At 47.2% G+C, this 126,300-nt stretch overlaps 6 protein-coding genes and 1 long non-coding RNA gene across 29 annotated transcripts; 6 read left to right on the top strand and 1 right to left on the bottom strand.

Annotated features, from left to right (window-relative positions):
- The first annotated feature begins 5,514 nt into the window (after positions 1-5,514).
- On the top strand, positions 5,515-21,487 carry FTSJ1 (FtsJ RNA 2'-O-methyltransferase 1). 9 transcript variants are annotated; one of them, XM_067022961.1, is made up of 13 exons: positions 5,515-5,777; positions 7,318-7,476; positions 7,752-7,821; positions 7,920-8,010; positions 8,357-8,435; positions 9,892-9,944; positions 10,030-10,083; positions 10,170-10,272; positions 10,374-10,457; positions 11,160-11,263; positions 11,353-11,550; positions 11,767-11,808; positions 21,217-21,487. In XM_067022961.1, the coding sequence occupies exons 2-12, from the start codon at positions 7,356-7,358 to the stop codon at positions 11,797-11,799; spliced, it is 990 nt and encodes a 329-aa protein (XP_066879062.1). In that variant the 5' UTR covers positions 5,515-5,777; positions 7,318-7,355; the 3' UTR covers positions 11,800-11,808; positions 21,217-21,487. The 9 variants fall into 9 exon arrangements, with proteins under 9 accessions (XP_066879062.1, XP_066879063.1, XP_058907206.1 ...); XM_067022962.1 differs by lacking the exon at positions 21,217-21,487 and adding an exon at positions 13,261-13,828 and having other exon boundaries at positions 11,166-11,263; XM_059051223.2 differs by lacking the exon at positions 21,217-21,487 and adding an exon at positions 13,261-13,828.
- Positions 21,488-30,547: 9,060 nt separating this feature from the next.
- LOC136793367 (uncharacterized) lies at positions 30,548-51,743 on the bottom strand. Its single transcript, XR_010838568.1, has 3 exons — positions 49,578-51,743; positions 32,474-32,690; positions 30,548-32,203 (listed from the first exon to the last, which is right to left on the bottom strand). It is a non-coding gene; the product is annotated as an uncharacterized lncRNA (long non-coding RNA).
- PORCN (porcupine O-acyltransferase) lies at positions 39,343-50,176 on the top strand. 5 transcript variants are annotated; one of them, XM_059051209.2, is made up of 15 exons: positions 39,483-39,946; positions 40,614-40,786; positions 41,997-42,189; positions 42,514-42,557; positions 42,943-43,124; positions 43,206-43,336; positions 43,451-43,468; positions 44,680-44,694; positions 44,794-44,919; positions 45,080-45,180; positions 46,240-46,316; positions 46,410-46,473; positions 46,589-46,674; positions 47,701-47,811; positions 49,726-50,176. In XM_059051209.2, exons 1-15 carry the CDS (start codon positions 39,483-39,485, stop codon positions 49,825-49,827), a joined length of 1,887 nt encoding a protein of 628 aa, XP_058907192.2. In that variant the 3' UTR covers positions 49,828-50,176. The 5 variants fall into 5 exon arrangements, with proteins under 5 accessions (XP_058907194.2, XP_058907192.2, XP_058907195.1 ...); XM_067023073.1 differs by having other exon boundaries at positions 39,812-39,946; positions 41,429-42,189; XM_059051211.2 differs by lacking the exon at positions 43,451-43,468 and having other exon boundaries at positions 39,343-39,946.
- EBP (EBP cholestenol delta-isomerase) lies at positions 51,167-55,246 on the top strand. Of its 3 annotated transcripts, none has more exons than XM_059051233.2 (5): positions 51,167-51,249; positions 52,141-52,504; positions 53,850-53,886; positions 54,013-54,143; positions 54,770-55,246. In XM_059051233.2, exons 2-5 carry the CDS (start codon positions 52,204-52,206, stop codon positions 54,991-54,993), a joined length of 693 nt encoding a protein of 230 aa, XP_058907216.1. In that variant the 5' UTR covers positions 51,167-51,249; positions 52,141-52,203; the 3' UTR covers positions 54,994-55,246. The 3 variants fall into 3 exon arrangements, with proteins under 3 accessions (XP_058907216.1, XP_066879176.1, XP_058907218.1); XM_067023075.1 differs by having other exon boundaries at positions 51,195-51,544; XM_059051235.2 differs by lacking the exon at positions 51,167-51,249 and adding an exon at positions 51,646-51,664.
- A 2,473-nt stretch (positions 55,247-57,719) lies between these two features.
- On the top strand, positions 57,720-72,146 carry TBC1D25 (TBC1 domain family member 25). Of its 6 annotated transcripts, XM_067023262.1 has the most exons (8): positions 57,803-57,833; positions 58,436-58,559; positions 59,686-59,795; positions 60,755-60,909; positions 64,611-64,733; positions 69,822-69,949; positions 70,090-70,278; positions 70,548-72,146. In XM_067023262.1, the coding sequence occupies exons 2-8, from the start codon at positions 58,545-58,547 to the stop codon at positions 71,907-71,909; spliced, it is 2,082 nt and encodes a 693-aa protein (XP_066879363.1). In that variant the 5' UTR covers positions 57,803-57,833; positions 58,436-58,544; the 3' UTR covers positions 71,910-72,146. The 6 variants fall into 6 exon arrangements, with proteins under 6 accessions (XP_066879361.1, XP_066879360.1, XP_058907185.1 ...); XM_067023260.1 differs by lacking the exon at positions 58,436-58,559 and having other exon boundaries at positions 57,720-58,091; positions 64,632-64,733; XM_067023259.1 differs by lacking the exon at positions 58,436-58,559 and having other exon boundaries at positions 57,720-58,091.
- A 7,990-nt stretch (positions 72,147-80,136) lies between these two features.
- On the top strand, positions 80,137-83,922 carry RBM3 (RNA binding motif protein 3). Of its 2 annotated transcripts, none has more exons than XM_059051237.2 (7): positions 80,137-80,416; positions 81,008-81,127; positions 81,370-81,476; positions 82,125-82,230; positions 82,329-82,422; positions 82,923-83,005; positions 83,338-83,922. In XM_059051237.2, exons 2-6 carry the CDS (start codon positions 81,025-81,027, stop codon positions 82,978-82,980), a joined length of 468 nt encoding a protein of 155 aa, XP_058907220.1. In that variant the 5' UTR covers positions 80,137-80,416; positions 81,008-81,024; the 3' UTR covers positions 82,981-83,005; positions 83,338-83,922. The 2 variants fall into 2 exon arrangements, with proteins under 2 accessions (XP_058907220.1, XP_058907219.1); XM_059051236.2 differs by having other exon boundaries at positions 82,920-83,005.
- A 10,892-nt stretch (positions 83,923-94,814) lies between these two features.
- WDR13 (WD repeat domain 13) lies at positions 94,815-101,381 on the top strand. Of its 3 annotated transcripts, XM_067023595.1 has the most exons (10): positions 94,815-94,994; positions 95,334-95,413; positions 96,088-96,328; positions 97,292-97,401; positions 97,514-97,644; positions 98,234-98,541; positions 99,261-99,441; positions 99,542-99,683; positions 100,574-100,692; positions 101,108-101,381. In XM_067023595.1, exons 2-10 carry the CDS (start codon positions 95,373-95,375, stop codon positions 101,290-101,292), a joined length of 1,458 nt encoding a protein of 485 aa, XP_066879696.1. In that variant the 5' UTR covers positions 94,815-94,994; positions 95,334-95,372; the 3' UTR covers positions 101,293-101,381. The 3 variants fall into 3 exon arrangements, with proteins under 3 accessions (XP_066879696.1, XP_066879698.1, XP_066879697.1); XM_067023597.1 differs by lacking the exon at positions 96,088-96,328 and having other exon boundaries at positions 94,877-94,994; XM_067023596.1 differs by lacking the exon at positions 94,815-94,994 and having other exon boundaries at positions 95,179-95,413; positions 96,122-96,328.
- Positions 101,382-126,300: the final 24,919 nt, after the last annotated feature.

Below are 126,300 nucleotides of genomic sequence, written 5' to 3'. Positions count from 1 at the left end.
GGATGAATGCAGATGGACAGGTGGACACAGCCAGACACATCCCCAAACAGAGGTTAGGAACAGACACACTGGCTCAAAGGGACAGAGCAAGTGGCTGAGGCAGAGAGACACATGGAGGGGCAGGTGGCAACAGGCAGAGAAAGTCAGATTCAGGCAGAGGAGCAGACAGACCTGGGGACAGCAGTGGGACAGGTGCAAGGAGAGGCACGGCCAGGCCACCAGAGGCTGACCTCAGACAGACAGCCCTGCCAAGAGAGGACCCTAGATCTTGGGGGGGGTCCCCAGAGGGAGACAGGGAGGGCACTTGTAGTTGGGCGGGGAGTGTGGATACACACTGTCTGCAAACTAGGCACACCCTGAAGTCCTGGACCCCAGCCTAGGCATTGGGTGGAGCCTGTCCACACCCTAACGGAGGAGCCCCGCTGTCTGTCTGGCTGTCTCTCTTAAATAGGGGTCTGTCAGTTGACTCCATTCGGGCACGTGACAGGCATGTCTGTCCCAGGCAAAGCATGTGTCTCCTGCAGGAAGTCAGGCAGGGTGGACATGGGGTCCAGGCCCGACTCGACTGGGCTGTTTGAGGCCCAGGTGGACAAGACGCCTCTGTCCCGGCCCCTCCACCCACCTGCCCACCCCCCACAGGGAGCACAGAATTCCCGGAAAGGCCAGGGGCTGGCTGGGGCTTCAAAGCTAGCCTGGAGGCTCCCACCCCACTCGCAGTGGGAGGAGGGTGAGGGATGGGGCGTTCACTTCCCCACAGCAGGAGAGAGACTCCTGCACACTCAGGGATCACAGCCCCATCCAGGGGCTTAGAGATGGAGGCAGGCTCACCATCACCCACAAAGGTACAAACTCGCATGCAGACCCAGCCACACACAGAGAATACAGGCTGACCAATACGAACACGCGCAGACGGCACATGGAGAGCCCAGGCCATGGGACAGCCACATACAGCCACACAGAGTGACTTAGTCTTATAAGTATCATCACCCACTGAGCTGCACACAGAGATCGCAGACAGATGCAGGGATGGGCTCACACTGCTTTACAGCCACTACAGACTCACAGACATCATCACCCACAGACTCACAGCCACACCAAAGAGAACCAACAGGCAAATCACACACAGACTCACAGCCACACACAGAGCCAGAGCACACAGACAAATATGATTCTACAGAGCTGACAACATCATACACAGGCCCAGCATCTCCCCCACACACGATTCCAGGTTCAGATGACCCTGGAGGCTAACGTCCAGGTTCAGCCTCTATCATGATACCTCTGTGCATGTGAATTTGTGTATGAACTTGTGACCACATACAGCTCTGGTCACAGAGAGAGCTGCACCCACAGGCAGACACAATTGTACAGAGAAGCCACAGTTACAGACACATGCACAACTGCATTCAAGCAGACAGGTGCACACAGCCGTGTATACACAGCTATTCACACAAATCAAGTCAGGGAAGACATGCACAGGGAACGCATATATAGGCTCACAAACTGGAGAAACAGGGATGCAGAGAGTACACTTACTATCATTACAAAGAGGAAATGCAGAAAATACACCTAAAGCTGCATGAAGAGGATACAAGGGAACATACACTGGCACCAGAAGAAATGCCCTTAGGGAGCACACACCTATAGCCACTCACGGAGGAGAGATGCAAACATGATCAGAGAAGAAAGACACACAGACATCGGAGACACACACACACAGAGACAGATAAACACACCTCTCACACACAAGCATTACAAAGGAGACACATAAGCACCCAGGGAACACACACACACAGCCCCATATAGATGAATTGCACAAGCAGATGGGACCAACACACAGTTGTCAAAAAGGAAACACATGAGTTGGATAGGCAGCGATAGACACAAGACACAACCAGGCAAGTAACATAGTAAGACACATGTGGAACTCACATACATGTGTTTGTTGCTGGGAACATGTACAGGTAGCTGAGATACCCTCAGGGTATTCATACACAGGTGTGCGGGCACAAGCCAGAGGGTGTACACACACACACACACCACTCCCCCGTCTATCCCGGCCTACTCTGTGTCTCTCGTCTCTCTCCTCTTCCCCCCTGAGAGCCATTAAACATCTGTGCTCCAGGCCAGCCAGGGAAAGAGACACCTGTCAGCGGAGGCCTTGGCCCAAATGACTAAGGGGCGGGGGGACGGGGACTGGCTAGGCAGGTGTCTAGATTTCAAGAAAAGTTTGATGCGTCCCATCCAAAGAACTAGTGAAACGTCAACAAAAAACAGATGCCCTCACCCACCACCTCCCAGCAGCAGCTTCCTCCTCTGATCATTGTCCTCCCCTCCAAGGGCCAGCCCTGCCCTCCAACATTGCCCAGCACAAGGCCACCTGGGCACACAGCTGGAGGTCAATGAATGCTACTTATCAAGTGTCATATTATCATCATTATTTTTATTTCTGCCGAGTGAACTCTTCTAGGGGAGGGGCAAACCTTCATCTAGCTCTGCACCCCATAGCTCAGCTAAGTTTCAGGGCATTGCAAATAGCAGGTGTTCCACATATGCTGGTAGGAGGAAAAACAAAGGGAAAGTGAAATCTGGCTGCAGAGGCAGCCTGCTTTAGAAGGAACAGATGTCTTTAAGCTTGACCGAGGCCTTGAGGCCGTGCCAGGGATAAGAATGCTTTGTTCGTTCATCAAAGTAGGGCCCTTTCTCAGGGTCGTTTTAAGGCTTTTGTTGGTTCATTAAAGCAGACCCTCATGGGACATTTGGGATTCCTATCGAATCTATTAAAAGTCAGTTTAGGATCTTGTCAGTTCTTCTAAGCAGACCCCTGCTTTTCATTAAAACACTACTCAGCAGTCTTCAGGGGAGGGAGCCACGGAGCAAAGCAGTTAACAGTGCAAGCTTTCCCAGCTCTGCCACTTAGGAGCTGTGTGGCCAGGAGCAAGTTTCGAAACCTCACTGTTTCAGCTTCCTGCAGGGCTTACTACTGCCTAACTCAGGGCCATGGGGAAGGCTGAATGAATTAATACAGGTGAAGCACTAAGAACAATGCTTGACATACAGTAATCGCTCAATAACATCTTTGTGAAAGGAATTAATGAACTCTTCTCTGCCAGTGAAGGCATCCCCCCACTGAGCTGGGTTTGGATTCTAATCTCTCCTTTCATGCAGGCTCCCCACGGATAACTCTTCCGTCCCTCAAAGCAGCCCCTGGACTGCAAGGCTTTTTGAGTTAGTGTCTGGTCCCCTGTGCCTGGACCACCCCTGTCTTTCCCTCACGTGGTAAGATGCCCTCCGGCACAGGGCTGGCCTGGCAGCTCCCCTCTCCTTGACCTTTCCAGGAGGCTGAGGGGAGTACACCTTTACACTCAGTGGGGTGCTGGGTGGGAGCTGCAGGCGGACACCCCACTTCGGGAAGAGCCTGGGGAGTTCAGAGCCTGGCTCCTGTCCCCCAATCCCCCCAGCCCTGCTGGAGGAAGCAAGTTTCTTTGCAAAAAATTAAACATCCTCTTTGTGAGAGGCAAGAAAACAGGAAGCATCCCACAGGGTGAACATGGGCCCCCAATGCCTGGCACCCCCTCCTCTCTGTGGAGCAGTGCCTGGTGGCTTGAACCCTTGCTTTCTCACACTTGCTCACCTCTGCAGGGGAGCCATGTTCCCACCGCCCCCCACAATGCCCTTGAACTCTGCTGACAAGCTCTGGTTTCCTCTCTGGCTCTCCAGGGTCTCTGCGCGGCTGTCTACACCTCCTCCCAGGGCCCCACATAAATGCAGAGCACACCACTATGGAAAGAGTGAAGGAACAAAGCAACAAAATGGTGAATACAGCAAACATCTATTGAACACCACCTGTGTGCCGGGGCCCTAGTCTAGGCGCCAGGGAGGCAGCAGTGAACAAAACAACAGAAACCCCTGCCTAACGAAGCTCACATTTCTAAGGAATGATGAATCTATCGTTCAGTTGTTTGAATACTCGCCAAGCTCATTCCCACTTCAGGGTCTTTGCACTTGGTGTTCCCTCTGCCTGGAATGCTCTTCCTCCAAATATTCCTAGGGTGTGCTCCCCTTCAGGTCTCAGCTCAAATGTCACCTCGTCAGAAAGCCTTCCCTGACCACACTGTCTAAAATAGCAATTCAACCCCTGTTACTCTCCAATCCTTTCACCCTCCTTTATTATCCTTCATAGCTTTTATCACCACCTGACATAACATATTTATATACTTAATAGTATATTTACTTTTAGTAGTTACTTTAGTAAGTAGATATGTATAGATACTAGCAGATTTATATATATTTATCAGCATATACATTTATATAAGATATGTATATTTTATACATAAACTATACAGAAAAGCATATATATTTCCACATGACATATTTATATTTATTTGCTAATATATAATTTATATACTAGTAAATATTAGACATCACTATATATTTCTATATCATCACATATGCAGTAAATGGCGTATGTTTACACATCGAACATATATATATACATATATATATATATATTATCCTTTGTCTCCTTTTCCTCATCTGTAAACTGAGGAAAACACACCTATTATTAAAAATGAAATTATGTAAACTTATAATTAAATAAATTAGATTTTAAAGGTGATACTCAACTTATCACTTCTTAATTATTATTTTACTACATTTCATTATTTCTATGCTCCTGAGATCATTTATCCCTATTTTAATTGTACTGTAGAAATAATACACACTGGTGCACTAGTGCGTCTCTTCCAGACTCTGTGTTCCGTGACTACACCTTGGTAAGTTGAAATCTGACAACATGATAGTATGTAAACCATGGAAACTGGCAAATGTTAGAAATCAGGGCTTCCTCTCCCTCTCCACCTAAATAGCTGATTGTTAACCATTTACCAGCACACCACTGAGAGCACTCAGAAGAGTGCCTAGCACATGGTAAACGCTATAACAAATGTTTCCATTACTATATTTGCTTGTGCACTGGGTCGAGATGCAGTCTTTTTTTCTAGGTCCGAGTTAAAAGTGTTTGAAGAACACAGAATTACAGACAGTGTGCGGAACTACACCTATTTAATCCTGCCAATAACTCTCTGTGGAGTCTGAACTACTTGTTATCCCCATTTTACAGGAGGAGAAACCGCAGTTCTGAGACAGTAACAGTCAGAAGGCGCTATCAATTAGCGGAAGTTGGATTTGAAATTGCAGCCGAGCAGCTGCTGCGCGCTCGCGCACTTAATTAACGCACTCTCCTTCCTCTCAAATTCGCTACTCCAGAGGTGATTGCGCTTCGCGGCGCGTGAAAAATAAATAGGTGCCGCCGCGCGCGTTGTATCTTGGGAAATGTAGTCCACAGTCTCAAGGAATAGTATTGTACAAGAAGGGAGGGGCGGAGAGTACGTCGATTTTCGCCTTCTAACAAAAGAACGAAGTCACTTCTCGTGCCTCGCGACGTTTCGGCCATGCCGTGCGCGACTTCGGCGGCTTTACTCGCGCCCGTTGCATGCTGGGAACGGCAGTTCGCCGACCGGCTACGTCGGCGCGAGATGCCGGAACTCACGTGGTACGTTCAGATCGGGTCCCAGCTTCGCGCGTGCCACCGCGTTCCACGATGACAGGCTTTCCACGCTCCGGTCACCCTTAGGCATGCGCGACAGACATTCGGATCAACTAAGAATACAAACTGAAGCCCTACGACTTGTCACCGGTTTGCACTCTCACCGAGGCTCGGACTGCTTGCGGACCGGTCTCCTTCGTTCTGCTTCTCCCCACTCCGAAAGTTTAAGGTAGGCCCTGGGGCGCGGAGGACTTGGGTCCCGGCCAAGACGGTTGAGGCATGCCTGCGCTGCCCCGCCGGTGAGGGAAGGAGGCAAGTTCGCCCTCGGCGCTGCAGCTGCGTAGTCCGGGCAGCTGGCACCAGGTAGGCTCCAGACCCAAGGTTTGTCTGGAGAAGGGGACAACTCATGCGGGATGGTCTGGGGGGTGGGCGGGGGGCGCAGAGATCCAGATACCGGCGGAGCCGGTCTTGTGGTGCCAGTGAGGACTTGGGCTTTCAGGTAATGATGAGGAGGGACCGGCGGTGTAGCCAGAGGGCTGTTAATGGGTGGGTGTGGAGGTTTGATGGGCTGCGTGGGTGTAATAGAGGTCTGGTGGGAGTGTTATTGGGGAATCGGTGAGGGCTAAAAGGCGTGTTTTAGTTGATGTGTTCAAGGGGACCAATGGGATGTGTTCGTTGGTTAATGAGGGGATGGTAGAGCGGGCAACTAGAAGATAATGGGAGGCACGTAGGAGTGTGATCCTTGAGGAACTGATGGAGGTATGATATTCAACGGGTTAATAAAGAGTGGTGGGGCATAGTGATTGAAAGGATAATGGTGCGGTTGTGGAGGGAATAATAGAGGCCAGTAAAAGTCATGATCAAGGAACTAATGGGAGTAGTGATCAAAGAAGAGAGAATGAGAGGCTGAAGGGATGTTGCAATAAAAAGATTTTAGCGGGTGATGATGGTGTGATCCTTGAAGAATTAATAGGAGCAGAGTGAGCAAAGAGGGGGTAATAGTAAGCTGTTGGGTGGGGGAAAATGTGGGCAGTGAGGGGAGAATGTGGAACTGATGTATGATTATCAGGGATTAACGTGAATGTGTGGTAGTAAATGGTTACAGGGGGCTAGTGGTGTGATCTATGGAGGATCAGTTGGAGGACCAGGTAAATGGGGACTGATAAATCATAGTAATTGAGAGCTCGATGGGGGGCTAATAGGCCATGATTCTCCAGGCATTAATGGGGGGGCGGCGATAAAGATGTAGTAATAAAGGAATTATTGGGGGCCTAATCACTTCAGGGGAGAGAGATTAAGGAGGTGAGGAGTGCAGTGAGGTAGTATGAGGAAAATGGGGTGAAAGCAAGGGATTAATGGGGGGCTAGTAGGGCTATATGACTCTAGGGGCAATGAGGAGAGCTGGGAAGACAGTGAGATGTTATTGGGGATAAGGTGGGCAGAGAAGGGTTGATAGTGGGGTTTAGTATGTGGTGGGTGAGTGACAGCAGTGGGAGGTGGACAGGGTCAATAATAGGTCATCTATGAGATAAGGGTTGGGTTTGTGGGATCTTTGGGGGGGATCTGTGGGGTTAGTGATGGAGCCTGAGAGCTCAGTGGTGGGGTCCTTCAGGTTCAATGAGTTCATTGGGGTTAGTGACTGGGCTCCAGCCTTCCCACCTGTTGAATGAGCTGTCACATGGGTCAGATGAGCCCGATTTAGTTTTTGTGGTTCTCGCTGCCCTGCAGAGGTAGGTGATGGCCCACTTACTGATATAGGGCGGCGTCAGCTTACTGTTGGCAGGTCCCTGGGCAAACAGTGTGTGAGATGGGACGGACGTCAAAGGACAAGCGGGATGTCTACTACCGCCTAGCCAAGGAGAATGGCTGGCGTGCCCGCAGTGCCTTCAAGCTGCTACAACTTGACGAGGAATTCCAGCTCTTCCAAGGTCCCCACTTGGCGGGCGAGTCACTGGGGAATGGGGCGGGCGAAAGGAATAGACAAGTGGGCTAGGTCTACAGAGCTCCCTGTGGTAGGTGGGCTGACTTGGAGGGTCTATGGGGCAGGGGCCAGTCAGGAAGATGGGCAGGTACGTGAGAGGAGCTGGGCATCTAGGCAGCAGATAGATACGGGTGCTCCCCAGGGGAAAGGGATGAACTTTGCACGGTCCCAGGTTGGAGAGGTGGGTGCAGCTGATCACTACACCTTCCTGTGTATGCTCAGGTGTGACACGGGCAGTTGACCTGTGTGCGGCCCCGGGCAGCTGGAGCCAGGTGCTGAGCCAGAAGATTGGGTGAGTGTGGAGTCCCAGATGGGAGGGTGGGAGGGCAGGTTAGATGGAGGGTGGACCAGGAGTGATAACTGGGCTGACATGGACCGTGTTGTCCACAGGGGCCAGGGGTCCGGCCACGTGGTGGCCGTGGACCTTCAGGCTATGGCTCCACTACCAGGTGTGTTACAGATCCAGGGGGATATCACCCAGGTGAGAGCATGGCTTGGGGTGTTGGGGTGTATCCTGGGCAAAGGCCCCCCAACCTGGGGGCTACGGCAAATGGAAGAGAGAAAGAGAAAGACAAACAGACTGAGAAAGACAGACAGAGATAGAGTAACCGAGAGAACCCAAGAGAGTGTAACAGCAGAGAAACAGAGCCAGCCTGTCGTCATCACAGAGAGACAGCAAAAAATGATCCCAGAGATGGAGCCCAGTCTTAGGCAAAGCCTGAGAATTTGGCTGACCCAGGGGCTGCGGGCCAGGGCCAAGGGCAGGTGGGGTTAGAGGGCTGTGGAGGGGGTGCCTTGGGGCCACTCATCCTCCCTCTTTTCCATAGCTGTCCACTGCCAAGGAGATCATCCAGCACTTTGAGGGCTGCCCCGCGGACCTAGTGGTGTGCGACGGGGCTCCTGATGGTAAACAGCAGGGATTGGGAGGCCAGGCGGGGGCTCTGTGTGTGTCCTTCTCTTTATGTCCTGCCTCTGTTGGCTTCTTTTACTGCCTCTCCTCTCCACTGTCAGCTGTTCCTACATCTAGCAACTTCTCCCTACCTCTGTTTCCTATTCTCTGCCTTTGTCTTCTCCCTCCCTGTACTCTACCATTTGGGTTTTGTCCACCCTTTCATCTTATTGCTCATCTCTCTGCAACTGTCCAATTCCATCTTAGTGTCTTATTGCTCATCTCTCTGCAACTGTCCAATTCCATCTTAGTGTTCACTCTTTTTCTTTTTTTTCAGTTAGTTAGCCATCCATCCATTCAGCACATTTACTGAGCACCTGTTGTGTGTCAGGCACTGTTGTACATGTTGGGAAAATATTTGTGAATAAAATTCTACTAATCTCTGACTTTATAGAGCTGGTGTTCTAGTGGGAACAGACAGAAGAGAAACAAGTGATTGAGCTATGTAGCCTGTCAAAAGGTGATAGGTACCATGGGATGTCAATGAAAAGGAGAGGGAAGAGGGGAGTACCTGTAGGAATTTTAAATAAAGTTGGGAAGGCCTCATTGGCTTTCGCACAAAAACCTAAAGGAGCCAAGGGAATGGGCCCGGGGCATGTCTGGAGAAAGAACAATCCAGGTAAAGGAATTGGCCTATGCAAAGGCCCTGAGGTAGGAGGGTGCTTGGCATGTGTGAGGAATAGCGAGATCAGTGCGGCTGGATTGGAGTGAGTGAGCAGGAGAGTTGTAGGAGGTGAGAACAGATCCTTGTGTGGATCTTTCTGGGCCACAGTGGTGACTTCGGCTTCTTCACTGAGATGAGAGCGTGGGGAAAACCATGAGAGGGTTGTGAGCAGAGGAGGGTCATGCCTGACTTGGGTTGTGACAGGATCCCTCTGGCTGCTGTGAGCAGTGTGAGGGGTGAGACCTGGGAAGGGGAGGCCGCTGCAGTCGTCCAGGTGGAGTTGAGAAGATTTGCTAATGGCTTAAATGTGGGTGTGAGGAGAGAGTGGTGGGTGTGTGTGTGTCAAAGGTAACTCAAAGGTTTTTGGCTTGAACAACTGGAAGGATCAGATGAGATGGGAAAGATGATGGGAGGAGCAGGTTTGGACAGGAAGATCGGGAGTTTGTTTTTGGATGTATTGTGTCTGAGATGTTTGTTCTGATCTGAGTCTGGAGTTAAGAGGAACAGTCGGGACTGGAGGTAGAAATGATGATAACAGTATTCATGCCTGAGGTTGTTTTGAGAGTAAAAATGAGTGCCTAAGGGTTAGGAGCTCAGAGTACGCATCTAGCTGGCAGGTAGTATTTGCATGCAGAACCTTAGCAGTAAGAGAGCCTAGGAAATGTTTTTAGCGCTCTAACCTCTCTGGGAGGTTAGAACAGGAGCATAGCTAGACTGGATGGCCCCCTAATGCTGTTCTCTTGATGCAGTAACCGGCCTCCATGATGTTGATGAGTATATGCAGGCCCAGCTCCTCCTAGCCGTGAGTAACCCTGGCTGCCCCTGCCTCAGTTTGGCCCCCTCCTGGCTGTCTCCACCTCAGCCTTAGCCATCTGTCCTGCCCACAGGCTCTGAACATTGCTACACATGTCTTGAAGCCAGGGGGCTGCTTTGTGGCCAAGGTAAGGCTCAGAGAACCTGGTAGTGGGTAGAGAGGGGTCTCCAAAGGTCATCCTCATGCCTCCATCTCTGCCTCCCCACCCTGCAGATCTTCCGAGGCCGGGATGTGACACTGATCTACAGTCAGCTGCGTGTCTTCTTCTCCACTGTGCTCTGTGCCAAGCCCAAGAGCAGCCGGAACTCCAGCATTGGTCAGTGGGTTGGAGGGGCCAGACTGGGGGTGCGCATCTCAGGGACCCATCCGCACGGGGTGGTGGTGCCAGTCGCCCCTCTCTCCACCTTATCCCCACAGAGGCCTTTGCTGTCTGTAAGGGTTATGACCCCCCTGAGGGCTTCCTGCCGGACCTGACCAAACCCCTGCTGGACCACTCTTACGGTGAGAGCCAGAGCCCTGGGCCCCATCCCTGGGGAGAGTCTGTCCACCAATGGAATTTATGTCCCAGGAGGGCCCTCAGCCCCACCCCCTGGTGGAAACTCTGCCCCTTAGGGGAATTCTGTCCCAAAAGGATCCTCAGCCCCACCCTCTGGAAATTCCACCCCTGTATGGATATTTTGTCCCAGGAGGATCTTTAGCCCAGTGGCCTAGTGGTAACTCTTGGACCTGGTGAAAATTCTGTCATGGGAGGATCCTGAGTTCTACCCCAAGGGAGACTCCACTTGCCTGCGGAGATTCTAGACTAAGAAGACTCAGTCACACCCCAGGTGGAAACCCCACCCCTGTGTGGGAATTTCATCCTGTGAGGGCCTTCAGACTGGCTCCTAGAGGGAAAAAGCACAGAGCGGCTCTTGTGGCAGGCACACTTGAGTGAGACAAAGTCCAAACAGTATATGGCAGGTGGACATAAGTGCAGTCAGAGAAGAGTGGGTTGGGTGGGGTGGTGTGTTTTAGAACAGGTGATCATGGAGGGCTTCCCGGAGGAAGTGATCTGAACCAAATGAAGGATTTCTGGTAAAGGAGGGTAAGAGTAGCTGGTGGATACGTTAGGGAGGCCTCAGTACCCATCCTGGGTACAGCCTGAGTCACAACTGGTCCCAGACACCCCAGCCCTGTCCTGCCTCATCTCTCCCTGCTTGTCAGATCCAGATTTCAACCAATTAGATGGTCCCACCCGCATCATTGTACCATTTGTGACCTGTGGGGACCTGAGCGCCTATGATTCGGACCGCAGTTACCCTCTGGATGTAAGCGCCCAGCCAACAGTGGGTGGATGGGGGGTGCTATCCTAGGTTCCCAGGTCCTCACCACCCCCTGCCGACATGTATCCCTGCAGCTAGAGGATGGCTCAGAATACAAGTATACTCCGCCCACGCAGCCCCCCATCTCACCACCATACCAGGAGGCCTGCACCTTGAAGAAGAAGGGGCGGCTGGCCAAGGAGATCCGCCCCCAGGACTGCCCCATCAGCACAGTGGACACGTTGCCCCAGTCCCTGGCCACCCCACAGCGCCACACCCTGCTGGCCTCTGAGGTCTGGAAACATGGGCCCAGAGCCCTTAATGCCCTTTCTCTGTGCCCACAGTGACCCCCTCCTCGTGTGCCTCCTTCTGCCCCAAATCACATGGTTTCTGGGACAAACTTCTCTTCCCCACCTCCCAATAGCTATAAAAATCAATGGGTAAAACCAAGTACAGTGAATGGAAAAGCTTAGCCAAGTATCTGAGTCCCTTCTTTTTTTCTTGGGTAGGTGGAAGACAGTGAAATGAACTGTTCGCCTTAAGGTGTTAAGGTAAGTTTGCCTTTTTGTCTAAGCATTTGAGTAGAGTAAATGGCACCTTTAAGAAAAAACTGAGTAAAATTTCACCTTTGAAATTTTTACATCAACTGGTAAGATTTCAGTCAGCAAATCTTTACTAAAACACCTGATCTTATGTGTCAGGAACTGCTTTAAGGATTTTACATATTGGGGCACTCGGTAAACGTTTATTGAGCACATGCTGTGTGCTGGGCACTGTTCTAGGTTTGAAGATAGCGCAGGGAACAACACAGACAAATATCCTGGCCCTCAGAGCTTCTAGTTTGGGAAAGAGGTGATAAGCAATAACACAGTCTAAATGCAGGAGTTTCCACCCACACATGCACAAACTATTTATCTTGATCTCTCTATATATGTACACACACACATACATATATATATATATATATATATATATAATGTAAAAGTAATATGAGATATGAAGAAATTTTTAAAGCAGGGTAAAGAGGTCAAGAATTCTAGGGGGTAGCAGTTTGCGGTTTTTAAAAAGGTTATCATGGAAGGTCTCACTGAGGTAACGTTTGAGCAGAGACCTGAAGAAGATGAAGGAGGGAATCGTGTGTTTATCTTGGGGAAGAGCATTCCAGGGAGAGGAAATAGCAAATACAAAGGCCCTGAGGTGGAACCCTGCCTGGTATGTGAGGGAGCAGTGAGGAGCCAGTTTCCTGGAACAGTCTGGGCTAAACCTATCAGTGCTGGAGGGCTTCGCATCCTCAGGATACCACATTAGAGGACATCCCTGTCTGGCAATGGCTTTGCAGGTTATTCAGACCAAGTCTTCCATTAAAATAAGAAGTAAAAAAGACATCTTTAAAAAAAATGAAATAGCAAATCACAATGGGAAGAGATATTTATAATCCCTATGTATAGTATCCTTGATATTTAAAAAACTGCTATAAGTCAGTAAGGAAAAGAAAATATGAGAATGGCCAGTAAGCACATGAAAAGCTGCTCATCAGGGAAATGCAGGTTAGAACTAAAAAGATTGACAATACTAAGCATCTGGAAGGATGTGCAGCATTTGGAACTCTTGAATACACCCATGGCAGCATATAATGGTGTAGCCACTGGAAAATTGTTAGGCGTTATCTGCTAAAGCTGCATGTGTGCCAGTTCCACTCCTAAGAAATGAGTACTAGAATGTTCCTAGCCAGCACTATTTGTAGTACCCCCAGACTAGATACAGCCCCAAATATCCATCAGCTATAGAATGGATCATTAAATCCTGGTTTATTCACAGTGGAGAACTACACATCAAAGAATGAACATTATATGTTTTATGCATTTTTCTGTGTGTTATGGTTCACAATGAAAGTGAAGGAAAAAACTTCAAAAAATGTTAGTAGCTGAGCAAACAATGATTATAGTAGAAGACAGTGGGGAAACATATTTTGGTTTAAAACTTCCTTTTACTTTGACCTTTAGTTAGCTGGCAATCTGATAAGGACTCGGAAGCTGTTTGCTGTCAGGAAAACCAGAACTTGAGTTGATGAACTTGTTTTCAAATATCTCATCAACCGGTCCTGAACATACAAGCTCCGAGTGGGAACCTGCAGCAACCACCAGGAACACAGCGAGGAAAGAAACATCACGGAATGTCCGTCTGCACTGCAGAGGGGATTCTTGAGTGGGGTCTTGCCTCTTCTCTAAATCTTTCCAGCCGTGTCCTGATCATGTCCAGAATTTACCCTGAGAGTGGGGGTTCTTAACCTGGGTAGAAGTCAGCGTTATGTGTGGATTTGATGGAGGGAAATATTACATCTTTATTTTCACTAATATAACTGAAATTTTAGCTATACTCCTGGATCTGAACGCTGGCATCAAATCACAATAAGTAAAAGCAGTGCCTGCAACTTCCACCAATACAGATCACAGTTACTTTTTTATGTTATGTTATAGTCATTGCAGGCATCTTAAAATATTGTTCACATTGGTCACTACTTTGAATAAGATCTTAAAATTTGATGTATTAATAAAAAAAGTTCATATAGCATCCCAATGTTGTTTCATTTTAACATGTAACTATTTTTCTAGTTTTATTGAAATATAATTGATATAATGTGTAAGTTGAAAGTGTACAACATAATGATTTGATATATGTGTATATTGCAAAATGACTACTGCGGGTTTAATTAACATCTATCACCTCACATAGTTAACAGGTTTTTTTCTTGTGATGGGAAGTTTTAAGATTTGCTCTCTTAGCAACTTTCAAATATACAATATAGTATTGATAAGTATAGTCACTATGCTGTATATTACATCCCCAGAACTTATTTATAACTAGAAGTGTTGTACCTTTTGACCACCTTCACCCATTTTTAGATTCCACATATAAGTGAGATCACACAGTATTTGTGTTTCTCTGACTAATTTCATTTAGCATAATGCCCTCAAGGTCTGTCCACGTAGTCACAAATGGCGGGTTTCCTTTTTTATGGCTGAATAATATTCTATCATATGCATATACCACATTTTCTTTATTCATTCATCTGTCGACAGACCCCTAGGTTGTTTCCATATCTTGGCTATTGTAGATAATACTGCAATGAACATTAGGGTGCAGATAGCTCTTTGAGGCAGTGATTCCATCTCCTTTGGATATATACCCAGAAGTATATATTTGGGATATGGGGAATGATGGATCATATGGTAGTTCTATTTAATTTTTTGAGGAACCTCCATGCTGTTTATTTAGTTTCCATAATCCTGTGTATTTGAGTGTGTGTGTGTGTGTGTGTGTGTGTGTGTGTGTGTGTGTGTGTATGCACATGCACATGCATGCTTTCAAAAATATTCTATGAAGGGGTCCACAGACTTGATCAGATCAGATTCCAAAGGTTTCCCCAGGACACATTTTTTTTTTAGCTGTGCTGCATGGCTTGTGGGATCTCAGTTCCCCGATCAGGGATTGAACCTGCACCACGGCAGTGAAAGCCCAGAATCCTAACCACTAGGCCACCAGGGAACTCCCCAGAACAAATTTTTTACATTAAGAACCCCTCTCTTAAAGGCATATCAGAAAGTCTGCCATGACTGCCGTCCTGAATTTCTATATTTTAGCAAACAGGAGCTGACAAACACCAGCTACATGGGCAGACCCGGTTTCTGCAGCTTACTCGCTTATCTTTAGAAAATCACTGATCTTTGTCCAAACACCGTCCATTGACCTCAGGACTACTGACATCCCAGTCTGTGACCCCAGGTGTTTCTATACCTGACTTTGTGACCCTGGGAGTATCCATACTGAGTCTAACCCCAGGGGGCCCACACCACAGCTTGTTAACCCAGGAGTCTTATCACCCACGTCAGTATGACCACAGGAATGTCCACACCCCAGTCTGTGTGACTCCAGGAATGTAAAACAGAAGTATCCACACAAAAGGTGGTGTGTCCACACCCATCACCATGTAAATTCAGCAGTGTCCACACTAGAGTCAGTGACGCCCCAGGGGTGTGGACAGCCCAGTTTGTATAATCCCAGGAGTATCCACGTCTCAATTCCCAGGAGCGTAAACACACCAGCCTTTGGGACCCTGTGGGCATACTCATCTCGGGCTGTGTGTTCCTGGTGTCCACCGCCATCTGTGTAATGTCAGAAGTGTACACCGAAAGTCACTCTGATGGGAGCAGTGTCTAATTCCCAGTCTGTGCGAGCCAGTGGAGTCCACACCCGCAAGTGTATGGCCAAGGAGGGGCCCACCCGGCCTAGGCCTGCTCTCTGAGCTTGGGAGTGCCCACTCTCCACCTGCGTGGCCCTATTCTTGCGACTCCAGGAGTGTCCACGCCCCTCAGTGTGACCCCAGAATTTTCCACGCTAAAGTCAGTTTGTCCCCAGAGGTACATCCATCCCAGCCCGTGTGTCTCCAGTGGGGTACTTACTTTAGTCCGAGTGACTCCTGGAGTGTTTCCACCCCAGTCTGTGATGACAGGAATGTTTATTCTCCAGTCTTTGTGACCCCAGGCTTTCCGTAACACAGCCTGTGTTACCCACAGAGTGTACACGCCCTGGTCAGATGACTGCAGGTTTGTCAATTGCTTAGACTGTGTAACAACAATGGGTGTCCATTCCCCTGTCGCTGTAACCCCCAGGGTTACCACACCTCAGTCACTGTTGCCCCCAAGGGTATCTACAGTGTAGTCTGTGTCACCACAGGAGGGTATACACTCCAGTCTGTGTGACACCTGGAGTATTCAAAATATAGTCTGTGTGACCCCATAAGTGTGCCTATCCCAAAGCTTCTGACTGCAGCGTTGTAAAAACTCCAGTCTATTTGACCACAGGGGTGCGCACTGCAAAGTATGTCAGTCAGCAGCAGTGCCCACGTCCCAGTCTGGGTGACCTCACCAATGGCATATGTCAGGTTTTGTCACCATAGAAATGTCCACCCCCTTTGTCTGACCCCAGGAGTCTCCAGACGCCAATGTGTGTCCTGAGGGAAGCACTCCCCTAGTCTGTGTTACAAAAGCATTGTTTGTTTAGACCCCAGTCTATCACTGTTGGCTTTCTACCTGCCAGTCTGTGTCCCCTAGGAGTGATCATTCCTCAGCACTTGAAACACCAGGAGTTTCCACACCCCAGTATATGTAACCCCAGGAGGACCCACAGTCAGCTTGTGTTTCTCCAGAAGGGTCTACACAATAGTCTGCATGACCCCAGGATGATCAACTTCTGTGTGACCACAGGAGTGGCCACCACCCAGTCCATGTTTCCCTAGGATGGTACACCCTTGGCTGTGTGATCAATGAAGTCTCTATGCTCTGGGATCTGTGACCACCAGGGTGTCACTCCCCAGCCTGCAACTCCAGAGCTTTCTACCCGGTGTGGGAGCGAGGAGTGTCCCCACCTCAGTCTCTGTGGCCCCACAGGCTCATTTACTACATCATCCCTGTCACCCTAGGAGTAGCTGAACTCCAGTCTACGTGATGCCACAAGCATCCACATCCCAAACAAGGTGAGCAGAGGGGTGTCTACACTTGAGTGCGTGTGACCACAAACATGTCCTCCCCTTGTCTTTATGACCCCAGATGGGTCCGGTGGGTTTTACCCTGGCTGTGTCCACGTCCTAATGTTTGACTACAGAAACGTCCACAACCCAGCCTTTGTGACCCCCAGGAGTGTCCACCCCACAATCAGAGTCCAGAAGTGGCAACGGCTTAGTCTATGTGACTTTGGGAGGTTCCACAGCACAGTCTGAGTGGCATCGTGTGTGTGCTCGTCTCAAACTATGTGATCACAGAGGTGTCCACACTCCAGTCCCCATGGCTCAGGAATGTCCACACCTAAGTTTCTGTGACAGAAGCAATGTCCAATCTCGAGTGTATGTGACCCAGTATTGTCCAAACCCCACAGTTGCTGTCACAGCGTGTCTATACCCAGTGCCTGTGGCCTCAGGAGGGTGTGCTCCCATCAGGGTGACCACAGGAGTATGAAAGTCCCATGCCTGTGACTGCTGGTGGGTCTACACTCCAGTCTGGGTGACCCAGGGGAGGATACCCCCCATCTGTGTGACCAAAGGAGTCTCCACACTCCAGTGTCTGTAACCACAGGGGCGTTGATCACCCAGTCAGTGTGACTAGAGGAATGCCCACACCAAATTCGGTGTGATCACACCACTGTCCACCCCCATCTGCCTGTCCTGAGAGGCATCTCTGCTGCGGTTGGTGTGATCCCAGCAGAGGGCACACTGCAAGTAGCATGACTACAGAGGTCTCCTTCTGGATAAACACAGGCTGACTGTGGGTCCTCCTGGTGTTACATACACTGGGGCATGGACACTCCTGCCTATGATACTCCAGCAGTGTCCACGCCACAGTCCTTTGACTACAGTGGCTCCCCAGTGTATGTGTCCTCAGTCATGTCATTGTCCCAGTCTGTGGTCCAGACTCCAAAGTTTGTGATTCTGATGGTGTCCAAAGTTGAACCTGTGTGAGAAGGTACCAGATCATAGTCTATGTGACTCCAGGAGTGTCCACCCACCAATCTGTAGGAATCTAAGAGAACACATCCCAGCCCATGAGACTTCAGGAGTGGCCACTCCCCATCCTGCGTGACCACACACCAGGCTGTGTGACGCCCTAGAGCCTCCACACCTGAGTGTGTGACCCCAGGAGGTCCACATCCCAATCAGTGTGACCCCAGGATTGCTTACACCGAAATCTAGTGACCTCATGAATGTCTACACTGTCATCTGTTTGATCCCAGGAGTGGCCGCACCCCAGACTATGTGACCCTGGGAGGATCCATACACCAGTCAGTGTGACCCCAGGAGGGGTTACATCTAGAGAAAGAGTAATCCAGACAAAGGGGGAAAGCCTGTGCAAAGGGCCTGAGGCAGGAGCATACCTGGCACACTTGAGGTAGAGTGAGGAGACCAGTGGAGCGGGATCAGAGTGAGCGAGGCGCGAGTGGCAGGAGGTGAGGTCAGAGAGGTTACAGGGCCTGGTTCTGTAGGGCCTCTCTGGTCACGGGGAGGACTTTGGCATTTTTTTCTGAGAGACATCTCAGAGCAGGGATCTGAGCAGAGGAGGGCCATGGGCTGAATTGGGTTGTGAAAGGACCCTCTGGCTGCTGTGAGGACAGACTGGAGTCCTTAAGTCAGATCAGAGATCAGGCTGAGCCATGGAGAGCAGGGGCCCCAGGAGCCAGGACCATAACCACTTGACAGGCCTCCCCAGGGGGCTGTACATTCTTGCCGGGGCATATGGTAGCCCTCCCCTTGTTCCTCAGAAACACAGGATATATTGGGGAAAAGTCATGGGGATTGAATGAAGATGACCTCACTGTGGGACCTCAGGCCAGCCTTGCCTTTCCCTGGACCCTGGGTTTCCGCCTTTGGCAGATGAGTATAATAATTCTTACCCTGCCAATCTCTCCAGCATCTCTGCTCACCTATTCTCTCCAACCACACTAGCCTCCTTGATGTTCCTCAAACACACCAAAGCATTATTCCCACTTCAGGGCCTGTGCACCTGCTGCTTCCCCTGTGCTTGAACACTCATCCCAAGATATGTACATCGTTCACAGTTACATGGCTTCCCCCTTCGTTTTCTCTGCTTAAAGATCATCTCCTTAGGAAGCCTTCCCTGACTATCCAAAATAGCACCTCTGTATCCCTGCATCCTGCTTTGTTTTTCTTCAAAGCACTTAGTACATCCTAATAGTATATTATATATCTACTTGTTGAGTCAGCCAGGGCCCTGCAGTAGGGGTGGAGGGACACAAAGCACACACAGGTGGAATTTCGAAGAGACCTGAATGAAGGGACCATTACAGAGGTGCAGAGAGTTCAGTAAACCAGTAAGGTTGCTGAGCTACCCAGGGACATCAGAGGGGTGCTGCCACCATTCCTAGGCCTGAAGGGGCAGGAAAGGGAACAGTGTTCCTGAAACCCAGGAGAAGCTGAAACCCAGCCCCAGCCAGCGAACACCTGGCTTTCTCTGTCCTTGTGTTGTACAGTCACCTACTGGGGTCTCTCATTGGCCAACCCAGCTGGAAGCCAGATGGGGCAGAGCATGGCTGATGAAGTCCACACGGGGACACAGGGCAGGACAGGGAAGGAGGGAGAATGGATTGCCGGGGATGAGGGGACAAGTAGAATATCCAACATGTTAATTTAGTATTTTCCATTGCCTATTGAATAATACTGAGCATGGGAAGTCCCTGAAGACAGGTGTGTGGGCCTGTTGTGTTCTCTTCTGTGTTTTTAGTACCTAGAGCAGTGCATGGCACACTTAATAAATACTTGTTGAAAGTATAAATGAAACAAAATAATATATATAAATGTATAATGCAAAAGTGAAAGGATGAGCCACAGACTGGGAGAAAATCTTTTCAAAATGCATTATCTGACAAAGGACCAGTATCCAGAATATATAAAGAATTCCCACAATTCAATAATAAGAAAACCAACAACCCAATTAAAAAATGGGCAAGAGATTTGAACAGATACTGCACCAAAGAGGAAATACAGATGGCAAATAAACATGTGAAAAGACACTCAACATCATTAATCATTAGAGAAATTCAAATTAAAAACACAATGAGATATCATTATGCACTTATTATAATGGCAAAACTTAAAAAGACTGACCATACTAAGTGTTGGTGAGGCTGAAACTCTCCTATGGTGCTGGTAGTGATGTTAAATTATTAAGTCACTTTGGAAAACAGTTTGGCAGTTTCTTATAAAGTGAAGCATACACCTACCACACAACCCAGCAATCCCACTCATAGGTATTTATCCAAGAAAAATGAAAACTTATGTTTGTACAAAAACCTATACGCAAATATCCATAACAGCTTTGTTTGCAATTGCCCCAACCTGGAAACAACCCACATGTCTTTCAACTGCTGGCAAATAAATAAAGAAACTGATACATCCTCACTTACTACTCAGCAATGAAAAGCAAACTACTGATGCATCCAACATAGATGACCCTCAAATGCACTAGGCTAAGTGAAAGGAGCCTGTATAACAAGGCTACATACTGTCTGATTCCACCTATATGGCATTCTGGAAAAAAGCAAAACTGTGGGGATAGCACACAGATCAGTGGTTGCCAGGGAGTGGTTAGGGGTGGAGGGAGGGACTGACTTCAGCATGGCCACACAAAGAACTTTTTTTTTTTTCAAAGAACTATTTTGAAGTGAGAGAACTTCTCTCCTACCAGTGGCAGTTAACCAACTAGTTTTGTTTTTCAAGCCTCAGAGAACTGTATGCTACAAAGGAGACATTTTACTGTATGTAAAATATACCTCAGTAAATATGACTTTTTGTAAAGTGCAGTACTTTGCAAGCAGTAAGGAATTCTATGTCTACAAGACGGGCTGTGATCATGCCTGTTGTTACTCCTCCTCTCCATCTGGTTTCTGCACAGACACGTCTCAGGAACGCATCTGAGGAAAAGGAGGAGCTGTAGCCATCCTGCCACAGCTCAAGGTAGAGCTTTGTTTGTTGACTGTTAGGACCTGAATTGTGTCCCCCTACAAATTCATGTGTTGAAGCCCTAGCCCTCAATGTGACTGTTTTTGAAGATGGGGGCTTTAAGGAGATCATAATTCAATGAGGAATGAGGTCATAGGAGTTGGTCCTAATCCAATAGGACTGGGGGGAGTCTTATAAGAGAAAGAGACACCAGCGAGCTCTTTCCATGCATACGTGCACAGAGGAAAGGCCACGTGAGGACACAGTGAGAAGGTGGCCATCGGCAAGCCAGGAAGAGATGTCTCACCAGAAACCAACTCAAATGGCACCTTGATCTTGGACTTCCAGCCTCCAGAACTTTGAGGAAATGTGTCTGTTGTTTAAGCCACCCAGTCAGTTGTATTTTGTTATGGCAGCCCTAATACACTGAGCAAACTAATACTTTGCCTCTCAGTTTCAGATCTGACTCCAGGAGACTCATTTTGGCCATGTCTGAGGACAGCAGGCATTCAAGTGAAAGAAGTAAAATTCAGCACAGTCTCCCTGTCTAGTTGAATGGGGCTCTGAAGCTCAGAGAGGGGATGTGTAGCCAGAGAAACACAGGGTGAAATCCACAGCACTCCCACAAATCGGATTCTGGGGGCTGTATCCACAGGACATCCTCAGCCACACTGCAAGATGAGTAAGAATTGTTGGGGGTAATAAAATTTGTTTTTAAAAAAGAATTGTTTGGGGAGTTTTCAGAACCGCCCTAAGCCTCCTAAAGCCCCACCCAAACCTGGTTCACGCCAGGCTGTTCTCCCACATAACACGTATGCAGTCTAGAGCCACTGATGCCGTAGTTTGGGAGAGTATCTGTAATGGTGTCGTCTCAGGCTTGGTGGCAGCCCAAGGTTAGGGACAAATGTCTGAATCTCTCTAGGTGGCAGGGGCTGAGGAAAGTTGGGGTGGATCATAGATCACAGGCCGCATCTCACGAGGAAGTTCTGCCAGACGCAGGAGCTGAAAGCAATTCCCAGCCAGGCAGAGTTGATGATTGAAAGCTTCCAAGGGTGATTGGGTGTGCACGCCCACATGGACGTGTGTGTGCACAGTGTGCATTCCAGCATGAGTGAAATTATTTGCATGCATGCCCGGTGTGCTTATGTCTGTGTGTGCACATTTACAGTGTTCACACGTGCACGCATATGTGGTACATGCATGTGCATTCAGGCTTTGCTGGTTTGGGTACAGGTGTGTATGTGCATTACACAGGTGCAATTGTGCACCTGTGGAGATGCTAGGGTGCAGATGAGCCCAGCAGGGACACGGGGGCCTGTACCCTGATCAGGGTGTTTGTGAATAGAAATAGTGTACACACACCGGGATGTGCTTATGCAGGAGATTTCGTGTTCAAACCCCTATTACCATGGGCGCAAGCCTGAGTGTTTGTGTCTGTGTGTGTATGGGTGTACCCTAGGCTGCACATGCATGGCTGTGTGTAAGTGCACAGGTACAGAGGAGCCCATTGGCCCAGGCTTGTGTGTGTAGTGTCTGTACTTGTATACCCCGGGTGCCACTGCATTTGCCAGTGTGCTTGACCAGGTGCACACATGGGGCTGGGCCTGGGTGTCAGTAAGCCTGTACCCCTGAGAGCCTGGGCCTGAGCATGTGTGTAGGCATGGCTGGAGTTATTTCCATCGGCCTGGGCCTGGCTGTCTGTGCTCATGTCCCCTGGGGGGGTTCATGAAGGTACATCTGTGTTTGTATGGACTCACAAGTGCCCAGGAGCCTGGACTGTGATGTCTGTGCACGCGTACCCTTGGGCATCCATAAATGTCTGTGTACACAGGTGCATATTGGTCCGTGGGCCCTGTATAAATGTGCATGTGTGTGTGTGGATGGGTGCAGGTGTGCCCACAGTCCTGGGCCTCACTATCTGTGCATGTACAACTCTGGGGGCCCATGCATATGTGTGTGCATGGTTTCATGTGTGGACATGGGCCTGGGTAAGGGCATGTGTATACGTGTATCCCTAGGGGCCCATGCATGGCATGTGCTCAGGTGTTCAGATGTGACCATGAGCTTAGATCTTGGTGTCCTTGGGGGCACACTTATGGCATCTGTGTGGGGGATGGGCGTGCTGCTTCCCTCCCACCTACACCTGGCTGGGGATTGTAAGGGAAACCAAGAAGTGTGCTTTCTCTAGGAATCCAGGTTTTGGCAGAGGCCGGGGAGTGGAATTCGGGACCATTTTGCTTTTCTCCAACCTTGTTACTTGGGACAAAGCTAGAGCTGGGAAACCGCCCCTTCCTTCATTCAGCTGAGTTGAGCACAGCGGTGTGCTCTGGCACCCTGGAGACGATGTGACCAAACTCCAGACTCCAGGAAAGATGAGCAATGCTTATAAGCCTCCATGATACAAAGCAGAAGTGCCAGCAAGCTGCTCAGATCAGGGAGCAGAGACTCAGGTAAGGCTTCCTAGAGGGTGGGGTAGGAAGGTACAGGGAAGAGGGCCCAGGGCAAGGGAGGGCCTGGACGTGCAGGGACAGGAAAAGGAAGACAGAAGTCAAGGCAAAGGCCTCGACTCAGAAGGCCAAGGCCTAGGAGTAGGAAGGTGGTGTTCATTCGGTCAGGAAGCCTCATCTGGGTCTCTCATCGCTTGTAGGAGACCCAGAGGCCAGGCCTGGGAGGGGCCTACAGATGGATTAGGGTTGGTAGGTGGGGGAGTTGTTGATCTGTCCCTGGAATGGGCAGCTTACACTTAGGAAGCTGTTTAGGGTTCCCAGGGCCACTGGGGCCCAGGTAAGCCACCACCCTTCCCGGGCCTCAGTATTCTTTGCTGTCAAATAGCATGCCTGCTTGCAGCCCAGGCCCAGGGAAGCATTTAGCCTGAAAGAGTAAACTGCAGACAGTGAGCGGGCAGAAGAGCGGCTCCCCAGCATTGGGCCACTGTCCTGCTCCTCTGCTACCTTTGAGTCTTCACACCCTTCCTCCTGGGGCAAGGCTCGGAAAGGGGCTGAAGGAGCCATGCCCGCTGGCCTGTCGGCAGTGGGGAGGCCAGGCCTGGCGGGCCAGCCACCCTGGGCTAGGAGGGGCAGCTCCACTGCCAGCCCCAGTCCCCCACCAACTTGCCCAGACAGAGAGGGGGAGGCACAGGGACCCCCAACCCTCCTCCCGGCTCTGGCTGGACAGGGGGACTGCTGCTCCAAGGCTGACCCAAATGTACAGCAGGTTTGCAGAGAGCAGAGAGGTCTCCCTTCTAGTCTCAGCACCCTAGCCCTTCACCCCATAAAAGCCCCTCAGGTGTAGTGTCAGGGCCCCCACCTCAACCCCAAGCTGATCGCTTTCTTCTAGATCCTTTTAGTAAGGGAGTCACCACTACCGACTGTATAATATTAGGGCAGCAGGCCACCGTGCACAGCTGGGCAGGCTGTGCCCTGACCAGGGACACCCGGCCAAGGAGGCAGGTGGGGACAGAGATGTGGCCTGGGCTCCTCTTGCATCCCTGGGTCTTGGCCTGGGGCCATGTTCGTCAGGAGGAAGGGGCGTCCTTTCCTGGAGTTTGCAAACATCCTAGGTGAGCTAGTGGCGCCACTCAGCGTCCAGGTCTCAAAAGCAAAGAAGTGAGGAGATAGATGAGTCAGAAAGCGGATATAACCACAGGAGCTGGGCATGCCTCAACTCAGGAAGGCCTCTGAGCTGCAAAAAGTCTCAGCCAATGTCTAGTTCAGTGCTATACATTGTCAGGAAAAACTGTGGGAGGCATTTAAATGGGCAGAACTATTCCCAGGTGTCGTTTCAATGGAACGCTCGTGTGTCTAGGGGACATTTATGGCTTATCCGATCCATAGGGGCAGCACCCTTGTCTCTGGCTGGGCCATTTTGAAACTCTATAGAGACAGGAGTTAACGTGCGCAGAACTGAGGAGTCCCGTTATTAAACATGCAAGTGAATTTTGTCCTGTCGAGATACAAGTGCTTTCAACCCTGTAGAAAGGATGACTCCAAATATCCTAGGGCATCAATTGGCAAATTCATCTATATATGTCCATTCTGCAGATTCTCCTTTGAGCTGATTGTAACGTCTTAGCAGTTCTCATTACTAAAAACCCTAAGTAAAATATTTGACGTGTGTTCACTTTATATGTGTATGAGTCGTGACATTACCATTTTGGAACTTTTTCTTTAACCACATCTGCCAGGTCATAGTACAGATAAGGTACAGAGGTGGGAGGGGAAGGGAGCCTCAGGGGTTGGGGTGGGGAGACAGCTGAATCCAGGCCATCCTGGGCTCTGCCCTGCTCCTGGAGGGAGGGGCTGTGCTTTGCACAGGGTGTGGAAAAGAGGGGCTGTGACACCCCCCAACCCTGAGGATGTGGAACGACCCTCTGGGGTGAGGGGCCCCCCTGTTGGTTCCCACCTTCAGTGCTGTGTCCTGATTCAGATCTAAGACACAGCCAGCTCCCCTTCCCCATCCTGGACAGTGCCAGTTGTGTTGGGCTTATTCAGGACACACAGGTGCTGAAATTCCCCATTGCCATCCTGGGCTGCCGGGCTGGTGACACCAGTGGGAAGGGCTTTATTCTCAGGCAGGTTGTTTCAACAGCTGAGTCTCAGCTGCCTTATCGATAAAATGCAGGTAATTATGGTTCCTGCGGAGCAGATTAACCGATGAGAAGCTCTTTAAATAGTCCAGCACAGAGCAACGACTAAATAAATGTCAGCTTCCAGTCATTAGGTCTGTTTGCAGAACTTCCAATGGCAGACATCTTAGAAAGGATGCTTGGGACCCCTTCCAGATGCTGGCTTAGCAGGGCCCAGCTTCTCCATCCTGGGCTAAGACACCTAGCAATTGCTCCCTGGGTGATGGATCAGTGAGAGTCAGATCCCTGGCCAGCGAGGATGTGTCTGGCTCACTGTCTCTGGAACCCCTATGGCTGCCACCCAGGGGATCCTGGGACCCAAAGGATGAAGCAGGGAGGAGCACAAGGAAAGATGAATTCCCATCAGGTGACTGTGGGGCTACCTGTGGGAAGTCACCTCTTGGGGCCTTGGTTTCTCCATCTGCACAATGGGCATGTTGCAGTTGGGAACTGGCTGCTGAGGACCTTTGCAGCCACCTTTTAGGGAGGAACAGATGGTCTCCAAGAGCATAACAGCTGGAAACTGAAGCTCCTCCCCACCCCAGGCCCTGCTTTCAGAGATAAGCACTGCAGACCAGAAGGGGAAAGGCACACCCCTCCACAATAAGGAAGCTGCTCAAAAGGTTGAGGGGCAGAGTCGGCCAAGAGCCCAAGTGCCCAGGTGCGCAAGGCTAATGTAGAGGAGATTTTGGTCCTTAGATCACACCTGAGGCCTGCCTGGGGAACTTGTAGGGGCTGAGGGATGGACTCAGTAAACCTCATCTCTCTCAGCCACCAGAAATTCTGCCTCTCGTGACAGGTATTTTATACTAAAATGTCAATGCCTTCCAGAAGCGGTGAACGTGTTTGTGGCAGAGGCTATCTGAAGAAGGCAAAGCCTCACTGGAAACGATTTAATCTAATGGTGGAATTTAGGGAAGTGTGGCAATAGGAAGGAGAGGTCTCTGGGGAGACTTCCAAGTACACAGTGGATCTAGAGGCCCCAAGGCAGCCCAGGAGGAAAGAGAAATCTCTTTCCTATCTTAGGTCTCCATGCAAGGCAGATGGCCCTCCCAGGCAGTTCTTTTCCCTTCCTCTGAGGGCTCTGTCTGTCCAGCTGTCAACCTGTCACTTCAGTTCTGCTACAAAGCTGTTGAGTAGATGTGTATTCATCAAGCATCAATTTCTAACACTGAGGAAGGAGCTTCCTAAAGAGGGAGGTCTGTTCTTCTGGATGATTACAGATAAGTTCTGTGTGGGAGGGTCAGACGGGAGGCTCCAGGAAGCAAATAGGGCAGGTCAAAACATTAGAACAGTCATCACCCTCTCTTCCATCCATCCACCCACCCACCCACTCACCAATCACCCAACCACTCACCTAGCCTTGCACCCATTCATGCACCCATCAGTGACCCACCTACCCACCTATTCATTCATCCACTCATCCATCCACCCATCCATCCACTCACACACCTACCCAACCATCCACCTCCCCACCCATGTAATTGGAGACTGTTACGGATCCAGCCCATACCATGCATTGGGAGCACAGAGATTTATCATGTCCACCCCCTGCTTTTAAGCAGCCCCCAGTCTAGCTGGAGAGACATCCACGGGCATACCTCACTGCATGATTCTGTGATCAATTCTGTGGAAACCCCAAGAGAGAGGAGAAAGAAGGGCATTCCTGGAAGTGGGCACAGCATGGATAAATTTGGGGAGGTGTAAGTAAGAGAGATGAGTGTGGTTGAAGAATCAGGTGGATGAAGGGCCAAGGCAGAAGTTGACACTGGAAAGAGGGGGAGGGACCTTTCATTCCTGACCCTGGGAAGCCAGGGGTGACATTTGAGCAAAAGAGCCAGCACCCAGAGAGTGTAGCCAGAGACCTTTGGGTGGCCAGCCCACTCTTGCTCCAAGCCCCAAGGAGCCATGTGTGTCAAATCCAGCCTGCAATTCAAAGAAACAAAAAGACTCCAAATCTCAGAAAGGATGCCTTTGTGGGAACTGTCTCTGATGGACGGACAGATGGATGACAGATGGATGCATAGACGACTGGTTGGTGTGCAGATGCAATCGTGAACTCTGGTTCATGCCACGTGTTCTGGGGACACGTGTGAGGGACCCAGCATGGCTGGGAGCATTAGGCATGTGCATCCCAACATACCCGGCTCTGCAGAGCTGGGGGACTTGCAGGATGCATGGCCGCATCGCCAAGGGAAGAGGAGGGAGGGGAGCACTGGGCGGCTGTGCTGGTGAGCATCTCTAACCAGGAAGTGGAGGCCACTCCTAGCTGGGGCTCTAAGAATTTCCTCGACGGAAGCAGCTTCTGAAATCTCCTGAGTGTAGCTGAATTTTTATCTAAGAAACCATCCAAGGCCCCTTGTCAGGAGCATTGGGCTCTGTTGGCTCTGTGGGATGGTGTTGTCTTTCACAGGGACCAAGAGCCAGGAGGACAGTCGAGGATGTGCCATAGGGATGACATCCCTGGCAGGGGATGGGGCTTGGTGGCTGAACAAACCCCCGTGCTGCAGCCTTCCAGGTGTCAGGCCCAGTTAGGAAAAGCCCACACATCTAACAGCTTGACATGAGGTTGGTGCAGTCAGATCTTGGGGCACCAGAGGGGCCCAGGGTAAGGGACAGTGTACCAGGCGGCTCTGGGGAGCCAGGAGCTATGGAGAGGCCCAAGCGGGCTCTGGAAGGAACAGGGGCAGCAGCCTGCAGGTGTGGTGGGGCAGGAAGCTGAAGGCAGTAGGACTGCAGGGTGAGTGTCAGTGCCCCCCTGCCAGATCCAGAGAGTCTTCTTGGCAGCCCCATTCCAAGTGTGCTCCAGGCAGGCAGAGGCCAGCAGCACCTCCCCTCCTTCACCCACTCTAGTCAGCTGCTTGATGGAGTCCTGTAGTCAGCCCTCCCTGGACATCCCCTGGAAGCCCAGCCCAGCGCAGCCCAGCACAGGCACTGGGGGCCCCAGACAGAACAGATGTGCAGGCCCTGCCTAGTGGGGAGACAGGAGCTTCTATATGACAAGGCTTATGAAGGGAGGGTCGGCCCAGGGTGTGGGAGTGCCAGAGACAGGAGGTGGGAAAGGTTTCCCCCACCTCACAGGTGATACCAAGCTGGATCTTGAAGGGAAATCAGGAGAGCTCAGGGATGAGAAGCAGAGGAAGGGCATTCCAGGCAGAGGGCATGGGCAAAGGCAGGGAGGTATGAGAAGGGAAGCAGAGAGATGGGAATAAGGCATGCTCCTGGTGACAGGGTCTGTGAGAGACCAGGCTCTGCCACCCAAAGCAGCTGGACCAGGGAAGATGAAACCCTTTGGGTCAGCCACCATGGTTTCCAGTTCCCACCCAGCTACCAGCTCTGGGGCTGGGACTTTGAGGAAGTCACTTAATCTGTCTAGACCTCACGTTTTCCATCTATTTAAGGACATTACTGATGCTCTAGGCACAAGGCCATTTAATTAAGAGCCTGTGGACCGGAGGTTTCAAGGAGCCCTTGCATTTTCAGCGAACTCTGTAAGTGCTGTCAAAGCCCTCCAGCCAAAGACCCCCTGGAATACGCCTGTGCTTGAACAAGTTGGGTTGACTGCTCGTTGCAACAAGAGACAGCTCACACTATGGGAAACCGTGGGGTGTCTTAGTAAGAGCGTGCTAGAGAGGATTTCTTCTAGGATTTGGGCTGGTGTTAGGTGATTTGGGAGAGGGCTTAAGGAAGCAGGGCTTTGCTCTGGATTGGAAGTGGAGTGATTCTGTGATTACGTATCAGTAAATCTTATCTAGAAAGAGGGAAGATTAAAGTGAGGCTAAAGTTGTAATTGGTAAAGAAGCAGCATATTAGCCAGGTTAGGGGAGCACTTGGTCATTTTTGTGGCTCGGACAATCCTCACACTCTGTCTGTGTTCAGACGTGATTATGGAGTGGTCTTGTTTTTGTCTTGATCTATGGTGGCTGCAGAGTGGCCTTGTCTGAGGCCGATGTGCTACAAAACTGTTCACATTCAACGAGAGGACACCGAGTTCTGTTTGTGAGTTGGATGCCAGCTCCTGGATATGGGGCCTGCTTTTCTCTTTCTCAGCGTCTCCTAAGGAGAGGGCTTTAATCAGATTTTCTGGGAGATCTGGGATCTCACAAAGAAACAAATGCTTAATTTCTAAAATCGCCTAGAGCCCAGACAGGCTTTGAATCGCCTGTCCAAGATGGCCCCTCATGTGGCTTATCACATGTGACCTCAGTTGCTGCCTCTGGGAAATAAGCGGCTCTTATAGCAGCATCAGGTTGTGTGGGGGAGGGTGCAGCCCCCCCCCCCCCCGCAGAGGCTCCGACAATGTTGGTGAAATTAAATCACTCTGTTAAAACCAGTCTTTGTGAAATTAAATCCCTCAATCTTAAAACCAACATGGACCATTGAATGGCAGCAAGAAAGACTGTTTGGTTTCTCTTGTGAATAGCAGCTTTTCTTCTTTGCGCTTTTAAAAATGTCCTTTTTACAACTCCAATGCCAGGGAATATGACATCTAACAAAAATGCATACGTGTTTCTCTTTTGCGCCAGCAATCCACTTCCAGCAATTGGCCCTGAAGATACACCTCCAACAATGTGAAAATACATATGCACAAGGTTATTCACTGCAGCATGATTGATAATTGCAAAATATTGGCAACAATGTCAGTTCCTATACATAGACAGTGGTCGAATAAAACGGTGGTACAGTCACACAAGGGAGTCCTATGCAGCTGTAAAAAGATCGAGGAAGAAAGCTGTGGATGGATGAGGAGTGATTTCCAGGACATACTGTTAAGTGGAAAAAAAGCCAAGTGCATAAAAGGGTATGCAACCCTTCGTGTAATAAACAAGATGATATAAGAAAACATACGTATATTTGCTTACCTTTACAAAAAAGAAACATACGAAGGCTAAACCAGCACATATTGAGATTGGTTGCCTAGAGGGCTGGGTGAGGGCCAGCTAGAAGAAATGGGACAGAGAAGTGACACTTCTTGTTGTCACAACAACATACTTGTTGATAAAGTTCTGACTTTTGAAACCATGTTAATGTTTCACATACTTAAAAAAATAAATGAAGTTAACAAGGATGGGGTAAAATCCTAAAATGGAATACAGACAGAAACAAATGAACCTTAATCATATTTCAAACACAGCTTCACTGAAGGCGACCAGGAAGAACTAACTCAAGTAACTATTTTTTTAATATCTTGACCTGTCCTTTTCAAGGTTAAAGAACCCAGAACATGCCATCGTTTTCACGGACTGTACTGAAAAACATTTCCCAGGTGGTTGATGCTTTAGAATGTATATGTGTATTCTCCTTTTTCCCGATAGTACCATCCCAGTTATTTTGTACTGGATCTCATTTATACAGTTCAAGGGTAAAGTTGATATGAAAAAATTAACTTACTATAAAGGAAAACTGTCTGGGTGAAGTTCATCCAGTGCTTTTGAAGAGCCCTTAAGACTGCAAAGGACTGAAGTGCCTAATAAAATTGTGTCTCTATTCTTTGCTCCAGTTAGTTTTAATTATTTTGCTTTGTTTGTAAGTTAACATTGCTGGAATGAAATTTGGCCTAAAAGGAAACAAAGAAGCATCAGTTAAGAAGACACAGGTATTATTCTGACTGTAGCTGGTAGAAGCAGGCTTCCGTGACCATAAACTTGGGAAGTATCTTTGGGAATTACAAAATGAGCATTCAGTGGGACATCATATTTTGATCATCTGGGCAGAAGAGTGGGAGTTTCTTCAGAGAGTTGTGGTCATCTTAGTACCTTGTAGTGAATTTGGTATAAAGCTGGGATCCTAGGTGCAGGCCTGGGGATGTGATGGTCCATCTGTGTCAGCCCAGGGCTCTTAGTGGAGGCTTCGTCCTTTTCCATGTTTGTTGTATTACACGGGCAAGGAGTTGTTTTTTTGTTTGTTTTTTGTTTGTTTTTTAATGTCGGTTCATTGGTTTGTTTATTTATTTATTTTTGCCTGTGTTGGGTCTTCATTTCTGTGCGAGGGCTTTCTTTAGTTGTGGCAAGCGAGGGCCACTCTTCATCACGGTGCACGGGCCTCTCATTATCATGGCCTCTCTTGTTGCGGAGCACAGGCTCCAGATGCACAGGCTCAGTAGTTGTGGCTCACGGGCCTAGTTGCTCCGCGGCCTGTGGGATCTTCCCAGACTAGGGCTCGAACCCGTGTCCCCTGCATCGGCAGGCGGATTCTTAACCACCGTGCCACCAGGGAAGCCCAAGGAGTTGTTTTAACTAGTCTTCTTCCCTTTTCAGTATATTTCTATTTGTAAATTTTATTCAGGGGTGATTTCATAGCACAAGTTTGGAAATATCCACTTTCACTCTGGTTTTCAGTGATTTCGCTGTCCTTGCCCCATTGCATGTTCAAGGACTCATCCCTGAACTGGCAGCACACCCTTTTCCTGTGTGTTTCATCATAACTGTGATTAACGGCTAGTCCTCAGCACTCAGACGTTTTACATTCAAATGCCAGTTTAGGATTCCACATTTTCAAGTATACACTTGCAGTCAGCCATGAGAACGATGTCAGTTTTCCATTCTACCCTGAGAGCTCAGCAGAATTTGCCATTTGGTAATTTCCTGTAGCACAAGCCACTGTGCCAATCTGGGTGTGAAAAAGGCATGTGCTCCAAATCTTTTTCTTAGGACAAAGCAGCAGAGGCATACCACCAACTAGATTCTCCTGTTACAGCTCTTAATCCAGCGAATGCTGTGTCGGACTCACCTTCCACGGGTCGGGTTGGAGCCCACCTGTGGCTTGTTGGTGGGACTGCATTTAGTTAGAGCTGTTGCTGAAGGCTCATTTCCATGGACTGTAAGACAAAAAGATAAGGAAAGAGGTACATTTTCGACTCCCTTCTTACCCATCTTTGAACTTTGTAAATCCCAAGGCATTTTTACATTTTTCAGTGCTGCTTTTAGAGCTGCTTTCATTGTTGTTGTTGGTTAATACTATATTCCCACTGCAGCCAGTTAAGGACATGTAAATAAGTGATGGAGAAGCAAAACGAAATTCCAGACCAAGCTTTTCCATTTATCATGAAATGGGTTAAAAAACAAAATGGTGCTGATTTCTCACATACCATCTCTGCCACATCACTCCAAGGAGACTGTCTGTGTCCTTCCCAGCATGTCTCTTTTGCGTGGGACACCCACGTTCCCACACACCTTCCGAGTCATCCTGTTTCTATCTTAACATTTGTCCCATGGTCTTCCCACCTTTTCTTTAACATGGTCAGTTCGTATAAGGTTGTGTTATGTTGTCATTTATCTTCAGTTTTCTTACTTTCTAGGAACTTCCTGTAGAAAAGCCCCCAAACGAAACAAACCTTAATTGACTAAATAAAGATAATGCATGCTCAACTTAGGATAAGCACTACGGCAAAGCATATGAAATCTACCAAGCTTGCAAGACCAGTTGAAGCTGACTCAGAAACCCTAACACACAGCTGATTGCCAGCAGGCTTCTTGTTGCCCCGGTTAGAGTCAAGCATCCGCTTCTTCGCTGGCGCCCAACACACGTGCTGGGCTCGCAGGTGATTGAGATGCACAGAGGAGGGCGCTATAGGATGGGCTAGCTGACCTGGCTCCTCTTCACGGGACTGATAACTCAGACCTGAGCGTGGCCCTGGCTTTTAACACAGAGCAGAGAAAGGAATGAGTTGAACCTAATCTTGCAAAGCAAGTTTGCTGTTTTATCAATAGTTTGTTGTAGATTTCAGGGATGACGGATTCTGATGCACTCGTTTTATAATGTTTTGGTCACACCAGCTCGTGATGCCTTTCCTTTAAATGAATTGTAGACAGAGGCATTTAGCTTCTTTCTTAGCCTGTTTTTTTTGTTGTTGTTGTTTGTTTGTTTGTTTTTTATCACAAGCCGATTGCCAGCATATTGGAGAGGAAACCAGATTGGATATGGACTCTTTTATGCCTCTTCCAGTATCATGTTTATATATCCAAATGGACATTATCCTCTCAAATTATTATCTGGCACTAACTTATAACTATTATATTATCGGAGACCGTAGCAATATATCAGTGCCCGGGATACATCACAGGCCTGTATAGATAGATGTATGTCTACACCTAAGGGTAAATGAATTTACTTATCAGGTTTTACACATCAGTCTCTAATAGAGATTTTAAAAATACAACGAATTGGCCTATATCTGAGTATACAAGTATCATTTCTCCATGCATTATTATATGCCTTCCCTCTAATTAATGACTGAGTTGGTGGAAAATGGCTGTTTTATTCGTGTTTTGTTGTTGTTGTTGTTGTTCTCAACTTTAAAAGTAATCTACCTCTTAAAATTTGTAGTTTAGTACTTGTTTGGTGAATTTGTGCTACTTTAACCCTTTCATTATCATTCCCATTTTGTTACATTTCTGTTATGGGGACTTTATGTTGAAATATTGTATAAAGCATTTGTAGCAGTTTAAAAATAAAATATTTAAAATTATTTAAATTGTTTTGGACACTTCAATTGTGTTATACGTGATTTACATTTTACATTTTGTTTGAGTTGTTAATCTGGAGAGTGTTCTTTTATTGAAGTTTGCTGTTAGTAATTTTATTGTTTCTAGTTGGAGAGTGATATAATAGACTATTCTGAAGAAAACATTAAAATTTACAAATTGAGATACAAAAGGGGGTGTCCATTGATTTTAACCAATGTAGCTTTGAGAGAGAGAGAGAGAGGTTAATTATAGACAGACAAGTTAAAAGTGGTGTTTGCTATTTTTCCCCTTCCAGCATGAAATAAATCATTTGAGCTTGTCAGATGTACAGAAAGTTTTCTTATGCTGTTGCTAGCAAGCACTTAATGACGGGGGGGGATTCAAATGATGCATTTTATATCATTGCAACCAATAAAAAACTTTCTAAAAGCTGTGAAAAAAAATCCTACCAGGGATTGAACCCGTGCCCCCTGCAGTGGAAGCACAGAGGCCTAACCACTGGACCTCCAGGGAATTCCCAAACTGAGGTAACTTTTGGACAAGGTATCCATCCGGCTACAGACAAAATGGACTGTAACAAATACTGACCTCTAGTTGGTAGACTTCTCTTCCACAGTGAATCAGGTTAGTGAATCTGAAACTACTGAATGTGTACTTTAGGACTGAGCAAATAAGTAAAATTCTTGTGGCTAATGAGAATCAGGTTTCTCACTGTTGGAGAAGGGAGTTACAAACAGAAAGGGAAACAGAGAAAGGCTCGGATGGACACTCTGGTGGTGGATTGGTATTGTACAACAGATGTCAGTAGGAACTCATGGATTTTAATGTATAAGTAGAAAGATAGATGTGTGTATGGATTTACATACATATGTGTATATGGATTCACAACATATACACATCCATATTATATCCTAACTCTGTCCACGGAGAGGGCCTAGAATCAGCAACACTACAGAAGCAATGAGCACTTCTAGTGCCCAGATCTTGGTGTCCTAAGTGCCATTATCCACTCAAAGAAAACGAAGTTTCTTTGGAGAAATGTCTGAGTCCAGGGCCAGGACTGGGAAAGTACAAGATGAGCCTGAAACATCTTGATGTGATCTAAAGGAACGATGTGCTTAAAAAAATTATGGAGATATGTCAAAAGGACACAGGAGCCAGCTCGAAGAGACTCCCACTGGCCAAAACTAGAACAATTTGAGCATTAAAATAAATAATCACCGTTCTTTTAAACAAATGGTGTTGGGAAAACTGGATATCCACATGCAAAAGAATGAAGTTGGGTCATATCATATACAAAAATTAACTCACAATGGATCAAACATATAAATGTTAGACCTAAAACTATAAAACTCTTGGAAGAAAACAGAGAGAAAGCTTCATGACATTGGATTTGGTAATGATTTCTTGGATATGACACCAAAAGCATAGGCAACAAAAGAAATAAATAGGTAAGTCGGCTATGTAAAAATTAAGAACTTCTGTGCATCAAAGGACACAATCAACAGAGTGAAAAGGCAATCCATGGAATGGGAAAGAATATTTACAAATCATATATCTGATAAGGGACTAATATCCAGAACATACAAAGAACCCATACAACTCAACAACAACAACCATTTTCAAATGAGCAAAGGACTTGAATAGACATTTCTCCAAAGAATATATATAAATGAGGCCAATAACCACATGAAAAGATTATAAACATCACTAATCATTAGGGAAATACAAGTCAAAACCACAGTGAGGGGCTTCCCTGGTGGCGCAGTGGTTAAGAATCCGCCTGCCAAGTCAGGGGACACGGGTTCGAGCCCTGGTCCGGGAAGATCCCACATGCCGCGGGGCAACTAAGCTCGTGTGCCTCAGCTACTGAGCCCGCGTGCCACAACTACTGAAGCCCTTGAGCCTAGAGCCTGTGCTCTGCAACAAGAGAATCCACCGCAACGAGAAGCCCACGCACTGCAACAAAGAGTAGCCCCTGCTCACCGCAATTAAAGAAAGCCCATGCGCAGCAAAGACCCAATGCAGCCAAAACTAAAATAAACAAATAAATTTATAAAACAAAAAACAAACAAAAAAAACACAGTGAGATACCACCTCATACCCATTAGGGTGACTACTATAAAAATAAATAAATAAATAAAATAACAAAAAATAACAAGGGTTGGTTAGGATAACCTTGTTGGAACTCTTGTGCACTGTTGGTTGGAATGTGAAATGCTGCAGTCATTGCAGAAAACAATACGGTGGTTCCTCAGAAAACTAAGAATAGAATTACCATATGATACAGCAATTCCATTTCTGGACATATAACCAAAAGAATTGAAAGCAGGGTCTCAGAGAGGCATCTGTACACCTGTGTTCATAGTAGCATTATTCATAATAGCCAAAAGGTGGAAGCAACCCAAGTGTTCACCAATGGATGAATGGATAAACAAAATGTGGCATATGCATATAATGGAACACTATTCAGTCTTAAAAAAGGAGATTCTGACACATGGTACAATATGGATGAACCTTGAGGACATTATGCTGAGTGAAATAAGCCAGTCACAAAAGGGTGAATACTGTATGACTCCATTTACATGAGGTACTTAGAGTAGCCAAATTCATAGAAACAGAACGTAAAATGGTGGTTGCCAGGGGTTGAGGGACGAGGGGAGGGGAGTTGATGTTTAACAGGTATGGAGTTTACGTTTGGAAATATTTTAAAAGTTCTGGAGATGGATGGTGCTGTTGATTGCACAACAATGTGAATATATTTAATGCCACTGAACTGTACACTTAAAAATGGTTGAGATGGACTTCCCTGGTGGTGCAGTGGTTAAGAATCCACCTGCCAATACAGGGGTCACGGGTTCGAGTCTTGGTCCAGGAAGATCCCACGTGCCGTGGAGCAACTAAGCCCGTGTGCCACAACTACTGAAGCACCTAGAGCCCGTGCTCCACAACAAGAGAAGCACCTAAAGAAGACTAGCCCCCACTCGCCGCAACTAGAGAAAGCCCACGTGCAGCAACGAAGACCCAACACAGCCAAAAATAAATTAATTAATAAATTAATTTTTAAAAGATAGTAACTGATTTTAACCTGTAAATTACGAGTCCCACACTGATACAAATAAACAAATGAAAAATACATGGTGAAGAAGAGAAAGCTCTTTCTCACAGTAGAATCCCAGCTATACATGTAAAAGAAAATCATCATATGGCCACCATCATAGTAGTAATTGCTTCAGGCAAGAATCACCAATGGATGCTAAACTGGTGAGTGGAAGTTTGACGAAAAATAGGAAAGATACATAATCTCAAAGTATGTCCCTACAAGATACTTATTAATTACAAAGGGGAAAGAGTACATTTCGGTGGAGAAACCTGGAAAACGCCACCTTAATCGAATGATCAAAGCTAATACCAACAATTTGGAATTAACCAATGCTTTGTGCTTCCAGATACACTGAGGAGAACACAGCGTCACTTCTGTGGAATTCCTGCCCAAAATGCATAATCCAAATCTAATCTTGAGGAAACATCAGATAAACCCAAATTTAAGGACATTCTTCCAAAGCACTGACCTGTACTCTTCGAAAAAATCAAGATCGCGAAAGTTAATGGAAGATGGAGACATTGTTCCAGATTGAAAGAGACCAAAAAGACCTGTTAAAGGAATTCAGCTCGTGACCTAGGATTTCCTTTTCCTATAAAAGGACAGTATTGGCACACCCACTAGGATGGCTAGAATCAAAGAGTCAGATAACAAAGTGTTTGTGAAGATGTGGAGAAATTGGAACCCTCATACTCTGCTGGTAGGAACGTAAGAAAATGTCCTTGTTCTTAGAAATTTTATACTGAAGTATTTAATTGAAAGGGCATCACACCTGCAACTACAATCAAATACTTTAGAAAAAATTATAGATAGATAGATAGATAGATACTGAGAGAAAAAGAGAGACAAAATGAGAGAGAGAAAACATCATTCTGAGGCTTGGCAATTTTTTTTTTGTCAATCTAATAAGCAAAGAATGGGATCTCTTTGTCTTAATTTTCATCTTTAATTACAGGGAGACCATTTAAGGTGTCCTAGAAATTATAACCCAGAATGACTACAAAGGCTATAAAGCCTGACAGATATTTATTGAGTGCCCACTCTCTACTAAGCTCCAGCGGTAAAAATATGAAATATCACACCTAGTAGATATGAAATCATATCTGTTGTTTTAATTTTGCATTTCCCTGATAAAGAGATTGAGTTATCTTTTCATATGTTATACATATTGGTTATTTCAGGTGACTTCTGCCATGAATTACCTATTCATGTCTACTGTACATTTTCTAGTGTATTGTTTGTCCTTTTCTTATTGATTTGTAGATGCCCTTCATATGTCCTAGAATCTAGAGACTAGTTCTTTGTCACACACATCAAAAGACTAGATGGAAACAATCAAGTCTGTGAAGTTCAGGGTACGCATAGTGAGGATCTTCCAGTTTTAAATGCCAGGTCTTGCAACCAAAGGAAATATTTCTTGCTTGTGCTGTGGGTCATTGTTGACTCGATTTGAGTACGTTTGAAAACTGAGGAAAAAAATAGAATGATGTCTAAGTCATAAAATGTATGGCCTGTATTCTGCTGTTAAAGAAAGGAATATTTGTGCATCTGGCCTATGTAATTATCCATTACAGTTGACCACTGAACAACTGGGGGAGAGTTCAATCCGTGTATAACTCATAGCCGGCCCTCCATACCCACAGTTCCTCTGCATCCCAGGAATCAACCAAACAAGGACTGTGTAGTACCGAAGTATTTACTATTGAAAAATATCCACCTATCAGTGGATTGTGCAGTTCAAACCTGCGTTGTTCAAGAGTCAACTGTTAAATATTTTTCATTTGTAATATATGCATATTCATTTATGAGTTAAAACTCCATTTAACTTCATGTTAACATTTTTTTAAAGAGAGGTGACATGCATTTCTCTTCAATTGCCATTGGTATTTCCAAGCAAAGAACTGCTAATCCCACTCTTTTGTTTAACAGAAAGGCACACTGGAGCCCGGGGAGTGGGCATGGCTTGCCCAGCTCCATACAGGCAGGCATTAATCTGATTAGAACCTGTTTTCCTTAGCTCCTCAGGTCAGGGTGGGGTCCAGCTTGACCTTGGCTTCCTTCTCACTTCCACCTGATAGCTAAGTAAGTATGCAGTCCGTGCCCAATAAATGCTCTTTTGGAAAAAGGCCCTTCATCAGCCTAGGGACAGAGCGGAGTGTCCAGACACTGCAGGGTAGGGTAGGCAGACAGCAAGTGCTGCATAAATCCTCAGAGTTGGTGCAGATAGGGCCCAATACAAACCATTGTTGGGGATGCTGAGTGCTTTATAAATGCTCCCAATCGGTGCTCCGTACTAGCCTCCGGAAGGAGTCCCTAGGGGAAAGCACAGGCACCGAATTTTTGCTCCTGGATGACAGTCAGTACTGGTGTTTCTGGCCGGTCCCTGCTGCTGGAGAGGGTTGGAAATTCCCATAGTTCCTTCAAAGGATGGGAAAGGAGAGACCTCGGTTTATTTTCCCATCTGTGAAAAGGGGGCACAACAGTGACACGAAGACGTGCACGGGTGGGCAGCTTCGGTGGCGAGGTGGATGGCTGGGGAAACGGACTTTCTCTCCTCCCTCCCCCATCTTTCCCATCTCGGCTTCCAAGGATTAGGAATTTGGCGTTTGGACAGTTTGTTCTTGGACGGCCAGAAGACCTCCCGACGTGACTCTTCAGGGACTGGCACACCAAGAGTTCGGAAAGGTGCGGGATCCAACGTTTCACGCGCCGACGTCCTCCCGCGCCCGGCTCCTCTCAACCTCCCGCTCCTCCTTCCCTCAATCCTCCCGCTCCCCTCCTCCTCCGTCCCCGCCCCGCTCCTGTCCTCTTATTGGCCGAGCGGGCCGGCCGGGCCTCCCCGGGATTTAAAGGGCCCGCTCTCCGCGCCGCCCTGGGAGCCGCAGCTGGTCCCGGCCTTGCGGCCTGCGGGGGAGGCTGCCCGGAGGAGGCGGCGACGGTGGCGGCGGCTGTACGTCCCCGGCCCCCTGGACCGCAGCTTTCTTACTGCCAGGTAGGTCGCCGGTAGTGCACGTGCGGCTCTCCCGCTCGCATCCTGAGCCGGCCTCCCCTTGCGGGTCTGCAGCGCGTGTGCTAGGGCCCCCTCTCCATCACCTTTCCAACTCTCCCTTCTGCTGTGTCCCTTACCACCACCTCCATCTCCCTGCAGCCCCCGGGCCTGGGCAGGGCTTTGTTGGCGGCCGGGAGAGGCCGGGTGGGGGTGGGATGGGGCGCGCGGGGGATACAGGACACCCCCCACATCCGTTCTAGGAGAGATGCACACGGCCCCCAAGTGTCACAGGATCTCCCTCTCTGCCCTCCACACTGAGTGACTCTACCTCAGAAACCAGGGAGCCCCCCAATTTGATATACGGGCCTAGAATGTACACCATTCAATCACTATCGGACCCGGACTGTTCCCAGCATACAAGAAACACAGGTCCTTCATTCACCGCAGGTCATGGGCTGTGTGTGTGCACCCAGAACACCCCCCCACACAGAGGTGGCAGCTCAATCTGATGTACCTGACACTCACACCCTCCCCCAGCCCCCCAGTACCCTGTCTCTACAAGGGTTGGACAGCCCCAGACTGAAATCTGAGTGCTCAAGTCCATCTCTTGAGCATCGTCTGCCCCGTGGACATCCCAGCTAAGCTCCTTCTATGTCCCCCCCTTTGGCAGGTCTATCCATCTGTCCATCCATCCGTGGGGGTCCACAATGGCCACCTTCAGCCGCCAGGAATTTTTCCAGCAGCTGCTGCAGGGCTGTCTCCTGCCTACTGCCCAGCAGGGCCTTGACCAGATCTGGCTGCTCCTTGCCATCTGCCTCGCCTGCCGCCTCCTGTGGAGGCTTGGTAAGTGCCTGCCACACCATGGGCCACCACGCCAGGCCAAATCACACCTGCCACGTTCATCCATACCAAGCCCCACATCATCCTGCCACATCTTGCCAAGCCAAGCCAGGCTCGTACACGTCCAGCCTACCACAGCCCACCAGGCTAAACGCCATTCTACCACACCATGTCCCACTAACCCAGCCACCCCATGCTACACCACACCAAGCCACATCCTGCCATGCCAAGCCATACCTTTCTGTATCCCTGGGCTCTGGGACTGTTGAAAACTGAGGTTCTTGAATCTTGGGATCCTGAAATGCCTACATCCCAAGGTTATAAGTTTCTGAAATGCTGATGTCGCAGGGTTATGGAAAGTACCATATATCCCAAAGTGCCGTGTTATGGGGTTTGGGGATTCTGACAAGTTGAAATTCTCACATTCCAGGCTTCCAAAATGCTGGCATTCTGGATTTCTGGAATCAAGGCATGATAAAATATCTGGATTCTAGGATTCTGAAATGTTTCCAGAAATCGTGGCAAGCCTATATCCAAACAAGATCCCAAGTACCCGAGATTCCTATGGGATGCTGAGATTCAGAAGTTCTACACTTTCTTTTTTCTTGTTCTTTTATTTTAAATGGATGTTTTATTTTTCCCCAGGTTTATCATTTTGAAAAGTTGCAAAGTTACTGAAAAGCTAAGTTGAAAGAATAGTACAATGAACACCCATATATGCATCACCCGATTCTCCAACTGTCAACATCTTGCCACATTAGCTTGCTCTATCTACCTATCTACCTGTCTACCTATCTATCCATCCGTCCATCTGCCTATCTATCATCTTCCTGAATCACTTGAATAACCTGCTGACACTTCATCCCAAATCTTCTTGCGTGTCCCCCAAGAACAAAGACATCTTCCCCCCCACAGCCATAGCCTCAACCATCACCCCTCAGGAAATTTAATCTTGATGCCATAATATTATTCAATATAAGTTATTCAAATTTCCTCCAAGGTTCCCAAAGTGACCTTTACAGATGTCTCTTTTCTTTAAACCCAAGCCCTGCCACCTCCCCAGCTCCCCAACACCTGCTTTGGGCCCCCTGCAATCCCACCATGTTCCAACCTCTAAGCCTTTGCCTGAGCTACGTCCTCTGCCCAGGCTGCCCTTCTACCAGCCCTGCTCTGATTCCCTATCTTGTTCTCTCTCTCTTTCTCTCACCCAAAGGGTTGCCATCCTACCTGAAGCATGCAAGCACCGTGGCAGGCGGGTTCTTCAGCCTCTACCACTTCTTCCAGCTGCACATGGTTTGGGTCGTGCTGCTAAGCCTCCTGTGCTACCTCGTGCTGTTCCTCTGCCGACATTCCTCCCATCGTGGCGTCTTCCTCTCCGTCACCATCCTCATCTACCTACTCATGGGGTATGGGTGTATGTCCTCATCCCCACGCTGTCAGCAGAAGGGCGGGGGGATCCCCAGGCCGCCCCTCCTGAGGCTGTCCAGGACAGGGAGGACGTGGGGTGTGCCTGGAGGGGTTGGAAATCTGGGAGACTTGTTCTTTCCGAAGGCTACACAGAACAGGCTGGACTGGAGCTCCCCCTGGAGGAGGGAGCCCTGGAGAACTATTCCTCCATGAGGTTGTGCAGGGCAGGGAAGGGTATACCCTCTCTGCACCTTGGTTTCCCCCCTTTGTGGTATCTGAGGCCAGGGGAGTCATAGGGCCAAGACCACCACCTTTTTCCTCAGTGAGATGCACATGGTGGACACCGTGACATGGCACAAGATGAGAGGTAGGCAGCCCTGGCCCTCTCCCCTGCCCCAGCCCTCCAGCCCCACTCCACATCTCCTAACTACCCCCACCCTGTCTCTCCTTCCCCACTTTTCTCCCTCATCTGCCTAGCCCACTGGACACGCAGCCCTTAGATTCCCCTTACATCTGTGTTTCTCTCTACCATGTCTCTTCCCCACCTGTCTGTCCCATCTCATGTCCATGCCTGACTCTCTTGAGTCAGGACATCTGCCAGTCCTGGGCCTACCTGCTCAACTGCCTGTCTGGCCCCATGCCCACCTCTCCACACTTGCTCTTCTTTCTTACCGCCTCTCACCTGGTGTTCCCCATCCCCCCATGCTGACCTGGTCTCTGCTCATCCACTTGACCATGGGCACCACACCTAGGGGCCCAGATGATTGTGGCCATGAAGGCGGTGTCTCTGGGCTTCGACCTGGACCGGGGTGAGGTGGGTGCAGTGCCCTCGCCCGTGGAGTTCATGGGCTACCTCTACTTCGTGGGCACCATCGTCTTTGGGCCCTGGATATCCTTCCACAGCTACCTACAGGCCGTCCAAGGCCGCCCGCTGGTGAGGTCCTGGGTGGACAGGTGGGCAGGGACCATGGGAAGCCACCACGGTGCAGTGTTCATGGAGCCTTGATCCCCACAGAGCCGCCGATGGCTGCAGAAGGTGGCCCGGAGTCTGGCGCTGGCCCTGCTGTGCCTTGTGCTGTCCACCTGTGTGGGCCCCTACCTCTTCCCGTACTTCATCCCCCTTGATGGTGACCGCCTCCTTCGCAAGTGAGCACAGCCTTCGAGGCCTCTGCCCAGCACTGAGGGGTTTGGGGAGGGACCTGGGGTCTCCCCAGCTCTGAGTTGTCTCTTAATGCTTCTGTCTGTCTTCTGTTACTACAGCAAGAAACGCAAAGCCAGGTAAATGAGGGCAGGTGCTGAGGGCAAGTGGGGCTGAATGGGGGTGGGTGCACAGTCTGTGACTGATTGGTTCTGTGAGTCTGAGACTGTCTGACCATACACTCGGTGACCAGACAGACTAAGTGTCTGTGGCTGTGGTTTGACCAAGACTGGCCCTATGACTCCATGTACAATGGATACTCCGTCACATACTGTGCCTGGCTGTCCGTCTGTTCCGCTATTTCACCATCAGAAGCAAGTTATGTAACTGCAATGGGGAGCCACAAGTATGTGTTGGTTGGTAACACTGACCTGTCTGTGACTCTAGCTAGGGGTTTGTATAGGTTGTTTACCTATCAGCCAGGGACTCCTGTGTGGGACTGGAGTTCTGGCTGTCTGGCTGGGCGGTTGTCCATGATGGGAGTATGTGGCTGTCACTGGATAGGATAAATCTGGCTTGTCCGTAACCCTGGCTGGGAGTGGGTCTGACTGTTGCGTGTCATGCACATGTCTGTGATGGATTCTGCCTGTGGGTCTGCCTCCTTGGGATTGTCTAGCTAAGGGGCAGAACCGACCACCCACCCCTGGTGTGACTAGGATTTCATCCAGCTATTTGACTGTATGACCTTCTCCCCTACTCATTGGCCGCTGATTGTGTCTGATGCTGAATGAGGCTCTGAAGGGTGGAATGACTTGCCCAGTGTCACCCAACTAAGCAGCCAGGCACTAATCCCAGGCCTGAATCCAGAACCTATGCTTTTTCCAGTGTAAGATGCTGCCTGTCTTTGACCGTGTCTGATTGTACAACTGACAGGATGACTACCTGAGTGCAGAATTGTGTGTGCATGCATAACAGGGTGATTGATGGTCTCTGTGCCTAACTAAAGGACTTCCGGGTATCTTATGGTCACCGAATCAGGTCAGAGAGCTTGAAGTCTGATAGTATGTGTGTCTGGCCATGTGGCTGTGAAGTCAGCCTCTAACAGTCCCTGGGTCTGGATGTCTGGCCACGTGAAGCTGTGGGACCGTGTCATATTATAGGGCAGCTCACACATCCATTTGAGCTACCTGAAACTAACTGATGGTGTACGGATGGATAGATGTGTGGGACTGTCACAGCGCACCTCTTTTGCCGCCATATTTGTCTGTCTTGTTGATGAACAACTCAGGCCAACCTCCAGGGCCTCTCTGACTCTCCTTCCTTTCTTCTCTGCTGCCTTCCTGACCCCTAGGGGCACCATGGTAAGGTGAGTCTACAGAGAGGGGCCAGGGATGCTGGCACATGGTGGGGTGTCATGCTGGGGCCTGGGCATGATGCCTCTCTCTCCCTGGCTCCTTTCCTGCAGGTGGCTGCGAGCCTATGAGAGCGCTGTCTCCTTCCACTTCAGCAACTATTTTGTGGGCTTTCTGTCCGAGGCCACGGCCACGTTGGCGGGGGCTGGCTTCACCGAGGAGAAGGATCACCTGGAATGGTGGGGAGGGCTGGGGGGCCCCATCTCCCACAGGGTGCTGCCTAGAGGAGCTGCAGGGAGGAGGGGGGTGTTCCCGGGGGAGGGAACAGCCAAGAACAAAAGTGTGGCCATCAGGTGGGTTGAAATCCCAAATGAGTTTGCGTGTCTCTTTTGCCCATAGGGACCTGACGGTCTCTAAGCCACTGAACGTGGAGCTGCCCCGGTCCATGGTGGAAGTTGTCACAAGCTGGAACCTGCCCATGTCTTATTGGCTAAATAACTGTGAGTCACCAAGTCACCACTCCAAGAAAGTTGGCAGTCCTCAACCCACACCCCTTTCACACATTCATTCATACAACAAGCTGAAGATAGTAGGGACCAAAAATTCTCCCAAATCCCTGCCCTTGTGGAGTTGATATTTTTGTGGGGGTAGCAGTATAATAAAAAAAATACGCAATAGTTCAGGTAGTGAGAAGTGCTATGGTAAAAAATAAATAAATAAAGCAAGTAAAGATGATCTGGGAGTGTTAGGAGTGCGTGAGTAGGGGTGGATGCAATTTTAAATATATCATCCAGAGCAAGTCTCACTGAGGAGCTAAAGTTTGAGCAAAGACCTGAAGAAGGTGAGAGAGCAATCAATGCAAACATGTAGGGGAGGAATTTAACACATGGAAGGAAAAGCAAGTGCAAAGGCCCTGAGGCAGGAGCATACCTGGCACATTTGAACAACTGTGAGGAGACCAGTGTGGTGGGATCAGAGTGAGCGAGGGGACCAGTGGCAGGAGGTGAAGTCGGAGAGGTGACGGGGCCTGGTTCTGTAGGGCCTCTCTGGCCACGGGGAGGACTTTGGTTTTTTTCTCTGAGAGAGATCTCAGAGCAGGGGTCTGAGCAGAGGAGGGCCATGGGCTGACTTAGGTTGTACCAGGACCCTCTGGCTGCTGTGAGGACAGATGGGGAGTGGGGGAGGGCACGGTGGAAATGGGGAGGAGAGGTCAGATTCTGGATAAACTCTGAAGATAGAACTGACAGGATTTGCTGAGTTTGGTTATGGGCGTTGTGGGGGGAGGGGGCAGATCAAGGGTGATAGTGAGGCTTTTGTCCTGAGAAACTGGGAGGGTGTAGTTGACACTGGCTGCACTTGGGAGAGACTATAGGAGCAGCAGGTTGGGAGGGAAGATCAGGAGCTAACTTTTAGACAAGTGAAGTTGGAGGCCATTATAAAGAGACTTCACCCTGGGGGCCCCAAGAGGTTGTAGGTATCCTCACCCTGCCCTGTGGCCCTCCAGGAAGGGCAGGGAGGAATCTCAGGAGACTCTTGCCCCACATATCCCCCCCCTGCAGATGTTTTCAAGAATGCTCTCCGCCTGGGGACCTTCTCAGCTGTGCTGGTCACCTATGCAGCCAGCGCCCTCCTGCACGTGAGCAGGGCGAAGCGGGACCAGGGTGGTAGCTGGATGGGGGTGGTAGGGCCTCCTCCTCACTCACCTCATTGCCCCCCACCCCCACCCCAGGGCTTCAGCTTCCACCTGGCTGCGGTGCTGCTGTCCCTGGCGTTTATCACTTACGTGGAGCACGGTGAGGGCGGAACCCAGCCCAGTAGATGGGATGGAAGGTTGGTGACGGGCTAGAACCACCGTCCCCTGAGGCTAACCTGACGCCCTTACCTCTGCTCCCCCTCCATCTGCCCTAGTCCTCCGAAAGCGCCTGGCTCGGATCCTCAGTGCCTGCATCTTGTCGAAACGGTGCCCACCGGACTGTTCACACCAGCATCGCTTGGTGAGGGTTCAGCCTAGGCAGCCTTGTGTCCAACTCTCCCCCTCAAAAATTACTTCTGTCTCCATCTTATATCTGTCTCAAGGTGCCCAGCTTCCTCTTCCAGTGCCCGATCCACCTCCATAACCTCACCTCTATTCACTGGCATCCATTTATCTAAGTAACATTTATCAAGCAACTGCTGTATACCCACCTAGCGTTTATTTTCCCCAGTGAACATCTGTTGAGCACCTGCTGGTATCGGGCACTGTTCTAGGTGCTGGAGACACAGTGGTGAACAAAACAGACCAAAGCCCCAGCCCTCTGGGACAGACATTTTAACAGGGGAGACGGTAAATAAAAAATAAGTAAAGTATAATAGTTTGTTAGATTGTGATTAGTGCCAAGGAGAAAATAAATAAGAGAAAGAGAAAGGTAAGTATCAGGGGCTGAGTGGTTTCAAGTTTAAATGGGGAGGTGACTTTTGAGTTCTTTAACTGAAGGAGGTGAGGGAGGGAAGCATTCTAGGCAAAGGGAACAACCAGAGTAAAGGCCCTGAGATGGGAGAGGGCCTGGAATACTTGAGGAACAGCGAGGAGGCCGGTACGGCTTGAGCAGAGTGAGTGAGAGGGGGAGAGGCGGGCCCTGTAGGTCACAGTGGGGATTTGCTTTCGTTTGAGTCTTTTTTTTCTCTCATTTTTTTTTTGCAACAAGAAGTATGGAGAATTTCAGATTTGCCTCCCACCTGACAACCAATGTTTATCACCATAAACCCCCAACTCAAAGCCCCACCCACCATTTTTCCTCCTCTGCCTGAATACTCACATCTCCCCCAACCTGGATGCTCTCATGCTAACAGTACCCTCATCCTTGGATACCCCTTGAGCTCCCATAGGAGGATTAGAACCATCTCTTTCCTACCCTGGGGGTGGGTGCTCTGGACATCCTCATTCCTGTGCCTTATGCATTTCCCTGTGTGCCCCTGCCAAAGTGGGGCTGGGGGATGGTGATTAGGTCCAACAGCCAAGCATATCCATCTGTCCCCCACAGGGCCTGGGGGTGCGAGCATTAAACCTGCTCTTTGGGGCCCTGGCCATCTTCCACCTGGCCTACCTGGGCTCCCTGTTCGATGTTGATGTGGACGACACCACAGAGGAGCAGGTGAGGTGGGGCCCTGGGCTGGGGGTTACCCAGGGATGTGCTACCTGTTCATGGGAACCATGAGGACAAAGTTGGGGAGGCCAAGGCATGGGAACCCTGTGTCATCTGTCTCCAGCTTGTTAGCCACTGCTCCACCATTCTCCTGTCCCATTGTCCCTCTGGTTGATTCATACTGTTGGGTCTTTTACTTGGGTGAAGTGTGCAAAATAGATTTATTTTACTTATAAAATTTATTATTTTCTAGAGATGGAGTGCAAAATCCAGGTTTCACTTTTTTAAAAGTTAATTATTTCATCATATTTTTATTTAGGTAGAATTCGCAAGATTGCTTTATTTAATTTGTTAAAAAATAGTTTTACTTACACTGAGTGTGCAAATACTGGATTCTACTTAAAAAATGTACGTTAAAATGTATATACTAGTTTTATGCAGGTGGAGTGTGCACATTCCAGGTTTTACTCCTTTTTAAATGAAAAACAATTTCAAAATAATGTTTATTCATATGGCACTAGCAGGATCCCAATTTAGCTTCTCTTTTAGTTCTTTTTTTTTTTTTTTTTTTTTTGGCCATGCCAGGTGGCTTTCGGGATCTTAGTTCCCCGACTAGGGATGGAACCCTGGCCCCCACAGTGAAAGCGCCGAGTCCTAACCACTGGACGGCCAGGGAATACCCTGCATTAACTATTTTTAAAGTTTTAATAAAAATAAAACAAAAATTTTATTTAAAAAGAAGCAAAACCCAGATTTTGCACATTCAACCTGAATAAAAAATTAAAAATTGTTTTTAATGACAAAATATAAAATAATATAAAGTTTTATTTTCAATTAAAAATGTAAGGGAATTCCCTGGCTGTCCAGTGGTTAGGACTCGGCGCTTTCACTGCGGGGGCCAGGGTTCAATCCCTGGTTGGGGAACTAAGATCCCTCAAGCCAAGCGGCATGACCAAAAAAAAAAAAAAGTTAATGCATATCACGTGGTTGAAAAACCAAACAGTATTCAAGATATTCAGGGGAAAGTCTTATTCCTGCCGTCTTACCCCAACCCTCTTACAGGTAACCACTTTTATTCATTTTATTAAACTATCCTTCTAAAATTGAAGCATAATAAGCAGATATAAAAATATATTTTAATTCCCTCCCCCCCTGCTTTTTACCCTAAAGGTAACACATGAATGACACTGTGCTGCATGTTGCTTTTTTCACATAATTCCTGAAAACCTTCCACATGAAGACATAGAGTGTCCTCGTTCATTTTTTCCATTGTGACACAATGTAGTTTGTCCCTTATTGGTGGACACTCAGGTGATTCCCACTCTTTTCCTATGGTAAGTGGTGCTGAAGCAAGTAATACCCTCACATCCATGTGGATTCACATAGGTGCAAACAGAGCTGTAGGATCTAGTCTTGACAGCAATGGAGAAGTTACCTTTTTGCCCTCCCACCAGCAGTGTGTGATCGTGCTTGACGCCCCGACAACAGAGTGCCTCTCAGACCTCATGGATATGTTTGCCAGTTTGAGTGGAGGAAGATGATGAGTGAGGCTGAGTATCTTTTCGTATATTTAAGAGCCATTTGGTTTTTTTTTTCCTTTACTGAAAATGGCCTACTCACCTCCTTTGTTAATTTTTGTCTTTTTAAAAAATCAATTTATAGGAGCTCTTTATATATAAGGGAGAGTGCAGGTCAGAGAGTGGGATTGCCTTGACTTGTTTTTTAAATTTTTGAAAGAGAAGAAAATACAAAAGAAAAAAACTAAATCTGCTTACCTTTCATATGTACCCAATCTCTTCTCTGGGGCCTCACTCAGGGTTGCAGTGGAGTCACAGAAACGTCCTTGAGCAAAGGATAGGTTTTCCTGAGACCTTCTTTGTTCTTGCTGAGTGGGACCGACCATCACTGCTTTCTCTCCCACAGGGCTACGGCATGGCATACACTGTCCACAAATGGTCAGAGCTCAGCTGGGCCAGTCACTGGGTCACTTTTGGATGCTGGATCTTCTACCGTCTCATAGGCTGAGGCACATCTGTGGACCCTCACAACTCTCTCAAGACCCCTTCTCAGGGTGCCAGCTCTGATGGGGGATGAGGGAAGGCCCTCTCTCTAATTCTTGACCCTCTCTTCATCCTTGACCCCCCCAACACCCATACACACACACACACACACACACACACACACACACACCCCATTTCCATGCCTGTCAATCCCCACCCCACCACAAGGCGGGAAGGGAGTGGTCCCTGCTGGGGCCTAGGGGCGGGGGATGCTTGGGGAAGCAGAGAGGGGGAGATCCAGGGCCTCCCCGCCTTCCTTGTCCCTTTTTATATGCAGTTTGTTATTATCAAATAAAAGTAGGAAGTATACAAAAGGCTCGCTCTTCACTGCTCAGTGGGGAATAGAAGTGAGTGAGGAAGGGGGCACAGCATGGATAAAGGTTTGGAAGCTAGAAACCATGAAGAGGGAGGTTGTGATTGGTTCATGGTTAATTTATTATCATTCATGATTGGATGATGAGCCTGAGGATAGCACTGCTTGATTTGAGTGGGGCCAGGACAGATTGGATACTTGGATGTAGGGGAGGCCTGATACTAATTGGCTGGGAAAACTGAGGGATCCCCATTCGGTTTGGTTGCTCTGACTGGGACAGAGGAGGGAAAGACTGATGAAGAGTTGATGCTTATTGGTCCTTAGGACTGAGGGGTGTGGGTTCTAATTGGATAGGAGGCCTGGGTTGGATCTGGATACTGACTTAGTCTGGGTGCCCACTGGGTTAGAGTTATGGAGTTCTGATTGGTTCTTTAGAGTTGGCAGGGGGAGACTGAGGGTCTCCATGCCAATTGGCCAACAAGGCTGAAGGGCCTGGGTTTTGATTGGTTCTTCTGACTTAAAGTCGGGAGAGGCGAAGATGGCCTGAGGGAGAGGCAGAGGCTGCGTGTAGGATTTGATCTGCCTATTGTATTAAGTTTCCTTGCCCATTCGGGGATTAGGATTGAAGGTTGGGCTGGGAAAAGACTTTGTTGCTCTGCCTTTGAAAATGAGGGCAAAGGTAAGAGGACACAACGCAATGCTGATTCAACAGCACAGAAACACCCGATTTCCGATGGATTTATAAGGGGATAGGAAATTGAAGCCGCGACTCGCTGCAGGTTGGCTTCCGCTGAAAACGCCCACCAACCCTGGCCCTTCCAGCCTCTTCCACGCCTGACTGGGTCTCAACCAACAGCGAAAATGGCACCAACGCGTGAGGGCGGGGTCGGCGGCACAGAGAATTACTATTGGTTGGGAGCGGCACTGGCCTCCTTCCCACCCCCTCCATTGGCCAGTTCCGTAAGGCGGAACCTGTGAGGGGTTGGGTTTGAACTAGGGATATTTCGGAGCCAGCGAGCGATCCTAGAGAGGCCCCGGAGCCGGTGGGAGAGGCCGCTGCAGCCACGCTGCTGGGTGAGTGCCCTCCGCCTGGCCTGCCACTCCACCCCTTAGTTCTCAATTGCTAAACGGCCAGCCCTCGGCGCACCTGCGTGAGACCCTCCCCTCCCCCCCCGCGCCATCCCACTACCCCCGCCATCCCCACGCGCCTGCGCAGGACCCCCAGCTACCGCGCGGTCGTCCGGACGACAGAAGATCCGCCTTCTCATTGGGCAGCTGAACTAGAGGGTTCTAGTTCTGATTGGTGGTCTCTGTATTTGACCCTCCTTTTTCTCTTTAGCGCCCCGCGCAAGGCTCCTCTTTGTTGCAGGTTAGCCGCAGGCTGCGCAATTTCGGGAGGGGTCGGGCAATCCCACACACTGAACCTGAGGGTCGTCGTTCTGATTAGTCTTCTCTCTTCTGTCCTGCAGCTTCCAGGACTACGGGGAGGGTAATAGCTTTCCGTTGCATGATGCAAGACAGTGACCCCTGCAAATGGGACCTTACCTGGTCGTTGTGTCTCCCCCAGCCGACTGTGACCCCTGAGGGCGGGGATCAGGTGGCTCCCCCACCAAAGCGTGACCAATGAGGGCTGGGACCTAGCCTGATTCTTGTGTCTGCCCACCAGACTGTGACCAATGAGGGCAGAGACTAGGCCTGGTTCCTATCTTCCCCAGCAAACTGACCAATGAGGGCTGGGACCTGTTCTAGTTCCTGTGTCTACTGCATCCTATGGCTCCCGGAGGGCTGGAACAAGCTTTCAGTCTTTCTGTGGCCTTATAGTCATGTTTTTTAAAACAGTAAATAATTAGATTATTTTAATCATGTCTGTATTAATTGGTTAATTGAGTCCATTTACATTTCTTGTCATAATAAACTATTTGAATTTGCTTTTATGATCTCATTCTGTGCTCTCTATTTGTTCAGGTTTTTCCTTTCCTTTTATTATCCTTTCTACATATCCACACACCTCCATCAGCCTACAAAGACATGACCACCGGTGCCAGCCCCGTGCACCCATACTGGCCCCGGCACCTGAGGCTGGACAACTTTGTGCCTAATGACTGCCCCACCTGGCATCTCCTGGCTGGCCTCTTCTCCATCTCTGGGGTCTTAGTTGTGACCACATGGCTGTTGTCAGGTCATGCTTCGGTCATCCCACTGGGGACTTGGCGGAGACTGTCCCTGTGCTGGTTTTCAGTGTGTGGGTTCATTCACTTGGTGATTGAGGGCTGGTTCAGCCTCTACCACGAGGAGCTTCTCGGAGACCAAGCCATCTTGTCTCAACTCTGTGAGTCCTGAGTTCTTCATTGTGCTGTGGAAGGGAATTTCCTGGGCGGGGATTGGCTTAGATGTTTACCCACCCACCAACTCTTTTCCATTCATTTAAAATAAATTTTTAAAATTTATTTAACTTTTTGTTGCATATATATTCACATGGATCCAAAACTAAACAATTTAAAGAGTTATGCAGTGAAAATCTGCCTTCTATCCACCAAGTTTCCCCAAATAATTGCATGTGTTTCTTTTCAGGGTTTTACACATAAATTACACACGTAAGCCTCAGTTTGCTCAATTATAAAAGAGGGATAATGAGTCATATCCAAATATACGTAAGACACTTAGCACAGTGTTTGGCAGATAGTAGATGCCATATTACTTTATTATCATCATCATCATTTTTATTTTTTCTTTGTGTAAATGGTAACATGCTATGTACACTTCTGAACTTTGCTATTTTTAAATGACGACACTTACAGAACTATTTGACTTTTCCAGTATTGATAGCATTTTCCACCAATATTTTGCTGTTACAAACAATACTCCTTTTTGGCCTCAAGAATAAATCTGCTAGAACATTCTTCTGCAAGTCTCCGTGTGGAGATCTGCTTTCATTTCTCTTGGGTAAATATGGAGGAGTGGAATGGCTGGGTCACATGGTAGATATGTGTTTACCTTTATGAAAAACTGCCAAACTTTTCAAGAATGGCTGCACCAAAAAAAAAAAAAAAAAAAAAAATGGCTGCGCCATTTTATATTCCCACCAGCAGTATATGAGAGTTCTAGTTTCCCACATCCTCACTGACACTTGGTATGGTCAGGTGTTTCTTAAATTTTAGTCCTTCCAGTGGATGTGAGTGATATCTCATTATGGTTTTAATTTGCTTTCCCTTAATGACTAACAAAAGTTTCAGTAGCTTTCATGTGTTTACTGACTATTTGGAAATCCTCTTTTGTGAAAAACCTATTCCAGTCTCCTATTTTTACATTGGGTGATCTGTCTTTTTCTTGATTCTCTGCTTACTCTTTCATTTACTCATCTGTTCACCTTCTCTCTCTCTCCCTCTCTCTCTCTCTCTCTGTCTCTCTCTGTCACTCACTCATTGGCTAGGTCCCTCACTCCATCATTTACACCTGCCTCATTTTATTCCACAAACATTTATTGAATACCAGACAATCACAGCAACACTTATTGTTCTGTGTCAGGTTTGCACACATTATCTTGTATACATATATTAACCCTAGAGTCCAAACAACTACCCCATTTCACAGATGAGAAAACTGAGGCATGGGGAAGTTAGTCTGAGTTCCTTTTCCTGCTGATATTCTTCATGTATGTCTCTTGTCTTCTTCAGGGAAAGAGTATGCCAAGGGAGACAGCCGATACATCCTGTAAGTGTTTTCCTCTGTCAAGGGAGACCTGTGTTTTGGAGGGGTGGTGAGTCAGGGACCACTAATGGGGTGCCTTGTGGGGAGAGCACAGTGATGCCAGTGCCCCCCCAATCCTTTCTCTTGCAGGAATGATAGCTTCACGATATGCATGGAGACCATCACAGCTTGCTTGTGGGGACCACTCAGCCTATGGGTGGTGATCGCCTTTCTCCGCCAGCAGCCCCTCCGCTTTGTCCTACAGCTTGTGGTCTCTGTGGGTGAGGAGAGGGCCCACACTGGGTGCCTTAGGGCTTGATGGGGGATCCACAGACATGGGGGCATCCCTGCGGGTGGGACCTCTCAATGTGCCCATCCAGGGCTGAGTCAGACTGAATGACAAACTCCCTGAGGTTCTGGAACAGCCACGACCCTCTTGGCCTGCATTCTCAAGCGAGGAGGGTTCATTTCTCCTCCCACTCCATCACAAAGTCTCCCATGAAGGTTACGATTACATGAGGTGGCCCATGATGGTGGGAAGCCCCCGGATCCTCCAGGATCACGATTCTGAGTTTCCTTCATCTGAGATTCAGTCCTCTTATGTTCTTACTTTGTTAACTTTCTGGAAATGTGAGTTCTCTTTAGTCCTGGAATCCTGAGCTGTCTTGAATGAAAGGATTTTGAGCTTCCTTAAATTCTAGAGATATGAACTCTCCTGAGTTCAGAAAGTCTCAGCTTCTGATTTCTGGAAATCTCACTTTTCTGTTTTCTCAAATCCTCAGCCATATGATTGCAGAACTCTTATGTCTCTGAATTTGGGAATCCTGAGCTCTGATGACTTGGAAAATGGCTTGGAATTGTTCCCCCTCTTTACAGGATTTCCTTCTTCCCCTTCTATCTCCCACAGGTCAGATATACGGGGATGTGCTATATTTCCTGACAGAGCACCGTGAGGGATTCCAGCATGGGGAGCTGGGCCACCCGCTCTACTTCTGGTTTTACTTTGTCTTCTTGAACGCCCTGTGGCTGCTGCTGCCCGGAATCCTCGTGCTTGATTCTATAAAGCAACTTGCTCGTGCCCAGAGCACGCTGGACGCCAAAGCCACAAAAGCCAAGAGCAAGCAGAACTAATGAGTGATGAACTGGGCTTGAACACTGGCTATTGAGGAACTCTCCACCTACCAGAAGATTCCAATCCTTGCTTTCACAGGTTGGAAGGACAAATCGAATTGATCTGTCAAACTCAGGCTGATGGGTGGATGGGGGAAGAAAGGAGCTGTGTGGAGCTATTGTCACGAGCTGTTGGGACAAAGGTACAAGAGAACCTTGGAAGTCTGCGATGGGGACGATTTTTTTAAATCAGGAAATAAAGATCTTGACCCTATACTGAGAGATCTTTAATGACTAACCCCAGAGATGCCCCATGACTGACCCCATAGACCCTCCAGCACTCATTCCACAGAACACCATTCTCTCAGCCATAGACTGCCATCATCATCATGTAGACCTCGAATCTATGACTTCACAAATCCCCATCACTGACCCCACAGATTCCTCTGATGGCTGATTAGATCCACGAATCACACCTGTCAGCTCTTTTAAGGTGTGATCATCCACCCACACCCTTGGCATTCTCTCCGGAACACACCTCTCTTTTTGCAATATGGACAGGCTGAGAATTTTCCAAATCCAAGTTCTTCAGTTTACTCAACCTCTTGTCTCCTGATCAGGTACCCCACAACTACCCCATCACTAACTCCATAGACCCCTCATTACTCACTCCAAAGACCCCCATCACTACCCTAACGATCCCATCACTCACACCAGAGACCCCACAAAACTCACTGCACCACCCTCCCATCACTCACACCACATACTCCATCATTACCAACTAAGATACCCATCACTCTCCCCACAGCCTTTAATTTGCTCCATAGACAGACCATCATTCACCTCACAGACCTCTGTCACTCACACCACAGACCCCATTACTCGTCCCACCAGACCTCCCATCACATACAACCCCAAAACTCACCTTATAGACTCCTTATGTGTCACAGAAACCCTCACTCTCCCCACAAACCCCCTATCATTTACCCCATAGGCCTCTTATCACTCACCGTACAGATCCCCTATCACCACCCTATAAACTGCCCATAACTCACCCTGCAGAATCCATCACTTACCTTACATACCCCATCACTCACCCTATAGATCCCCAATTACTCCACAGATCTTCCATCACTTACCCCATATCCTATCACTCAACCCTACAGACCACCTATCATGTACCCACAGATACTCTTCACCCTACAGACCCCCATCACTCATCCTGCACTCTGTCATTAACCTCATAGACCTTCAGTCATAAAACAAATGGGTACTTGAGGAATTTTGAGGAGATGACAAAGAATGAATAATAAAACTGCAGATACCTGGAGACTGGCTCCAGGTAACCTGTGCAGAGCAGGACTTCAGTTTAAATCCTGGTTCCGCTCGAGCCTACAGTGTAGCTTTTGAGAAATGCCTCACTGTTAAGGCCAAAGCCATGCTTCACTTTCTCACCTCAGATCCATCACTTACCTCATGGTTTACTTAAGGCATGCTGACCTCTGTGCTCTTCCTCAGACACACCAGGCACAGCCCCACCTTCCATCCACTGCACTGTCTGCTCTCTGTGCCACTTACTATCGCTTTGGTCTAGAGCATGTTTTCCCCTTTCATTCAGTGCTTTCATCTGGAAAATGCTGATAATAATAGTACCTATCTCATAGGGGTTTTATGCAGATTAAAGGAATTAATATATTTAGACTACCTGGCATACACTTTGTTGAATGCAACAATGAACAAATGAAAGAGAAAGTTCTCCCCAGCACTATGGTAAGGACCTCCTTTTTGAATTCCTTGCTTCCAGTATCTTTCCTTCCAGGGCTCTCTCCACAACCAAGACAGGGACATCTGATCACAGCATACCCCCATCTAAAACCTGTGCTCCAGGGCCTGCAGGATAAAACTCCAAGCTCTAGGCTAATGTTTTTCTCATTCCACCCTATGGTAATTTTAATGAGAAACAAACTTTCAAAGTCCCTGTTTCCATCAGAAAATCCAGCAGTGCCACAGAAGTGTTTTAGAATTGCAGACTTCTCTAAAAAGGTAACGTTAAGGGTAGCATCCATACAATACTGCAGCAACAGCTGGAGTCCAGGTAACTTACAGGACTCCTTTGTGAGAAATTACATTTGTAAGGGCACCCTGTATTTTGTCCAAATCATATAGATGTTATACAGTAAAGTGAGGAGAATACCTTTTTGCATTTTGTGGTACATAAAGTTTCTCAAAGGAGTCTAAGCTATGTCCAGTATTCAGCTGATATTTGGTGGACACACACCATTTAATAACAGGGCGGTCTCAACGTGTTGTAAGGATTCAATAAAAACAAAGGCAAACTTTAAAAAGCTAGGACCTCCAGAGAGCATACAAACGGCTATTTTGGGTAAATTACTTATTGAAGTATAACATGCGGGCAGAAACTGCAAAAATCATAAATGTACAGCTCCATGAATTTTCACAACGTGTAAACTATTTTTTTTAAGATTCTGGAAAAATGATTATTCTTCCGTTCAGCAGATTCATTTGAAGTGAGGATCACAGGCATTTGAAATAGATGACATCATCTCTAAGCAGAGACGCGAGGCGACTTGGGGCGGGATGCGGAGCCTTGACGTCGTCGCGCAGCAGCTTCCTTTCCCCGCCCACTTTTCTCGCCCGAATAGGTCGCACTTTAACACGCACCTAGGTGAACCCGGAAACAAACTGCCCAAACAACCAAACCAAGGACAAGGGCGGGGCGGGCCCTCAATAGGCGCCTGCACACTGGCTAAAGTGAGGCAAAATGCCCGGCTTTGGGGGGCGGGGCTCCTGGCAACAGCACAGTGTGCGCACGCGCAGAGGCGACCTCCACCCTGTGCCAGGTGTGTGGGGGGGTAGGGTCCCGTGGCGCCCTCTGCGCCTGCGCTCGGGCGCAAGGTGGGGCCGCAGGCGCCCGCATTCTGGGGTGTGCGCAAGGGTAGGGGGCAACAGTCAGCTGTCACCCGGAGGCGGGTGGTGGAGGGATGGCGACGGCCTCTGGATCCTCGGACTTGGGCGGCTCCGGAGCGCCCCCGCCTGGTGGGGGAGCCCAAGCGGCAGCTGAGGAGGAAGAGCGAGAGGTGGTGCGGGTCCGAGTCAAGGTGAGGCTGGCGGCCCGTCGTCCAGCCCGCCCAGAGCTCCCGGGGGAAGGGAAGGCGGTAGTTGTCCTAGGCTGGAGGGCGGGACCTGAGAATTGGGGTGTTACGTGAGGGGCGAGGCTTGAGGGCAGAGTGATGGTGGCGTGAGTGGAGGGTGGGGGAGAGGCTGGACCTGGGAATGCGAGGGCAGGGCATGGGGCGTGAGGACTGCAAATGGAAAGGTAGAGGCCTCTGGAATGGATGGGTGGAGATTGTGGGTAGAGAGGAGGGGCTATAGGGCTGGAGGAGGAGCCTTAATAGTTGAGTGGGGACTTGAGAAATGAGGGAGGCTGTTGCTGTCTGAAAAGGAGCCACTGACATCAGTCAACATATGTGTTGAGAGTGCACTTTTGTGCAAGTCCCCACCCTGGATGAGCGGACATACTCGTCGGGGAGACAAACAGCTCAATAAATGAGATGCTTCAGACACTGGTAAATGTCATGGGGAAATAACGAAAAAGGTTGGGAATTAGGGAGTCACTTTAGCCAAGGTCGTACAGGGAAATCCCCAGAGAGGTACTGAAGGAGCAGAGACCCAAATAAAAAGGAGTCAGGCATGTGCATATCAGGGGGGAAGAGTGTTCTAGACAGAGGGAACAGCAAGGGCAAAGGCTGGGAGGTGGGGATGAGCTTGGCATGTTCCCTTAGGTTCCCATGTTGCTGGAGCCCAGAGAGTGAGGAGAAGAGTGGTAGGAGGTGAATCGGAGAGGTAAGAGAGGGACAGACTGTGAAGCGCCTTTAGTGTGTACTCTGAGTAAAAAAGCTGTTGCAGTAGTTCCAGCAGGCAGTCAGTGATTGTGGCTCAGACAAGGGTGGTGGCACTGATGGTGATGAGAAGAGGGTAGATTCTGGTGAGAAGTAAACAGATCACTTCAGTGTAATAGAGGAAGCTCAAAGGTAGAGGCTTGGGAGTTCAGAAAAGAGAAGATGCCTGAGCTGTGAGTGAGCCAACTAAAGAAAGTGGGAAGGACATACCAGACTGGGGGATCTGCATAAGCAAAGGCCTGGAGCCAGAATGTGTTCAGAGTAACTTCCAGGAGTTTGGTAGTACCAGAGTGTAAAGTTCAAAAAAGCTGACTGGAGAGAGGCTGGCTGGGGTCGTATAGGCCCACCTGTTGGGGATCCTAGGGTTTCCTTTGAAGAGATTAAAGCAGGGGAGTGTTGTAGATAGATGTGCTAGATTGGTTGCAGCGTGGAGGACTGGTTTAGTGAGGGCCAGACTGGACATGGTGATCCAGGCAACCATCCTTGAGGGGATGTAGAAGAAGGATTGGGTGCCTGGACTATTGCAGTAGTCCCCTCACTGGAACACTCCTTTCTCCTTTGTCCCCCACAGACTGTTCATAGAGCAGCCAGAAGGATCCTGTTAAATCCTGAGTCAGACCACATCCCTCCTCTGCTCAGAACCCTCCCAAGCCTCCCCCACCCTCCACTCAGAGCAAAAACAACAGTTCTCCCCATGGGTCAGAACTCCCGCCTTGATCTGGTCCCTGCCACTCACTCCACGTCAGCATGGTGATATGACCCCTGATGGCCGACCCCTGTCTTCTCTCCCCAGAAATGTGAGAGCTTCTTGCCACCTGAGTTTCGCTCTTTTGCTGTGGACCCCCAGATCACCTCACTCGATGTGTTACAGCACATCCTCATCCGAGCCTTTGACTTGAACGGGTGAGTAACGGGATGCTGGGGAAAACCAGTGGGCCACCCACCTCGACAGCGATTGTTTGGCATTTTTATTGTTGTTGTTTGGTAAAGGGGGAGGCTGTTTTATTATTATTATTACTAGTATTATAATTATTAAAATAATCCCACAGAGAACAAACAGCCACATACATATCTTGGAATATTTGGGGAAATCTAGTCATAGGAATAATATTGCTGAGTTAAACGGTGTATGCTTTTTTAAAATTTCAACAGATGTTTCCAAAATGTTCTCCAGGTAGGTATTACCGATTTACAGTCTCACCAGCAGCACATAAAATTCCTGTTTCCCCCACACCCTCACAAACACTGGCTACTAGAAAACACTGGAAAATTTGCCAACCTGATAGATGAAAAGTAGTGTCTCTTGGAGACAGGTGTGATGGTTATTTTGTTGCCGTTGTCATTTTGGACGAATGCACATGGTAACAAACTCAAAGAATACAGACGTGATGGGTATTTAGGATGTTTCCATGGTTACAGTAGTTATCACACAACATACTTCTTTGCATAGTTGCACAGGTGTATCTGAAGAACAAATTCTTAGTTGTTATTTGACTTTTTGTGCATAAACATTTTTTGTTGTGAAAAATAACAGACATACAGATTGCTTTTTTTAATGCACAAGGCTGCTTTCTTCCCACTTCTATCCCTCAGCTACTCTGTTACCCTCCCTAGAGGGGACCACATTACCAGTTTCCAATGTGCTCTCCAGATACAAGCAGGTGTGTATCTGCTTCTGTTTGTGAAGCAAAATAGAAATAAAAGATCTGACCTCAGGCTGCCTGAAATCCTTGGCACAGTGCCCATCACACAGTAGGAAGTTGTTTTCAAAACCATCGATCCTCCTCGGCTTCTTTTGGAAACTGTCCCTGAGGCCTCCAGGGCACTGGGGCACTGAAAGCTGCCATGTCTTCTCTGTCCAGGAAGAAGAATTTTGGTATCAGTTACCTGGGCCGGGATCGGCTGGGGCAGGAAGCTAATCTCTCACTTCTGTCTGACTGGGACCTCAGCACAGCCTTCGCCACTGCCTCCAAACCTTACCTGCAGCTGCGTGTAGATATTCGGCCCACTGAGGATAGTGAGTACCTGGTGCCTCACGGGCACTGCTCTGGGATGCCCCCCTTTCCCCGTGGGATGACTCCACTCCTCACAATGCACTCCCTCACAGTGGGCTAGGGAGCAAGGAATCCTGGGTCCAAATCGTGGCTTGGCCACTGGCCCTCAATTTCTTTATCTGTAAAGTAGAGATAATGGTATCTTAGGGCCATCATGATGATTAAACAGGGAAATTCATGTAAAAAGCCTGGAAAGGTGCATGGCTACATAGTGAATGCTCAAAAAGTATTAGCTCTGATAACAATAATGATCACGTTTATTATAGCATATAAATGTAGTAATATATAATTGTATAATGCAATATAATAATAGAGCTACAGTATTATATGTTTCAGTTATAATAATATTGTAAATATAACAATGCTGATTATAGTCATGGTAATTGTATTTATTCATTCACTCACCCTGCACTCATATTCATTTGTTTGTTTCTTTTATCTCTCAGCCACTTCCAGTCTTCTCATATTTGTTCCCCTAGTCTTACCTGTACTGGTCCCTGAGAGCCCACAGATAAATTAAGACATGGTCCCCAAAATTTGATTATGGAGCATACATTAGAAAATAATAGTGTGTCAGTGTTAAAGTTCCTGGGTATGGTAACGGTATCATGGTTATAGAAGGAAAATATCCTTGTTCTCAGGAAAAAACACAGTTAAGTATTAAGGGGTAAAGCATCATGATATCTGCAAATAATTCAGCAAAAAAATAAATGTATATATATGGAGAGAGCAAGATGAAGCAAATGTGGCAAAAATGTGAACAGTTGGGGGAGCTAGATGAAGGACATATGGATGGTCAATGTATTCATCTTTTAACTTTGTCATAGATTTGAAATTTTTTAAAATAAAAAGTTGTGGAGTGGAAGACACAGTTCCCAGCCTCGGGGAATTCACAGGGCCTATTTGAGGTGACTGAGGCATTTTATTTTACTTTATTTATTTATTTTTAATATTTATTTATTTATTTGGGTGTGCCAGGTGTTAGTTGTGGTTCGCGGGCTCCTTAGTTGCGGCTTGCCAGCTCCTTAGTTGTGCCATGCATGTGGGATCTAGTTTCCTGACCAGGAATCGAACCCAGGTCCCCTGAATTGGGGGCGCAGAGTCTTAACTACCGTGCCACCAGGGAAGTCCCGAGGCATTTTATTGATGTCATAATAACATATAAATAGCTAACGTGTGTCAAACACTTGGGGCCATTCTGCACACATAATGTTTATTCATTGGATTCTCGAAACAATCCTACAGGGTAGGGACAATCGTCATCCCCATGTTATAAATGGGGAAACTGAGGCTCATAGAGGGGACAGGACTCGTCCATGTGACACAGACAGTAAGTGGAGGAGCAGGATTTGAACCCAGGTGGTGGCTGAACTGTCTTCAGAGTCCTTGCTTTTAACCATTTAACTCTACAAAATGTGGGGCTTGTTAAGAAAAAGAAACTAGAGAAAAAGATAGGCAGAGAGAGAGAGACAAGAGTCAGAGGGAAAGATAGTGACAGAGACAGGCAGAGAGACAAATGGGAAAATACAGGTAGCCAGAGACACAGGAACCTCTGCACTGAGCAGCCCTGTGTGCTACTATGTGTCAGTCACTTAGCTAAGTCCCCAAGCCTCCATTTCCTCACCTATAAAATAGACACAATAGCACTATTTCAGTAAAGAAATAAAATCTGCCCCACTGATAAACATGTGAAGAAAACCCCAACTGCACAAGAACTGAGAGGAATGCAAATTACACAGAGAGACACACACCCATCAGTTTGGCAAAAGGACATTTAAAAGTTATCTTTTTGGGCTTCCCTGGTGGTGCAGTGGTTGAGAATCCGCCTGCCGATGCGGGAGACACGGGTTCGTGCCCCGGTCCGGGAAGATCCCACATGCTGCGGAGCGACTGAGCCCGTGAGCCATGGCCGCTGGGCCTGCGCGTCCGGAGCCTGTGCCCCACGGGAGAGGCCACAACAGTGAGAGGCCCGCATACTGCAAAAAAAAAAAAAAAAAAAGTTATCTTTTTAAAGAGAATCAACTTTCCAGTTACTGATGAGTTAGTTCTATTCCTACCATTGTCTTATTTCCCAAACTCCTGCAAATACACGAGTTTGTTTCTGAATTCCTGATCCCTTTGCACTGATCTCTTTGTTCAACCCTAAGCCGATTCTATGTTGTTTTAATCATGTAGCTTTATGATACGTTTTAACGTTCTCCTTTTAAATTTTTTTCTTGAATATTCTCATGCACTTACTGTTCTTTTCTTTTTTAAAAAAATATTTAATTTTTTTTTTTGTATGCGTTGGGTCTTGGTTGCTTCTCACAGGCTTCCTCTAGTTGCGGCAAGTGGGGGCTACTCTTCATTGTGGTGCATGGGCTTCTCATTGTGGTGGCTCCTCTTGTTGCAGAGCATGGGCTCTAGGGTGTGTGGGCTTCAGTAGTTGTGGCACGCAGGCTCAGTAGTTGTAGTGCACGGGCTTAGTTGTTCCGCAGCATGTGGAATCTTCCCAGACCAGGGCTCGAACCCATGTCCCCTGCACTGGCAGGTGGATTCTTCCAGGGAAGTCCCACTGTTCTTTTCATTTAATAGAATTAGCTTATCATTTCATTAAAATCCTGATGGGAATTTGATTGGAGCTGCTTTTTTTTTTCTGGGCTGTGCCACACAGCTTGCAGGATCTTAGTTCCCTGACCAGGAATGGAACCCAGTGAACCTGGGCCCATGGAAGTGAAAGTGCCAGGTCCTAACCACTGGACCGCCAGATAATTCCCTGGAGTTGCATTTTTTAATGAAACTATTTTTTTAAGCCACACCACGTGGCTTGTGGGATCTTAGTTCCCTGACCAGGGGTTGAACCCAGGCCCTCCATAGTGAAAGCACAGAGTCCTAACCACCGGACCTCCAGGGAATTCCCTAATGGAACTAATCTTTAATTATCCAGTAAATACATTCTCCTTATTATAAATAATGCTGAAGTCTCCTGGAACCACTGTGCCTAATCTTTTTTTAAAATTTATTTATTTTATTTATTTTATTTTTGGCTGCATTTGGGTCTTCGTTGCTGCACGCGGGCTTTTCTCTGGTTGCTGTGAGCAGGGGCTACTCTTCGTTGCAGTGTGTGGGCTTCTCATTGTGGTGGCTTCTCTTGTTGGGAGCATGGGCTCTGGGCGCACGGGCTTCAGTAGTTGTGGCACACAGGCTCAGTAGTTGTGGCTTGTGAGCTCTAGAGTGCAGAATCAGTAGTTGTGGCTCACGGGCTTAGTTGCTCCACAGCATGTGGGATCTTCCCGGACCAGGGCTCAAACCTGTGTCTCCTGCATTGGCAGGCGGATTCTTAACCACTGTGCCACCAGGGAAGCCCCCACTATGCCTAATCTTGTTCCCCTACCCTTTTGCCCTGCAGGAGCTACTTTGATCAGTTTGATGTGTAACCTTACAGGTCCTTTATTTATTCACACACACATACACACAGACAAATTAATCTACATATAGAGATACGTAAGTATATTCATATTTGTATATATACACAGACGGTATGTGTTTAACATTAATGGTATCATGCTATACATTAATAGGTAAGTAAGTGTCCAATCGATGGAGCTGTTACAAATATTATTAATGGAATTCTTGGGGTCGTGTTCATGACTGTGAAAGCAACAGGCATGTTGTGACCACTTAGATGGCCCAGTCCCTCTTTCAGGGAAGAAGTCAGTTTCTGTCACCTCTACAGTTGGAAGATTACCAAGCCTAGACCATCAGCCAATCTGTGATATGAATCCTCTTTCTGTCATATGTATTGCAGGTATTTTTTTCCAAGCTTATCCTTTTGTTTTATGGCTTTGTTTATGGTGCTTTTTTGGTCCTATCAAAAACTAAAATATGGGCTTCCCTGGTGGCGCAGTGGTTGAGAGTCCGCCTGCTGATGCAGAGGACACGGGTTCGTGCCCCGGTCTGGGAAGATCCCACATGCCGTGGAGTGGCTGGGCCCGTGAGCCATGGCTGCTGATCATGTGTGTCCGGATCCTGTGCTCCGCAATGGGAGAGGCCACAACAGTGAGAGGCCCACGTACCGAAAAAAAAAAAAATCCACTAAAATTTGTATGCAGTCTTATACATATATATATATGTATATGTATATGTATATATGTACGTATATGTATATGTATATATATACATATACATATATATACATATATGTATATGTATATATATATACATATACATATATATATATATATACACATATATATACATATATCTGTCTTTTTCTTTATGATTTCTGAATCTCTCCTTACTTTGGAACATCTTCTCCATCCACAAGCTTATACAAATATTATCCTACATTTTCTTCTAATATGCTTACTATTTTCCTTTCTACATATAAATCTCTGTCAGCATTGTGATTAGTAGACCTAGCTTTAAAAAAAAAATCCAGACAAATAGGTATGTCAGCATCATTTATTAAATAGCCACCTTTTCTACACTGATTTGAAATGCCACTTTTGTCATGTACTGAGTCCCCATATGTCCTTGGATTTATTTCTGGGCTTTTTATATTGAATTCCACCATTTGGCTCTGTTTGTCTCATGCTATGCTAACACCATATTTTTATCACAGTGGTTTTGTGATACATTTTAATAAGGCAAGCATTGCCTTCCTCCCACTATTCTTTTTTTTTTTTTTGGCTCTCCTTTTTCTTAACTATTCTTAAATGTGAATTCTTTCATATGAACTTTAAAATAATTTTATACAGTTCCAGGTAAAAACCCATTACATCACTGATTGGCATTGCACAAAATATATAATTTAAGATTTGGGAGGTTTGACAATTTTATGATAAGGAGGTGCAGTACGTATAGTACATATTGTGTAATACTGCAAGAAGAGCCTGGGGCAGCACCCCATAATGAAACCTGCATGTTTCTTCAGGGAAGTGTGTGTATATTCACACTTAGTGGGTTACATAAAGACTAGATATAGGGCTTCCCTGATGGCGCAGTGGTTAAGAATCTGCCTGCCAATGCAGGGGACACGGGTTTGAGCCCTGATCTGGGAAGATCCCACATGCCGTGGAGCAACTAAGCCCGTGCACCACAACTACTGAGCCTGCGCTCTAAAGCCCACGAGCCACAACTACTGAAGCCCATGTGCCACAACTACTGAGCCTGTGCGCCACAACTACTAAAGCCTGCACAACGAGAGCCCGTGCTCTGTAACAAGAGAAGCCACTGCAATGAGAAGCCTGTGCACCACACCAGAGAGTAGCCCCTGCTCACCACAGCTAGAGATAGCCCATGCACAGCAACGAAGACCCAACACAGCCAAAAGTAAATAAATAAATAAAGTAAATTAATTTATTTTTTTTTAAAAAAGACTACATATAGTCACACATCAGTTCAGATCTGGTTTTGCCACTAGATGAGTTTGGGCTTATAGAAATCCTCTGTCCATTTTATTAACAGGTTCTTTCTTTTAAAAGTCAATATAGGGCTTCCCTGGTAGGGCAGTGGTTGAGAGTCCGCCTGCCGATGCAGGGGACACAGGTTCATGCCCCGGTCCAGGAAGATCCCACATGCCATGGAGCAGCTCAGCTGGGACCGTGAGCCATGGCCGCTGAGCCTGCGCAACCGGAGCCTGTGCTCCACAACGGGAGAGGCCACAGCAGTGAGAGGCTCGCGTACCGCAAAAAAAAAAAAAAAAAAAAAAAAAAAAAAAACAATATAGAATATCTCTCTTTTCCTGTCATGTTTTTGGTCTTTTTTTTTAAACCCACTGAGTTGTACACTTTATTTATTTATTTATTTTTTAATTTGGTTGCACCGGGTCTTAGTTGTGGCTCACGGGCTCCTTAGTTGCAGCATGTGAACTCTTAGTTGTGGCTTGCATGTGGGATCTAGTTTCCTGACCAGGGATCAAACCGGGGCCCCCTGCATTGGGAGCGCCGAGTCTTATCCACCGTGCCACCAGGGAAGTCCCATGTTTTTGGTCTTGAGTGGTGCTTTTTCTGACATTCACATGGCTGCTCTTGCTTTCTGCTTGTGTTTGCCAGGTATACCTTAATGTTTCTTCAATTTTTAACCTTTCTTTGTCACCTAGTTTTAGTATGTCTCTCACAAAATCTCCATAGCTGGATTTATGCTTTTTTACACAATTGACAGTGAAATCTTTTGACCACTTTTCCCCTCCAGCCTCCTCCACCCTCCGTAGCCCTTGAAATGGAAGCTTTGGAACACTTCTCATTCTCATTCTTCTCCTGCTTCCTAACCCTTAACTTCTGGGCTTTGCTCAGACAGTAATTTTTTTTTTTTTCTTTTTCAATTCCAGGCTATCGCTATCTTTTCTTTAGAGTCAGTGGCTTATGTTTCAGGAATCCTAACGTAACAATATTACAAACTCCCAGTCACAGTCTCTTTGTCATTTTATGTTTAACTGTATATATTAAAAACTTGTGTGGGGCTTCCCTGGTGGCGCAGTGGTTGAGAATCCGCCTGCCGATGCAGGGGACACGGGTTCGTGCCCCGGTCTGGGAAGATCCCACATGCCGCGGAGCGGCTGGGCCCGTGAGCCATGGCCGCTGAGCCTGCGCGTCCGGAGCCTGTGCTCCGCAAGGGAGAGGCCACAACAGTGAGGCCCGCATACCACAAAAAAAAAAAAAAAAAAAAAAAAAAAAAAAAAAAAAAAAAAAAAAACTTGTGGCCTGTCTCCATTTACCCTCCCTTTTGCCTTCCCCCACCCACCTTGAGCCCTTGTAGTCATTCAGTAGTCATTTCTTAGAGAACTTCTTTGTTCTCCTCCAGTAAGGTGCATGGGTTACATGTATGCTAATGATCAGAAACTTCAGTCGTGGTGGATACATACTGGGTTGGCTAGATGTGGGACCCTTGGATCTCAGGCCTCTCTTGTCAGTACTCCATAGGTGCTGCAAGCCACTGTCTTGCTTCCAGAGTTGTGCAACAGAAGCCCATCGGCAATCTGACCTTCTTTCAGTTGTAAGCAGCCTGTTCTTCGTCTTTGGAAACTGGCAAGAGTTTATCTTCATTCTTAGAATGTGGGCATTTCGCCAGCAGGTGAATAGAGTTGGGGGAGCCCGTGGTCTGTGCTGTTCGTTAATTCATCCTATCTGAGACCTTCTGAGCCACTTCTTCATCTCAGGGACAGTTTTCTTCATATCTGGGTAATTCTGTCTCCACCTGACCCCTTTGCTCCTCCTGCATTTCCTAGGGTTTGCATGTCAGGTCTCCTGGACTTGTCCTCCAAGTGTCTCTGCTTTCCTCTCAAATCATCAAGCTTTACCTCTGTGCCTTGACAGGGGCTCCTCTCTTTGGTCTTTCAGACCATTGGTGGGACCTTCTTCATTTTACCTGTTGAGTAGTGGACCTTCTTCATTTTACGTGTTTTCATGTTTTAGAAAGCCCACTCTGGCAGCTGTTGGGAGAGGGTGCAGAGGGGCAAAGGGGAGGCAGGGACTGGTTGGGAGGCAGTTTCAGGTGAGAGGTGTGGTGTGAGCTGAGAGAAGAGGTGGAATTGAAGTGTGTTCTGCATGCAGAAGCTATGGAGCTTGGCGACAGTTTGGCCCTGGGAGTTGAGAGAGTGTGAGGTGGCAAGGACATCTGTGAGGTGTGGGACTTAAGCAACTGAACAGGTAGAGACGCTGTTCACTCACATGAGGAGCAGAGGAGGAGGTTATGTCTAGAGTGGATCTTGGGCTCCCCTTTTGGACCCCTTAGGTTTGCAGTGCCCCATAGGACAACTAAGGAGAGGCAGTGACATCCACTTATGGCCCAGGGTTTGCTTCCCCCTCAGCTCTGGGGGAGAAAGTACAGTGGACTTCATGGAATTGTTGCTTAGTGACAGCATTTGCCTGCAAATGACAATGGCTTGAACAAATCCCAGTTGATTTGTTTCATATAATAGAGTTTGAAAGCCACTGGTCTTTGCTGTTGTCAGCTTAGCAGCTCTGTGGCGCCAGGGCCGACATCTCTTAAGTCTCTCGAACTTACTCATTTGTCCACTGCTGCTTCAGCCACATGACATTTGAGGTGGGAAGAAAGGATGCAAGGGGGAGTAAAGAAGAGAGAGAAGGGACAGACTTCTGCTGATGTTCCAAGGGCCAGAATTGGTTAATATCAAGCATAGCATTGTTTCTTCTGTCTAACATGCATGGCATACTTGTTCCACAAATACTTTTGCTAAAATTTATCTGGGCCCTGGAGTAAGGTAAATGAGATTCACATCCCAGCCCTACCGTTTCCTTGGCCACTTACTAACTGTTCCAACCTGTTTGTCATGGTCTGCAAAATAAGAATGATAATGGTAGCCTATACCAATTGCGGGAGGAGGGCTAGCAGGAATATAAGATTAAGAGTTTGGGCTCTTGAGCTTTGGGCCTGGCCTTCAAATTTCAGTTCTTTCACCCACTTGCTGTGGGGCCTTGGGCAGCTTCTAGTCCTGACTATGCATGTTTCCACAGAGTGGCGATAATAATAGTGCCTAACTTAGAGGATGGATGTGAATATTAAATGAGTTAATATCTGCAAAGGGCTCAGAACGCTTCCTGGCACTTAGCCGTATGGAAGTGTTGTCTACTGTTCTTATTGTTTATATTGACATTAAGGCTTGTCACAGTGCCTGGCACATAGTAAATGCTTGATAAATATTACCTTATATCATTAAAATACTACTATTAGAGTCTGCCCAGCCATTCTGTGAGACAGTTTCCACAAGAGGATTATTCATGGTTTTATTTTTATGTGATTGGGATGACATGGGAAGGGAGAGTGTAGTGGCTCATTGCCCTGTGGGTGGCCTGGCTTTGGAGGGAGAGGAACCCGGCCCTGAGGTCTGGGGTTCTCATCCGCATTCTCATACGGCATCATTCTGTGTGCCCAGGCCCACTGCTGGAAGACTGGGACATAATCAGCCCCAAGGATGTCATTGGCTCTGACGTGCTGCTGGCTGAGAAGCGGTCATCGCTGACGACAGCTGCCCTGCCCTTCACACAGTCCATCCTCTCTCAGGTGCTTACAGGGAGCCCTGGGTCCCAGCTGTGATTGGAGGGCAGGGCATCCCTGGCATCCCCGATTCTGAGCATGCTGGTTGGCACCTGCCCCTGGCCTGCCCAGCTGAGCAGTGGCCTCCCTCCCTCCTTCCTTCACAGGTGGGCCGCACCTTGTCCAAGGTCCAGCAGGTGCTGAGTTGGTCATATGGGGAAGACGTCAAGCCCTTCAAGCCTCCCCTGAGTGATGCGGAGTTTCACACATACCTGAACCACGAGGGCCAGCTCTCGCGCCCCGAGGAGTTGCGCCTGCGGATCTACCATGGTGGTGTTGAGCCCTCCCTGCGAAAGGTGAGCCTTCTTGGTCACTCATTGGATCCATCACAGTAGTCATGAATAGCTCAAGAGACACACGCGGTGGGCCACACTCTCGGGGGATGGCATGGAACTATTCCAGCAGAGCAGGCTTACCTTCAGGAGGGGCTAGGAGTCAGAGGCAGGAAGGCAGGCTTTTCCAAAGGAGGGCAGAGGCCCAGGGTGGCTGGGTGGTGATGGATCCACATGAGGGTGTGGCAGCTCATCTGTAGACTCTCAGCCTCATCCCTTTCATCCCTGGCCAGGTGGTGTGGAGGTACCTTCTGAACGTGTACCCAGATGGGCTGACAGGCCGCGAGCGGATGGACTACATGAAACGCAAAAGCCGCGAGTATGAGCAGCTCAAGAGCGAGTGGGCCCAGCGAGCAAGCCCCGAGGACCTGGAGTTCATCCGCAGCACGGTGCTCAAGGACGTGCTGCGTACCGACCGGGCCCACCCCTACTTCGCGGGGCCCGAGGACGGCCCACACCTGCGGGCTCTGCACGACCTGCTCACCACTTACGCTGTTACTCACCCACAGGTGTCCTACTGCCAGGGCATGAGCGACCTGGCCTCGCCCATCCTTGCCGTCATGGACCATGAGGGCCATGCCTTCGTCTGCTTTTGTGGTATCATGAAGCGCCTGGCTGCAAACTTCCACCCTGATGGCCGCGCCATGGCCACCAAGTTTGCTCACCTCAAGCTGCTGCTGCGACACGCCGACCCTGCCTTCTACCAGTACTTGCAGGAAGCCGGTGCTGACGACCTCTTCTTCTGTTACCGCTGGCTGCTGCTCGAGCTCAAGCGCGAGTTCGCCTTTGATGATGCTCTCCGCATGCTGGAGGTCACCTGGAGCTCGCTGCCCCCCGACCCTCCTGAGCATGAGGTAGAGCTCGTGGGCCCCCCCAGCCTGGTTGCGGACACTGGCTTTGGGGGCCACAGGGGACGGCCCGTGCGGCAGAGGCACATGCTGAGGCCCGCCGGTGGAGGAGGTGGTGCTTTTGAAGATGCTGTTGACCACTTGGCAGCCACCAGCCAGGGGCCTGGTGGCGGGGGGCGTCTCCTGAGACAGGCCAGTCTGGATGACCTCCAGCAACTCAGGGATAACACAGGCCCCAGGAGGGACCTCCTGGTCCAGCTGCCCCACCCAGCTGCCCTCATCAGCTCCAAGTCTCTCTCTGAGCCCTTGCTGAACTCCTCAGACCCACTGCTTTCCTCCTCTTCCCACCCTGATTCCCCATCGTCTTCATCTCCGCCATCCACCCAGGACGCCTCACCCACTGGTGACGTGGCTGCAGGATCCCCCTTGATGCCAGAGGTGGGCTCCCCACAAGACCCTGGGAAGTCCCTGCCACCCCCACCCCCACTGGGCCTGCCCCCACCCCAGGAGTTTGGCCGAGGGAACCCATTCATGCTCTTCCTGTGCCTCGCCATCCTGCTGGAGCACCGTGACCACATCATGCGCAACGGGCTGGATTACAATGAGCTGGCCATGCACTTTGACCGCCTCGTGCGAAAACACCACCTGGGGCGCGTCCTACGCCGGGCCAAGGCTCTCTTCGCTGATTACCTGCAGTCAGAGGTGTGGGACTCAGAGGAGGGGGCGGAGGCCACAGCCCCATCTTGACCAGACTACCTCCAGCCCACAATCAACCCCACCAGATATCCGTTCTTTGCCAAGAGGGCCTACACATGAGACCCCACCTCCCTGCCTGCCAGCCCTAGACATGTGGGAGCATAGTGCCCTCTCTCCCCAGGTCTGAGAGTATGGGGCTCTGCTTCAGTACTGCCCCACGGCAGCCACAGCCTCTTTTTTTCTGTTTTTGTTGTTTTGTTTTTAACAGCTGTACTTTGCACACATGAAGGTCACTGTGGTCTGTGTATTTCTCTGCCTTCTCCCTGGTTTTTGTTGTAGATGAGAGTCCCCAGGGCCTCTTTACCTGCTGGAGCTGAAATACTTCCCGTTTCAGGTGAAGGGCGGCTCCTGCTTCCCCAGTGGCAGGAGAATGGATGCTGAGAAATCAGTTCTAGAAGGTGAGCCCAGGTCGAGGACTGCTTGAGGAGGCCTGAGGCTGTTTTGTGGTACATCTGTCTGCCTATAAGGGTCTGGATGATGTCTGTGAATGTATGTTTTAGGACAGGCCCTTGAATGAGGGATGGGAGAGAGAGTTCCTGATTCAGAAAGGGCAAGATTCATTACAAAGGTTGGGAAGTATGGGCTACTTAGAAACATTGCGCCAGCTACCTCTAGCATTCCACACGTCACCATTTCTAGGATCCATACCCTTCTCTGTGAGTCTTATGCACTAATGCTAGTGGTCCTGGGCAGGGGTCTAAGGTTCCTATTCTCGTCACTTGCTTTGGGGACAGCTTAAGGGACTGTGGCCTTGCCATGCCTCAGGCTGTCAGCACTAAACTGGGTTTCCAGCTCATGGATACCTGTCTTAATCATTTCAACAATAGAAACCATTTATTTGCCTTCTCCGTCCCACTACTGTGGACAAACAAATCAAGCACTGATAAAGCTCAGGCCCTAAAAGGAGTCACCTACCTATGTGGAGGATAATGATCCAAAAAAGTTCATTTTTCCCACTTACCTTCTCAGAAGGCAGATTCTCTCACAGGCCGAGTGCTGTCCCTCCACAGAAGACATGGCAGATGATGGATAAAGTAACTTGGGGTCCTTCAGGTCGTGGCCCCACTGTGCCAGGTTCTGGCCGGAAGTTGCTGCTCTAGGCAATACTGACAGGTGAGGGGCACAAGGGCAGCTATCCTCTCATCTGTCTCTCCCAAAACAATGTCATATAAAGCTGGAGTTAACTCTTAAAAGGCTCTCATCACCCCCCAGTATTGGACAGGAGGCTGACCACTCCTCAGATGAGGGCTCAGTCACCGGAGGCAGGACAAGACCATTCTGTGCCTAGGGTCTCCAAGACTGTGGGTCTAACAAGTGCGGATAAGGGGCTTAGGCACCCTGGCCCCAGGGGCCATCCAAGATATGGGAGAATCTGGCCCTCTGAGGACCTGAAATGTCCCCTTTGTCAGTAACCAGCTGACACCCTCTGGGTGCATTCTGTGATTTATGAGCTTAGATATTTGAGAAGTCAGACAAGTCAATTCTGTGTATGGCAGCTTGGGACCTCTGAAGGCCAGAGGAGTCCTTTCTGTGAACAGGAGGCTCAGATAACATGAAGGACAGAAATCTCTATTAGTTTCCGAAGTTACTTGGGACTTCTGGTTCCTGCTAAGATGGCAGACAGCACAAGCCACTGATTCCCTTGCCTAAAAACTACTCTGGGGAAACTACAGAGGGAAACATGAGTTCCAGAAACTAGCACAGCTATGAAGACCTATGAGGAGATGGAAGGTTATCTTTAACTGACCTGTGTGTTTTGAGTGGTGGATGGCTGGAGGCAGCAAATACAGGACAGGTTAGGGATTTAAATTCTGGCTGGTGCCCCTCCCCCATGTTGCCTTGCCTGCCCCCTCACTGCAGAAATCATCCAAACCACTGGTACAGGTGTCTGGCGGGCGGAGGGCTAGTATCAGGGTATCAAGAACCCTGCTGAGGGGAGGAAATGAGCATCCAGAGGAGTGATTACTCCCCAACTGTCCCCCTCCAGATACCAGGGCTAGTGGTAACACCTGGGAGATGACCCCCCCCTCTTAGGGTTTAAAGATGAAACCTACCAGCAGAATTGTTGGGTGGTGTGATCGTAGATGGGAGTGAGAGCTCTACTTGTGTGGTGCCTGGGACTCTCCACCCTCTGGCTCATCTCCCCTCACACCCCTTTACCCCTTGGACTCCAGGTGATGAACCAGAGTCAAGTCTGGCCTTCAGCCTTCCCTTAGTACAGTTACCAGCCAGAACAGCTGCTCACGTCAGGGGAATATGAGCTCACTGCCAAAAGAACAAGACACCCAGGCAGTATAACGACCTCCAGTGAAAAATAAACTGGATGTATTAGTTATCTATTGCTGTATAACAAATCACCCCCAAACTTAGCTTAAAACAACAAATATTTATTTTCTCAGTTTCTGAGGGTCAGGAGTCTGGGAGCAGCTTAGCCATGTGGTTTTGGCTCCGGGTCTCTTCTGAGGTTTCAGTCAAGTTGTCAGCCAGGACTGCAGTCAGCTGAAGGCATGACTTGGCTGAACGACCCACCGCTAACATGGCCCACTCACAGAGCTGTTGGTAGGAGGCTTCAGTTTTTCACCACGTGAGCCTCTCCCTGGGGCTCCAAACAACACATGGTCCCAGCAGGCAGGCAAGAGACCGTGACCAAGACAGAACTACAATGTCTATTATAACTTAACCTCAGAAATGGCATACCGTCACTTTTGTTGTAGTTTCTTGGTCACATCGGCCAACCCTAGTAAAACATGGAGGGGAACCACGCAGGATGTGAACATCAGGAGGCAGGGATCATTGGGGGCTATATCAGACTGGCTACCACACTGGGTGACATACAGTATCTGAAGCAGAAATACTGGGAGATACAAGTGAAGACTTTTAAATAAGTATAATAAGAGAGAAAATATAAAACAGGAACAAGAAATAGAAAAAGGACTCAAAATAAGGTATGAGTATGGTAGAAAAAAAAGAAATACTGTAAATGGAGAAGATGAAATGAGATGTCAGAAGTTTTAATATAATAGTACAAAAAACATTTAGAACACCACCCTCAATGGATTTTGTTTTTTTAAAAAAAGGTCCAAGTGTACACACACACACACACACACACACACACACACACAGGGATGCTGAAAATGAAAGGATGAAGAAAATATATAGCAGACTAATAAAAGCCCAAAGAAAGCTGGGAGAGACATCCTAATAGCTAACAAAATGAAATTTCAGATCACAAAAGACAAAGAAGGACATATACTCATTAACAAAGAATATATGTCTACCATAAACACATATACTCCTAAGGAGACCTGAACAATACATTTTTAAGCTTGATATATAATTTCATATATATGACACACGTTCCTATATAACCCTCCACTTAACAAATGGAGAAGATTCCTTTTATGCTTATACTTAATTACGAAAAAATAGACCCTGTTAGGGCACAAAGAAAGCCTCAATGAATTCAAAAGTATCAACATCAACCATGTTCTCTGACCACAATGCAATAAAATTAGCAATAATGAAAAGCAATTTTAAAAAGGCCCCAGGGGCTTCCCTGGTGGCTTAGTGGTTGAGAGTCCGCCTGCCAATGCAGGGGACATCGGTTCGTGCCCCAGTCTGGAAAGATCCCACGTGCTGCGGGGCGGCTAGGCCCGTGAGCCATGGCCCCTGAGCCTGTGCGTCCAGAGCCTGTGCTCCGCAACGGGAGAGGCGACAACAGTGAGAGGCCCGTGTACCGCAAAAAAAAAAAAAAAAGGCCCCAGGAGTTCCCTGGTGGCCTACTAGTTAGGATTCTGGGCTTTCACTACCATGGTCTGGGATCAATCCCTGGTTGGGGAACTGATATCCCACACAGCACGGCCAAAAAAAAAAAAAAAAGGTCCCCATTTTTGGAAACTAGCATTACTAAATAACCCCTGGGTAAAGGAAGAAATAAAGGAACTTTAGAAATACTTAGAACTAAACAGTAAAAACACTACATGCAAAATTTCTGGGACACAGCAGAATCAGTTATTAAAAGAAAGTGCATAGCTTTAAGTACATTTATCAGGAGAGAAGAAAGGTTGAGAAATAAATGACCTAAGCATTCAAATCAAGAAGTTGGGAAAGCAGCAGAGGAACAAACCCCATGACTCCATGAGTCATGAAGGAAATATCGTTAAGGAAGGAAATAAGTGCCAAAGAGAATTTTTAAAGTAATGATAAAGAATAGCAAAATGAAAAGCTGGTTCTTTGAAAATATTAATGATAGGCCTCTGCCAAGACTGCTTTAAAAGAACGCAAAATACAGCACAGAAAAAGGGAAATTATAGACACAAAAAGGCTCAATATTGGAAGCTAATACATTCAGAAACCTTGATGAAAGGCTTAAGTTTCTGGAAAAATGAAAATGTGCTCAGACTGATGCAAAAAGAAATTGAGAAACATAACAAGTTTTAAGAAAATTTGAAATGATAGTTAAAGACACTCCATCTCATTGTAACAAAAAGCTTCAGGCCCAGACCCAGATGGTTTTGCAGATGTACTTCATCAAACTTCCAAGGAACTGTTAATTCCCAAATATACAAATGGTTCCAGAAAGTAGGAAAAAAGCAAAAGCTGCCCAACTCATTTTTTGAGGCTAGTATAGTCTTGACTGTAAAAGCAGATAAGGAAGATACAAGACAATAAAGTTATAGACCCATTTCACTTATGAATATAGATGCAAAAATTCTAATAAAATATTAGCTACCCGAGTTCAACAGTGTTAGTTTTAAAGAAAATCACAAGTAGGGCTTATCCCAGCAATTCAAACATAATCCAAATTAGAAAATTAATGAGTGAACTACCACATTAATAAGGAGGAGAAATTATATGATAGTCACAAAGCAGAAAAAAATTTGATAAAATTCAGCACTTGTTTATGATATTGAAAAAAATAAAAAAAACTCAGGGCTTCCCTGGTAGCACAGTGGTTGAGAATCCACCTGCCAATGCAGGGGACACGGGTTCGTGCCCTGGTCCAGGAAGATCCCACATGCCACGGAGCAGCTGGGCCCATGAGCCATGGCCACTGAGCCTGTGCGTCCGGAGCCTGTGCTCCGCAATGGGAGAGGCCACAACAGTGAGAGGCCCGCGTACCACACACACACACACACAAAAAAAAACTCAGCAAACAAAATAAGAGTAGAAGAGAACATCTTTGACTTGATAAAGGTTATGTGGCAAAAACAGCAAAAGTGCCCAATAGAAAAAAAACAAAAATTTTTAAAAGAAAACAACAAACAAAATGCCTAATAGAGAAAATTTAAACACATTTTCCCTCTAAGATCAGGAATAAGGCAAGGATGTTCCCTCTCAATATTGCTACTTAATATACAGCTGGCCAGTGCTGTAAGGAAAGAAAAAGAAATGAGATGTTAAATTTTGGAAGGAATTGATAACCCATTTGTAAATGATATGACTGACTACCTTAAGGAACTAACAATGACCAGAAAAACTGTTAGGACCAATAAGAGAGTTCAGCAAAGTTTCCAGATCAACCTATAAAAACCATTTATCTACAATAAGAAAATAAAGTATCTAGGGAAGAATTTAACCAATACAAAAGACTTCTGTGAGAAAAAAATTGGAGGCTTCCCTGGTGGCGCAGTGGTTAAGAATCCGCCTGCCAATGCAGGGGACACGGGTTCAAGACCTGGTCTGGGAAGATCACACATGCCACGGAACAACTAAGCCCATGCGCCACAACTACTGAGCCTGTGCTCTAGAGCCCGTGAGCCACAACTACTGAAGCCTGCGTGCCACAACTACTGAAGCCTGCATGCCTAGAGCCTGTGCTCCGCAACAAGAGAAGCCACCGCAATGAGAAGCCCTCGCACCGTAACGAAGAGTAGCCCCAACTCGCCGCAACTAGAGAAAGCCTGCATGCAGCAACAAAGACCCGATGCAGCCCATAAATAAATAAATAAATAAAATCTATTTTTAAAAAAAGAAAAAAAAATTAATTCTAATAACAAATACGGTAGGTGATCTGAATAAAAGGAGAGACATCTCATGCTCTTTGCTGGGAAGATTTCGTGATGTATTAGCTATGTATTGGTAACAAATTACTCCCAGACTTAAAACAATAATCATTATCTCAGTTTCAGAGGGTCAGAATTCTGGGAGTGGCTTAGCTGGGTGGTTCTGAACCTGAGTCTCTCATGAGTTTGCAGTCAGGATGCAGAAGGGGGCTGCAGTCATCTGAAGGCTTGACTCCACTTCCAAGAAGGCCCACTCACATAGCTGTTAGCAGCAGGCTTCAGTTCCTCCATAGGGCTGCTGCATGAAGTACCAGGTACCGTCCCATAGAGAAAGCAGTCTGTGTGAAAGCAGGAAACTGAAGTGCCTTTTATGACCTAGTTTTGGAAGTGACGTGCTCATTCTGTGCATTACAAGTGAGTCAAAAGTCCAGCCTACCCTCAAGGGCAAGGGAACTAGGCTCCAACTCTTGAAGGCGGCATTATGAAAGAGTTTGTGAACATATCTTAAAACCTCCACAGGTAATATTATTAAAATATTATTTTGCCCCAAATCTATTAATTCAATGCAATCCCAACAAAACTCCCATTAGTGTTTTTTTGTTTGTTTTTTGTTTTGGCCACACTGCACAGCTTGTGGGATCTTAGTTCCCCGACCAGGGATCGAACCCGGGCCCCAGGAAGGAAAGCACAGAGTATTAACCACTGGACCACCAGGGAATTCCTACAGATGGAATAAAAACATAATGCTGGTTGAAAAAAAAAGAGTAAAAAAACCCAAAACAAATGACACTACCATTTAAATTAAAAGCATACCAAGGGACTTCCCTGGTGGTCCAATGGGTAAGACTCTGCGCTCCCAATGCAGGGGGCCTGGGTTCAATCCCTGGTTAGGGAACTAGATCCTGCATGCATGCTGCAACTAAAGAGTTCGCATGCCCCAACCAAGAAGTCTGCATGCTGCAACTAAGATCCTATATGACACAACTAAGGCCCAGCACAGTCTAAATACTTTTTTTAAAAAAGCATACACAAAAATGCACATTTTATATGAAATCACACCAAGAGATACACATTAAACCCAATAAAATAGTTAACTGTGGGAGGAATAGAATGATAGTTGGGTGCAGGAATAAAAGAATAAATAAAATGAGAGGCTTTGCATAGAACAACCATGACGATGTGTCACGAACTGTGAAATATGATCAGAGCTCAGACACTCTGAGAGGTAAATAAGTACCTCTAATTTTTGCATGGGGGCTCAGATTATCAAGAGGGCTAAGGCTAGCATATATGTGGACAATGTGAAATCTCTTCACGTCCATCCTGGGCATAGAAGTCTGGATATGGCAAAAGCCAGACAAGTCCATTTTGTGGATGCATACCATACTGTACTCCAAAAGTTAAACCTAGTCTGTGTTTGGGGTGCTGACCCTTAGCAGGCTGGACAAGTCCATTCTATGGATGACATATTTAGAGTCTCTGAGGGCAAACTAACCCATTCTTCCTTGATGGGGAGTTCAGAAACGAAAAGTCTGTCAAATCCATTCATTGTAAAGGTAGCTCAGACACTCAGAAGGCTGAACAAGAACAAACTGTGGGGAGTGGGCTCAGACACTCTTTGCTTTGGATAAGTCCATTATGTATTGTGAAAGTCCTTTCTGTGGATCAAGGGTTCAGCAACTCTGAGTGACAGCAAATAATCGTTCTGTTGGATTGGGATTTACTCCTTCTGAAGATTGAAGCATCCTCTTCTGTAGAAGGCACCTCAGGCGGTCCACTGGTAGGGAATTCGAGAAACTGGCTTCAGGCGGCTGTCAGATAAGGATGAGGGCTGAAGTTATAAATGAGAAGGAACGATGCCAGGGAAAAGGGTCCCGTAACAGGTGGCTAGATGTTGGGCATAGAGAAAGAAACGTAGGGGTCAGGGTTAGGGACTAAGAAACAAAGGGTCTGATGTTAAGGACTGTGAAGGGCGATGACGTCAGGGACAGTGGGGAGATAAAACATCGAGGCCTCGAGAGGTATGAGGTTAGAGAACTAGAAGGTGAAAGAGGTTATCAGAGGACGGTAATTATGTCCTCAGGGACCTAGAGGAAGACGTCAAAACCAATGGGGGAGACGACGTCAAGGATGGTGAGGTTGATGTCCGGGACGGAAATGGGTGTGACAGCGAAAAGGCTCGTGCGTGTAGGGGATGAAAACGGCTGGGGGCCAGTGGAGAGATGCTGATGCCAGGGGGAACCAACTACACAAACCTCGCCTCCATTCCCGGAAGCGTGCTCAGCGCATCGATCCCTTTGCATCGCCGTCCCTTCCTCCCACCCCGCCCCCTCGCTGGCGTCAGCCAATGAGCGCGCACGCCGGCACGCGTGGCGGACGATCCGTGACGTGCCGCTACGTACGCTTTATCAGGAGTCTTCCCGCGCGGCGCCCTTCCCAGTCTCTCAGCTTCTTGGCGGTAGCTGTCTCTTCGGCCTTTCCGTTTATTTCCAGGTAAGCAGCGTGCGTTTTGCGGAGCGACCGCTCCTCGCCCCACTGACGTGTGCCACGCCGGGCGAGAGCGAGGTGCGCGAGTGGGGAGAGTACCGGCTTCTGACACGTAGGCCTGGGCTTCTCCGGGGCGGGTGGGTTCCCGTGCTCAGAGGTGACACTTTTTGGTTGGTACGAGGCTGGCGCGCTATATCCGAGTACGAGGAATGCCGAGAGGGGCTGGCGGCGTGGGTGGTGGCGGTGACTTAGACCTGGGTGGGGGTGGGGGTTTTCTTACGTTACCGCCGCCATCTTGTTTTGCGGGTGCGGAGGGAGCGCAAGAGTTTTCTGGGCATGCGCGGCCGCACAAAATGACGGGCGCGGTGGCGGGGGATGTTGTGGGCATGCGCGAAGGCGGCCCCCCCCAAATGGCTACCTCGCTGAGCTCACCGCATAGGTTCCCGCCTGTTTGGCCTTTCTGTGTTTCTCCGTAGTTACCCCTTATTTTGTTCCTTTTGTCTCTTCTTTGTTCTCTTTATCTTTTCTCATTTCTCCAACCTCTTCTTTCTCCCAACTACACTGCTTTTTTCACTCTTCTCCATATTCTCTTCACAGGACTTGAATTTACCGCCATGTCCTCTGAAGAAGGGAAGCTCTTCGTGGGAGGGCTCAACTTCAACACTGATGAGCAGGCTCTGGAAGACCACTTCAGCAGCTTCGGACCTATTTCTGAGGGTGAGACATGGGCCAGACACGTGATGGGTGTGTGTGTGTGTGGAAGAAAGTCTGGGGCCCGTGCATTTCAGGAAACAGGAGAAAAGGGTCAGAACCCCAGGCCTTTACATTACTCCTTTCCTGCTTTTGTTCCTAGGTTTAAGGCTGAGAACTCGATAACTTTCAATTGAGGATTGGTGGGAGGAGGGTCCAACACCCTTTGCCACTTGTCCTCTTACTTCTCTCCCTTCTCCTTTTTCTAGTGGTTGTTGTCAAGGACCGGGAGACTCAGCGATCCCGGGGTTTTGGCTTCATCACCTTCACCAATCCAGAGCATGCCTCAGATGCCATGAGAGCCATGAATGGAGAGGTGAGGCCGCCTACCTGCATAGGGGCCCTGCTCCCATCTGTCACTTCGACCATTCTTTCTGTTTTTCCCCTCTGTGTCTGCTAGGGGCAGCGCGGCCACCAAGCTCCGCAGTGCCCACTCACAGGAGCGTGACTGCCTTCTGTTCTAGGGGGTGGAGGGCAGCGGCAGACAGAGCCGGGCTGCCTGGGAGGCGACGACTGGTCCTGCATGAGGCCGAGAAGCCACCTGTGGATGGTTGACCTGCTCTGGGCTTAGGTAGTAGAGTCTGCAGACCTGTGGGCCTGGCCCGGAGAGGACCTCGTGAGTCTTCTGGGATGGACTCTGAAGCCTCAAACCAAGAGAGGTGTCTATCTAGCCCTAATAGTCGGGCAGCTTAGAGGAGTGGGGAGGAGAACTCAACCTGAGTTCAGTCAAGATGTAAGTAGTAGCAGGGGGAACACGGTGGATTCAGGTCATTATGTGGGATTCTGTAGCTCCTGATAAAGCCATTCTGGTCAAAGGAGCTTGTTCTGGAATGTGGCACCCAGAACCTGGTGCCCAGCAGGAGTTTCTGGGCTCTTTTGCCCACCTGCCCAGCCCACTCTTACCTCATCCCTGGTCTGTTTGACCACCAACCCATCCATCCTCCTTGTGTCTCCCCACACCTAGTCTCTGGACGGTCGTCAGATCCGTGTAGACCACGCGGGCAAGTCGGCCCGGGGAACGAGAGGGGGTGCCTTTGGGGCCTATGGGCGTGGTCGCAGCTACTGTAGAGGTAAGTGAAGTGGTAAGTTTGATCATGGGATATGGAGGAGATTGCCTGTTAGCCTATGTCTGGACAATTGCCATTTGAATATTTTTTATCTGTTGTAGGTGGTGGGGACCAGGGCTATGGAAGTGGCAGGTATGATAGCCGACCTGGAGGATATGGATATGGATATGGAAGGTCCAGAGACTATGGTGGCAGGTGGGTAGCCAAGGGGTTGGGGTACTCTGGTGGTGCTCTTACCTCTCCCCAAGGTCTCAGCTCGGCTGCCTGAGTATTCATACATTTCTTACTGTGGTGCTACTAGTGTTTGCTTTTACAAATTATAATGAAACTACAAAGTAAGTGTGAAACAATAATTTGGGTTAAATATAACAAGTTATTAGGTCATATTAATTGCATTGTGCAGTAGACAGTGACACATACATGTTTATTGTACTGTCTTGATTGTGTGTATTCTGTTAATGTTTAATATGGTTTAAAATGCTATACTTAAGTTATACATAATTGATGTTTACTTCGTATTCATGTTTAATATATCTCATTTTACACGTTAAAGTTTATATTGTAGTACATTAAAAATGTGACAGGATTTGTAACTACTCGTGGTTTTTAGTATTATCAGACGTGGGTTTTAGTATTATCAGAAGGTGTATATAAGATGTTCCTGTGATACTACTGTGTATGTTTTTTCCCAGAAGCCAGGGTGGTTATGACCGCTACTCAGGAGGAAATTACAGGGATAATTATGACAACTGAGATGAGGCATGCACACCTAATGTAGGTGAGGCTTCTATGTTGCCACCGAGCAGACTTCTATGTACCAGTCCTGTCCCTCTCACTTTTCTCCTGCCTATGCATACCTCAACAAGGCCACCTGACACTATTCATAGGCCTCCCTTGCTCTCAGGTGCCTGTTAAAGGCTAGTCTGCTTTGGTGGGGTGCGGGGGTGTGTCAAACCTGTCTTGTCTGTAATTATCTACTCCTATTGAGCATGGAAGAAGTGGAGGGGTGTCCCTGTTGTCTAGCCTTTCAGCATCCTCATCAACCCTGGGAAGTGAGCATGTTAGCCTTATTCCCAACATCACAATTCTCCCCCTTCTTACTGTTCTCAGATACACAAGGAATAAAACTTCTTCTGATCCAGGACCATCCCTCCAAATGGCTGTATTTATAAAGATTTTTGGAGCTGCACTGAAACATCTGTTTTAGTTACATCAACTTCTTTTTTTGAGTAGAGCTCCCAAGGTAGCTTGTTAAGACCTTTCAGAAAGTTCCATGTGTTTTTTTAAATTTTTCTCCCATTTAAAGACAAATTCTGAGACATTGTGGAGTCTGGATATTTTTTCCTTTTTTACCAGTTTTTTAGTTCGGGCTCTCAGGAATGTTGGTTCTGGCAAAAAATGTTTGGCCAGACTGATTTTTTTTAAATAATGTGCATCTAGGAACATTTTAAACACCTGTACACAATGTTTAATCATTAGGAAGCAATTCCTGACTGTAACTATAAGAAATGAAGAACATGATTACTTAGAGGTGTTTTTTACTCCAGATCTCTGCCTTGATTATATAGAAGTTTCTTAAAAATATTTGTGTGTCATTTTTTTTAATACTGGAAGAAAAAATATTCTGTTGTGTTTCATGTAGCGTTTAGGATGTCTTTCACCGAGTTGATTAAAAAGATTAAATCTGAAAACAAATTGATATTGACAGTGCTGTTTCCTTACTCAAATTAAGGTATAGAGGCTTATTCTAAATTAAAAATAGAAGAAGGTCAAGAGGGAGACTGAGAAAAGGATTTAGTTAGGGGGTGGGCTGGGACTGCCGGAAGGGTAGAGACCTTGAGTTCAAAGTTTGGTTGAGTTTGGGACTGGTTTTGGTATACATAAGGCTTGTGGGAAGGGTTGGGGAGTCCAGGTGAAGTCCCCTCGTGGCTGGAATTGGGTTTCCTGAGATGGTCTCTTGGTCCCGTTGTGATCATCTTGGTGTCACCTTTGGGATGACTGCTTGAGTTTGAATCTCCCTGTCTTCTCTGAGCATCAGGTAGGTGCCCTCCTTACAAGATTGTTCTCAGAATGTAGGCTAAATCCTGCAGTAAACAGTGGTGCCAGCTCCTCCTCCTGAAATACTGGGCATGGGGGCAGGTATAGTAAGCTCACCTTGGTGTGAGGGACACAGGAGAATCCCGGTTTGAAAACAGTTCTAGGAGCACAGCCTCTGGGTTCTGATTGCAGGATTCAAATCCAGGCTCTGCTGCTTTCTACTTATTTGACCTTCAGTGAGTCATTTAACCTCATGTCTGAGCCTCATGGACAATTTACATTTTCTGTTTGGGGGGTCAAGTGCATTTAATAAGCATGTTTATAGCTGTTAAAAACAGTTGGCAAAGGCATCAACCACAGGCGTTCAGTCTTCCATGGTGGTGTGAGGGTCTTCAGTGGTATAGTGGTAGTTCCTCAGTTTTAACCCCCTTTAGTCATGGTTCTGGTGCTTGCATTGGAGTCCCATGGGTTCTATCCCTCTTTAGAGTTTGATCATCTATGTCCATTGCTTCTAACTGGCAGATACTGAGCCAAGTACCACCAAGACTATAAGTTTCAGGACATCCTAAACTGCCTTATTCACTCATTCATGGGACAGGTGTTAATGGACAGATTGTGTACTTTCCCCAATGTGATGGTATTAGGAGGTGAGGCCTTTGGGGGGGATGGTTAGGGTTAGATGAGGGCTCCACCCTCATGATGGGATTAGTGCCCTTGTAATAGTCACTAAGAAAGCTTGCTTCAATCTCCTGCTCTCCACCACACCATGTGAGGATACAATGAGAAGTTGGCAGTCTGCAATCTAGAAAGCTCTCCCCCAGGTGAGCTTGGCCTTGCTGGCACCCTGATGTAGGACTCCAGCCTCGAGAAGTATGGGAAATTTCTGTTTATAAACCACCCAGTATATGGTGCTGTTAAACGGCAACCAGAGCTGACAGGTTACATGGGTCCCTGTATTGTGAGAGTTCCAGTATTGATGGCCTGTCTTCTGTGCCTCCCAACTAGTTGGGACAGGCCCCAGGACCATTCCTCCCATCCAGTCATGAATTTGTTTTGCCATGTGGATGGAGACTTGGGAACTTCAGAGACCTGCCTGGCCCACTGATCCAGGCCCAGGTAAACATTGTGGCTACTCCTTACTGGTTGCGTACTCGGTGTAAGGCAGTCTGTGCTGGGCCTCCAGGGAGTTAAGGCTGTGGGATCTGGCAGGAGGACCACTGTTACTGCTTAGGGTGGGGGGCACCTCTGCATCCTACCTCTCAGGAAGTAAAATATCCATCTCACAGTGTGGCCTGAGACAGAATCCTATCATCACAAAGTTCTGCAACAAAATGATCTCCTAAGTGACATCAACAAAAACCATAAATGTCCTTTCAGAAGGTGCTGTGTAGTAAATCCAGCTTTGGGAGGCCCAGTCTCTTGTTTACTTGCTCTAAGGAAAGGGGCCTAGAAGACAGTTTTCTTTGGCACATACAAAGCAATACAATTTCTGGACTTGACATTTAAAACCCTTATTAAAAGCTTATTAGTCCTCTTCACTTTGACCAGAATCTCACTAGTGTGCATGTTTCCCAAGAACCCACTGAGACCAGAAACACATTCAAAGGTGCTTTGAGAACCTGTGTTCCAAAGCCTGTGAAGACCAGACCCCTGGCCTACAAGTATTTGTATTTTCAATCCCTGGATCTTGCCTACCCCCCACCAAACTTGATAACAAACATCTCACAGACACCCCCACCCCTTACCCATTTTGAGGTCGAAAATCCCAAGCCCTTCCCCTCTCACCACACTCACTTCTGTGGCAGAAGTCACAGACGCTGCTTCCTAGCTTAGTTTTTTTATCTGCCTCAGGTTCAACATGTGCAAAATGGGAATAATAGTGCCACCTCACAGAGCGGTACTGGAGGTGACGTTTAGAACAAGGTAGGTCTGTGATGCTACCCCCACACCTTGCCCTACATTCTGGTTTTGGGGATGTAAACTTTTTAAAAACTTTTAAAAATAAGTTGCTGTAAATACTTTAGGTATGTAAGAAAGCATATCGGATAACAGTGGGCAGTGTTCCTTCCCACTCCTGCTTTTAGAGACAAAGCATGCCACAGTTCCTGCCCAGCTGCATTCCTCTTCCACCTCTCACCCCTCTCCAGGCTAGCATGATCCCTTATAATTCGAAGTGCACAGAGATCTGCAAAACTAAAAGTTTTATTTCAAATTCAGTGACAAGACCTGAAGCTTTTCATAATCTTTATTTTTCCCACTTAGTGTGAATACGTATGCAATAAAATATACTGCAGAATTATTAGTGTTAGGTTATGGAGAACTGCTCTAGAGTCCATGGGACATGGGTTTTTAACATAACCAGTGAAGGCACAAACCTAAGGCTTCTAAATTGTTGAAAACAATCTGGCATTGTTCTGCGTAAACATTTGTAATATGCTGTTCTAAATTCAGTTTTAAGCTTCCTTCAAGTAAAATTCAGAAAGTTTTCTTTACTCTCTCTAATAGTCATTCAAGCACAGAACTTGTGGTCTCCATTTTAAACTTTGACTGCAATCCTTAGTAAGAAGTACATTTTTAAAAATTGGGATACAGTTTACCCATTTGTCTATTTAAGTGGAAGAAAGGTTTAATGAATTAAATGTGCAAAATGCCCTGATGTTTTCTAGTTTGATATATTTTAACAAAAACTGTTGGCTCCAAACCACTCATGCTTACGGAGCCTGCAGTTTAGAAAATGAAGTGTGTTTATAATTGTTTAATCTGGGTGATAGGTACATGGAAGTACATTAAATCAATACTATTGTAAGTTTTATTGTTAGTTTGAGACTTTCCATAATAAAAAGTTTGAAAGAAAACTGTTAGGGGTGTGGTTTGTTAGACCTTTGCGTTGGCATGGGAAGTGGATGGCTGTCAGCTATTTTTGGCTGGCTTGCCCCCATTCCCCAAAGCCTTCTCCATTGTTACAGGCATTTATTTCTATTCCAAGGGCCTCAAGAAACCCTGCAATGCTAGCTTGTATTTCTTGACATCTGACAATATTTTCCAGATGCTGGTTCTAGGGAATTCCTTGATGGTCCAGTGGCTGGGACTCTGCACTTCCACTTCAGAGGTCATGGGTTTGATCCCTGGTCAGGGAACTAAGATCCTGCATGCCGTGCTGCGTGGCCAAAAAAACAAAACCAGATACAGGTCCTAGAACCCTTTCCTGCCTCTCCTCCCCAATTACAGCCCTCAGGACCCCTCTGGCTTATCCAGGCAGATGGACCATTCATTTGCCCAGAACCAGAGGTCCTGCCTTCCCTCCTTCAAAACCCAGGACCTCTTAGAAACCTTTCTCCTTAAGGGTAAAATGGGGATCATACCGTACATTGAATGAGTCAAGACGTGGGAAACACCTAGAACAGTGTCTGGTAGTTACGTGTAGTCAATAAATGTTAGCAAGCATTTGTTATGTGTGTCAGATAATAATAGTAGGAACACAGCAACAGATAACGACAAGTTTGTTTGCTTAGGAATCACATATTGGGGTGTACGGATGATAAAATAATAAATTGGTATGTGATGTAATGTTAGAAAGTCACAAGTGTTAAGGAGAATAAAGCAGAGGGAATGAAGAGTGTTGGGGTCTTACACAAGGTGGTTTAGGGAAGGCTACTTGGAGGAGGTGACCTTGCTACAGAGACTTGAAATTAGAGGGAGAATGGTAGGGGAATGGTTCCGCCACCGTGCTCTGGCTGCCTAGCACGTCTCCTCATAGGCCACGTAGGCAAGCTGATCTAAGTATTGGCAGAACACCCTGTGATCCTCGGAACACAGAGCACTAGAGGCTACAAGGCCATTTCTCATTAACATCCTCTCTACCAAGGAGGCTGCCATGAGATGGTTTCTCATCTCCCGAGGTTCTGGTGAGGTATGAGGCTTTCTGTTCCTTCTCTCCCCCAATTTAAGGTCATAGAACTGCTTAGCATGTACTAGCTTCTCGGCAACACAGTATCCTACCACCCGTGCTGCAGTCATCTGGCCCCCTTTTTGTTTCTGCATTACCCTGAATGAGGGACATGAGCTGGCATCTGTGGGTCTTCTTGCTTCTGCTATCTATGTAAGTAGCAAACATCTGAATTGAACCAGGGTATGTTTCTTTACCAGCCAAATATCTCAGCCTTGCCTTTCCTTGACATCTGGAAGAGAATAATTAGAAGAAAAAGCAAGTAAGTGCAAAGGCCCTGAGTTGGGAACTTGCTTTTGTTTGTGAGGAACAGCAAGAAGGTCAGTGTAGCCAGAGCAGAGTGAGCGAGGGGACTAGTGGCAGGAGGTGAGGTCGGAGACGTGATGGGGCCTGGTTCTGTAGGGCCTCTCTGGCCACGGAGGAATTTGGCTTTTTCTCTGAGAGATGGAGCAGGGGTCTGAGCAGAGGAGGGCCATGGGCTGACTTGTGTAACAGGACCCTCTGGCAACTGTGAGGGCAGACTTGGGGTGGGGGCAAGGGTGGAAGCAGTGAGGAGGCCACCACAGTAGTCCGAGGCCAGCAGTGGTGGTGGCAGCAGTGGATGTGGAGAGGAGAGGTTGGATTCTGGATATGTTCTGAAGGTAGAACCGACAGGATTTGCTGACAGATCAAAAACAAAGGGGGTGGGATGAGAGAGAAACTGTTATGAATCCACACTGGAGAACCTCACACAAAGTAACTTGGGAATTGGTGTTAAATATTGTAGTGGTTAAGAGCAAGGATTCTGGAACCAGGTGGCCTGGGTGTAAATCCAACTCCATTGCTTACTGGCTTTGCAGCCTTGGGCAGGTTACTTCATCTTTTTGTCTTCATTTCCTGATCTGTGACATGGGATAATAATAGTACCAACTTCATAGAGTTGTTGTGAGTATTAAAGAAGGTTTTCTATGTAAAATATTTCGAACAGTGTCTGGCACAAAGTGCTTGTTATCAGGATTATTAGCATAGGATGAGTAGAAGTGTTTGTTTGCAGGCACAGAAGAGAGTGTTCCAGATCTCAGGAACAATTTGTGCAGTTTGAAAAGGATGTGCAAGAAAGCCAGTGTAACTGGAACATAACCAGATAGAGTAAGAGCAACAGGGGATGAAGTTGGAGAGGAGGCCTAAAGACGTCGGCTTCTCACAGCAACTGGAAACTGTTGTAGGTTTCAGGGCCGATCTACCAGTGCAGAAGGTCAGAAGAGAGACAGGAGTGGAAATTGATTTGAGACTTGATGCGGGGATGGGGTTGGGTGGGGGGACATACAGAGAGGTGAGAGAGGGATAGGGTACTGTTGTCAACACTCCTGGCTAGTTACGGGGGGTGGTGGTTTCTGGTATCCAGGATAAGAAACAGTCCAGTTCTACTTCCTGCCTGAGTCCAAATGCTAGTTTTAATATTTTCTATGGCTGTGGCCATGGACAGTAAACCCCTCCAGGGTTCACTTCCCTCATCTTCAAAGTGGGGCTAAATGTTGCACCTACCTCATTAGGGCTGTTGTGACAGTTCTATTAAATGGATATTGTAAGACCTTGGTAAATGCAGGCAGTCACCAAAACCAGGTGAAACGTACCCCAAGAAAGCAAGTATGGCTTAATATTTAAAAAGCAACCAGATGAAGGTCAGTGTATTAACATTAAAAAATGAGATGAATCAAGGGCTGTGCCCAGGTAGCTATATCACCTGAGACTGAGGTACCAAACCCAGGGTCCAGTCTTGCCCAGGCGCTCAGTCTGGCCCTGAATCACTCACTGGGTAAATGGAATTGAGATGTTAAGAGTAGAGTGGGGCTTCCCTGGTGGTGCAGTGGTTAAGAATCCGCCTGCCAATGCAGGGGACACGGGTTCAAGACGTGGTCTGGGAAGATCCCACATGCCATGGAGCAACTAAGCCCATGTGCCACAACTGCTGAGCCTGTGCTCTAGAGCCCGCGAGCCACAACTACTGAGCCTGTGTGCCACAACTACTGAAGCCCACACACCTAGAGCCTGTGCTCCGCAACAAGGGAAGCCACTGCAATGAGAAGTCCGCACACCACAGTGAAAAGTAGCCCCTGCTCCCTGCAACTAGAGAAAGCCCTGCGCAGCAACGAAGACCCAATGCAGCCAAAAATAAATATATTTAAAACAAAAAAATAGAGTAGAGTGACTCCAGTTCTAGCCCTGTGAAGTGATTTCTCTTCTGAATCAATCACTTCCTGGCCTCACTGGCCTTATCCACACATTCACTGTCCAGAGCTTTGTGTATTTGGCCCCTTTTCATTCAGGTTCCAGCTTAAATTTTTGTTTTATTAAAAAATTTTTATTGAAGTGTAATTGATTTACAGTGTTGTGACCAGCTTAAATTTATTTCTCATCCCTGCCCTCTTTGCCCACTGCTCAGCAATGCTAACCAAACTACTATTTTAATGATAATGAGCACCAATTTTAAAAAAGTGATCTTACTTATCACTTATCTGTCTAGCTAAAATGGCAGTTCCATGAGAGTGGGGATCTTTTGTCTGAGTTACTGCTGTTTTTCCAGTGCCTGGCACCTAATAGGGGCTTGATAAATATTTGTCGGAAAGCTGGCTTGCTATTGCAGCTTGCTGGAGGCTGCTCAAATGGTCTGTGAGTCTTTTCCGAAGTGTAGGAATCTGGTTTCTGACTCAGACCATGGAGAATTGTCACCATTAAGACTTTGGGGATTGTGAGAACTTTGGCTTCAGAGGGAAGCATTTTCCTATCAGGAAATGGTCAGATTTAAATTATGATCTTATGTCCCAACCCCCACTTGTCCAATTTGGGAAGAAACCTCAGGGATGAGATAAGTGAATTAAGGACTCGGTCTACACGCCAGTTACACCTCAGCTCCGTGTGTCCTCCCATTTTGCTCTCTGGCCTTGATTCTCAGCACACCCTTGTCACCCCAAGCCACCTAAGCTTTCCCTCAAATCGTGCTCCTTGTAGTCCTGAGGATGAGGCCCAACTTCAGGTTTCATTTCAGCCTGTGTTAGTAATGAAAAGCGGACACAGCCAGTGGGGTCCAATGCTCGCCTTTGCAGTTATAAACTCTGGAGGCCAAATAGGCAGGAGGCACATGAAGAAAGGAGTCCAAAAAAGACATGGCCCCTGCCTGTTTCTGCCATCACTTAAGTTACTATTGTGATGTGGCATTATCTTCAAACAGCTCTGGCTTACCTGTCTTTTCTGTCCAAATGTGGGTTTTTTTGTTCATTCAGCTAGGACCCTCAACCATCACTCTGACCGTAAAATAACCCCAGACTCTGTTAGAGTGGGTGGGACTTGTGGTCCCCCATGGACTTGAGCTTTTTTAGATGTCATGATTGTAACCAAGGCCACTCATAACCTCCAGGAGCTGCTTCTGGTGACTTGATACCCCCAGGCCTGAGACCCTTCTTTCCCCACCCACTGACCTGCCATTCATGTACATAAATTCTGCCCCTTTCTGTCCAGACTCCCAACAAACAAAGTGCCTTCTGTCATCAGCTTGTTGTTCAAAACCCATTTTTAATCCAGTAAGAGTGTGTAAATGTCTAAAAAAAAAAGCTTCAAAAAATGCAGAGCACATAAATGCAAGAGGTGGCTGTGGTCATTCTCATTCACATTATTCTGCACCAGATTTACCTCTGGCAGATGGATCTGTTATCGGGAAAAGTTTTTAAAACAACTAACAGTAGTCAGCATTTAGTGGATATCTTCTCTGTTCCAGCTGCTTGTCTAAGGTTTAAAAATATTAACTCATTTAGTCCTCACACTAAGTCTAAGAGACAGTTTTTTTCAGATGAGGAGGCTGAGTCACAAAGGGGTTAAGTGACCTGCCCAAGACCACATAGCTGTCAGAGCCTGTGGCGGTGGCCAGGTTATACTGCCTTCTGAAAAGTACTGTACTACCTGGAATGACAGCAAAAGTTCTCGCAACAGGTGTCGTTCTGAACACTTTCTCTGCATTAATAGCTAATTCATATTTGTAACAACCCTGTCATTAGTATCTTATATATAATATCTTATTTATAGCCTTATAGGAATGAGGTTTTTAAAATAATTTTTGAAATTTTAACATGAATATTGTAAAAACAACAAGAACAAAAAATCAATTCTGGCAGTGAGACAGTAGATCTCCTTGGTATCACTGACTCTCCTGTGATTTCTTCCCACCACGTTTCTTTGTTTTGTTTGTTTGTTTTTTGGCTGTACCGGGTCTTAGTTGCAGCACGTGGGATCTTTTAGTTGTGGCATGTGGGATCTAGTTCCCTGACCAGGGATCGAACCCGGGCCCTTTGCATTGGGAGCGTGGGGTCTTAACCACTGGACCACCAGGGAAGTCCCCCCCACCACGTTTCTTTGGAAGCTGAATGGTGGGGTGAAGGGGTGGGGTTCTGTCCTGGGAGGGTCAAAGTGAATGGGAAAGGCATTGATTGTATCATCCTCTATGGCAAAAACAAAAAGAACTTGGAAATACAGTTGTTCATCGGTGTCTGTGGCAGATGGGTTTTAGGACCTGCCATGGATACCAAAATCCACAGATGCTCAAATCCCATAATTGGTCCTCCGTATCCGCGGTTATGTATATGCAGATTCAACCAACCACAGATGGTTTAATACTGTAATATTTATTGAAAAAAAATCTGTGTGTAAGTGGACCCGCAGAGTTCAAACCTGTGTTGTTCAAGGGCCAACTGTAAACCCAGTGCTGGTCACAAATAGGGGTCCAGTTCAACAAAATGTCACCCTTGAACTTCCTGGGCTTCAGGTTTCCTCATCTGTAAAATGGGGATAGTAATGGACCCACAACATTCAGTTATTAGGATTAAGTGGATAATACATGTAAATCACCTTAAACAGTATCCAGCACATTGTCCAATAAATGTTAGTGGTTACACGTTTGTGTAAAGTTTATTCTTTAGCAATCATGAAACAAAAGGGTGTTCAATATCCTGAAAAGACCACCCATAGCTTAGTTACATGGACAAGGGAGGTTGCTGCATCAGTACAGTACAGTGTGGTCTATTTTTGTTAGAATACAAAGGGCAATACGTTTTTGGCTGTGTCTCATTTAAGGGCTTTAAAAAACTGTTCAGGGCTTCCCTGGTGGCGCAGTGGTTGAGAGTCCACCTGCCGATGCAGGGGACACGGGTTCGTGCCCCGGTCCGGGAAGATCCCACATGCCGCAGAGCGGTTGGGCCCGTGAGCCATGGCCGCTGAGCCTGCGCGTCCGGAGCCTGTGCTTCGCAACGGGAGAGGCCACAACAGTGAGAGGCCTGCGTACCACAAAAAAAAAAATACTGTTCGGATTATTGTATTATAAAAATAGTGTGGGGACTGCCCTGGTGGTGCAGTGGTTAAGAATCTGCCTGCCGGGCTTCCCTGGTGGCGCAGTGGTTGAGAGTCCACCTGCCGATGCAGGGGACGCGGGTTTGTGCCCCGGTCCGGGAAGATCCCACATGCCACGGAGTGGTTGGGCCCGTGAGCCATGGCTGCTGAGCCTGCGCGTCGGAGCCTGTGCTCCGCCACGGGAGAGGCCACAACAGTGAGAGGCCCGCGTACCGCAAAAAAAAAAAAAAAAAAAAAAAAAGAATCTGCCTGCCAATGCAGGGGACACGGGTTTGAGCCCTGGTCTGGGAAGATCCCACCACATGCCGTGGAGCAACTAAGCCTGTGTGCCACAACTACTGAGCCTGCGCTCTAGAGCCCGCAAGCCACAACTACTGAGCCCACGTGCCACAGCTACTGCAGCCCACATGCCTAGAGCCTGTGCTCGGCAACAAAGAGAAGCCACCACAATGAGAAGCCCACACACCGCAACAAAGAGTAGCCCCACTTGCCGCAACTAGAGAAAAGTCCATGCATGGCAATGAAGACCCAACGCAGCCAAAAACTAAATAAATTTTTAAAATAAATAAAATTAAAATAGTGTGAAAATAACACTATTTTTATAACACATACAATAAACTGAACAATAATGAGAATTGTTGTCAAAGTCAAGATCCGAAAGGAAGCTACTAAACATTGTGTTCCAACTTCGTACATTGTATATCCTGATCACCTTAAGATGAATAGAGATGCAGCTTCTTGTTGGAGTTGAAATAAGGATGATTTCAGATAGCCTCCTGGGATCCAAACCCCAAAGCTTGTTGTACCTATTTATATCTTCTGCCTTCAGAGACTCACGCCCAGACCAAGCCACCCACCCCAACACAGACACACAGAAAGGACTCTTCTTACTCTGGGCGTGTCTGAAGGCCCATCAGTCACCTAGGAACTGGAGAATTTTCTGGGGGCCTCTGCATGTGTGATTATTTTTTATTCTGCACTTCAAATCTTGCTTGGCCAGATTGTGCTGCTAAAAAGCAGCTTATACCACTCTTTCAAAAAAGTCCTTTCGTTTTTTTTTTTTAGAAAGTCATATTTCTGATTTTCAGTGAGTGATTCGCATACTCGCCCCTGTCCCTGTGGTCCCTGGACATTGTTCTTGTGTACACAAAAAAATGCCGTTAGGGACTGAGGCTGAATAGAACTTAAAAGGGCGGAGCCTCCATCCTTGTGCCAGAAGCTACTGTCCCTTAATGCGCCTGCGTGGCTCTCCCACGCCCTGGCGAGGATTCCTATCGATTTGTTCTGCGCTCGTCAGTTCTTCCTGGCAGCAGGCGGCCATCTTACTGGAGCTTGAGAGAGACAGGAGAGAAGGGTGACACTGGTTTCAGGGCTGCCCCGGGAGCCTCAAGAGCGGGAGGCAGCCCCGGAGGTGGTCCCTGATCCCGGGTCCTGCTCTTGGATCCGAGAAGGGAAGGCGGGGGGCGGTGCGGGCAAGATGGGTGGAGAATGCCAACAAGGATTGCTAGGCGGCGGGAGGAGGGGCGTTGCTATGGTGACCGGGAGGGGCGGGGCCAGGTCTGCTGTGAATCATCCGGGTGCTGCCTGGGAAGGGCAGGACTGGGGTGGTGACCATGCTAACAGCCGGGTGGGATTTCGTGACATCCTGGACTGGAGGGACTCGGTGTCTATGGCAACGATCGCCTGGCGGAAGGGGCGGATCTAGGTCTCTTCACTTGAGACGCTGACATTCCAGGCCCTTGTCCTGCAGGCTCCCGTGGGCGGACGCGCTGGAAGAGGAAGCCGGGGAATGGCCGCGGTGTGGCAGCAGGTCTTAGCAGTAGACGCGAGGTGAGGCGCGGGGTCGAAGCTCACGGGAGCGGAAGTTACGTGGTGCATGTGCAATGGCGATAAGTGAGGCTGGGCGGAGAACTTGCCTTATGCAGCTGAGTGGGCTTGCTGGAGGTGAGCATGCGCAGTAGCAGGGTGTGGGGCTTGCCCGCAGGGAATGACTAGCAAGCGAAGGTCGTAAAGCAGCATGCTAGGATAATGCAGTCACATGTGGGCATGCGCAGAGTCTGTGGTGTTGGAGCCTTTGTCGGGGGGCGGTGATAGAGCCCATGCTGGTGACATCCTGTTCCCCACTTTTGCCCCCAGACTTCTCTTACCATCACTTCCCCAGTCTGACCCAGTCGCCGTACTGACCGCCACCATTGCCCCATGCTAACCCCCGTCACCATGTCAGATTGGCCCCTATTATTGTCTCCACTGACTCAGTCACCCCATACCAATTCCAGCGGAACTGCAGACTGCCTCCATTGTGCCCACACTGCCCTCATTGCCATGCCCATTATTACTGTGGACACACCCTTATCACAACACCAGAGAGACCCCCATCACCACTGCTGATCACTTGTCATCCTGACTGATCACTGCCACACACCTCATTCTCCTTCCCTGTCCCCTGAGCTGATTGATTCCCTCTGTCCTGTGCCTGCTGCCCGCCTTGCCTCCTGCCATCGCAGGTACAATGCGTACCGCACACCAACGTTTCCACAGTTTCGGACACAATATATCCGACGGCGCAGCCAGCTACTGCGGGAGAATGCCAAGGCTGGGCACCCTCCAGCACTGCGTCGGCAGTACCTGAGGCTGCGTGGGCAGCTGCTGGGCCAGCGCTACGGGCCCCTCTCTGAGCCAGGCAGTGCTCGTGCCTATAGCAACAGCATCGTCCGCAGCAGCCGCACTACCCTTGACCGCATGGAGGTGAGCTCCTCCCCACGCCACCTTCCTCCATATATAGTCACTCAACAGACTTGTCGAGCACCTGCTGTGTTCCAGGCACTGTTCCTGGCTCTTAGGATGAGCAGAGGGCAAAAAGAGATAATGTATGACATAAGTCAACAGACAAGATAAATAAGTTGATAAACAGGCAATAAACAAGATAAATAGGTCAATAAACGTAGTAAACCAGATAAACAAGTGAATAACTACCATGGCTTGTAGTGAGGAGTGCTAACATGGAAAAATAAAGCTGACTTGGGGAATGAAACAGGACAGGTGTTGGGAACAGAGAGAAGCTTTTTTTTTTTTTGCGGTATGCGGGCATCTCACTGTTGTAGCCTCTCCCACTGTGGAGCACAGGCTCTGGACGTGCAGGCTCAGCAGCCATGGCCCACGGGCCCAGCCACTCCACGGCATGTGGGATCCTCCCGGACCGGGGCACGAACCCGTGTCCCCTGCATCGGCAGGCGGACTCTCAACCACTGCACCACCAGGGAAGCCCGAGAGAAGCTATTTTTAATGGGGATGCTCAGGGAAGACATCTCTGAGGAGGCGACAATTGAACTGAGACTTGAATGAGGCAAGAGACAAAGCTGAGTGGTTTTCTGGGGGAAAAGTATCCATTCTTTGTTCAAAGAGCATTTGTTAAGTATTTGCTGAGTGGGGCAAGTGTGAGAGCATGGGAACTAGTGCAGAGACCACCACAGTAGTCCAGGTGACGGTGGTGGCAGTGGAAGGGGTGAGAAGGGATCTGGTTCCAGCATGCGGTATCTCAGTTGCCCGACCAGGGATCGAACCTGCGCCTTCTGCAGTGGAAGCACAGAGTCTTAACCACTGGACCACCAGGGAAGTCTCATGGTTCTGGGTATATTTTGAAGACTCTAGATCTCATAGGTTCTTGAGGGCTGTTTGCAAGGTGTGCCTACCCTAACCCTCTGTTTGCAGGACTTCGAGGATGATCCTCGGGCCCTGGGGGCCCGTGGGCACCGCCGCTCCGTCAGCCGAGGCTCCTACCAGCTGCAGGCACAGATGAACCGTGCCGTCTATGAGGACAGGTATGCATCAGGGGCAGCTGAAGGTTTGTGAGGAGGAGGGGAGCCACGGGGCAATGGCAGGCCAAACACTAGTACCTCCCTCCTCTCACCCCTCACTCCTGTTGGGGCCTAGGCCCCCTGGCAGTGTGGTGCCCACGTCAGCGGCAGAAGCAAGTCGAGCCATGGCCGGGGACACATCACTGAGTGAGAACTACGCCTTTGCGGGCATGTACCATGTTTTTGACCAGCACGTGGATGAGGCAGGTGAGCCAGTGGATGGCGGGTCTCATCACCATGCATTTGCCCAAACAACTGGGTGACAACCACCCAGTGCATCCTTTTCTGGAATGCAGAGTCTCGGGCCCACCTCTGAGGGAGGAATTGCTATTCATCACACCTTTCGCAAAACCTAAAAGCCCTCTGCAAAGTCTTGGTTACTTTGTCTACCATAAAGGGGCTCAGCAGCTTAAAAGAGCACTTTGCAGAAGGCTTCTGGGGTCATGAGTCGCTTGAACGAGCTTAAAACCTTAAAACCTTTGCTGCGGAGAAATCTCCTTGCAAAGGGCAGAGTGGGTTTTGCAAACTGCCAAGACCTTGGTAACTGTAAAGTGCTTACTGAGATGTAGAAGGCTTTTCACATTGCAGAAGCCATTTCCATAAAGTACCTGCCAAGATTTAAGGATCTTTGGGCAAAGGGGTTCCAACTCTCTTTCTCAGCCAAGAAAGCCCTTTGCTGAGGCCACTGTGCCTATTGCAGTGGGTCCTGGCCCTTGGCTCACACGTCAGAACCTTCTGTAAATGAAAGCATCCGGTGAGCGTGCCAGCTCTCACAAATGGCTCCTTGGCCTTACAGTCCCCAGGGTGCGCTTTGCCAATGACGACCGGCACCGCCTGGCCTGCTGCTCACTCGATGGCAGTATTTCGCTGTGCCAGCTGGTGCCCGCCCCACCCACCGTGCTCCGAGTGCTGCGGGGCCACACCCGCGGGGTCTCCGACTTCGCCTGGTCCCTCTCCAACGACATCCTCGTGTCCACCTCGCTTGATGCCACCATGCGCATCTGGGCCTCTGAGGACGGCCGCTGCATCCGGGAGATCCCTGACCCCGACAGCGCCGAACTGCTCTGCTGCACCTTCCAGCCCGTTAACAACAACCTCACTGTGGTCAGGCTCCAGAGCGCTCCCTTGCCGAGGGCGGGATGCCAGGCCAGGAGGGCTGTTGCAGGGAGCCGGGATAAGGGGTCCCCTCTAGTCCATCGCCTCCGTCCTCCTCTGGCCAGACTCAGAGGGGAACAGGGCAGAACTGGGGACGTGGTTCTTGGTCTGGGATGGCCTCACTGTGGTAGACTCCGGGGATGGGGGCGGTCTCGGGGTAGGGTCACGGTCCCATCTGCAGTAGTCCTACCATTTTCCAACTGCAGGGGCTGCTGGTTGGGGAGCAGGATTACTTGTCAGAAACCTTGTTTCATCTCAGTGGCAGCATCACGGTGGTCTGACCCGGATAGAGTCAGAGGTCAGGGGAAGGAAATGAAAAGTCCGGCCTGGTCCTGAGCGGGGAGTAGGGGGAGCTGGCCCAGTGAGCCCGTGTTCTGGGATCCTTTCAGCTGTAGCAGCAGCTGCCGCCCTAGTATAGTCAAGGCTCCAGGAAGGACCAGGCAGGCCCCTTTAGTTCTGGGAGCAGCTGTCTCTTCTGGTCAGATTGCAAGAGGGACTGGCTGGGGAGGATTACCGGCCTGAGTCACCTTGCAGTCTACTGGCCCACCTTCACTGTGATGAGAGTCCAGTAGGGATCAGCCAGTCCCATCAACAGCAGTGCCGCTGTGGTCAGACTCAAGGAGGGACTGGCTGGGAGCAGGGTGATGGTGTGCGGGTCTCACCCACAGGTGGGGAATGCCAAGCACAACGTGCACGTCATGAACATCTCCACGGGCAAGAAAGTGAAGGGTGGCTCCAGCAAGCTGACAGGCCGTGTCCTCGCTCTGTCCTTTGATGCCCCTGGCCGGCTGCTCTGGGCGGGTGATGACCGCGGCAGTGTTTTCTCCTTCCTCTTTGACATGGCCACAGGTAGGCAGACCCTAGGCCTGTATCCGGCTGCTCACACTCTCGCCCTTCTGGTGCATAGCCCTAACCCTCGCCGCTGCCTCCCCTCCCTCTGCTGCCACAGGGAAGCTGACCAAAGCCAAGCGTCTGGTGGTGCATGAGGGCAGCCCCGTGACCAGCATCTCCGCCCGCTCCTGGGTCAGCCGCGAGGCCCGGGACCCCTCGCTGCTCATCAATGCTTGCCTCAACAAGCTGCTGCTCTACAGGTGGGTCTCCTCTCTGGGCCGCCTAGAGGTGGGGGGCCTGCCACCTCTGTCAGACTGGGACAAGAGCCCTGTCTCCCCAGCAGACTAAGCCATGGAGGTTAACTTCATTGAGGGGGGAGGTCCTGTCTCCTAATAATAGTAATAATATGATAATGGTGACATCAATAGGAGCAGTAATGTAATAGGAGCAGTAATAGTAATAGCAGTAGCTATCATGTGCATAGCAGTTGCTGGGCCAGGCCCTGTTCATATCCCCTCATTTAATCCTCACAGCAACCCTGTGAGGTAGGTGCTATAATCATGTCCATTTTACAGATGAGCAAACTGAGCCATAAAATAGACTAGAGTCCCCTTAGAGCAGTGGCCTGCTTTCCCTTCCTTTCTTTCTTTTTTTTTTTTTTTGAAGCTGGGAGTTTTACTATCCCCACTCACTTGTGTCTGTCATCTAAATGCAGTTCTCAGCCTGGGCTGCACACTGGAATGCTTTTCTCAACAAACTGCCTGTGGAAATGCCCCAGGCTCCCTGCAGTAGCTCGGGTTTATTCCTTTGAATGGCCATGTGGTATTCCATGGTGCAGGGGTGCTGTAGTTTGGTCAGTCGTTCCCTCTCTGTGCCCGTCCTAAATCAGGATCTCTTAGGAACCCTTAGGAAAAGAAACTAGTGAATTAAACAGCAGAGGCTCCCCATTTGTATCAACAGATACAGTTTCCAAACTGTCACTCACTCACACACCAGCCTGTGCTTTATAGGTTTATGCAGTCATCTCAAAACTGGATTTCATGAACCTTGAAAAGACCTCAGGTGCAGGAGTGGGGACACAGACTGGCCCACCATTCATCCCCCTCTGGGGCTGAGGCTGCCCCCTGACCCGCTCTCTTCCTCCTCTCAGGGTGGTGGACAATGAGGGGACCCTGCAGCTGAAGAGGAGCTTCCCCATTGAGCAGAGCTCGCATCCCATACGCAGCATTTTCTGCCCCCTCATGTCCTTCCGCCAGGGGGCCTGTGTGGGTGAGTCCCATGGGGTCGGGGTGTCTGGGTGGCCAGGGAGGGGCAGGGACCAGGGCTGGTGCTGATCTGGCTCAGCTATCATGACATCCTAATGCCCTGACTTCCTGGGCCTCAAGAACTCTCATGCCCCAGCAACCTCACACTTTGAACACAGACCCCCAAACAGCCCAGAAACCTCACAGCCTAAGACACAGAACCCTCCCCGCCATGGACAAAGAGCTCAGAGACCTCACACTCTGGACGCAGATCCAAAACAGCTAGGTGACCTTGCATCTGGGGATGGTTCACCCCAGTGCCCCCAGCCCCGGGACCTCACACCTTGAACATAAATCCCTCAACACCCCAGAGACTTCACATGCAGGGCACCCCGCTGCCTCCTGCAACACCTCCTGATGGTCTTCTCTCATCTGGGCAGTGACGGGCAGCGAGGACATGTGCGTGCATTTCTTTGACGTGGAGCGGGCAGCCAGGGCCGCTGTCAACAAGCTGCAGGGCCACAGCGCGCCCGTGCTGGATGTCAGCTTCAACTGCGATGAGAGCCTGCTGGCTTCCAGCGACGCCAGCGGCATGGTCATCGTCTGGAGGCGGGAGCAGAAGTAGGAGACTTCCAGCCTTGCCACTGTCCACTTTCCCACCTGCCTCCGGCCCCAGCCTTGTGTTTGTAAATAAAGTTCCTGTGGTTGTGCCGATGGCTGGCTCCCAGGCCTTCTGGGGGTGGGATGGGGGAGAGGGCAGCTCTAGGACCCAAGATGGCATGGGGTTCACCTCCTCATTCATGCCTTCATGCATTGATTCGTTGATGGATTCATTCAACAACCGTTTATGAACGTCGGCCATGTCAGAGGCACCACTTCAAGTGTTTTACACAGTCACGCTTTGGACAGACATTGTGGAGCACCTGCTGTGCGCCAGGCCCTGTTCTAGGCACTGAGGGTACAAGCTGTGACTTAAACTGACAGGAATGGCTGCCCCCGTGGGGCTTACCTTCTAGTGGAGGCAGGTAGATAATAGACAAAAATATATAATAGGTCAGCTAAAGCTGAGCGTTGTGAGGAAAAAGGGCAGGGGATAGAGGGCAGGAGTGAAGGGAAGGTTGGGCTCTTTTTGTTGTCATGATCAGGGAAGATGTTCCTGACAGTGTGAAATTTATTTTTCTTTAATTTTTATTTTATATTGGAGTATTACGGTCCTTGTTGATTATCTTTTTTATGTATAGAAGTGTATACATGTTAATCCCAAACTCCTAATTTATCCCTCCCTCCTACCTTTCTCCTTTGGTATCCATATATATATATATATATATCCATATGCTTGTTTCCTAAGTGTGAGTCTGTTTCTGTTTTGTAAATAAGTTCATTTGTATCATTGTTTTAGATTCTTCATATAAGTGATACTATGTGATATTTGTCTGTCTGACTTACTTCACTTAGTATGGTAATCTCTAGGTCCATCCATGTTGCTGCAAATGGCATTATTTCATTCCTTTTTTATGGCTGAGTAATATTCCATTGTATATATGTACCACATCCTCTTGATCCTTTCATCTGTCATTGGACATTTAGGTTGCTTCTGTGTCTTGGCTACTGTAAATAGTGCTGCAGTGAACATTGGGGGTGCATGTATCTTTTAGAATTATGTTTTTTTCTCTGGATATATGCCCAGGAATGGGATTGCTGGATCATATGGGTTTTTTTATTGTTGTTTTGGGTTTTTTTTTAACATCTTTATTGGAGTATAATTGTTTTACAATGGTGTGTTAGTTTCTGCTTTATAACAAAGTGAATCAGCTATACATATACACATATCCCCATATCCCCTCCCTCTTGAGCCTCCCTCCCGCCTTCCCTATCCCACCCCTCTAGGTCATCACAAAGCATCAAGTTGATCTCCCTGTGCTATGCAGCTGCTTCCCACTAGCTATCCCTTTTACATTTGGCAGTGTGTATATGTCAATGCTCCTCTCTCACTTCATCCCAGCTTACCCTTCCCCCTCCCCATGTCCTCAAGTCCATTCTCTAGTTCTGCATCTTTATTCTTGTCCTGCCTCTAGGTTCATCAGAACAACTTTTTTTTAGATTCCATATATATGTGTTAGCATATGGTATTTGTTTTTCTTTTTCTGACTTACTTCACTCTGTACAACAGACTCTAGGTCCATCCACCTCACTACAGGTAATTCAGTTTCATTTCTTTTTTATGGCTGAATAATATTCCATTGCATATATGTGCCGCATCTTTATCCATTCATCTGTCGATGGACACTTAGGTTGCTTCCATGTTCTGGCTATTGTAAATAGTGCTGCAGTGAACATTGTGGTACATGACTCTTTTTGAATTATGGTTTTCTCTGTGTATATGCCCAGTAGTGGGATTGCTGGTTCGTATGGTAGTTCTATTTTTAGTTTTTTAAGGAACCTCCATACTGTTCTCCATAGTGGCTGTATCAATTTACATTCCCACCAACAGTGCAAGAGGGTTCCCCTTTCTCCACACGCTCTCCAGCATTTGTTGTTTGTAGATTTTCCTATGATGCCCATTCTAACTGGTGTGAGGTGATACCTCATTGTAGTTTTGATTTGCATTTCTCTAATAATTAGTGATGTTGAGCAGCTTTTCATGTGCTTCTTGGCCATCTGTATGTCTTCTTTGGAGAAATGCCTATTTAGGTCTTCTGCCCATTTTTTGATTGGGTTGTTTGTCATTTTTAATATTGAGCTGCATGAGCTATTTATATATTTTGGAGATTAATCCTTTGTCCATTGATTCAGTTGCAAATCTTTTCTCCCATTCTGAGAGTTGTCTTTTCATCTTGTTTATGGTTTCCTTTGCTGTGCAAAAGCTTTTAAGTTTAATTAGGTCCCATTTGTTTATTTTTGTTTTATTTTCATTACTCTAGGAGGTGAAACCAAAAAGATATTGCTGTGATTTATGTCAAAGAGTGTTCTGCATATGTTTTCCTCTAATAGTTTTATAGTATCCGGTCTCACATTTAGGTCCTTAATCTGTTTTGAGTTTATTTTTGTGTATGGTGTTAAAGAATGTTCTAATTTCATTCTTTAACAGGTAGCTGTCCAGTTTTCCCAGCACCACTTATTGAAGAGACTCTCTTTTCTCCATTGTATATTCTTGCCTCCTTTGTTGTAGATTAATCGATCATAGGTGTGTGGGTTTATTTCTGGGCTTTCTATCTTGTTCCATTGATCTGTATTTCTGTTTTTGTGCCAGTACTGTACTGTTTTGATTACTGTAGCTTTGTAGTGTAGACTGAAGTCAGGAAGCCTAATTCCTCCAACTCTGTTTTTCTTTCTCAAGATTGCTTTGGCTGTTTGGGGTCTCTGACAGTGTGAAATTTAAACAAAGACCTGAATGAAGTGAGGGAGCCATAGTGTGTGAGGGAGAAGAATATCATAGGTAGAGAAAAGGCAGTTCAGAGGCACCAAGGCTGGAGTGTGCCAGGAGGACCATTTTAGAGGCTGGTGTGGCTAGATTAAGGTTTGGTAAGAGATGAGGTTGGACAGGCCCAATCCTGGAGGGCTTTGGGGGCCACAGTGAGGACTTGAGCGTTTTTGCTGAGTGAGGCGTGAGTCACCAGAACATTTTGAGCAGAGTAGGGAAATGATCTCACTTGGTTGTAAGAGGATCCTTGTGGGTACTGTGAAGAGAACAGACTGGAATGGGGGAGCGGGAGCAGGGGGATCAGTCAGGAGACCCTGCAGTAGTTGAGGTGAGCAGTGATGGGAACTTGCACCAGGGTGGTGGCAGCGGAGGGACTGAGGTAGGGAATGTTGGCTTCTACCACAGGGGTTTCATCCTATTAGTCTGCAGGACTCCGCTGGCTCCTCAGGGAGGCTGAGGCTCCCAGGCTCCCCCCGACCCCCAGGCCAGCCGCACCCTGGGCCCCACACCTGTCAGTGCATTGATTTTTTCCCGCAAGCAGGGAGCAGAGGTTTTGAGAGCGCCAAGGCGGTACAGAGCAACTATGGAACCTGAGGCTGAGGTAGCGGCTCCTGTTGTGGGAGAAAAGGGATGGGGGAATCTCTCTCCACCCCAGAGAAACTCCAGACTACCCCTAGCTCCTCCCATGCCCACCCAGGGCCCAAATTCGAGGCCTGGAACAGCTCAGAGAACACAGAGTAATGTTCAGTATTTGAGAGGAGCCCTGAGTGAGGACAGAAAGCTTGGAGTGTAGACAGGGAGATAGATAACCCAAATCCCTTGTCAATGACCTGAGTCACCAGGAAATGTCAAAGTTCCAGGGTATCAAAGAGCCTCTTGCTCCAGCTGCTCCCTTCCCTCCAGCTCCATAGGCTGCCACATCCAGATGTATCAATGGGAAGTGTAGCTACCATCTTGAGACCTCAGGGTCAGTCCACAGAGTCACAGAGACCCCGACCTGGCCCAACATTGTTTTTTGTTTGTTTGTTTTGTTTTGTTTGTGGTACGCGGGCCTCTCACTGTTGTGGCCTCTCCCGTTGCAGAGCACAGGCTCCAGACGCGCAGGCTCAGCAGCCATGGCTCACTGGCCTAGCCGCTCCGCGGCATGTGGGATCTTCCCGGACCGGGGCACGAACCCGTGTCCCCTGCATCGGCAGGTGGACTCTCAACCACTGCGCCACCAGGGAAGCCCCCAACATTGTTGAGCTGCTGAACTAACACCAGCAGTCTTGTTGAAGGTGGAAAATAACCTCTTGTTCATTCAAGCCACTGTTATTGGACAGTGCAGTTACTTGTAGCCAGAAGCATTTCTATCTGGTACTTCCATCTGACAGACCTTAAGGTAAATGGTGATGAGATGGTGGTGATAGTCCAGAGAGCTGGACTGTTCACAGACTCAGTGATTTGCTAGGAGGATTCTCAGTCTCCTCATATGGTTGTATACATGGCTATGATTTTTACAGCAAAAAGATACAGAGCACAGTCAGCAAAGGGAAATGGCACATGGGGTGAAGTCCAGGAGAAACAGGCACAAGCCTCCAAGGGTCATCTTCCAGTGAAGCCTCACAGGACACCCTTAATTCCCTCAGTTGTGACAACACATGTGAAACACTGTGAACCAGGGAAGCTTGTTAGAGACTCCACCCATGGTTTCTATTGGGGGTTGGTCATGTAAGCACCCTCTGCCTGGCACATACCTAACTCCCAGACTCCCTGAAGGAAAGCAGGTGTTTAGCATAAACCACGGTGCTTGGACAAACAGTTCAGGCACAGTGGGTCATTCTTATCAATTAGAGAGTGGTGGGAATCTTCCTGGAATCTAAATTTCCAGGTGCCAGCCAAGGCCCCCCCTTGAAGCAGGCCTTTCCAAAGACAGCAATTCAGGCCTGCTGTTAGCTCTCTTCTGCACAGTATGGAGCACCAAAAAGATGCTTGGTTTCCACTAAGGTTAGCAGATCACAAGATCATTTGGGGGAGCCTCATTTTTCTCTAATATTTTCTTCTTTTCTTCACATTTTTTCATGTCTTCATTGCATCTGGATTCAAGATGGCGGATCACAGATGTTGTTATACATGATTTGGGGGACTTCCTCCTTGCGAAATTTTGAGGTAACAGAGTTGACCTTCTGCTTTAAATTCATCATCATGATTTTCTTGACTTACAACCTAAGAGGAAATAAAGAGCCAGTAATAAAAAAGTAAACTTACTGGTCAGACTTGGACCTCTGTTAACTTGTCCGTCATCACTGTGCCTCTGATTTAACAGCAGATCTGGAACTCTTAACCACTCCACCATCAATACCCCTTTGGTCTTATCTGGAACTGAAATTCTGCTGACTATTCTTTGGTCCAACCTTGAATGCAGGCCTCTAGTTAATATCCCACTATCACTGGCTTTCTGCTCTGACTGGGCCTTTTAAAAAATATATATTTATTTTATTTTATTTTATTCATTTTGGGCTGTGTTGGGTCTTCATTGCTGCATGCGGGCTCTCTCTAGTTGCGGTGAGTGGGGGCTACTCTTGTTGTAGAGCACAGGCTCTAAGCACGCCTGCTCCAGTAATTGTGGCTTGTGGACTCTAGAGCACAGGCTCGGTAGTTGTGGCGCACAGGCTCAGTTGCCCCATGGCATGTGGGATCTTCCCCGACCAGGGCTCGAATCCATGTCCCCTGCATTAGCAGGCGGATTCTTAACCACTGTGCCACCAGGGAAGTCCCAACTAGGCCTTTTTGAACTCTAGAATCATCAAGGCATTTCTGGCCTGACCTCAAATTCGGGTTCTGTTAGCCTTTACTCCTTCAAGACCCCCTTTGATCTGAAGTTACATATGGGTATCTCTTAACTAATCCAACATGATAGGCAACCAAAACCCAGAGCTTTTTCAGTTATTCCACTGCTGGTGCCTTTGTGCCCTGACCTCTATAAACTGTTCCACCATCATCAGCCCTCTGGTCTGACTGGGAGTGGAGACTTCTGTTAACTATTCTAACATCAAAGTCCTCTGATCTGATTTTTTTTAAACAGCTTTATTGGAGTATAATTGCTTTACAATGGTGTGTTAATTTCTGCTTTATAACAAAGAGAATCAGCTATACATATACATATATCCCCATATCTCCTCCCTCTTGCATCTCCCTCCCACCCTCCCTATCCCACCCCTCTAGGTGGTCACAAAGCACAGAGTTGATCTCCCTGTGCTATGCGGCTGCTTCCCACTAGCTATCTATTTTACGTTTGGTAGTGTATATATGTCCATGCCACTCTCTCACTTCGTCCCAGCTTACCCTTCCCCCTCCCTGTGTCCTCAAGTCCATTCTCTACGTCTGCGTCTTTATTCCTGTCCTGCCCCTAGGTTCTTCAGAACCATTTTTTTAGATTCCATATATATGTGTTAGCATACAGTATTTGTTTTTCTCTTTCTGACTTACTTCACTCTGCATGACAGACTCTAAGTCCATCCACCTCACTGCAAATAACTCAATTTTGTTTCTTTTTATGGCTGAGTAATATTCCATTGTATATATGTGCCACATCTTCTTTATCCATTCATCTGTCAGTGGACACTTAGGTTGCTTCCACGTCCTGGCTATTGTAAATAGAGCTGCAGTAAACATTGTGGTACATGACTCTTGCTGAATTATGGTTTTCTCAGGGTATACGCCCAGCAGTGGGATTGCTGGGTCATATGGTAGTTCTATTTTTAGTTTTTTGAGGAACCTCCATACTGTTCTCCACAGTGGCTGTATCAATTTACATTCCCAACAACAGTGCAAGAGGGTTCCCTTTTCTCCACACACTCTCCAGCATTTGTTGTTTGTAGATTTTTTGATGCTGGCCATTCTGACTGCTATGAGATGATACCTCATTGTGGTTTTGATTTGCATTTCTCTAATGATTAATGATGTTGAGCATTCTTTCATGTGTTTGTTGGCAATCTGTGTATCTTTGGAGAAATGTCTATTTAGGTCTTCCACCCATTTTTGGATTGGGTTGTTTGTTTTTTTGTTATTGAGCTGCATGAGCTGCTTGTAAATTTTAGAGATGAATCCTTTGTCAGTTGCTTCATTTGCAACTATTTTCTCCCATTCTGAGGGTTATCTTTTGGTCTTGTTTATGGCTTCCTTTGCTGTGCAAAAGGTTTGAAGCTTCATTAGGTCCCATTTGTTTATTTTTGTTTTTATTTCCATTTCTCTAGGAGGTAGGTCAAAAAGGATCTTGCTGGGATTTATGTCATAGAGTGTTCTGCCTATGTTTTCCTCTACGGCTTTGATAGTGTCTGCCCTTACATTTAGGCCTTTAATCCATTTTGAGTTTATTTTTGTGTATGGTGTTAGGGAGTGTCCTAATTTCATCCTTTTACATGTAGGTGTCCAGTTTCCCAAGCACCACTTACTGAAGAGACTGTCTTTTCTCCATTGTATATTCTTGCCTCTTTTATCAAAGATAAGGTGACCATATGTGCGTGGGTTTATCTCTGGGCTTTCTATCCTGTTCCATTGATGTGTATTTCTGTTTTTGTGCCAGTACCATAGTGTCTTGATTACTGTAGCTTTGTAGTATAGTCTGAAGTCAGGGAGCCTCCGATCTGATTTTGAACTATTCCAAGATGCCAGTCTCTCTGGTTTGACCTCCTCTATTAATAATTCCACCATCAGTGCCCTTCTGGTCTGCCATAAAAACAAGGTCTCTGTTAAGTATCATCCCATCACTGCTCCTTTGGCATGACCTTGAACCCAGGCCTTCATTTCATATTCTAACTGAAAGGCCCCTCTGGTCTCAAATCAAACCTAGACCGCTTATTAATTCTTCATCCAAGACTCCTACACTGTTGTACCTAGGCTTCTTTTTAACTATTCAACCTTCAATCCTTTCTGATCTGACTTTGAACCCAGGCCATTTTAACTCTTAAGCCACAGTGCTCCTCCATTCGTCTGACCTCAGACCTGGTCCACTATTAACTGCTGCAATATCAATGTCCTGCTGGTCTGTTCTCAAACCAGGGTCTCTTTTATTGTCATTCTGCCTTCAGTGTCATCCTGCTTCCTTATCAAAGCTCTTCCACTATCCTTGCTCTCCCATCTGTCTGATGTTTACTCTTCCAAATTCAATGATCTACTGGTCTAATTATCCAACACAGCCATTTAAATCCCTCCACTCCAGGCCTATCCTCAAACCTCTGTTAAATATACCACCATTAACTCCCCCGTGATTTGACCTCAAACATGATCCTCTGATAACTGTTCTGTTACCAGTAGCCTGTGAGTCTGTCATTGAACTTGTACAGTTATTTCTTCCAACATCAGTGCTCCTGGAATCTGAACTCAAACCCTGGGCTCTGTTAACTATTCTAGAATCTGTTCCTCTTTTGACTGAGCTCAAATCCAGATATTTATTCAATTGTGTCCATATCTGTTTCTTTGGTCTGACCCTAAACCAGGGCCTCTGTTAACTCTTAATGCCCCTCTAGTCTGAGTTCAATCATCTGCTAACTATTCTAACATCAACATCTCTCTGTCTAGATAATCAAACAGAATGATTGTTAACTAATTAAAAAAATCCCGGCCCCTCTTACATAACCCCAAATCTGGGTTTCTTTATTCCACCATCAGTGATTTTCTCATCTGTTATTGAACCCTGTGTGTAAACTCTTCTACCATCAATGGTCCTCTTATCTGACTTTGAACCACAGTACCCGTTAATTCTTCCACTGTCAGTTCCCCTCTGGCAGTGTTGCCTTCCACTGGGGCCTCTGATAAGGCTAGCACTGTTATTGCCCCTCTGGCCTGACCTTAAACAAGGTTAGTAATTTCACCATCAGTACTCTTTTAGAGCACGGACCCTAGCATGTTAACTAGTCCATTATCCATGACCTATCTTCTGACCTTGAACCTGGACCATTGTTAAGTCTTTCACCATCTGTACCCCTTTGGTTAAGACTTCAAACCTGGGCTTATGGAAAATACTCTGGCATTAATGGCCTTCTTGTCTGAATTCAAATATAGGGGATGAAAACTACTGAACTTATACGGACTTCAAAGTGGTCACTGCTGGTGAAATAGACTACAGTCAGATATAATGGGGTGGGAGATTGCAATGTGGATCAAACTGTTCACAGAGATAAATGTAGATTCTAGTGGAGTCACAGACTGGAACACAGACACTCCCATGATCCATACCTGACTCTGTGTGAGCCGAGGAGTCTCCACAACCTAGTCTGCATGATCACATATGTCCAAACTCCAGTCTATATGACCCCCAAAGTGTCTACACCCCAATCTGTGTGACTTCAGGAGGTCCCTACCCTAGTACATATGTACCCAAGAGTGTCTACATTCTAGTCTTTGTGACATGAGGCATGTTGACACCCTAGTCTGCATGACTCCAGAAGTGTTCATACCACAGTCTGTGTTACACCAGGAATGTTTGTACCCAGTCCGTTTGAACTGTTTCCAAAGTGCTCTGTGCATGACTCATGGGACTCCACATCCTGGTCTGTTACCCTAAGTGTTCAGACACCTGTCTTACGACCATAGGAGTTTTCACACTCCATTCACAAAGGAGAGAAGAAATGAATAGATATTCTTTCATTACTGCAGATATTTAGATAAATGTAGATTCAACTAAGTTTAAAAAAAACCTTAATGATAATCACAAGTTGAATTAAAGACAGGAAAGAGAACTTTCAAATCACTTGCAAAAGAATGAGAAATGATTCCATAACAAAAGGTAGACTACTAAGGAAATGCCAAGAAGGCATAAAAAATACCGAAAACATAAAACAACACAGAATTTCACTTTCTGACAATAAACATTAATGGATTAAAGTCCATACATTAAGTGACAAGGGCATGCAGATTGAGTAAAAATTCAAAAATCAACCAAATAATGTCTAAATCAAAATGATTCAGAAAGATTGTTTTAAACAATGAGTAAAAATGTGTGAGAAAAGTAACGACCAAGAAAACAGTAGTTGCAATATAAATTCAAGATAAAATTAAGGAAAAAAGCATTAAGCAGTTAAAAAGGACCCTTTTTATTCATCCAGGGCATGACCAACACTGAAAATATAACAGTTATGAATTTCTATAGTCCATATAACAGAGACCAGACCTTTATCTAAAGAAATAGAAGACAGCCAATTGAATCCTTGCCAACTTATCCATATGGTTGGATCAAGTTGAGCAGTCGTCACACCAGACATTAAAAATATGATATAGGCTTATAAATTAGGTTTAGTGGAAAATGCAGCAAAATAGAGGAAGTGGTCTACTTGTTTTCCTATCCCGGACTCAGAGGGATACTCTCATGGCCTTGGGTGTTCTCTCTGGCAGTGAATATGAGTGGCCACAGGTACAATGTTTAACATTCCTATTAGATCTTGATGATGCTAGGTCCGTGTTTTTTTGAAAAATTGTTTTTTAGGGAATTCCCTGGCTGCCCAGTGGTTAGGGCTCTGCACTTCCACTGCAGGGGACATGGGTTCATCCCGGGTCAGGGAATGAAGATCCTGCATGCCGTGCAGCACAGTCGAAAAATATTTTTTTTTAATTTAAATTGGGGTATACTTGACGTGTACTATATTATATTAGTTTCAGGTGTAAATATAATAAAATATAATGATTTGATTTTGTATAAATTGTGAAATGATCACCACAATAGGTCTTGTTAACATTCATCACCATATATAGTTACAGTTTTTTTTCTTGTGATGAGAACTTTTAAGATTTACTTTCAGGGGGCTTCCCTGGTGATCCAGTGACTAAGACTCCACACTCCCAATGCAGGGGGCCCAGGTTCGATCCCTGGTCAGGGAACTAGATCCCACATGCTGCAACTAAGACCCTATGCAGCCAAATAAATAAATAAATAATTTTAAAGAAAGATTTACTTTGAAATATGCAATACAGAATTATTAACAGTGTAACTATAATATTACAGTATTATTATAGTTGCCACACTGTACATTAAATCCCCATGACTTATTTATTTTATAACTGGAAGTTTGTACCTTTTGACTTCCTTCACCCATTTCACACTTCCCCCACCATACCTCTGGCAACTACCAATCTGCTGTCTGCATCTATGAGCGTCCACCTCCCACAAGTTCCATTTTCAGGTGCTTATTCAAAAGAAGTCACTGATGGTCAAATTCTACCTCACAGCCTCATCTGACTAAAAAAGAAGTGCACTGCTCTATTACTGAACCACAAGAAATCCTCAAGGTATAAAAACAAAGAAGAAAAAACAGGGACTTCCCTGGTGGCGCAGTGGTCTGCTCGTCAGAGCGCCCCCTGTTGGGAGGAAATGCTGGGCATTGCGTCTCAGCCTCGTTGGGTCACCAGATGTGGGCTGGCCCGGGCAGGGCTTGACCTCAGGGAGGTGGCTCTCAGCAGCGGAGGCCCACCCTGCCAAGCTGACAGCTGCAGCCAGTGCTTCCTTGAAAGGGGGTCTGGGTGTTGCACATCTGCTCTACCACTGTCAGGAGAGACCTGAGGAGAGGGGCTGGGAAAGAAACGGCTGGCCACTGGGTGAGCAACTGGGGACCCAGTTTTTTAATCCATGGTCTTGAGCCAGTCACCTCTCCACTCTGTGCCTCAGTTTCCTCCAGACTCAGTTGAGAGTTGGGGAGTCAGCTCATTCATTCTTCTGACATATATTGCCTGAGCCTCTACAGTGTGCCAGGCACAGTGCCAGGATTTAACAGGGAACAAAACAGGTAAAACCTCTGCCCTCAGGAAACCAGTATTCCCAGCGACCCCTAAAATCCATCCAGTGATGCAGCCTCAGAGCAGAGACCACCTCTGGCCTTGCTTTTGATAATTGTGACACACGGTGAGTGCCGTGGCCTCAATGCATATTCGGACAGATGACTGGCTGGCACGGAAGCTGAGGAAATGATCAGTGGGTTCCATGTGATAACAGGAAGGAGGGAGCCACTATGGCTTCTTGAGCAGGAGAGCAAAGAGATAAGTGTGAGTTTTAGAAGAGCTATTCCAGCAGCAGTCAATAACAAAAGTGCAGGAAGAAGAAAATTTTACTTCGTGTCACCCTGCTCCTTACAGGGGTCAAATAAAGAAAAATAGATAGCCGAGGCCAGGCCATACAGCCTGCCAAGCTGTGTGTTAAATGCTTTTGGCTTGTTGTAACCAAGTTATTGCCCATCGATGGCAGCAATGACTAGGGATTTGCCTTCATGATCTGACCACAGGGCATCTGGTTTGTTAGTCTGTACCTTTTGCAGCTAGCCCCTCCAGGGCCTCTCTCCTCCATGTGGCCTTCACAGGATAGCCTGGACTTCTTTATATATTGGCTGGGCTCCAGTTGAGGGAGGGAAAAAGAGAGAGAGAGAGAGAGCACCAGCAAGTGAGAGAGAGTGCACCTAAGACAGAAGCTGCAGTCTTTTTATAAACTGACCTGAGATGATGTTCCATCATTTCTGCCTTATTCTATTTGTTAGAAGTGACTCTGTAAATCCAGGCCACACTCAAGGGGAAGAGATGACACAAGGGCATGAGCACCAGGAGGCGGGGGTCATTGGGGACCATCTTAGAGGCTGCCTCTAAGGTGTGTGGGGGACTTCCCTGGTGGCGAAGTGGTTAGAAATCTGACTGCGAGAACAGGGGACACAGGTTTATCCCTGATCTGGGAAGATCCCACCTGCTGAGGAGCAACTAAGCCTGTGCACCACAACTACTGAGCCAGCGCTCTAGAGCCCTCGAGCCACAACTACTAACCCGTGTGCCTAGAGCTTGTGCTCCGCAACAAGAGAAGCCACAGCAGTAAGAAGCCCGCGCACTGCAACAAAGAGTAGCCCCTGCTCGCCGCAACTAGAGAAAGGCTGCGTACAGCAACGAAGACCCAACGCAGCCATCGCCATAAATAAATAAATAAATAAATAAACAAATAAATATAAATTTAAAAAATAAAATAAATTAAAAAAAATAAGGTGTGTGTAAGGAAAGAAAAATAAAATAAGGTGTGTGGGACCACAGACAAATATTTTTTGCAAGGCTTCTGTCTATATGAATAATTTGAATTAAAATGTACTAAAATCATGGGTCCATATGAAGTATTATGATTTATTGATGAAGATTTAGAAAAAAGTATCAAGAAGAGTATTTATGTATTCATTTATTGTCCAATCAATACATCTGAATAATCCTTGTGTGTCCAGGCTCCATCTCTTCCTCTTAGGCCCAGGAACCATCTCCTTATGTTCTTTATTGTGAAATATGCCTAAAAAGGAAAAACAACCATTTTTAACCTCCCATGTAGGGAAAAACCAAGTTTTCCACCTCCTTTTGTGTTTCTCTTTCCAATGTGTCTCCTTTACTACTCACACAGAACACTCACAACACCTCTGACACCAGATGTGTGGGGTTTTTTTCCCCACACCAAGTAATTCTCTGTGACATCAGCTGGGTGTCCTACCATTGAACTCAATTCTAACACTGTCTACCTAGAGAGCACATCAGATCCCAAAGGTTAAGGGCTCAGCCCCACAAGACTGCCCCCCACCCCACTTCAGATGCCATTTGCAAGTAGTAGGTCCCCAGGTTACCCACAAACTCTGTCTGATTTGGTTGCAACTTGGAGGTTCCCACGACCTCCTCTTCAGGTTAGATTAATTTTGGTAGAGCAACTCACAGAACTCAAGGAAATACTTACTTACATTTACCAGTTTATTAAAGGACATGATAAAGGATGCAGATGAACAGTCAGATGAAGAGATACATAGGGTGAAGTCTGGGACGGTCCCAAGTGTAGGAGCTTCTGTCCCTGTGGAGTTGGGGGGGCATCACCCTCCTGTGGATGTTTTCACCCACCCAGAAGCTTTCAGAAGTCCATGCTATTGGGATTTTTTTTTTTTTTTTGCAGTACACGGGCCTCTCACTGTTGTGGCCTCTCCCGTTGCGGAGCACAGGCTCCGGACGCGCAGGCTCAGCGGCCATGGCTCACGGGCCCAGCCGCTCCGCGGCATGTGGGATCTTCCTGGACCAGGGCACGAACCCGTGTCCCCCGCATTGGCAGGCGGATTCTCAACCACTGCGCCACCAGGGAAGCCCCATGCTATTGGGATTTTATGGAGGCTTCCTCACGTAGGCAGGATTGATCATTGATTCCATTTCCAGCCCTCTCCCCTCTCTGGAGGATGGGGGCCTGGGGCTGAAAATGCCAACCTCCTAATCATGGCTTGGTCTTTCTGGTGACCATCCAGGAGCCCCGCCCAGAGCCACCTCAGTAAAATAAAGGTGCTGCTAGTGCTCTTATCACGTAGGAATTTACAAGGGTTTCAGGAGCTCTGTGTCAGGAACCGGGGCAGAGACGATATATATTTTCTATTATCTCACAGTGCCGTTCCTGGCTAATTTCATCTTCCACCACAAGAAGGTAGCAACACCATTATTACTCACAATGCCATGGCTCTTTAGAACCTGTTTGTACTGGAAAAAAATATAGATCTCTTGTCTCCACAGTTCCCTAATACCATTTATTTAATGCTGGTTGCATCTTACTTGGGACATTGCATCATCCATTGGCAGGCCCATAAATACTGGCTTCCAGTGACTCCTCGTACAGAAGTTACTGCGTTTTGTTGATAAGAACCACAAAAGCAAGCCTTACACAGAGGATGTGGGGAAATGTGAATAATACTTCATTTTCTGGTCATGTTAAATTTTCTGTTTGGAATTTTATAGCATAAAGGTAGAACAAGATAACTTCTAACCACATCTTCTCCTGAACTCTTTGAATAATAATCAATGCATCCTAGAATGAGATCTATTGCAAGCTTGACTGCACCCCTGCCTTCCACTCACCACCACCAGGGGGGAGGAAAGAAAGGTACCCATGTCAGAGGTCCCAACTGTACAAAAATGTCCATTCTTCATCTGGCATGGCTTGAGACCGACCTGGGGTGCATGATGTCACCACATTGATGAGCCAAGAGACCCCACTGGAGTTGTGAAGCAATTGTCTTGAAAGTCTCTGCAGGAACAGGACATGGCCCAGAGGACTGCTTGACACCTGGTGCAGAGCTTGTGGAGGGAATGACGGCCCTGGGTGCCATGCAAGGTAAAGGCACCTGCCATTACCTCTGCACCTTTAGGTGCCCTAGACTGGAGGTAGTCCCACAGTTGGAATAGTCACGGTGAGAGCTGATACACATGCAACTCAAGCCCAAGGGCTGGCACTGAATGTTCAGGCCTAGAGCCTTGAACTTGGCCTATAAACAACATGAGTGAGAGTCACTCAAAATCAGGCTGTCGTCACCATTCTGATGCCCCAGTCTCATAAGATCTTATGAAATAAATGCCACACCAGCCAGCAGGAGCGATCTACTTGCCAGCCCCAGACCCCAGCCCAAAACTGGCCACAGAACTCTGAGACAGCCCTATAGGTGTAAGTACCAGAGCTCATCAGGGCATCTGTCTGACCCTATACATAGGGTAAAGGGTAAGAGAGAGCACCTTCAAAAAGGAAAAATAGGTATCAGGGCCCATGTGGGTCCTGGTCCAGACTAGGACCTCACTCAAATGGTACTTCTGCCCCGGCCAGTCCCAGCCACCAGACAGGGTTTTAGGCCACCTTGAGGAAGCCACTCCAAAGCATGGAGGCCCCTGCATCTCAGGGCCCGGAGCAGGGATCCTACTTGCACTGCCTGTGGCTTACGTACAAGATATACTAGGTTCCATATCATCTTTCATCAGAAAATTATTAAAGAAAGTTAGCTTGTAATATGTTAATGTGGTGGGTTTAGAATATGTCCATGAATTCTTGGACACTCTTCCATTCCAGAGATGGTGCTTAATTCCCCTCCCCTTGAGAGTATGCTAGACTTAGTATAGTCTAAGTATAGTATAGTGAGTATGCTCACTTCTAATGAATGGAATTTGGTGAAATGTACAGTATGTAATTTCCTAGACTAGCTCATAAAAGGCACTGCAGCTTCCTGCCTGTTCTCTCTCTTGGATCACCTGTCTGTGGGAAGCCAGATGCCATGTTGTGAGGCTGGATCAAGCGGCCATATGGAGGGGTCCATGTGATTAGGAACTGAGGCTTCCTGCCAACAGCCTTGTAAGTAAGCTTGGAAGCAGACCCTTCTCTCTAAATGAGACTTCAGATGAGACCACAGCCCCAACTACCAACCTGGTCGCAAACTTGTGAGAGAACTGGAGCCAGAATTATCCAGCTAAGTACTCCTGGACTCCTACCCCTCTGAAAATGTTCGAGATAATAAATGTTTGTGGTTTTAAGCCACTAAGTTTTGGGGATAATTTGTTACACAGCAAAAGGTAGCTAGTACAAATACTATTGGTTAAATTTGTTCAATAGAACTTTATAAATTCAGTTCAAGGGTGGGGTGAAGTGGAAAAAACAGAGGGGGGCTAATATTTAGCTTTCCAAAATGGAAAGATCTTCATGTTTATCAGCAGCTACCACTTGTATATTAGAAGCTGTGCTAATTACAGATGTGTGTCATTTTAAAAGCCCCCCAAAGAGCTACTGAATAATTCTTATTAACCATGAGTTACTGGATATATTTTAAAATATGAAACTGTATTCTAAAACTATAATTAAAACTTGCAAAGAATTTATACTTGTTTTCCTTCCAGGTAGTCTGGATAAGTGTTTGTTTATGTTTTTGTGCAGAGTTTGCTTTCCACTGACACACTTAATTAAAGACTAAGCAGAGCTCTTACACAGCGTGACAGAGATGGTGGCGCCATGGGAGGTCAGGAACCAGGGTTTCTGAGTCAGTGATTGGAGAAGAAGCCACCTGCCCATTAGAAATACCCATTTTAGACTTTATTGCTTCCTGGAATCACCTCCCAGGGCTAGGATGAGGCAAACAAAGTGTCTAGAGTGTAAAATTTATGAAGACATGTCAACTGATGAATGGATGAACAAAATGTGGTCTATCCCTATGATGGAATAGTATTCAGCCATGAAAAGGAAAGAAGTACTGATCCCTGCTACAACGTGGATGAACTTCAAAAACATCACTTGATATGGGGAACCAGAGGTTACCAGGAGACCCCAAGAGGAGCTGGAAAATGAAGACAACATGGAGAAGGCAAAGCTGAGGAATGCAGGGATTCTGAGTCTTGATGGTATTATCTGAGCCCCTGGATCCAGCCTTGTCCAAAGTCAAACTACACCTGAACCTCCCAGTTGTATGCTGTGGGTCAGGAATTCAGACAGAGCACATCAGCAATGATGGCTTATCTCTGCTCCTCCTTGTCTGGGGCCTCAGCTGGGAGACTTGAAGGCCAGGGGCTGGATTGTCTGAAGGCTCCCTCACTCACACGCATGGCAGTTGATGCTGGTTGCAGCCTGGGCTTCTCCATGTGATTGGTTTGGGCTTCTTCACAGCATGGTGGCTGGCTTCCAAGGCCAAGCCCTGTGAGAGAGAGGCAGGTGGAAGTTGTATCACCTTTTATGACCAGTTTTGGAAGTTACATAGTGTTACTTCCTCCATCTCCTATTCATTGAGGCAGTCACAAGGTCCTGCCCAAGTTCAGATGGAGAAGAAAAAAGGTTCTGCTTCTTGATGGGTAGCAACAAGGTTCTAGAAAGGCACATGGGTCCAGAAATATTGCTGTGACCATTTTTGGAAATTATAATCTACCACTAACTGAATAAGACACTGGGCAAGTTGCTTCACCTCACTAGGCCTCAGTTTCCTCATTAATTAAATGGAGATAATAATAGCGTCTATGGTAGAGGGAGAGAATCACATAAGATAATGCATATAAAGTACTTAGCCCGGTGCCTGCAATATGGCAAGTGCTCAGGGAAAATTAGAAATTATTGTCAGAATTCCCTGGCTGTCCAGTGGTTAGGACCCTGTGCTTCCACTGTAGTGGGCATGGGTTCAATCCCTGGTCAAGGAACTAAGATCCTGCATGCTGCATAGTGTGGCAAAAAAAATATTGTCAATAATCATTAGTATTGATCAATGAGGCATCTTGGTACAGCCAAAGCAAGGTGTTGTGGGTTGAATTGTATCTGCCCCCCAAAATATATTCAAGTCTTAACCCCTGGTACCTGTGAATTTGACCTTATTTGGAAATTAGGTCTTCGCAGGTGTAAGTAAGATGTAAGTTAAGGGACTTCCCCAGTGGCACAGTGGTTAAGAATATGCCTGCCAATGCAGGGGACACGGGTTCGAGCCCTGGTCTGGGAAGATCCCACATGTTGCAGAGCAACTAAGCCCGTGTGCCACAACTACTGAGCCTGCGCCCGCCAGCCACAATTACTGAGGCCCGCGTGCCTAGAGCCCGTGCTCTGCAACAAGAGAAACCACCGCAATGAGAAACCCGTGCACCGCAACGACAAGTAGCCCCCGCTCGCCCCAACCAGAGAAAGCCCGTGCACGGCAACGAAGACCCAACGCAGCTGAAAATAAATAAATATTTTTTTAAAGATGTAAGTTAAGATGAGGTCATACTAGATTAAGGTAGATCCTGATTCCAGTCACTGGCTCCTGATGAGAAGAGGCACAGAGATACGTACACAGGGAGAATGCCGTGTGACGCTGGAGGCAGGAATTAGAGTGATGTGTCTGCAAGTTATGGACTGCCAAGGATTGCTGGCAACCCACCAGAAGCTGGAAGAGGCAAGAAAGGACCCTCCTCTGGAACCTTCAGAGTGAACATGGCCCTGCCACCAGAACCTTGATTTCAGACTTGTAACTTCCATCAAAAATTTGGGGTGTTTTTGTTGTTTTTTTGCCATGCCGCACGGCACCATTTGTGGGATCTTAGTTCTCCGACCAGCGACTGAACCTGGGCCCTCCAGCAGTGAAGGCGCGGAGTCCTAACCACTGGACCACCAGGGAATTCCCAAAATGTCTGTTGTTTTAAGCTCCCCCTGCCAAAAGACTCAGCAGACACTGGCACCCTACTCTTTTCCTGGCACTGGGAACACAGTGATGACTTAGGTAACGACTCTGCCTCCGAGGGGCTGGCAGCAATACAAGCAGTCAATGGAGGGGCTCTGAGAATGATGGCATGCTACTATGGACAAGAGGCTCTGTGTCGGGGGTCCCTAAGTTTGATGATTTACTCTGAAGCCTCACAGGGCTCTGTGTAATCGTATTCACGGCTATGATTTATTACAGTGAAAGGACACAAAGCACAGTCAACATAGGGAAAAGGCACACAGGGTGAAGTGGGGAGGGAACCAGGAACAAGCTTCTAAGACGCCCCTCCTGGTGGAGTACCACAAGATACGCTTAATTCCTCCAACAATGAACACTAACAACGCATCTGAAATGCTATCTACAGGGAAACTCACCCAGGGTTAGAGTCCCAGATTTTTCTAGGGGCCAGTCACGTAGGCACCCTCTGGTTAACATGTACCAAAATGCCAGACCCCCAGAAGGAAAACAGGTGTTCAGCATAAACCACAGGGTTTGTACAACCATTTAGGCACAGTCAGCCACTTGCCATTTAGAAAGTGCTGGGAATTCTCCCCAAATCTGAGTTCCCAGATGGCAGCTGTATTAGTCAGCTGCCATACAAGTTACTACAGACTGGGTGGCTTAAACAGCAGAAATTTAGTTTCTCACAGTTCTGGAGGCTAGAAGTCCAAGATCAAGGTGCCACCAGGGTTGGTTTCTAGTGAGGACTCTTCCTGGCTTGTAGACAACCGCCTTCTTGCTATGTCATCACATGGCCTTTCCTCTGTGCGTGCACCCAAAGAGTGAGATCTCTGGGGTCTCATCCTCTTTATCTAAAGACACCAGTCCTACTGGATCAGGACCCCGCACTTATGACCTCTTTTAACCTTGTTTACCTCCTTAAAGACCCCATCTCCAAATACAATCACTTTGGAGGTAGGCCTTCAACATATGAATCTGGGGTGGAGACACAGTAAAGTCTGTTACACTAACCAAGGGCCAACTTTGCAAGCAGGCCTCCTATGTTAACTCTTTCCAGCACAGGCTCCAAACCCAATTCCAGAAGCCTTGAAATGGCTGACAGTCACATTGTTCCCTGGGAGGAAGGGGGCTCCATTTGGTGCTTGTGGTCCAGGTTACAATGGTCCCTTCCCTGTGTGTTGAGAACCTTCTTGCTACCTTGGCCACAGCTGACAAAACCAGAAGTGGATGTGTGAACAGAAGGCATCCCTACAGGTTAAAGGACAGAGTGTGTCTTTTTAAAAAAATAGATATGCTTGTTGCTTATCTATTTTTAAAATTTATTTATTTATTTATTTATTTATTTTTGGCTGCGTTGGGTCTTCATTGCTGTGCGTGGGCTTTCTCTAGTTGTGGCGAGCAGGGGCTACTCTTCGTTGAGGTGTGCGGGCCTCTCACTGCGGTGGCTTCTCTTGTTGCGGAGCACGGGCTCTAGGTGTGTGGACTTCAGTAGTTGTGGCGCACAGGCTTTGTTGTTCCACAGCATGTAGGATCTTCCCGGACCAGGGCTCGAACCCGTGTCCCCTGCATTGGCAGGTAGATTCTTAACCACTGTACCACCAGAAAAGTCCCCAGAGTGTATCTTTTATTTGGTGGGGAGTCATTGAAGGGTTTTAAGCAACACAACAGCTAACACCGCTAATTGAGAGAAGCTTCATTTCTCACAAGTAGCTGAAACATAAATTTCCTACATGTGCAATTAACTATGAAATGGTTCAGGGCAAGTTGCGAACCTCTGACTGTGTTTACTAGACCCCTACGAGTAAAACATAATTCCATGTACATATAAAATGCAGCACCACACAAATTTGTGTCAGTCTTTACTAGAAAAAGAAAAGCTGAACATGGATTGAACTGCTACTTCCTTAAAAGTAAGTAGGTGTCATGGATTTGGGAAATGACTCATAAGTGTTGACATGACTCAGGATTGTATGAAACTAGGCAATGTAAAACTTTATTAAGTCCCATTTCACACAAGCTGTATGTATACAAGTTATATAAATGGAATATATGCTGAGTGTACTCAAAACTAGCTCTGAATTAAGGGCACTGTGCTTATAAAAGGCATAATTCCACTAATCAAATTTTATTTTTACTTTATATTAGGGTACTTTAGAAACTTACACAGAAGTCTAGAGAACAGCAAAATGAGCATACTGTACCATCACCCAGCTGCAACCTTTATAAACTATGGCCAACCTTATTTCATCTATATTCCACCCACTATGTACCCTTCAGATTATTTTGAAGCAAATCTCAGATATCATATTATTTTATCTAGAATATGTCGGTATGTGTGTCTGAAAGATAAGGAATCTTTAGAAAATCTAATCTCGTACCATTTCCTCATCTAAAAAAAATTAAAAATCCTAAATAGTGTCAAGTATCCATCCAGCCTTCATATTACCCTGATTTTTTGTCTATATTCAGGATGACTTCATATGGATGCTTCACACCCCCATAATTAGGCACATACTGTTGGTTGTGTCTCTTTTTGTGATGTCATCAGTCATTGATGGGCGATGCCTGGATCCATTTATTCACAAGGGGGTGACAAAATGGAATGTTCTGATTCTCTCATTCCTTCTTCATTTATTAGCCCAAATACATCTATAAAGGGAACGTCCCCTTGCCAATTCTTTGCCTTGTATAAGAAAACCAGGATAAATGCTTGATTCTTTCCCTGTATTTACCAGTTTCCAATATAAAGAGTTGTTTTCCAGGACTTCCCTGGCGGTCCAGTGGTTGAGACTCCGCCCTTCCACTTCAAGGGGTATGGGTTTGATCCATCCTCGCATGCGTGAGCGGTGTGGCCAATAAAATAAAATAAAATAGAGTTGTTTCCCAAGGTGACCAATAAGCTATTTTTATTTGTATCATCATGAATTTGTGGATCTTAAACAGGTTTAGGGACTTCTCTGGAGGTTCAGTGGTTAAGACTCCAGGCTCCCATTGCAGGGGGCGCGGTTAGATCCCTGGTCCTATACTGGTCTGGGAACTAAGATCCTGCCAGCCGCCACATGCGCCCTCCAAAAAAAAATAAACAGGTTTATATTTCATGTATTTCAATCCATTACAATTACAACCTTGTTGACGCTCAAATCGTCCCATCTACAAATCAGTGGGATCATCTTCAATTTGTTTTCTGAATCAATCACTCAGGACTTCTGGTTTTTCTGTTCCAACAAAGCTTTCCTTTCTGGTATTGTAGCCTCATTTTGTTTGCCCACATGGCTTGAGGTTTTGTTAAATTTTCCTCTTGATGGCAATGTTGCTCCAGAAATGCCAAGATGCCCTCAATCCCTCACCTCATCTGCATCTACACTGTTTCTTCGCCCGCCTTTCGCGTCTGAAAAAAACGCCTCCGAGCCAGATGGCTGCTGGAAAGGAAGTTGCTTACTGCAGGGTTTGCGGGAAACTTGCTCACTGCCGCAGAACTTGCCTTTCTTTCTCTTTTGAATATGAAATAAATCTGAGGTCTAAACTGCAAAGTTTCATCAGACATCACTTCTAGGATTCCGTTTCTATTCGATCTAGTCTTTGTAAATCGCACTAGTTAACCCCACATTAGATCCCCGCAATTTTCCCAAGTTGTCAAGAAATGCTGGAGGCTAAAGGCCTGGAGGAGGGCTTCCCTAGCCACCAAGTCCTGAGGTCCTGGGCCTCACACACCCGCCAGGCTCTGGGTGTCCTCTTCTGTTTGTGGACCCAGACGGGAGGACCCAGCGAGGATGCAGCTGCATACTGCGGACATGTTAGAAATGTAAATCCTCAGACCCCACTCCAGACCCACTGAAGGGGAAAACTGGGGATGAGGCCCTGCAGCCTAGGTTTTAACAAGCCCTCCAGTAGATTCTGTGAACCAGTGCACTAGGCCAGGTGTGTTAAGTGGGAAATAACTATTTGGGGCAAGTCCTCAAAAGCCCGGTCAGAGGGTCCCCATCAATCGATCGGTGTGCACCATGCAATGCTCACACAGAGGACGCGCGCCTGCGCTCTAGGGGAGGGATACAGTTTTGTCTTGCGGTTTTATCATTTATATTGGAACGGGAGCCCTTTCCCACCCCATTAAATAGCCTCCCGTTGCTTCCTATTTCCTTTACTTTCATTCCAGAAATGGCGTTTTCTATTATCATTAGAAAGGTCATCCACGCTGCTTGCAAGTTTTTCAGAAAAGAAGGAACTAAGTTGTAGTAGAAATAAATGACAAACATAAACCCAACATCCTAGGAATAGTTTCTCATTTCTGTACTTTACATGTTTATATATTTCTAAATTTCCGTGGTTTTATTTACATAAATATATTTTTCTAAAATTGGGTTCGTTTGCACATACTATTATATTTTGGATCATACTTTTTCACTTCTGTATGCATTGTTATATAATATGCAGTTTTCCAGTAATGATAACTTCTGAATGCGTATTTTACGATTTTAAAATTTAAATGTAATACTTGAATATAGTGAAAATTGTTAAATATAGAAACATAAAATAAATATTTCAAATCTCAACCTAACTTTCTAGAAATATATCCAACATTACCAGCTTGACTTGCATAATTTCAGACTATTATTTGTATTTAATCATTCAATTATATCTAATATATATGAGCATGGATACAAATGCCCAGGGTTCATCAGGCCAATCCATATAATATTCATCTTGTAAAATACATCTAATTGTATATGTAAACGTATTTATAAACAACACATTACACATTTTTATACAATTAAGATCGTATCACACATAGTGTTTCGTGCCCTCAATTCATCATTTACCCTCATGTTATAACAATGTCCCATATAGTTATTCTCAGAGAGCCTGATATTTCTTTTATTTTTTTATAGATTAAAAAAAAAACTAGTGTTTATTCTAATTGGAAAGTCAACACATTCATTTACAAAGTTTAGAAAAATTAGAAATTATAAATGAGAAAATCATTTACTTTTAACCCTCATATGAAATCACATGTTTAGAGGTTCTAGGTGCATTCATTTTCTACATGAATAATATTTATATTTCACATAAAAATGAAATGAGTTTCTACAGTTTTATATAATATTTCTCCAATCCTCATATTATGATCATTACTCACAAGTTTGTTCCAAAAATTATCCAAAAGGTAAAGGCCTAAACAGGCCTATTCCCCAGACCTAATTACTTTTATATTTAATTAGCAGTATGATTTAATTTAGTTAGTAGTATAACTTCTAATTTTAATCTACCCATATATGGCTATAAATATTTTTACAACAAAATATCAATGTATATGTACATTTGTTTTACTTCTTGGATTGATTTAGGAGTTTTTATTCTTTTTTTTTCCTCAGTGGCTTGGAAGTTATATTTTCTATTCCTACTAATGACTAGAGTTAATTAGTATTCTATTGTCTGCTTTTTAAAAGTCTGAAGAATCACTTTAACCAAAACAGATTCATCAGCATCACAGGACACTCTTCTTCCTCCCATCTCTCCTGTTAATATTTTTGGTAATTTAATGCCTAGCTTGTTATCAAAACTTATCAGAAGTGTAAAGTATGTAATTACTGTTATCTTTTTTGGTAGTCAATGTTTGTTTATCTATACCAGCATTCTATACCAATTTCTTTGCTCACTTTTGACCTTTGCATCCCACTACTTCGCTGTGTTATATTCCTGTTAGCTGGAGTACATTCTTTGGTACATTTTTCACCTCAGGTCTGTGGGCATTGATCATCACATCCTTATTTGTCCAGTCATAACTGTATTTTGTCCTACTCGTTAACTGAGTAGTGATATAGATCTAGGTTTAAAGCTATTTTTCAAGCTACTACTCCAGTCAGTCATATAACAAATATTTATTGAGTGTCCACTAGGTGTCAGGTACTGTTCTAGAGACTGCATACATGAGAGGAAAAACAATGAACAAACAGCTCTTATCTTCACCATTCAATCGAATGAGAAATGACATATCACTTTGATCCTATTCTCACAAATTGAATCTGTCCTTTTTTCTTTTATCTTTTTAGGACTTTCTTTTGATCTTTACATTTTTGAAGCTTCACTGCTAACTGTGAAGCCTGGAGAAAGCCTCATGCTACATGAACTATAAATGGCAGGACTACTGTAGCAGATGGTGGAAGAAGGGTCAAAGAAGTGGGTGTGCTGCAGTGGATAGACGATGTGAAGCTGGAAAACCCCCAGAAAAAGCCACAGGATGACTACGTCCCCTGGAAGGGCCAGGGGCTCCTCCATTTACCAAAGT

This window comes from Kogia breviceps, chromosome X (genome assembly GCF_026419965.1).
Source record: "Kogia breviceps isolate mKogBre1 chromosome X, mKogBre1 haplotype 1, whole genome shotgun sequence".
In the NCBI taxonomy this organism is placed as follows: domain Eukaryota; kingdom Metazoa; phylum Chordata; class Mammalia; order Artiodactyla; family Physeteridae; genus Kogia; species Kogia breviceps.
The sequence above is the reverse complement of the archived record's forward strand: the minus strand, read 5'-3'. Positions and strand labels throughout refer to the sequence as shown.

Bases quoted from the DNA above. Each gene is read 5' to 3' on its own strand.
- FTSJ1 (XM_067022961.1), top strand. From the start codon at position 7,356: ATGGGACGGACGTCAAAGGACAAGCGGGATGTCTACTACCGCCTAGCC. The intron at 8,436-9,891 runs GTAAACAGCAGG...CTCTTGATGCAG, and splicing joins GTGCGACGGGGCTCCTGATG to TAACCGGCCTCCATGATGTT. The intron at 11,551-11,766 runs GTCTGGAAACAT...TTTCTTGGGTAG, and splicing joins ACACCCTGCTGGCCTCTGAG to GTGGAAGACAGTGAAATGAA.
- PORCN (XM_059051209.2), top strand. From the start codon at position 39,483: ATGGCTGGGGAAACGGACTTTCTCTCCTCCCTCCCCCATCTTTCCCAT. The intron at 42,190-42,513 runs GTATGGGTGTAT...CTTTTTCCTCAG, and splicing joins CTCATCTACCTACTCATGGG to TGAGATGCACATGGTGGACA. The intron at 44,920-45,079 runs GTGGGGAGGGCT...TTTTGCCCATAG, and splicing joins GAGAAGGATCACCTGGAATG to GGACCTGACGGTCTCTAAGC.
- EBP (XM_059051233.2), top strand. From the start codon at position 52,204: ATGACCACCGGTGCCAGCCCCGTGCACCCATACTGGCCCCGGCACCTG. The intron at 52,505-53,849 runs GTGAGTCCTGAG...TGTCTTCTTCAG, and splicing joins AGCCATCTTGTCTCAACTCT to GGAAAGAGTATGCCAAGGGA. The intron at 54,144-54,769 runs GTGAGGAGAGGG...TATCTCCCACAG, and splicing joins ACAGCTTGTGGTCTCTGTGG to GTCAGATATACGGGGATGTG.
- TBC1D25 (XM_067023259.1), top strand. From the start codon at position 57,975: ATGGCGACGGCCTCTGGATCCTCGGACTTGGGCGGCTCCGGAGCGCCC. The intron at 59,796-60,754 runs GTGAGTAACGGG...TTCTCTGTCCAG, and splicing joins CGAGCCTTTGACTTGAACGG to GAAGAAGAATTTTGGTATCA. The intron at 70,279-70,547 runs GTGAGCCTTCTT...ATCCCTGGCCAG, and splicing joins TTGAGCCCTCCCTGCGAAAG to GTGGTGTGGAGGTACCTTCT.
- RBM3 (XM_059051236.2), top strand. From the start codon at position 81,025: ATGTCCTCTGAAGAAGGGAAGCTCTTCGTGGGAGGGCTCAACTTCAAC. The intron at 81,128-81,369 runs GTGAGACATGGG...TCCTTTTTCTAG, and splicing joins CTTCGGACCTATTTCTGAGG to TGGTTGTTGTCAAGGACCGG. The intron at 81,477-82,124 runs GTGAGGCCGCCT...CCCCACACCTAG, and splicing joins TGAGAGCCATGAATGGAGAG to TCTCTGGACGGTCGTCAGAT.
- WDR13 (XM_067023595.1), top strand. From the start codon at position 95,373: ATGGCCGCGGTGTGGCAGCAGGTCTTAGCAGTAGACGCGAG. The intron at 97,402-97,513 runs GTATGCATCAGG...GTTGGGGCCTAG, and splicing joins CGTGCCGTCTATGAGGACAG to GCCCCCTGGCAGTGTGGTGC. The intron at 100,693-101,107 runs GTGAGTCCCATG...TCATCTGGGCAG, and splicing joins CCGCCAGGGGGCCTGTGTGG to TGACGGGCAGCGAGGACATG.